Genomic DNA, 143,435 nt, shown 5'->3' with positions numbered 1-143,435 from the left:
CTTACTCATCCATAACTAATTCCCGAATTACTTCACTATTTGTCCCCAGCTACCTAACCCTCTATACAGAATCTGCATGCATAATTTGCATGGATTTGAGACAGGAGAGGAAGATACAATTTTAGTTTTATTCGAACTCTTGGATTTGACTTTGGTATAGGAAGCTCAAAACCAAAGGCCCGGAAGGGTCGGCTGGGTCCTACTTCATTTGCACATCTTTTATCCTCTTCAGGCCTTTTAACAGATATCTCTCTCAGAGAACAAGCTTGAGTCCTTTTTCTTTCCCTTGTGTTGCGTTTTTTTGTCCAGGAAGGCCACTCACTGGTGTAACACTGGATCAGGGATCAGTTTTCAACAGCTTCACCAGTGTGACAAGGACCATTGCAGTGCTGAGATCACTATAAAGCAGGCATGGAAGAGAGTCTGTGGCTCTTCCCAAATTCATTGGTGTGCTTTTTTTTGTAGTTCCCATCTGCATTGCATTTAGTGCCTCATTTTCCAGTCGCTTTTGTTTTCAGGAAAACAGAAACAATTTGCGCCATCACATTGCATTTCTTGTCTGTAGTTAGACAAAGGGTAAATGGTGAGAATCCATTGTGAGTATTCACTGAGTCTTGTCTGAGCTCCTCACTTCTCTGCCTTTGAATTCCAGGGGAAAAAACTCTGCTATTCTCTTTTGACTGTGAAGAAACATTTCAGTTTCAATCTTGCCTTTTAGGTTGTTCTGCTCTCCAGCCCATTGCTGGTTTCACAGAACACAAATAGTTGGAATATGCCATCTATGGGCCTGAGGAAGGCTTGCAAGCTTTAATAATTGGTTACAGAGGCCTGTTGTGCTATTTAAAGAGGGAGGCAAGCTGTATATTCCATTAAAGAAGTAATGGCAATGTTTGGAGGCAGCGCCCATCCCTCATCTTAAACCACTCCAATTCTAAATATAAACCTGCCTGGCCACACAAGTGCTTCCTGTTAGGAAGCAAATGTTTTTTGTGTCTGATTCAATAGCACTTTACAGTGGTGATAAGAAGGAGAAACAGAGGGAACAAAACTCTCCTGATGTTGTTTTGGTGTTTGGTTGGGTTTTTTTAAAGTAAAATATAAGTGTGTTATTTATGTGGATTAATATCCTACTTCACACAGCTCCTACCCAAGTCCCAGCTGCTGAGCTGGCCTAAGGTTGTCTAAGACTAGAGCTGGACTTTCTGTTACTCCTATCAAAGTCGTATTTGGGGATAAATAAGGCTTATTTGGCTGGCAGCACCTTTGTAAGTGAAACATCATTTCAGCCAATAAAAGGCCACAAGGTGAAAACTTCAGATAGATCTGACTGAGCAAAGAAAGCTTGTCCTGAAAGTGCACAGCATGACAAATCGTGAGAAATCTCCATGTAACCAAACCTCAGCAGCAGCAGCGAGAGGTACTTAGGAAGGCAATAGACTAATATTCTTATTCACAAGACTGGATTCACTGCTTTTCACACTGGAGCTGCTCAAGTGTCAGTAGAGCCAGAATTCAGCCCTGGTCTGTGGTGTGCTCTTCAGTGGCCCACTGGAGGAGGAGAGAGGATTCAAAGTAGTCATTGCTCCATGTAATTTGTGGTAATTGCTCATGTGCATGCTCTAGCCCAAAGTTGATTGAATTACCCCTCAATGAGAGACAGTTAGCTGATCAACTCAAATCACCTGAAATTTATCTTGACCTTAGAGCATGGACAGGGACACTCATCATGAGCAAGCACAACCTGTGGTCAGGGTTAACTTCCCCTCACCACCCAGTGGTGCAAATTCTGCTCTGTGTTACACGTGCCTGTAGAACCAGACATATCAGGGACTGAGATGAGTGAAAAGAGGTTCATGTCCCAGTTTAAGTCATGGCCACCAGGAACTAACCCAGTGAGACAACAACAGTATCAGCCAGCACCTTCAAATTTGGAGTCTTTGGTGCAGACCCTGAGACCTGTATTTAGCATCTTTTGACAAATTAAGGGACATTGTCTGTCTAGCACCTCTCAAAAGAAAGCAACTTCGGTTTTTAAATATTCTAGGCATTTAAGTCAGAGGACAGCTGTTACTCAGAGGTTGCCTATTAACTGCATGTCAAGCCAAGTCTTTCCTGGAATGAACCTGTTGCTTTGTGCTAAGAGTTTGCATTAAACCTGTGTAAACCTGCTTGTTCATTGAGGGCCAGAAAGGTTGTGCCCAGAGCAAAATCAAACATAAAAGTCCCCAAATTCTCATGGGGATAGTGCTCAGAATCTATTTCCTGAAAAATATTACAAGGGCATACAGTAGAAAAGGCAACCTAGCCAAGTGACAGCCACTAGCAGGCACTTTACAATGGACACTAAGAACAAGCAAAGAAAGAGGCCTCTGGCCAGAGACACTGAAGCTGCTCGTGCCGCAGGCAGAAGCAACCTCTGAACTAAATCTGCTGCCACCTTCTTGAGTAAGGCTGACTTTCACTGATGTGTTGGTGTGGTTCACTAGATGCTCCCTCAGAGTAGAAGTGATGCAAAGCCCAGATATTCTCCTCAGCCAGCCTCCAAGTGATTCTTGGTTTTGCCTCCCAGTGATGTTATCTTGAGGTTAGTGGCCTTGAGAAATAGTGACCAAGTCAATTACACTCATTAAAGAGAATGGCAAGGCTGAAAGCAGAAGGTTTTAAGGGTGTGTGAGTGGTTTCTATAAAGAGTGAGCTAATATAGAAGGGGCAGCTGCTCTGCACTCTCATTTAATTGTTTCTGAGTAAACATGTTCTTCAGCAAAGTGTGATATCGATTCTCTCGCTTGCTGCAGACACCACTGCAATTAGGTTCCTCTCATACATCTCTTGCTTATCCATGAACTGCTACTTTGACCTGCTACTCCTTCTTCATATCCTCAGACACTGACAGCATCTAAATCATGCCAGTTTTCTGCACAGCTTCTTGCTCAGTTCATACACATATCTAAATATTCATCTTTCTCTAATCTCCTAAAGCTCTCCTCCAGGCTTCTTTACATCCCTACCATGGCTCCCACTTCTCGACAGCATCAAATATATCCATTTTCAAAGCTCTTCGTAAGTGAATTAAGGATCTGGTCTCCCTTTCTGGATATAGACAGGACTCTTGAAGACCTTCAGTGATGGCCAGAGAGGACTGTGGGTGTCCCCTTCTTGTAAGTCAAAAACCTAAAGCAATAAAATTATAGTTGCTAGCTGTACTCAAATGAGTGCCAGTAGTCTTCCTTATCACATAGCTCCACAAGGAGCTCCAGGAATTACTGTGGGGGAGACTCCTCTGAGGAGCACAACTGCATGTCTTCCCTCCTTCTTGTCTTTCTCCGAGTGTAACTCATAAAAGAAAGTGAGTGCCAGGAGGATGTGAGGATCTGTCACAGCAGTTTCTAGTGCTCTGTTGGTGGGTCTCAGACCTGTGTCTTGAGAGTCGTGCATTTGGCTTGAAACACGTCACTGCTGGTGTCATGGCATTTTGAGATTTGTGCTCTGGTGAAGCACCAACATGTGCTCATGCAGAAGTCCACAGTAAAGTGGGAAAACAGATTCCAGATGCATCAGCTGCAGTTTCCCGTTCGTTATTCACAGTTTGTTAGATGGGACAGGCAGTTCACTGCGGAGTTCTGCTTTTCAAATCCGTACACTTGCTGAAAGTGATGGTTACATTATTATACCAGGTGCAGAGGGATGAGTAGGAGTACTTAGCTTTTCATCCACAAGTAAACATTTTTCCAAAACTTTTTTGAAGTAGCCATCCCAGCATTTAGCTTTCCTTGTGCTTAATTCCATTGTTTTTCCTGTGGGTTTGTTTAAAAACAGGAGAGAAAAAGGAGAGGAAGTTCATAATTTAGTAACTACTGTAACTTTTCCAAGGACAAAAAGGAGATCTGATCATGTGTCTGTGCTTTTTGGTGGGACACAGGAAGGCAAAAGAGTAGATTAGTCTATACCAGACTAGAAGCTCAGTTTGGAGACATAGTGGCTCACCTTTATCCACTATAAATGCTTTCTTCCAGATACATGCCCTAAGTCTGATATGTGTAAACCACATGCTGTGAACTGCTGGGCCTAACAGTCCAAAATATCTAAGAAACCACAGAATACATCTCATTATGGCCTGGTGGCTGTTGTGCAAAGTTTTAAATTCATGTTTTGTTCTTACCTTAGTGTTTGCTGGCTTCGGATGGGGAGCAGAATGTTAGTATTTCCTTCACTTGGCAGGAGATGGCTGCACACCCCACACCATCCAGCGCTTGCAGGTTTTGTTGCTCGATTTGTTGGCTGGCTCTCTTCTTCCACTGCATTGGCACAAACACCAGTGAAATCCAGCATTTCCAGCTGGCTGAGTGAATGAAGCCACTAAAAGAGCTTACTAAAAGAGCAGCCCTTGGAAGGGTGAAGCAATTAACACCTTCAAGAGGGTGATAAAAAAATAATGGTGATGGGGACAAAGAGGCTTCCCAAGGTCACAGCAGGGTTGGGGCAATGCCAGTGGCAAAGCCTATGGCTCTCCCTTCCAGGACTTGGCTTCAGTCACCTCTGCCCTGGCTCAGCAGTGCTCCCACTGGCCAGAGCACAGGGTACATGATGCTCTGTGTAACACGGCCACCTTGGTTCAGAAACAAGAACTCCGGGGTTTAATTCTGCTTTCTTTTACTGGCCCAGATTCATGCAGCAGTTCCAGCACATCAATACTGTAAATAAAAGGGAGACATGAAACTGAGGGGGTTTTAGGCTGCTACCACAAATGGCTATTTATTTTCCTTTGCTTTGTGGTCTCACTGGCACGCTGCCTGTCTCATTTTACAGTTAAGAAATGTGGACCTCCATCACACGGTACTTGTCACTTAACTCCAGACAAGCTCTGACATCTCCTTTTGTTATTTCTTGATGAATAAAACAGAAGAAACAGCTGACATATATGGAGAAATTACACGTTGTGATTTCAAAAGAAATTTTCACCTGGTCTTTATGGAGAAGGTTTTGCTGCTTCAGGAGTCCTTGGACATCTTCCTTTTGAGTCTCAGTGAAACCAGGTGCACCCAGTGCCCCCCTGCTTCCTTGTGCTGGGCTCTCTGTCTGCTCAGTAAGTTTTACCAGTGCCAGAAACTCAGAAATGGTAATTTATGCTTACTCATGGGAACAAGCATTGCCTTCAACGAGAGCTCCTGCTCCCATGTAAGGGACTTTCCACTTTGCAAGGTGATCAGTCCTGCCCATCCTTCCTACATTATAGTGCCTGATTTGGTGTTGTCCCAGAAATCCTGGTTTAAAAGCTTGCACTGTGCTGGAGGATGGACCACTCTGAGCCCTTCCACATACCACTGTAAGCCAAAGAAAAAGGATTAAGGCTTGTGCTCCAGGTGTGCAATAACTCTACTCATGAGAGGCTGAAAGTCCAAACAAAGTCAAGGCATGTGCTTCCATACATTACATACATTGCATAGTGAAGCACCAATCTTCACTCTCATGTAACAAAGTGCAGCAAGTGTTTCATGGACATAACCTGGGAGCAGTGAAAATGGGGATAGAAAGTACTGGAGCAGGCAAAACAGGGTAATGTCAGTCTCAGGGAACAAGTTCTAAGAAAGGGGGACTAGAATAACACTAGGTTGTTCTTTAAATTGCTATTTACCAGATAGGATGTATGTCTATTTGAAATTAACAGCAGCATTAGTCAAAAAATCTATTTAAATCTGCTGGAGTCAACAGGAAGGACAGTTGGCCACTGAAATATCTCCAGATCACAATTCATGTCTGAATAGGGAGGTAGATTTGGGATTTTAAAGGATGGTCCATACCAAAACAGGGAAGTCCAAATGCCGTGTTAAATAGAATTTTGTTTCCTTCCTGTTCCCACTTGTGCAAAAAATTGGTAGGTGGAATAAATAATGTGTGGCTCTTTTCTCCCTTGGATACCTCTGCTGCTGGCTGGAGACAGCACAGCACTCTTCAGATGGCAAAAGCTGGAGGAATTCCTTTCGTAACATCTGCCTATGTGAGGGTCCTGGAATTTGCATCTTCCCTGAGCCTGCTTTAGCTCACCTCCCTGCCTTCTTGACATTCCCCTCTTGCCCAGCAGATAAGAGCACATTTTCAGAACCAGTTTTGCAATTACCCATCTTCTCAGTTTTCTTTCCTGACCTTTAAAGGGGATGCACCGAATAAATGCCTTTGTACAAGCGCCAGACTTTCTGCAGGGTGGCTGTTTCAAAGGAGTAAATATGATCTTTTCATAAATACCATGTCAGGCCCACGTAACTCACAACTTATTTATTACAGTCCTAATGCACACCGTGGAAGCCGGGGCTAGTGTTGCACAAGAACATCCATCTAAAGCATTTCAGAACTGCAGAGCAAGGTAGACAGCCGAATTTTTGTGCAAGCTGCTTGGCTGTTGTTGAGTCTAGCTTTTACATGAGTTTCATGAAGCGTTTAAAGCTACTCAGAGTTTAGAAGAAAACGATAAAAATATTGCAGCCTGTGAATTGTTTGTTAGGCATGTGGTCTTGGCATTCAAAATCCAAACTAGTGACCTAGGTACAAGGACAGAAAACTCTTCTGTGACGTTGAGTGTATCAGTTTGTCCCCACTGACGAAGCCTCCTTCAAAGCCTTTTGGTGTTTACACATCCCCACAGGGCTCACCTGAGCTGGACAGAAAGCAGCTTTAATGAAAAGCTTTCCCACACTTTGCTGGCTGTCATGGTATTCTCAGGAGGGAAAAATGGCCCCTGTCTTTGGCATGTATCAGTTCCACACTTGTGTCCCCAAACCTGGGCAGCGGGAAGCCAAGAGAAAGTCCTTGTTTTGCTGAGACCTGGGGTGCCTTTACACAGATGGCAATCAAAAAGCAAAATTTGTTGGGAAGCATGGCAGGGTCACAAGTGTCACTGCTTTGATTAAACCCCTTCATTTCTCAAACACAGCAGCATATGGGAGGATTTCACCCAGTATGGAAGAGCCATGGGTTCAGAGCATCACACCCTGTGGCTGGCTTTCCTGCCACACATGTGTAGCATAAAAAGCTAAATCTTCCTTCACTTCTCTGTCTTCCCCTGGTGCACACATGCTTGGCAGACTGTGAACCTTGAGGAGGTGGTGGGTCCCTGTGCTTCAATGCAGTTGTGGTCAATGTGGTTGTGTGCCTGTGCTCGCAGTTTCTGCCGTGGAAACTTTGTGTGTAGCTCTAACAGATCAGGGACAAATATTTTATACTTAGCAAAAGCAGAGAAACCAGCTGAGGGGTTTTTTTAGTCCCATTGAGTATGCCTTGGCATTTTTACACAGCTGGATGCTTCTTGAAAATGTGGTTTTAAGACCTTTGGTGGAAGCAATTTGTCCTTAAAGATGCAAAAATTTTCAAGGCTCGTTCTGTCTGCTGTCATCCCACACAAAATCAATAGCATTTGATACATCCTGAGACAAAGGCTGCCATACCAATAGTAAATGAACAAGATAAAAACAGTTAATGAGCAAACTGCACTTGCTTTGCTCTGTGCTTTATGGTAAGTCACAGACATAGTCATAGACAGATCTTAACCTAAAAAGCTCTGATGTAGCATACGCTGCTGCTGAGGTGAAAACACTGGCATACTCCTTATCTCACACAGCCTGTTTTTTTTATCAAGACACAAGTAGGTATCAGCACTGGATGCTTAGCTTTCACCTCCAAATCTGGCTTTCAGAACTAGTGGCCAGATTGCTTCCATTTTTGGGGGGTTTGAATTAAACATTAATTGTTTCTGGTGGTGAAAGTCCTGTAAAAGCAGCAACTCCTCCAAGAGGTTTTGAGAGCCAGCTTGCTTGAGAGTAAGTATAATGAAATTGTGAGTAACTGTGCTTTTTTACTGTAATTTTCAGATGGGAAGAATAAATCAGAATCACGAAAGGGATGTTAGCAGAGCCAAAGTCATTTAGAGTTTAGGTTTCATTAAGCCATTGGCAAGATAAAGTCTTTTGTGGCTCTATATCAACCTTCTTACAAATAATCCAGAAAGCTGTACTATCTGCTGAGCCCAGGGGTAATTTCATTAGTACTCACCACATCTTATTTGAATTACACATACAGTTGGGTGTTTAAATTACAGGAAGACTTTGTGTTTAAGAGTTTCCGCATCATGCCGAGGCTTGGGAAAAAAAGTCAGGTTTGACACATAATAGGGATTGATGTGCTACTTCAAATGCTGGTGTTACTGGAAAGGAAGGAACTTCCACAGGAAGAGCAAAGGAAATTATACAGGAATCAATAAAGGATGCTAAAAATAGTGCTTGACTTATCTTCCATGTGAGTCAAAATACCCTACTAAAGGGATACACACGCTATGTCTTGGCTGGTATACCCAAGCTGCTCTTACTGGTGTACAGGCTGTCAGGGTTTCCTCATAAGTCAATGGAGAGAGGCAAGAGTCTCTAGAGCACGGTCCATCCCACTTACCTAAGGAATTGCCAGCAAAAAGAGAGTGCTGTAGAACCTGCCATTTTACTATTTGCCATCAGCTTCACATGCTTAAAGTCAAGCATGTGCTTAATTAATTTCCTGGGGGGAGCTCAGGGAGCTGAGCACCTGGCAGGACTGAACAGCTAGCTTGGAGGAAAATGAAGAAATTTGCAAATATTCTGGATGAACCTGATGAACAAAACTGGGAAATGAGGATAGCTTGCCTGCAAGGATAACTAAGTTGCAAGCTTGGAAGCGTAATAGGTCCCAGGAGAGAGACTATGATTAGTCAGGTAATTTACAGGTAATACACTTTCATCATTTTCTACTTAGCATTAATTTTCTACAACACCAGGCAGGGGCTTGCTCAGAGGGGAGGAGGGAGGTAGCGGTGGAGCAAGGGGCTGGGGTGGCATAGTCCTGGGGGCTACCATGCCACGCAGGGAGCAGAGCTCTGGTCCCTGAATCCCTCCATGCCTTGTCTGGCTATGCTTTTTCTTAGACAGAAGCTCTCTGGCAGCATCCACAAGCATCCTCTTTCCATCCACCAGGCCCGTCCGACAGCATCAGCACAGGGCGGTCATGCTCGGAAAGGGGAACCACCAGCCACAGCCATTTGTCTACACACACTGGAAAAGACTTGGTATTTTGGGATTTGAAGCAGAAGCTTCAGCTCAGGAGTTCACAGGGATTTTAGCTGCGCAAAGCAGAAGCAAAACTGAGCAATGTGAGTTGGGAGATGATACTAACAAACCAAGGTACTAACAAACAGTGGAGAATGCCACAGGGAAAATGACGGGTGCATGGAGAATTCCGGGGGGTGAGAGGATATCACTTGTCTTAATTCACATTTGGGATCAACCTTTTTATGCTGTAGTGACTGTTACATCTGACTAGGCAGCTGGTCAGATCTGTTAATTAGATCTATTTTAAGCCCACTTTAGATGAGTGCTCTTTAAGAACAACAGATTATATGAAGGACAAATACACTAGTAGCCAAGGTCCTTCTGCAAAATGTGAGAAAAGATGGTTTGGGCAAAATTAAGGAGGAGATTTTTGTTTCTTAGATGCTATTAAAGCCTATTACACAAATTCCTCAGGGCTCTTTACACTCCTTAGTGGGGAGTCTGTGACTAGATTGAGAGCAATACAGGGCCCTAAATTTAAAGATTATAACCTGTAATATGTCACAGAAAGTTTTTAACATCGCCCCTGTTAATCAGCACCAGACAAACATGTGCAAGGAATAATACCCTCCCTACATGCCTCCCACCTCCAACCTCCCCATCTTGCAAACAAAAACTACAAGAGCCAGCAGATCTGTTCTGGCTTGTTTTATTTCACTTTGAGCTTATTAAAATGCTGTGTTTGCAGTTTATATTTCTTGGCACACTGTTATTTCAACGACATTTTAACAAGAACTGCATAAGCAACAGGCAGATTTAGAGAGTAGCTTGTCTCATTCTGTGTTTTGAAGGGATCCCATGTAGTCTTATAATCACCAATTACATTATCTGTGCTACTTATTTGCTTTTGATTTACTTACTTCAGAGGATGAACACAAACTCATCTGTTTCCCTCTGTTTTCTCCTCGTTTCCGCTTTCAGTTTCTTGAGTACAACTATGACAAATAGAACAACAACCAAATTAATCTCCCAAAAGCAAGCGTTTACAACCCTAAAGGATTGTCTGTGTGGAGGTTTAAATTAAATAGGAAAAAAAACCTTTTATTAAAAACAGTGTTTGTAATGTGTGACTTCACTCCCTTCTCCTCTACAAATCCAGACCTTGGTATCCAAAGTCCCTGGCACGGAGCGAGTACTGCTTCCATGGCTGGCTGCTCCCCAGCTGATAGCTGCTCTCTTGTGAGGTTTGGACAGGGCAGCAGCAAAGACTGCCTGCAGCCCTTCATGGGTTGGTATCATCCAGAGCATTGTTGCAGGCCTTTGTTTTGGCTTGGTAAACACCCTTTTAAAAATCATTGCTGGTTCCCAAATAGGTTGTTCAGGAGCACTCAAATCAAGCTGTTACCTTCTCTGTACAAGCTGTAGCTGTATCTGTACAAGTAAATTCACTGTGCCCTGCTCCACTCCCTGGCACCAAGGGCCCCATGACCACATGTTCAAGCTCTGCTACCCACCAAAGTGTGCCTATACTCAAGCTGCCTTTTGGGAACAGTTTCTGGGTCAGCAGATCTTTGGAAGATGCTCTTTGGCAGGAGCTATGCTAACAATTTAACAATACTTTGCAATTGTTCAACAATTGGAACAAAATTGTTTAACAACAGAGCAAGCAAGTTCTGCCTCCTGGGAATAGTCCCATGCATTGTTAGTGGTTGTGTGCTTGGACTACTAAATTAATGTTTGCGTGTGACTCCTCTTCCTGCTGCTCAGCAAAGCTTGATTTGGTCCCACCCCAAGTTCCAGCCTTGTACTCCTTCATCCCAGAATGGAGTGTCCATAGCCAGGCAGCACAAACCTGATGCCTTCCACAAACTGCCTGAACTTCACCCCATTGCTGTGTCTCTCAAATGATCAGCCCATCACTTGGGAGTCTAATCTGATGTCCTTAAAAAATGTGAGCCTTTTTTATTATGTCCTGAGCTCATGTAATTCTCAGGCAATCCATACAACTTTTCCCTAAATTCTGGAACCAAAATTCAACTGACTTCAGTAGTACAGAGCTAGTATCACAGCTCTGTGGATGCTCTGCTCCCCTGGATATGCCGGTGCCTTCAGATGGTGAGGGGTTGGGCTTCAGCTGAAAACTTTCAAGATAAATTCATCTTCTGTGAGCTGCACAAGGCAGCTTTAGCTCTATCTCCTGAAACCAAGCCAAGATGACAAGGCAAAATGTTTCCTTTCCCCTAGTCCAACGATGATAACATTTTTCATATCAGGTTCTTTTAAGAGAAAAGTATACTATCCCTGAGTATATGGGAAATAAGTTCATCTGACTATTTCATCTCCGTAATTTCTTCCCTTTCTTGTCAGCTTCACTTTTTCCATAGGCTCTGAGAAATGAGCAATGCGTCCCTCTTTGTCCCTGGAAATAAACACCTATTCCATGTGAGCGTTACCATCAGGAAGCAAAGCTGAATCTGCTATTCCCCTACACACTGATTATTGATTGTTTGGTCTCTTGGCTGTAATGGTGCTTTCTCTGTCCTGTCAAGGGTGATATCAATGGTGACATTTCTGACAAAGGTCAGTGAAAATCTGAATCCTGTTATATATATACAACCCAGAATAATTCTGTGTCAGGCTTCACTGTCTACCAAAACCTCTCTCATCCTCACTGGGAGCCCTGAATGTCTTTCCTGTTCTCCCCTGGGAAACACAAGCTAGTCATCTTCTAAAGGTTAAGGAAGCTGGAGTGAAAGTCAATCACTCTGCAGTGGAGCTACTGTAGCTTAGCATAAAAGTGCCAAAATGAGTCAACATTTTAACCACAGGAGAGCTTTGCCTTCCTCTTAAAAAGAGAATTGAGAATGGTTTTTTGTACCAGATTACCCAAATAGGCAGGGAAATGGGGAAAATAGTCAGAAATTATTAGGGTTTGGTGAAATGAACACAAGGCATTTGGACAGAAAGTGGTCTATGGCCTGAAGAAAACAAAGTCCTGTATCAGGAAATGACAAGATGATGTGTAAATGCAGATGAAGAAGGGATGGTAAATTTGTGGCAGTATGTTCTTAAAAGCTGGGGGAAAATCTTATCATGATGTGGGGTCTGGTATCAAAGGCTCGTTCTGAAACCTGAGGAGGTAAATACAAGTCCAATCTGATGTCCTGACACTGAAAAGGCAGAAGAAAACATTTCCCACAGCTTTCTTTTCTAGGAGAAGGAAGTCTTACTGGTATCACAAAGCCACTGGGTTATCCCCAGCTGGGGAAACAGGAGGTGAATCAAAATTTCCCAGGCTTCCGTATGGAGAAGAACAATGGTGGGGAATGCCAAGGTAAAAGCAAGGAGCTGCTCCATTCTGTGTCAGGCTGTGCCCAGCCATGGCAGTCACTTCAGTGCCATCAGCAACCTCACAACAAAGTGATGCTGGACAGGCAAAATGTGGGATATCTGGAAGGCAAAGTTGTCTAAAGCCACCTATTTCCACTGGCAACAGGTTTGAGGTCCTTTATTCAGAGATGGGATGATCTGGTTGAATCCAGAAGGCAGTGTTCTAAGGAGCTTCAGACAAATTCCTACAGGAAGAAATAAGCAAACAAGAAGGACTCCTGGCCTGTTTTTGATGTTCTTTCACTCATACAGGTTCATTAGCAGACAAAATTGTCTTACAGGCAGCACAGGCTCTTCTTCCTCACACTGCTTTTCCAGCTTCTCTGACAGGAGATAATGACTTGTCAGCTGTCTCAGGCTCATTAGCAGCATAATTTCACATTTTAACTTTCTTGCTGCTATGTTTGAGGCCCAAATCCTGGCTTCCCTGTCCCTATGAACTAACTCTTCCTGTTGTGGAGAAAACCCTTGGCAGTGTATTAAAGGGAAAAGATACCTTTGGAAATTTTCTTTTTCCCCGGATCACTCTTCAGTCATTCACTTTGAAGATTATTTAAACTGGGAGACCTGCTTCTGCAATCTGGTGGCTGGGTTAAAAACTCACAGGTTCCAAGGTACTCCTTATCTTCTCAGGAGTGCTCAAATTGCACATGACAAGCTCAGTGACACAGGGTTTACCATTAATTTTTTATGTTTATGTCTGTCACCTACTCCTTTACTTAGTCTATTTCCAGAACGCCTAACTGGTAGCACATTTTTCAAAAAATAATTTTAAATAGCAAACCTAGACATTTCCCATGAGAATCCCCAGGAAGAAATATTTAGGTTTTATCAGTATTAATTCTTAGCTGGGTCTTCCTCCCAGGAATTATTGTTCCACTAGGAAATGGTTTTGAGGCAACTACACAACGTAACTTAAAATATGCTGCCATTATTCCAATCTCATCCTTTTCATGAAGAGAGAAGACCAGCAGACAGCCAAGCACTCTTTGTACTTGTCTTGCTTATGGCTTTTCTATAGACTGTAACCTTCCTAAAGAAACACAATCCACCAAACCTAGCTGGAAGGGACTAATGCACCGAGCAGCTGCTTGTAGTAGAAAATGAACAGTACAAATTGACGCCTGACATAGCTCTGCTGATGGGGTGTTAATGAACTTCCAGCCCGGAGAACCCTGTCTCGGACATATTTTCCAGTTACCTCAAATGATAGATGGTGCATTTCCCCAGTTGTTGCACTGTAAGTAAAACAACCGCCTTATGTGTAATGCCACGCAGCCTGTAGCCTCAGAAAAATGTTAGGATTGGATACAAAAGGAAGAAATAAATAAAAAATAAATGAAGGATTGGGACCAGCATACAGTACTGCTCCTCCTGATGTGTTGTTCTGGCTTCTAGCAGCTGGCAGACAGAGGTTTCTAGAGCCAAAGAACATATCTGCAGCTCTGTGTTTATTAGCCCTGATAGCATGCCTTCCATAAGTCTAAGTGCTTTAGAACTAATTTAATCTTTCAACCTTCACAGCATCCTACAGCATCCCACTGTTTAATGAAGTGCCGTGGGGGAAAAATACTTTCTCTACGTGCTTTAAACTTCCATCTGAAGCTTCCTGATTTTTGTCTTATGAGCAAGTGCCAATAATTACTCCTTATTCACCTTCCTGTCCCCAGCACAGGAAGGACATCAACCTCTTGAAGTGAGTCCAGGGCCACCAAGATGACTGGAGAGATAGAGCACCTCTCCTATGAGGAAAGGCTGAGAGAATTTGTTTTGTTCAGCCTGGAAAAGAGAAGGCCTAGGGGTGACCTAATTGTGTCCTTCCAGTAACCTGAAGGGAGCCCACAAGAAAGATGGAGAGGGACTATTTACAAGAGCATGCAGTGACAGCACAAACTGAGAGTAGGTTTAGATTAGATATTAGGAAAAAATTCTTTACTGTGAGGGTGGTGAGGCACTGGAACAGGTTGCCCAGAGAAGCTGTGGATGTCCCATTCCTGGAAGTGTTCCAATACCAGGTTGGATGGCACTCTGAGCAACCTGTTCTAGTGAAGGATGTCCCTGCCCATGGCAAGAGGCTGGAATTTGATGATCTTTAAGGTCTCTTCCAACCCAAAGCATTCTGTGATTCATTCACTTAATGGTGTTACAACCTCTCCAGTTTTTCCTCTCAGTCCTCTTTTTTCCCAGACTGTGGAACTTCAGGTTCATCTTCCGTATTAGAGAGGCTGTATCACACCTCAGGCCAGCTTTTTTGGCCCTTTATGCACTTTTCAAATTCTGCTATGCCACTTTTGAGAGATGGGGCTGGGACCAGGCCCCAGATAATTCAGACCGATATTCACTGTGGGTTTATATAATGACATTGCTGAAGCTTTGCCCTTCCCCTCCTAATCTGTGTTTTCCACTAGTACTGAATCAATGTCCCACGAAACTGCTGATTTTAGAAACCAGGTACCAAATCTCTGCACAGCTACTACCCAAACAGCCTCACGTAGTCCTTACTACTTCACATGCTTCAAACTATTTTTCATTAAAAAAAAAGCTGCTGTACTGCTTTTCAGGTGCAGGCTTGCCAGCAGGAACTCCTAATAGAGGCTACCTGCCACACACAGCCAACGCACCTGGAGTGGGGTGCCGAGTGTCCAGGCCAGCTCAGCGGGCAAGATGAGCAGCCTGCCTCAGGTTCAGGTTGCCTGGCATTTCCTGGCATGAGATCCTGCCTTTGCTTCCTTACGGCCTTGCCAAAAGTGAGCAAGCTGAAATCTTCCCCGGGTGCCTACCTCAGGCTAGTTTAGTCTTGTTGGGAGTTGATTTCAGTTTGGGATTTTTGTGGTTTGGAGGGGGTTGTTTGGGATTATTTTGTATTGTTTCTCCCAGGCAAAACAGCTCCACCATTGCCAAGGAAGAAGCTAGGGAAGGTACCTCTCACCCATATTAAAAAGAATCAAATTGTGGGATCTTTCATTTGGAAATTACTAGCACTAGCAGGACTTGAGAGAAAGATTGTATTCATGCAGATGACATCTATGCAGCGTTTTGCTGAGTACGCTGAGTAGGAGATTGATGGCATCGCCACTGACATGTACCTATTTTTTCCCAAACATGTGAGGAGTCCTAGTTTGAACAACTTTCAGAGATCTGAGTGGTTAAATTTTCAGAAAACCTTTCCTGGTTAGCCACTCACAGATCCTGCAGGTCATGCTAGGCCAGGGCACCCTAGTGGGGTAAAAGCCCCAACAGTCCGGTGATCAGCAAGGACCCCAGGCTTGGTGGGAAACAGCTCCAGGCTGCAACAGAAGAAACAAGCATCCAGATAAGGAGGAGGATCAGTGAAGAAAAGCAGGCAGGGAACTTTAAAAAAGCAGTAGGGGAAGAGCAGGAGAACCAAGATTTACCTTGATGGAAAGGAGTGACTTGCTCTGGAGAGGAAGGAGAGTAATGAGGGAAGTTGTTATTTACAGGATCCTGCTTTATCTCTGTCCTCCAGCCTGGATCCAGACTGTCGAGCTTCCAGCCTTACCTAGCGTAGGTACCTTCACCTCCCTCCTGTCCGTGTGTGTCACTACCTCAAGCACCACAGGTACCAACAGACTGGATCCCTGCTCTGCAGACAGGCTTTTTTTCTAACAAGTTTCAAGTTTGAAACATGGAGCAGGCTAAAACCAAGTATCATCACTTCCCCCTGAAAATCAACTGGGGCCCATCAACATTTCGCTGACTCCTCCCAAACACCCACTCTCCAGGGACTGCTTTCTCCTGGCACTCAGGGGAATAATGTCAGATCCCAGCCAGCTGCACGGCGCCAGTGCGAAAGGAACAAAAGCCAAGGCAGCTGGGGGAAAAAGGCCATTGTTCCAAAAAATTTAAATGATGTCACTCTGCTCCTTAACAGTGTCAGTAAAGCATGCTTTCCAATAGCAAGTACTTCTCTCTGCAGTTGCCTGCAGTGAGGGTACAAGGCATGGAACAGACGAATCTGCTTTGCAGAGGCTTCATGATTATCATAAAACACCATTTTTCAGCATAGTCTCCCTTTCCCCCTGGACACAGAGCTGAGCAGCACCGTAGTGTGGCCCTGGATCCCTTGAAGGGAGCTCACCCAACATGAGGATGTGTGGGCAGCAGCGATGGCGTGAGCGCACCTGTCCTCAGAGGCAGGAGAGCTGCTCGTGCTCCTCGTTACTGTACTCCCACTTACAAGTCATCGCCATTTGCATTGTGACATCTGCTAGAAATCTTAATCATGGGTTGTGGCCCCAGTGGAGTAGTCCTGAACAGATGTAAGAATTATGTTTCTAATGATCTTAACACCTTTCCTGCAGGGTGGCATCAACATGACTTAATTAAGTCTCGTGCTAAGCCTGTGATGCAGAGTTACAGCTATTTCTCTTCATTCTGATTTATAAAAGAAGAAGATGAGGGACCAGCTTATACCTGCTACTCAGTCCTAAACCCCAAGCTCTCTGCTGGCCTCTCTACTTTAGCCACTAGGTGCTCTCCCACCTGCCAGGTCATCAACAAGTTTTGACTTGTTGCTGATAAAATTAACAGACTACGTCCAGTGTCCCTAGAAAATCATAACAAAGTTTTATTACAAAGATGAAAATCATGAAGAATTTCAATGTTTGTTATTCTCCCTACATCATTGCCCTGGAAGTGCCTTTCAAAAACCTGGGAGCTCACACTCATACCCATATGAATCATTAGGCAGGTGAGGGATGACTTAATTGTCCATGGGTTGTTTCTCTCTGCCACTGCCCAGCATGTGGCCCTCATGACACCTGCACCTACAGATGAATCCAAAGAGTGAAAGCCAGACATATCTCCATTGCATGCTACAGTCCACTCACGCTGAGCTGCCTGCATCGTGGTAAAACCCAGCCAGCATGAAAATCTGTGCCATGGGTGACAGCTGTAATACCTACATCTTGTGGGACATATCCTGGGAGATCAGGATGCTGGCACCCTCAGGTGATGCATCCCAGAGCTGTGTGTATAGGAGGACTACAGGAAAGAGGCGGCTCTGCTGCACCAGACGTGCTCAGGTGGACTTTGGGCAGGAAAGGTTGGAATAAGGCTTGATAGATATCCTGCCTGTCCTCTGAATCTTTACAGAAAAGGAGAAAACTCTTCAGCCACTGTATTGACAACTCCCTTCAGCCCTCTTGCTACTTTCCATGAGCTGGGTACAAGTATTTCTAGGCTCCTCTAGCCTGGAAACAAGGGAAGCTGGGACAAACTGGGCTTGGTGGGCATCACTCTTTGCCCACAGGCAAAGCATGTGTACCAGCAAGGCTGAGTCCCCAGACCAACAATAATCCCTTTCCACAGACAAGCATTGAAGTTGCATTTATTTCTCAGATCAGATTCTCTAAGGAAAAACACAAGCAGAGCTGTCAAGAGAACTTCAGTCAGATGGAGCAACTGTTAAGTGGACTTTAAAGTAACTCAAAGCAGACACTTAGAAATGGAGACATGCAGAATCAAGCAACTAAAAATCTCTAACCTGGAGTTTCCATAAGTTCTTTGTTGCACTTGCTGAGCAAAACTTGCTGATGTTCATGGTGACGGTAAAAATCCCAGACAACAGTCCTCAGTTAGAGGAACCTCATGAATTAAATCCTCTCTCTTTTATTTCATAATCTTTTTATTGCAGAATCACTCTAGTAGACTAGCCTAAACCTAGAGTGCTGCAATCAGGCACCCTTCATTCAAAACTCTTCGAGCTCAAGGGAAAAAATAAAGAAGTCTATTTTAACCCAATTTTAATCCATCAGTTCTGAGATTAATGTTTTGGGGGGGGGGGGGGGGTTATTAATTTATTGTGGATTTGGAAGAATTGGCAAAACTGATTACAGAGGAGGCTTGATTTATGAGTGAGTGCTCTAGTGCTCTACTACTCTGCAGTGCCCTTAGCAGTCAAAACAGTATTTAAGAAAATACGTCTTGGCAAATGTGCAAATTATTATGAAGCCCTTTCTACTGGTTTCTTGTATTTTGAAGAAAACATTATCATTGAAAACTGAGGCCCCTTTGTTGAGCTGCTTATGCTGGTGAGCTACAGGCAGAACTGTACTTAGTGGGAATGCTGTTGAACAGATGGGATCCCTGTTTTGCACATGATTCTGGAATGCAATAAAATTGTTTGGTTCTGGGAAACAGTTTTTTCCTCCCATGACACTGTCAAAATGACCAAAAGGTCTGATTCTGAAATCCATACTCCCATGAGTAATTCTCATTCATGCTCAGGAAGATGCAAGTTATGAAGGGAAAAAAAACTACAGGAACATCATCTCTACTTAGAAATATTCTCATTTCCTGATCTTAAGAGGGCGGAAAAGTGAACTTGCTTTGGGAGTAAACAGATATGAAGAACCCACATACATTGCTAGCAGCAGAAGCATGGGAAGGAAAATATGTAAATGCATCACAACCAAAAACCTGTGCTTACTTCAGCAATCTGGCCTGGAGAAGTGGTGTCAGGAATCTTCTGAGAGATTTCTCTTTTCAGCACCTTTGGCCAGCAATCCCAAACACTTCCCATCCCTTCTCACCTCACAAAATCATGCTCTTCAGTAGCAGAGGTTGGGGAAGTCAATTGGCTAAAACACAAAGGGCCAGATTCTTGGCTGGTATAAATCATCGTGGCCCCCCAAAAAAGCCACACTGAGGCTCTGTTGCTTTACACCCACTGAACATCTGGCCCTCAGCCTGTGGGAAGAGAATATAATGTGCCTCATGCTTCATGCATTTCTAAACAGCTGCTCTGAAGGACTTCTTCAAACCTCACATGAGGCTGTTTGCCTTCACTGAAAGCTCTGGAAAGGATTGATTGTGCACAAATGACTTAAATTTCAGTGTTTGCAGGGCACAAAGGCATGCTGAAGGACACCTCCAATGTAGTAAGCTGCTTCTTGGCAAATCTCTTTGCAAATCAGGTAGGTGAAAAAGAGATTATGTCCAGTCCCAGCCAATTAGAGCTTCACAGTGCCCTTCCATACAGGAGTTTGCCTCAGTTGTTCTGACAGGATCAGGTGATTTCAGCCTGCTAGAGCTATGTGCAGTAAGCATCAGATGGAGTTTGCTATGTGAATATGTGACCTTTACCGCTAACATTTTTTTATTATTATTTTTAATCAGGAATGACATCTTTGAATCTATCTTTATCTTAACACTGCCACTGGTCCAGCAAATCTGCCAAAGAAATTTTGCAAAGAGCAGACTTAAAAAGTCATCTGACACTTTATCTTTTTTTTTCTAAGAAGCTTTCAGCTGCAGTATGTTACATTTTTCAGGAATTCAAGTCAGTAAGCAAACAGACAAGATTTGTTTGTTGTATGACTCACATGGCTAGGACAATTTCTTATTATTTTCCTTTATTAGCAGGTGAGACCACAAACCACCACTTCTGAGAGGGCTTGACCTTCTAGTTAGACATAGTGCCTTTCAAATTGCCTAAAGCTGCAATTCAGGAATATCGGGGTTGCTTATTTAAGGTGACATTCAGTCACTTCCCAAATGGAAGTTCTCAATAAATTATATTCTCATGAAGATTCTGGTCGCTCCTTGCAGTAAATTGCATTCCATGCAACGCTAAAAACCTCTCTGTGCTCTTGGTGAGGGACTGAGTCAGTCTGGGCAAAATTCATACTCTCTTACCAGACCCTACACTTCAGCTGCCAGGAAACAAAGATGGTAGATAGCATTCAGATAAGTTAAATTGTTACCCAAAAGAGATTAAAAGCAGCGTGTGATTGAGAAGAATGGCAGAAATGTTCCACAGCCAGGATTCTCTGTTCACTGAGCAAGTTAGATAAGCACTTCAAAGGAAGATGTGATTATATCTTCATGATAGCAGTTTTCTCTTACAGACTTTAACTTTGAAAATTAACAATACTAATTTTCTTTCCAGATCTGGTCAGCTTAACTCCCTTAGAAAATTTGGTAACTACTGCAGAAAAATTACTCCAGTGTCATAGTGTGTTTCAATATTCATAGTTTCACACAGAAAAAGTGCTTGGGAAGATAAAGATGATGCCATCTGCATAAATTATTTGATAGCATTGGACTAATTAGAAGATGTGTGCTGCACTTGCCAACTCCCAATTATGCTTCAGTTTCCTGTAGAAGTAGGACCAACAACAAAGGCAGAAGAGAACCAGGCAGACCCTTGCACACCCTAGGCCTGTGATCAGCAGTACTGCCTTTAAATCAATTGTATTTTAAAAGTGTTTGCAGTAATCATTCTAACATCATGAGTAGCTGCTATCTGCAGAGCAGCACACCGTAAACAATGTTTTTAACCCACAGGAAGTAGAAGAACCTACTTCTGGACAGTGGCAGAGGATGATATCTATTTTTCTGCTGCAATAAATGACATCTGGAAAACATTACTGATTTTTGCTGTTTTTCTCCTTGGTAAAGAGCAGAAAATCAAGAACCAAAGCAATTGAAAGGGAGGTAAAGATCATTAAATTCAGCAGACTCATGTACAGAACAAACACAGTTTGAATATTTCTGTATTTAGTGGGAAATGTTGAATCCTGGCAAGTCATGTAGGTAAAGCATACTTCGGATGCAGAACAGGGAGCATGATCCGCTCTCTTCCTTCCTCCCAACCCTAAACTCATCTCTGGCAATAAAACTCACCTTTCCCATCCTTGTAAAGTACTGTTGCTTTTAATCCCAGTAGAGGTGTAATTTGGAAAGAGGACAAATGATCTCATAACCCACCTTACTCCCTCTCTTGTGATGCTCAGAGTTTGGCTGCTGGGATTGTGGTATCCCAGCAGCTTTGGTTCCTGAATTATTTTCACGCTGATACTAAAGCATAACTGGTTTTATAATATTCACCAATAAAGCCAAATGGGAAAATTTTCAGCTGACACAAGAGCATGTTGGTCTGATCTGCTGAAGCCAGAGTACTGGTGTGCAGACACCCTGGGGACCTCAATCCACTCTCCCCAGCACATCTCTCTGGATAAATAGTGGGAGCTGCAACGGCAAATGCTCATCCTCCTGTTTGCTTGTGAGCTCTGTATGCAGCTCAACAGGTGCCATTCCCTCAACTACTGCTCTGGTCTCCCCTCTTCAAGTGTTTTGTAGTAAAGTTACATAAGATGTTTCCTCAATGCTTCATCATCCTTGGTAGAAAAGAAGCATCAAGTTCCCCACCCCTTGAGAACAACCCCCCTCTCTGCTCTTTCTCCTCTTGAATGCACACACATCTCTCGTAGGCCTGAAGGCAAAAGCTCTTAAAAGAAAAGAAAAAGAAGACATTTCACTACCACAAGGGATGGAACAATGGAAAACCATTGGAGCAGCCGGTCTCTTGTCCTGGCACATCCATTACTGCTGTGGCTGGTGGCATTATTCTTCTCACTCCCCTCTAGGTAACTCCTGCACTAGGGCAATGGATGTTCCCTGGCATTGTAGTTTGAGTTTGATGAAGTAGAAACCATCTTCACTGTGGCAGGAACATTGCTCGCTATGAGCAAAACAATACTTGTCATTCCCCCTCTTCCCTTCTTCGTGCTATGCTTCATTTTGGTTCACATTTAAAGAAACCAAAACCAGTCTGTCGTTGCAGCAGTTTCCCCAAGCCCTTAGGATGTGCTCTTTGTAACTCTTGCAAATTCAGTGCAGGGAGTAGAGTTAGAAAAATAACTCCTTGGATGTGAGTCTGGGTATCTTTTCCTCTCAGAGCATGTAGATGACTTGTTAATACTGATGAGGCATGCAGCAAGTCAGAGGGAAGCCCCCTGCATGCTGAAAAACATGGTTGCAGGAATGTGAGTCTGGCACATGTTACAGCATTTTTTGTCGGTCTGATAAATAAAAAACAGTGAAAACAGGAAAATCTGAGTATTTTTTTAATGGCCTGTTAGGATCCCTGGGCTGTGGCATCCCTGTCCAGTTTAGGGCAAGAAAGAAGAGTATTTGGTGAGGTGCTGCATGCAGAAAAGGGTTGGGTGACAGCAAATGTGCCCCCATGTTCCACATGCATCTGGGAACAAGGCTGCAAGGAAGGGCTGAGAGACGGGCACCCGGGAAGAAATGGTGATTTAAAAGCTCTGCAGGTCAGAAACGGGGTAAAGTAACCACAGATTACTAAAACAGATGAAGATTTATAGAAATTGTCAAAGGAATGCTGTGCCCTTGGCAAGCGATGAGAAAAAAAACCCCTGAAAGGTGGCTGAGCAAAAGCAGTTAAATTAAAACCATCTTTGTGACCGAGTCTGAGGAGGAAAACAGCTGGCAGGGGCTGCAGAGCCTCGTGCAGCCCGGGCTGGGGCGGCCTGGGAGGACACCCAGCGCTTTGGCTCCTGCTGGTGCGCAGAGCCGAAGTCCCTGCTCATTACAGCGCAGCACGGGCATGGAAAGGGGAGGCAAGAGAAAAAGGAATTTTCTCAAGCTGTCCCAGTCGTCCCTCAGCTCTGCTCTGGAGGAAAGGGACTAAAGCTGCAACTAATTCGGGAATAGGGAAAAGAAAAGTGTATCGCAGAGAATTTACAAGAATGGACTGAACTGGATTTCAGTGAAACTTTGTTGAGAAGCATTCACTTCTAGTAAACTATTACATGTCATTAAATAGTATTGATAAACCACACGTAATTTATAAGTACTTATGTAATATTCTATTTTTCTACTAACAAAAGAATACAGCCAGTTTTTCATACTGTGACCCCCTATTTTAGCCTAAATGATAATCTCTTGAGAAATGGATCACTTCTCAGATCAGAGTGGGTTAAAGATGTCTGCACTGATCTACAAAAGGATGGATATTTAACTCAGATTGAGAAAAAACAGCAGAAACCAGATTTTACTGAAGGAATTTGAAAGGAACCTTTCCTAGCAGTAGTCTCTTTGGAGGTATAAAAAGCGTATTTCCTCATATCAGTGTATTCACCTTGTTTCCTGTAATAATTATTTAATGCAAGGTTGAAAAATTGGGAAGGAATGGAACAGCCAAAAAGCAGCTTTTCTTATTGGTGAATTTAAAAAAAGGAAAAAAAAAAAGGAGAGGCAGCAATCCACCATTTCTAAACTCTTGTAGAAGAAATAGAAAAAAAAATACTAGCTCCACTCCTCAAATAAAGTAATTTTTGTCCTCAATATACCTGTTATCTTCAAAGACAGGGTAGATGAGAAGAAGAGGATTGTCTTTTCATGTGGCGGTGGAAAGATGAACAGGATCTGCAATTGCTGGGGAAGGGAGAGTGGAAGTCCCTTTAGCTCTGCTGGTAAATAAACCCCTGTTTTATGCTTTGAAACATATATCTTCATTCTTTATGAATTCAGTATGGCTTACCAGCTTTTATCTCACCCAAAAATATTTATTTTTTATTCATTTTCATTGTATTCTCATTCTGGTTAGATACAGCTTGGTAGGTATTATTAGTTTGAAGAGTCTTTATTAATATAAAAGAGATGGTAATGAAACATTTGTGCTCCCTGAAGTAAGCATAAAATAAAAGACGAGTGAGTTTAATCTGTACTTCTCAAATGGGCATCACAAATACAACAAGTACCAAATTTAAAATTAAGACTAAAATCACTTGCTGGTTTCTGCCTATTGAGAACTTTGTTTCTTAAAAAACACCAAAAAAAAACCCCAAACAAAAAACAACAAAAAAACCCCAAACCAAAACAACAACCAAAAAACCCCAAAGAAACTGAAACGAAAAATTAATACAGCTCTTCCTCCTCTGTGCTTGTGACTCTAAATTCAGCCACATCATCACATGAGTAAAGTGTAAGTCCCAGGACTGTTTCCTGACCGGGGAGGTAATGCAAGCAGCAGGGTTCCTTTCCAAGGGTCAGCTGGAGGACAGGCAGGCTGGAATACCATCCCACCGAAGTCCCTCTGCTGCTCCCGATCATGTGAGCAACACCAGCACTAGATCAGTCCTTCAGCTCTTGATTAACTTCATGCCAGTGCTGGCCTTGTTGCTCCAGATGTTGAACCCCTGAGTCATATAGATCCAGCTGGATTTCAAGATCCATCTTTACATAGAAACATCCCAAAAGGGGTGTTCAGCCTCTGAGCAAACCGGGGATGCTGTATCTCCACAGCTTGGCCTTGGCTATCACAGCAGGAAAGCAAAGCTGCTGCATTGCTCATGCTAAGATGAAAAGAGGAAAAGATCAGGTTCATACAAACATTTCTTTTCTCAGCTCTCTAGACTTTATTTTTCCAGTATAACTTACAGCAAGCCTTCCAAACACATTGCAAGCCAGAAAATGTGGCAAATGTTCATTTCAGGTTCATTTTCCAATAAGACGAAGCTGGTTTGTATCTGGGGCATGTGCTTTGATCCTCCTACTTGGAGTCACATGAAACGTCAACTCAGTACCAGTTTTTGCCCCTAAATTCGTGAGTATTCCCATCAGTGCCATTGACACCTGCGAGTCTGGAGAAGAGATGGGTGGCTTGTAATGTCTGTTAGGACTTTATGCTCCTTGCTTAGATGGGCAGACGATCCGAGGAGATGTCAAGCAGCAGAAAACTGGTTGCACAGGTCTGTGCCGTGTCCTGAGCTTCTGTACATCACGACTGATGTTTTGGGCAGGATTGTGTAGGAAAAAAATACCACTTTCAAAGGCTCTCAGTGACTAAAAGAAGTTGACTGAAGGAAAAAGATCTGTTAAAATTAAAAATATCCTTGGCAGGAGATGGAAAGAAGTTAAGTTCCTTCGAGATTCTCAAATTAATAACCTACCTAATTAGTAAGAGCTGCTAGCAGAGGGAGGCAGTCCACCGATTTATTTCAAGGAGGGCGTGGTGGAAACTCTCCTCCCAAACCTGGTGATCTGTGGTCTCAAATTAATGACTCGCAGCACCTTCTCAGATCCCAACCCTCTTTAAAGATTAATCAGCGCTGTCTGGAAAAGTTTGTGCGGGTCTCCTTTGTGGCACACAACGGGCACCTCCGAGCGCGGGAGGCCACCCGGGGGGCCGCCGTCCGGCAGTACCGCGGTGCGCTTTGTGCTCCGTGCGCGGCTGCGGCAGCGGGACCCTCCGGCCGCCCGAGACGCCGATTCCCGCACCAATTCCCGCAGCGCGGCAGCTCCGCCGGGAGCGCCCGAGCCCCGCGGCCGCCGAGGGGCGTGTCCGGGCGGCGCGGGGGCGTGTCCGGGGCGTGTCCGGGGCGTGTCCGGGGCGTGTCCGGGGCGTGTCCGGGGCGTGTCCCGCGGCCCAAGGCGCCCGCCCGCCGCCGGCCCAGCCGGAGCGCGAGCCCCGCGCGGATCCTGCGGCCGCCGCCGCTGCCGTTGGCGCGCGCGCGCCGGGAACAAAGTGGCCGGAGGAGCGGAGCGCGGCGCGAGCGGGGCCGGCGGCGCGTGCGGGCGGCCCGGGGGCGCGCGGCCCGCGGCGGGCGGGCGGGAGACGGCGGCGGCGCGGGAAGGGGAGGCAGCGGGGCCGGGAAGATGAACCGGAGTTTCAACAAATCTCAGACTCTGCGGTATCTGGAGTGCAGCGCGGTGGAAGTGAAGAGTAAGGTGAGCAGACCGCGGCCTCGGCCGGGAGCGCCCCTGCCCGGTGGTGCTCCCGAAAATGAATGGAGCCCCCCCCCTCCTTTCCCCGTATCTCCGCTCCCCGCCCGGTGCGGCCGGAGCCGTGTCCCAGGCGCAGCCCGCAGAGCGGTGACGGGCTGGCGGCGGCTGGCGGAGAGGCGGGATCACCGCTCCGGGCGCAGCTCCCGGCGAGCCGCCCCTGCCCGGCCGGAGGCGGCGGCGCGACCCTTCCCCGCCCTCCCCCGGCGCGGCGCCCGCCGCTCCTGCTCCATCTTTTGTTTCGCCGCGGGGACTCCGGCGGTAACTTCGTGGGGCGGCTCGGGAAACGCCGCTGGCCTCGCCTGGCGGGCGGGCTGGGGCTCGGCCCGGGGGCAGCGGGAGGCGCGGCGGCGGTGCCGCTCCCGCCCCAGCCCGGGATGTTTCACCCCTCGGTGCTCCGACCGGCTCCCGCTGGGCGGGATGGGTGCCCCGACGCGTTCTGAGGAGAGGGGCGGAGGACCGGGAGGGAGAAGGGCCGGGTCCCCCCTCCAGTCCCGCTGTAGGTCCGAGCCGGAGGAGCCAGAGAGAGACCTGCGGAAAGCTTCCCCCTCCTGCGGCGGCTGTGCCGGGATGCCGGCACCGGCATCAGCTTGTGCACGCCGGTGGTGTTGGGGAAGGAGCCGAAATCGGCAGGGCTGCCGAAGCTGGCCGCCTCGAAGGATGGTGTCGGGTGGCTGTGCCTCACGTTGGTCTTGCTGAGCTCTCGTCTATAAGCTTTGGTCGCTCTCCGTTGAACCAGCACGTCAAAATCTTGCCTGCACCTCTGAGGTTAAAAATAAGTAGCATTTAAGCAAAAGTGAGAAATCTCCCTGGAAGTCCGTGTTTTATACACATATAATAGGCAAGGTGTAGGTAGTGCATAAGTTGAAAAGAGTATGGATAACGTTAGCCTTTCCTGGAGTCCCTGATCACCTGCTGAGATGGTGTTGAGGGTGATGTCTTTGGGACTCTGTGCTTGGTGCTGCTCATTTTTGTCCATTGCTGCTGTTAAAATGTGCATTCAGATCAAATGGCCTTGAGCAATGCACAGAGCAGAGATGGCTTCAGCGGGAGAAGTACTTTGTGTGCAAGGGAGCCTCCAATCATTTCTAAACATGACACCTGAAATGTGGGTTCAGGCCCTTATTTCCTAACCTTCTGTTGCTGCTTCAAAGGGTGCAACTGGCCTAGAAAGTTCCATTTTGCTTCTGTAGCTGGAAAGTTTTGGTTCGGCTTGTACTGGTTCTAAGATGTAACCCACCCACGACATTCCTTGTGGCTCCCAAAAGCTCCAGATCCTGTCTCTGTCTACTGAATTATACCCCTTGCATTCTGTTGGCTTTAAACTAAAGCCTTGACTGCATACGAGAACTTTTAAGTTCATCCTCTCTCTTCTACTTCAATATTGCCATAGCTTGAGTTTGTTCTATTAACAGAAAGCAACCTTATAGTAAAGAGCTCATAGCTTCCCTTACAGCTGCAGGAATTCTGTAAGTGAATCCTACCTGGTTCTATAGGCACAGAGTGATATATAGGGAGGTTGTAAGCCTGTGAATGATTGTGGATTTTTAGAGGGAAGGAAAATAAACTTGTATGAGCGGGAGGGGTTTACTTGAAGGCCTTCTATAGCTCACGGTTGTCACTGCTGGTAGCCCAGAAGTTACTACAGAGAGCTCTACTGCATTGGAAGAAAACTTCAAATAGAGGCTAACTTCAAAATACCCTCTTGAGGGCCTACACCCAGTGATGATCCGTGAACCTGCAGTGTGTGTCAGTGGAAGCTGTGCTGTTGAATTTCCTGGTGCTGGTGGGTTTTACTGTTAGCATGCCTTGGGCACAATAACAGCTAGGCTGTTGATGCAGCAGGCTGTTGGTGCTGACATTGCAAGATGGTTTTATTTTGCCTGTAAAGCTCGTAGGTTCCCTGTCACAGAGTTACTCTTCAATGGTCTGAAGGATGTGCAGTGCAAAGCTCTGGCCAATGGTACCTGGCGAGGTACTGTATAAAGACCTTATACCTGTTACAAAAACACGGTGATCTTGTAGGGTCAGTTGTGATGCTGGCACCCTTTCCCTGTGGGTTACTGTGCTGTTGTGCTGTGATCATTTAGAAATAGGGATTGTTGAGTTTTTTTGTTTGCGGGGACTATCTAAAGCTGGGGATACAGAAAGATTCAGTAATGCTACTTTTGGTAGCCGTACGTAGTCAACCTTTTAAACACTTAGTTGCTTGTGTTTTGTAAGTGTGAGACCTGTCTGGGCTTGCCTGAGAACTTGAAAGTTGAGTCTGAGAACTCATGATTTTGCAGCTATCGCCTGCGAGCGCAGGCTGCCAGGTGAGCGGAGGTGGGTGCAGCTCAGCCGCTGCGCCGGGGCATGCTGCTGGCCACAGATCAAGGGATTCTTGGTGGCTTTTCAAAGGCTGGGGAAGTGGCAGTCCGTGGGCAGGTGGAATCCCTTTTAGCAGAGGAGCTGAGTGTGAGAGAGTGCTGCTTTTACACAATGGTGTGAAATAGCTTTTCTCCTCTGAAGATCGAGTTTGATCAGAGGGAGCTCTGGCAAAAATGGTTGTGGGGAGTTGGATGGGAGATAGTTTGCAGATGCTGGGGTTTTGATATCCCTGACTCTGTTACGATAACCAGGTGGTTCCTTCCTTAAGGATAAACCGGCATCCAGCTGGTATCTTGCATTAGTCATAATTCAGAAATAGTTCCTGTGAAATCTGATTTTCCTGGATTTTCTGACTTTCTTTCCTTTTCTCCAAAAAAAAGTTCTTGAAAGCCAGTTTATGCCTTGATTATTGGAAGGGGAGAGTTTGTCAGCACTAAGTATCATACTGGGTAAGACACTTCTGGAAATCCCCAAGTATCCTCAAGTTATAAGGTTCCTGATGTGTGCCAGAGGGTTGTTAAAAACAAAGCAGGATGGGGGGTGGGAAGGAGAAGGAGGGAGCATCTTGGTGTTTGAACTCACTCCAGTTTTCAACATCCTTCTTGTGCCAAACGGCCAAAAACTGCAGGCGGTATTCCTCTTTTCTTGTCCAGTAGACCTGTGAGGTTTGTGGATGATGGAATTCAGTGGGTCCGAACCAGCCTGCACCTCTGCTGAACCTAGCTTGACCCATCCCCCCTGCTGGGAACGTGGCCCAAAGTATGCTTCAGCTCACGATTCTTGTGTCCGTGGATTTTTAATGTCTGTGACTACATGGCGGGGACACTGGCAGCGATATGTTCTTTGGCTATGTGTTATTGCAGAAGGGTGAGCTTTGTGGCACTGTGTTTTACTTTTGGTGTGTGTCAGGTCACTTTTTCTCTGTGTGACTGTAAGGTGCTGCAAAAGCTTCATGGATCTCTGTGCTGCAGGAAATACTGAAGGTGAAAACCCTCCGCTATCTGTGCACACCTCTGTTTTCAGACATGGCAGTGGTGGAAATTGCTGCAGTCTTCTGCTTTAAGAAGTACCCTTCTGTCCGGCTCCCTGCTTTCTCGCTTCCTCTGCCTCATCCTCAGAGAGCTGGCCTTAAAATCAAAACACTTCAAAGCTTATTGCTAGATAGAAAAGAGGAAGGGTAAAGAGAAACCACCTTAGAAGTTGGCACATGTCATAGGAAAATATTAAGTGAATTGTGATTCCACCTTAGCCCTTCTGTCCTGTCTTTCACGACAAAATAAATTAGAAGCTCCGTTCTTATCTAGGTGTTGTCTCTGTAGTTCAGGATTAATGTTTCAGCCCTTTTAGACAGGATCTGAAAACACATTATCTTGCTGGCTTAGAACAACTGTGTATTCTCATGTGTCTAGTACTCACTGGCTCCTTTCCTCTGTTGGGTGACAAGTGAAGTATCTGTCCCCTCTCAAGAAACTGCCTCTAATCTCTGAAAAAGGTTTCCAGATGACCCTTTTTTCCCTTTTACCAAGAGCTCCAGCGCAATGTGTGGGGCTTTTTCTGTTTGTTTTGTTTGGGATCTCATGGCCACAGGCAGAGTTCTTAACCTATTTTTCATTTTCTGTCTTTAGCTCTACAGAGAGGTTACAGGCTTCTTTGCTTGTGAGTATAAGCCTACAGAAGAACAAATGCTTTTAAAATAGGAATTCCTACATTAGGGGTGGAACTTCTCTTTGATTATAACTCCATGTAGCCAATCTTCTTTCGTCTTGCTGAGTGAAAAGAGATTTTATTTTTTGTTCCCTTGAATTGTATACACAGCATTTCAAACAGGAGGGTAGCTATCAGCCCAAATGTGTATTTCTTTTCCAGTCTCTTAGATATGTTGGAGTAGTAGAAGATTGCCTCAGGCCTTTAAATGATAGCACTTTGAATTGTTTGTGAAAGTGTGTGTTGGGTTTTTTTTCCCTTTGAAACTGACTGCTCCATGTTTCTGGCTGAAAAGCAGCAGAGTACTGTTTTTCTGTTACTGCTATATGAATTCTTGTAAACTGTATGTACTAGTAAGAATTAATTTTCATGATTTCAAAAATGACTAAATGTACTCATTGTTCCCTGATAAAAGTCCTTTGCAAAAGAACCCTTTGTTGTTCATGAACCCTCTGGGACAATGGAACTTTTGATAGTGGCTGAGGAGTGTAAAAGCACGGCTACCTGACTCACGTGCTGACTGTGGCATTTCTGCCTTATTAATAGTGTCATGTTTTCTTGCATTGCAAACTGATTTACAAATCAACAATAATGTGACTAACATCCTACTACTGTAAACAAACTCATTAAGATAAATAGAACCAGTTAATTATAACCATATTTTTTCATACTCTTCTCCTGTCCTGTTTCGGCTCTCATTAAATGTTGGTGTTTAGATGGGTGCTGCAAATGGATTTTTAATACATTTTCAATAATTTTCTGATGTGTCGTGGGTAGACGTGGTACTGTTACGGTGTTCAAAGACAAAAAGCATGTTTGGGATCAGCTGTGCTCTTACAAAGTCACTAGCAGCTGAAAGACTGTGTTTTGGTCTGAGGCATGTGTAGCAGTCAGTGCTTTAGCAAGCCTGCCCAGCTGCCAGATAGGTGTAGCATTCAAACAGCTTGTGTGTGCTTTGTCCTGCTCAAGTGCTGTCTCCCCATCTTAGAAGAAGTGTGCCTGTGCTGTTACATAAAGATCGCTGGTTTAAACCTTTTGCATCTTCCCCTCGCCCCTGCCAAAGTTGCTGGTACTGCCTGTCCACATGACTGTTCAGCTGTGGCAGTGCATGTATGCACGCTGTGTATTTGAAAGGTATGAAGTGTAACACCAAGCAGTGCTAAAACTGCAGCAATAGCAGTAGAGCAAGTTTACTTTTAATGGGCCCCTCTAAAGAGATTTTAAAGGTCTGGTTCTGCACTGTCTGGTGTTAACTGAGAGAGGTCTACAAATTGTGTTTTCCAGACTTTTGTACTTTGATTTCACTCTAACCCTGAAGCTGTACAGGCCTTCTGAAGTTTCAAGAAAAGTTTTCCATGTGTAGCAGACTTCAGAATAGATCAAAAAGCAGCACACTTTGAAAACGCTACAGAATGTTAAAACAGACTTTAAGTCTGCTTAAAGTCTTTAAGCAGTACTTTAGATTCTTCCAAGTTAAGGTCATACTTGTCATACCTGGAGTAAAACCAAAACAAGTGCAGTAAAAAGCCCTGTAACCAGCTGATTTAACTTCTGTTTTTGAGCTTGAAAACATATTCGATTATATGCAAACCAAATGTGGCACGGACTCAGAAAACCGCAGTACTTCCCCCTCTCAAATGAAGACAGTGTGCCACAGTAATAGCAACTTGAGATGGTCTGGATTGTTGCAAAACATGTCAAGAGAGAGACTGTAAACATTAATCTCTTAAGAAGGGTTGCCTCTGTTCCTTTCCCTCCCATTTTGCTGGGCTTCTCACAGCAGCTATTGTGCTTATTCTGATGTGCTAAATAGCACCTACTAAACTCCCGGTTCCTCTCTCATTACAAATATTTGTTTTTCATGGTAGGATAGCTTTCTGAAGTGGTCATACCTAGTAACCTTAAGTCTGTCTACTAGGTGCCATGAGAGAAAGTGACCACAGCTTTCAGATGAGCCACAACAGTGCATTCTGTGCATGCTTGCTGCCCTTCACGGATGAGAGGCCAAACCTTTCAGCTGATAAGTGTTGCACAGACAAGTCATCTTGTGATAGTTCTGTTCAGGAGTCAGCCGCAATAAGCACCAGCGCAGTGTTACTCTCTTCTCTAACCCGTACTCTGGCGCTGTGGGAGCAGTAGTGCCTGTAGGAGATACAGGGAAGGCTGGAACATGTGCTTTGAGCTACCTGGTGTGTCAGAGCATTTCTGTGTGTAGTGGAGGATGTGCTCTGGTGCTCAGGCTTTGTGTAGTCTCAGGTCTCTGTCTAGTCACAGAAAGATGGTAGTTCCTCCAACAGTATTCCTGAAGCAAGTATATTGGTATGGGCTTGGGTGCTAGCTATGCTAACTGGATGGTTGGCACTGACCAGAAGGGCAAGGACTGCTACCTCGTGTTCCAGTATTCCCATACTCTCCCATTCTTGATCCTGCCTCCAGCTTCTCTCCTGTTTGTAATACTTTTTAGTCTAGTAACCTGGGAATTTCTGATCTGCTTAAAACTTCGTCCAGCCAGTCTGTCTTACGTGAGTAGTCTTCTCAAATTTAGTCTCGCCACACTGAAACTGTCCTAAAGGACACGGAACAATGGACCTTTCAACTTTAAAGAGCACCTCAGAAAATTAAATATTGTTTACAGCCAAGTCAGAAAGGAATGTCTCCCGTGTGAGGTTAGAATACCTGTGGAGGCTCTGTCTAACAGGCTCCAGGACTAGCCACCTCCAAGGAGTTCTTCAGAGGTGCAATTAATAGTGCCTTTCTCTGTAGTCCCTTATCATTCCCTTTGTGAGAGACTTTGTGTGCACTTAATCTGAGCTTTTAGGAACTAGGAAAGGTTTTCCAAGGATTGACTACTTGCCCCTAATTATCTTTACAATGGCAGGCCAGCAGTTAAAAGATGAAATGTACCTCGGGAGACATTGCCTCCCTCTAAGTGAAGGCAAGATCTCCCGGTACAGAGGTAGTCCCGTTCCCATTGGAAATGTCTGAAGTTAATTCAGGCAGAAATGTCTGGGGAAGGGTGTGGTGCACCAGCCCCAGGGCCACCCAGCCCTGTGCCATCCCTCCTGCTTCTGCCCTGCACAGCTGTTCCCAGTCCCCCTGCAGGTCTGGCCAGGGGTGTGCGTGCATGTGCATCAAATTACTTCTCTGCAGCTGTTGCTGGCACCGAGCTCATGGGGAAACCTCTGGCAGCAGCTAAAAGAGTCTTAAATGAGTTTGTAACCAGCCAGAGCCCTTACTGGTTACAAGTTTCCTGTATCCACGTAGATAGCTCAGAGTAAATGTTCCGAAAGTGGTTTGCTCTTGCTAGAGACCTGTAGTAGGGCAGGGCTGCCTTTCTGCAGGAAGCTAGGCTCACGGGCTTATCACAGTGTTGACCAGACCTGATTCCTTTGTCCCTCTGGGTGGCAAGGTGCCAAATCTTCCTTTTCCCCCTCATGCTGGTGGTGGCATGCCATGGATGTATGCATCCTGTGCTGTATTTGTGCTTAAGCTCTGTGGTGTGATAGTGTGTGTTGCTTGACAATACAGGACCACCTTGGTCTCTATCATTTGCAGGCAGACTTTGGTTTGTTCCCAGAGATGCAGGGGACTGGAATAAAAAAGGAAAGAGATTTACTTTTGGAAAGGTAGACTTGGCACTTAAATCACAGATTTATTTTAGGGGCTTTGCTTTCCTGTGAATGATTGTTTCTTGAAGGAGAATGGCACTGGGGATTTAAATATCAAGAGGTGAGGCAGTGAGGAAGGCTGGCAGTGTGCTGCTTGGAGGCAGTGCCGGCAGAGATGGCAGGGATAAAACAGCTGTGTGGGTGACCTGATAGGAGAGGAACTACTGGAGCAAGGGTGGCAAAGAAAGGGATGATCGGTTCGAACAAACAGGCTGATAAAATTGTTTTTGTGGATAACTTATTTTCACAGGCTGCCATGTGGCAGTGAGTCAAAATAGGCAGTGTAGTGGTCTAGTTCCCAAAAATTGTGAAATAAGGTAACTGAGGCAGGGGAAAGGGTAACCTTGGCTTTAAGTTGCCCTTGAGCTGACAGCTGAGCACCTGTGAAGACATCTATGTGAGATTGAATGAGAGGTGCATCTCATGAGCAGAAGGTGATCTGAGGGTGGTGGGACCAGAGAAAGAAGAATTTCTCTTCTAAGGACAGGCCACTGGAGAGGGTTGAAGGAGTTACAAAGATTGTTCTTCCAACGAAAAGCAGAAATGTGAAGCATTGTGTCAAAGAAGCATGAAAAAGAAGGGGAACCACTGGTTTTCCTCTGGTAAGAGAAACTATTCTAAGCATTTAAGATACTAAAGCATGGCTGTGTTTTTCTGGGAGAGTAAAAGGAGGGAATAGAAGGGAGAAGGGTAGAAGTACGGCATGATGTCAATCAGGAAAAATGTTTGGGGGAGAAGGTAATGAAATTGTGTCTCTGATGGGATTTCTGTGAAGGGCAAATAGAAGACAGGCTGTCTTGTTCCTGTGACTCTCTATTGAAAGAAATAGTGAGATGTGAGCAGGGGACTGAGCAGAACGTGAAATTCCACCAGCTCGATAATTTTAGTGAAGCAGAGCTGCTGTGGAGCAAGCCATTGAGGAGAGAACTTGTTGCAGAGACCATCTTCTTGTTTGGTGGCATCTTGGCACTAGTGACAGCCACTCTGACCCTGGGAGCAGAGCAAGAGAATGCTGTGTGAGCTGGGGAAGATGTAACTGTGGGAGAAAAAGGGGACAGAGAAACAGAGACATGAATGTGACAGCAGAGCTCTGAAGTCCCAGGTGAAGTCAGCAAGTGCAAAACCATTTACACTGTCTTCCCTCCTCCTCTTTCTTGCCCTCTGCTCATTCTCACTGATAATGCATCCCTGACTAGGCCTTCCCAGTTTTGAAAATCTCACATGCAAGCAGAAATTACAGTCTGGGCAAGGATGAAAGTGTTTAGTTTTCTTTCTGTTCTTGAGTTTTTTACTCCATAAGAGAAGTAGGTGGCTAATGTAATTCATGTTTATTGCTAAATGTTGTTCTTTGATGTCGTCTTATTACAATAGCCTGATTTCAAAGCCAGCAATAAACTAGAGGGATGGCACCTCATAAACACAGGGCTTCATTTTTGGCCCTGTAAACATCTTGAAACTTAAAATTTAAAGAAAAAAAAATACTTGCTTTCTTTTGCTTGCAAATAACTCTTTCATTTCACAAAATAACAGCTCTCTAAGTAAACAAACCTCAAAATGCTGCTCTCTCCTCTCCTCTGACCTCTTGTACCCTTTAGCCAGAAAAAAAGCCAAAGAAAGCAGTTGATTGCTCTTGATCAGCCTGTGTAAGTTTTGATCAGCTAGCTGTGTCTTCCTTCCTCTTTAACACAACTTTTATCAGAACACTTTTCTGGGCATCTGTTTTTGCTCGGGGTTCCTGCCTGATGTATTTTGTTGTGTGCTTTTTGTCATGACACTGCAGACAACAAATATAGTGGTTGGCTGATACTTTGAGGATCTTGGGATGGAAGTTATTTTTGTGAAACAAAATGTACAATTTTTTTCTAAGTTGGATTTTTCAGTCATAATAAGCTCAGTCAGACTAAATTCTTTTAAATGAAATAGGCCTGAGTAATTTACTTCGTTATGGAAAACTAATCTGCTTGTTAAAACTGTTAGTTTATCACACAGTGCGGTACAGTGTTGTTCTGGCAGAGACTTTGCTGGCAGACACCAGTCCTTGTGTATCTTTCTGTGAAGGGATATGATAAGATGAACTTTGTGACTTAGAGAAGCAGGCAGTCTTTTTGGCTACCAGACTGTGTAGTTTCTGTAAGATACACGGTGGATGTTATCTTGAAATCCTGGCTGAATACAATGCAGGGCACCCGGTCTCCAAGCTGAGTGGTACTGCAAATCCCATTATTACTGTGATACTCTCTATCAGCCTCATTAGGGATGATGAATGAGCTGAAGCATTTTTTTCCCCTCTTCTGAAAAGACCTGCTGACAGTGGTTGCTGCCTGTGTATATGCACAGGGTGAATAAATCGGCTAAACTATTACTACAGTAATACTAACCTTTAAACAAAAAGAAAGTCATTCTCATTATCTGCTTAAATCTGTTGTCTCTTCCCTTCTCCTTAGAGAATCACCTTCTAGCTCCCTTGCCTCAAAAAGCTGGGTCTTGCAGAAAGCACAAGTGAAATCTATTGCATTTGTTTACCACTGTGCTATTCCCAGGCAAATGAAATTGACTCTTGGGCTTTCCTAAGGCTGAACATGTGAACAAGTCAATTTGACTGTACAGCATTCCTGTCAGACCTCAGTGCCCCAAGCCTGCAATGGCATTCCCACATGTCAGGCTCCACTGATCCAGTAGTTTCCAGTGTGCCTGCAGGGGCTAGGCTGGGAGGCTTGGCCCTTTTGCCAGTTGTCTTCTCATGTGGCAACTTAAGCTGAGCTTTGGGTCATACCAGGCAAGTGCTAGTAACCATCCTTAGTTCTTTCCTCTGTCCTTTTCCATGTCACTTTCCTGCTGGATGCAATGTCCCTGCACAGGACCTGACCCCTGCCTTGGCTGTGTGTTTGGCAGAGCAGGATGGATGGGTTCCCCCAGCAGACCACGGGTCTGAGGGGGCTGTGTAGGATGGGTGTTGTACTGCCTGGGGTCAGATTGCACAGCAGCTGCTTCCTCGAAGGTACCATGCGTGCTAATGGTCCTAAACAAGCTGTCCAGTAAACAAATGGTTACTGCCATTGGCATCTGAGCGCCCTGGCATTTTGGCTAGAGGAATCCCAAGGAATCCTGGATTCCTGTTCAGGTGTGTAGAGCAGTAGATGCAGCTCCAAGCAAAACCTTCAAAGACCTTGTTCCTGCCCCTTTCGTTTATCATGTAGATAGATATTAAACTTGACAATTGAAGGTGCCTTTTTCTAGCTTGAATCTAGGAAAAAGAAAACTTTAAGATACTTACTAAATAAAAAGGCTTAAGCTTTTTCTTACTTGGTTTGAAGTGTGTCCACAGAAGTAAGATTCCACTTGGATTTTTCTGGGGAGGAGCAGGGGGTGGAGGACAAAGGAGGAACGTTTTTTCCTCCATTGGAACCAGCTGTGGTTTGTTCGCCTTTTGTGCATTTGGATGGGCACTCTGAAATCCAAACTGGAACTAGCAGTTAATATTACAAACAAGCAGCATAATTTGACTAAACAAGCTTTCAGATGATCACAACTAGGCTTTGATGCTCAAGAGTGGGATTTTCATAACTGCGGAAGTAATTTGAGAACATGCTTGTGCCCAAAGCCAATAGGGTTATGTTGGCTTCTTTTTTTCTTTTTGCTTGAAGATGATTATGGTGATGATTCATACTTTTGTTAGTCTCAGCAGAAGAGTGGCTTGCATGTATGGTTGATTTAACAGCTGAGAACCTCTAAGCAAGTCATTCTCCATTTTGAGGAAGAATTTGTCTGGAGAGGATTCTCCCCTTTTTCATTTCTTTTTGTGCTTGTTAATTTTGTGTCTTTGGTTTCTAGCCCTGGTATTGGCTGACTTTGCAAATAAGAACTTCCATGAGGTCCTAGTTACAGCCTTACTTGTTCTTGGATATGTGGCTGTGGTTCCATGTGTGCAAGAGTGAGTTAGGATGGTTTTAGAGGTTTGGTTGATGAACAGTAGTTTACTCATATTCTACAATCTGAAATATTGAAAGTACCAGAAAGGTGGTTTAAGCTGCTTAGTCTGACTAGATTCCTGTTTTCATTATTTTAATTTCCTGAACTAGAGGATCAGATTTTTCCCTCCTTAATAGCATATTTTGTTTCTAATATCAGTCCTTTGAAATTGTCTCCCCAATCACTTTGACTTACTTAAAACAGCTGGATGGATTTATAACATTTTCTATTCTCTTGTGCCAAATCGCACCCTCCTCCTCCCTTTTTTTTTTTTTTTTTTTGACAACCACTTAATGGTCCATAAAGCTTTAAAAATAAAAACCAGTGGAGTGACAAAAAAACTAAAGCCATGAAAACTAACTTTCCTTCTGCTGCATGGCTTGCCAGGAAATTCAGGGGTCATGTAGAGTGAGTGTATTTTCTAATAACAAGCTGTGCGCTCACATACCATGCTTCTTTAAAGGTCTTGTGGTTGGAATCCCAGTGGTATTGATGGGAAATGTGCAAAGAATTTTTATAAGGTTGTTTGAATAGCTGAGTAACTTCTTTTGAAAGCAGTAGAGTGAATACTTCTGCTTTGGAGAAGAATGGCTCTGTGGATGCCTGAGATGATGATAATGCATGATGGACCTTCAAAGTTAAATCCTACAAATTCAGTTAACCTCTAGAGGATTTAATGAAAACTTAAAAGAAATCACATTTTTAAAATATTAAGATGGAACACTTGAATATACCTGTGGTGTCTTGGTAGCCATGGTTATGTTCTAATGGGAGGGCCTAAAAGGCCATTAGTAGACTTGTAAGCACCATGGAATAGGTTTGAATGGTAGAAGTTGGACTCGGTGATCTCAGGAGTCTTTTCCAACCTGATTGATTCTGTGGCTCTCTAATTCTGTGAAAAGAGAGGTGAGGTATACCACGTTCAAATGCCAAACTGGAGCATTGGCCTGTGGTGACACATCTGCTGATGCTGTGTTTGCTTTCTCTTGCAGTTTGGGGCAGAGTTCAGAAGGTTCTCTCTGGATCGCTACAAGCCAGGAAAGTTTGAAGACTTCTACAAACTAATTCTTCACATTCATCACATAGCCAACCTGGAAGTGATGATTGGATATGCTGATGTGCATGGAGACCTTCTCCCTATTAATAATGATGACAACTTCTTCAAGGCTGTTTCAAGTGCTCATCCACTGCTCAGGGTTTTTATCCAAAGACAAGGTAAGATGCAGTTTCATTTCAGTGCCTCAGAGTGTGCTATGGCAAGGGGAAGAGTGGGTTTGTGGCACCCATTTAAAGGCTGAAATTACGTAAGAGGCTTCTAGGAGCCATCTTGCTCTTCCTCACAGGCACTTCATTGCACCTGCCAGGAATGTCATGGCTTCATAGCAGGTAGAGGGACTGCATTGCTGCCTGTAAGGTGTTTGAAAGATACCATGCTGAGAATCACCATGAGCCCCTTTATTTTCTGAGGGGAATGTGCCTTCTGCTGCTGGTACTGTGTCATCACTTGAGCATGCCAAGTGCACCATTCCACTTGGTGGAGGGAGGGGATCTTGGTACTACTACTTCACATCTAGAAATCTTATCTGTCCATCTTGATAGTCAGTGTCATACCCAAGTTATTCATGCCAGGGTAGTGTATGAATGCAAACAGATGTGTAAGTTCTGAAAGGAAAAAAAAAATTGTCACAAATGACATCTTGTTTGACTTAGTTAACCTGGCAAACAGGCAAATGATGACTTTTTTTCCCTCTGTCCTTACACTAAGGAGTGCTGATTCTTCCCATTTTGAATCATCAAGCAAACCTTGGGCAGAATTGCCTGAATGTCAAGATGACATCAGGTTTAAGTGGCCTGTGTGTTGTTCTCCCTAAGGACCACGTTTGGCAGTTGCTTCAGAAGAGGATTTGCTTTTATAGCAAGGTGTCTTCTCACAGAGCTCCTTAAATCCCAGGGGAAGCTAACACTGTATTAACACTTCACTTCCTCCAGTTTTGTTTTTTTTTTTCAGTCATGTAGTGATTTATAGCACAGGGCTTTTGGAATTAAAGTCTCATCAGCAACAGATTCAGAAACAAGACTTGATTTGAGACTTAGAGCAGTCATGTAGCTTTTCTTGGCCTGAACTCTTGCTGTGTACTGATAAGGATTTAGCAGGAGGCTCCAGCCGGCTCATTAGTGTGAACTGGTGTAGTGTGTGGTTTGATTTGGTGTTATCAAATACATCCAGGGCTGTGTGGCTCCTGTCTGTTCAGAGCATACTGTCTGCCACTTTTTAGATGTGATTTTTTAAAAAAATGTGCTCTTTAGATGCTCAAGGAGGCAGTTAAGAGGATTTAGAGCAGTTTAGTTGGTGTGTCTATTAGGTGAGTGGAAAAGTCTATGGGAGAAAGCTTGCTCCTCCTTCTTGTGCAGAAAGTGCAAATGTGGATCACAAATCCAATTAGGTCTTCCTGCAGTGCCTGTTAGGGCTTGTGAATGTTCATGGTGGGTCAAGTCATGAGAAATCCTTTGTGTGACTTTGTCATGCCTACTTCAGTTCAAGTTTATTCATGTCTCTGGATCAGTCCTGTTCAGAACACAGTTGTCCCTGCTCTGCTTTGGACAGACTGCAGAAACTGAGTATTCCTAACCCTGCACTGGGAGGGGGTTGCCACTGAAATGCTGATCACGAAAGTAGGCAAATCAGAGAGCTGTTGTCTACATATAGAAAAAATTCTCCCTCTTCTTCTAGGATCAGTGTGCTGGTTATGAGGGTTTCTAACTTGTAATCTTAATGGAAAAGGGCATTATTTCCTTTTTTAAAAGCTTTTCTTTTACCTGTTGCTCAGTGAGAAGGATCATGCTGACAAGTGAAGGAAGACCTGTTCTTCCTCACGTGTGGCAAAGCCTGAAAGCTTTCCCAACACACCTTCTCCCTCTGTAAAGCTGAAGGGAACAGTAAATTCTTGCCCATCCCTTTGCTTAGTGCTAGCTTTCATAAGGGACTCCTGAGGTTAGCAGTTGAGATTCATGCTTGTGGATGGTCCCTAACAGTCATGCTCATTTCCTTTGCTTAGACAAAGCCTTTAGAAATTCTTTCCTTCCAGAATGAAAGCGAAATTTTCATCTCTTTTTCCTTTGCTTTGCTGCTTTCTTTGTTTTCAGACTGGGATGACAGCAGTGCTAGTCCTTCTGTTGGAGGCCTGCATAAGAGAACGAGGTGACTAGCACCAAGAAATTGTTGTACCATTCTGGGGAATGTGGTGTGCCTGCAGAGCTTCAGCTCACACCCTAAATTCTGACTTCAGAGGCAGGAAATTAGGGTGACAGGGATGCTAGTAAAATATGTGACCAGTGGTCTCTTGGGACTTTGAAGGAGACTGCAGAGCGCAGGCTCTCTAGACTCTCGAAGATACAGGATCGCTGCTTTGCAGTGGGAGTAGTCCTGGGAGCTGGCTGCCAGAGGTTGTTCTCGCAGTGTTGTAGAGTAGGGAGGGTTTCAGGGAACACAGCAGAAGTATGCAGGCATAGAAGGACTGAATAGTTGAAGGTCAGGTCTCTTTTTCTAGCAAAGCAAACTGTTTATCAACTGCATGATTAGTCATCCTGTCTGTTTTCCCAGTTTATAGCTGAGTTATCCTTTCTCTTGTCAGGTTAATTTTACAACCATGTTAAAACACTTAAAACATTCTCAGAGGGGCAAAATAGGTAACTTAGTCTTTGCACAGTAATAGAGCAATAACTTCCTAGTTTGATGTTTCTGTTTGCCTAGGTGTTTTTCATCTGAGCTTAGTATTGCACTTTTTCAGTTCAAAAGCCTTTCTCTCACTTGTCCCCAAATGCAAACATTGTGCTCATTGCTTGGACTCTTCATGCCTGGTTGGTGTCCAGGTGTAGGATGGTTGTAGGATGGTTGTTGTGTTCCCCTTTTTTTTTTTTTTTTTTCCAAAAGTCTCCTGAGTGCCAGATTTTTCAGGATCACAATAGTCCCACACAGGGGATGTTAGTGCTTATCAGCCAGCCATTTTAATAAGGACTAGAATTGGTGTTCCCAGTGTGCTTGCAACAATTGCTGTTCCTAGTTTTTGGGTCTTGAAGAATCTGGGACATTTGCAGGTTATGTTTGAGTAAATTCAGCTATAGCAAGTTTTTATAGCTCATGGTGATTTGTCCGCTGAAAGTGTATGGTGCTCTTTTTTTTTTCTTTTTCCTTCAATACCAAATTACAGTGCAGACAAAAATCCTGATTAGAGAACCAGGCTATAAAAGGAAAAAGCAGTTTTCCTTTGACTTGCTTTCCCAGGCTGCAAGTGTGGGTCATGTCCTGTGTTGCAAACTGATGTGGCTCTTTTGGCTTCATTAGTACAGTAGTGATTTACATCAATTGATGCTTTGAGCATGAGGATTTGTTCACTCAGCTGTAACTGCTACCAGACATACACAGAACTCCCTATGGAAGGTGTCTGCTGCTGTGGAAGGGATGGATGTCCCAAGGACCTCAGAATAATGCAGGAACTCTTATGGATGTGTTTGACTTGCTCCATAGTAACTGAACTCTTGCATTTTAGCCAAGAACTGCATCAAGGAAGAACTTATCTGATGATGCTGATCATGTTTTTCAAGACTGTTTGGTCTGTGTCTAAACTACAGCACTTGAGACAATCTCTTGTATACTGCAAAAATATTTAAGTGTAAGCTATGAATTCAAGCAGAAATATAAAACAGAAAAACTGAAAGGAGGTTTACATACTGTGAATGAATTACATTATTTCTTGTATGATTAAACGGAATGAAATTATCATCAAATCTTGCCTTAATGCCTCTCAGGCACAGTATGTGTTCAAGCTGATCTGTGTTGGAGCATCTTAAATAAAGTGGAATAAATAGCAGAATTATAATGAGTTCTTCATGGTAAACCTGCCTCAAACAACTCCTTGAACTTTGCAGGGGAGGTATAAGGATGTAAATGGAGGTCTACCAAGTAAAAGAGATTTCAGAATTTCTCCTCTTTTGCTTTGGTTACCTACTGAGGTGTGTTCAACCTAGAAAGTTCAGAAACTCAGGAAGTGTGGCAAAATGAACAAGCTGATCACCCTGTACTCTGTGCAGTGCTTTTTTCCCAAGGTTTCTTTTTTTCCAAGTGGTATGTCCAGGACCGAGTACAGCAAGCAGAATGAACAGAGTGGTTAACTGAGCACACCGCTGTAAATCCAGGCTAATGATTCTGATTCTGGGAGAGCCGATGCAGGCTGCTTCTGACCAGACCTTCACTTCCTACCAGTCGTCAGGGTTTGCATGGGCAGTAACAGAAAATCTGCTGCAACTCAAGTTGCAAAGGAGGTGGGAGAGGTGGTGCACAGCCTGTCTGGTCTCATCTTGATCCCAGACTGAGGTCAAGTGAACTCGCCTGAGAAGTCTTTTTGTTTTGTCCCCATCACAGCAGGAGGTATGTTCTGATTCTATAAAAGTAACAATAAATTAATGAACGGGGGGGCACTTTGTCAGTCATAAAGCAAATTCTTGATCAGATTCACAATCTTCCAGCAGTAAAGTTAATTTTAAAGCTTTCTAAAGGTTTAAATGGTTTCATTAGAAGTGTCCTGCAAGTAGGAGACAGATGAAGCACTGAAGCGTCAGGTGACAAATTTGTATGTCAGGTTAACTTTGTCAAGTATTACACTTCTTGCAGGAACATGAAAGGCAAAAAAAAATCCGAACAAACCTGAAGAGCATTCTAATAGCCAAAACCCTAAACCACACTCCACAGCTAAATGGAGCAGGGCCTTACATCATAAATTAGTAAATACCACAAATTAACTGCAGCTGTTAATTGACGTGGATGGAAGTTAGAGAAGGCTGATGATTTCTAATACCTGTGTTGTCTTGCATTCTGCAGTCTGGAAAACTGAGTGTGTAAAAAGCCATCAAGTATCATCTTCAGAAACTTGGTATATTTTCTTTTGTAGTTACGTTTTTTAATAGTCCATTACTGTTACAGTAACCCAGTACTGAACACCAGCCATTGCTTTCCTCCTTGAGTGGTTAGAACTGCTGTCTACCATCAGTTCTCACTTAAAGCTTGATCCAAAATCAACAGGGGAAAAATGTGCATTTACCTGGTTGGGTTTTGGATTTGGCTTGTTTTAATGTAAAGATTGGAAGATACTGTTTTTCTTCAACTACATATAGTGACTGATGTATTTGAACTGCTGTGCCATGCAATATATTTGTGCATGTTCAGAAGCAGTTCATAATTCTGCAATTCGTTATTTACCTGGCAAAGTTTTGTTCAGCTCTAAGTACCAACATCTGTGCTTAGCTTTCTTGTATTATAAAATCAGAGCAATCACATTCAGTTTTAAAGTAAAAATGTGCTAATGGGAATCATGCCCAGGTCTGCCTGAAAAACTGATGGTGGGTTGTTTTATTGTCTTTCGTACTCTGAGCAGATAATCGCCAGGAATGGTTGTTGGCTGTCTAACCACATGTGTTAAACACAAAAACTGGCTTTGAGGCAGCAGCTACCTAGAACTTTTAACTCTCTGCTCAGCCTTCTGGAGTGGGTACAGTTACAAAAGTTTGAGTTCAATTCTTTCACATCATCTTTTTGGTTCTTCAGTAACCCTCCTATTTGTTTTGCAGTACAGGCATTGACTTTGCTTTCTCAAAATGTTTTATTTCCAAACAAGAACAATGTGATTTTACTGCTCTTGTCAAAGGTATTTGATATACTGAAAAATAAAGCAGGTTGCAGCATGTATGGGGGGGAGAATACTGAGCTCCTTCTGGTCTTCCTTTTGGTTGAGCTGAGCAGATTTTCACAATGGTCTGCTAGGAGTCTGAGGGAATAAAATAAATTTTAAGTGCAGAGATGGTGATGAGGTCTTCAGTTTGTCTGCTCCTGTATAAGGAGGGTGGGAAGGTGAAGAAGAAACTGCTGGCACTCGGTAGCTCATGGGTGCACTGGAGGATGTGGCTCTGCTGTTGGTCAGACTGTCCCAGGGCTGCTACCCTATGGCCTCTGCCCTGGCACTAATGTGACCCAGTGGCTGAGCTCCCTGAGCCAGCTCTTCAGCAGAAAACAAGTTGCTTGAGTGAGGAGCTAGCATGGGATGGGCAGGTTTAAAGCAGCTTAACACTGCCATGAAGCGAGTTCTGTCCTGGGAGGAAGAACTTGCCTGCTTCTAACCTTTGGAAGTGTGCAATTCCACTGGATTTGGAAAGGAGGCAAAGCATCTTGTCTTAGCTTTGACAAGATTAGACGATGGTGGTAAATTTTGTGTTTGTATAATAGGAATTGCTGCTAGGCTTATATTAAATCCTTTTATGATTTTCTTCAGAAACATCTCTGGTTCTGAGCTGGAGGGGTCTTTGAAAGCTTGTCAAGCCAAGTAATCTTTGTCCCACTCAAGTCCTTTGATATTTGAAGATAAGTAAAATGCAGCTGTTTGTTCCAGTGAAGTCTGGCAACAAATTACTGTAACTTCTCTGTTCTACCTTTCATGTGCAAATGATGAGACTGAGTAATCATTATGTTTCTACTGGTTTATTAAGCAACTTTAAAAACATAAAGTTTTTAATCTGGCTTGTCAGACATAAACAAAAACAGGCTTGGATGTTGTTGCTGGCATGGTTAGTGATACCTGGTGGCTGAGCAGAGCCATTGCGGGGCTGCTTCTTCCCTTCTCCTCAAAAACTCAATTTCTAGAGTATGAGGATATTTGATTTTCATCACCAGTTACTTTTAATTGCAACCAGAACAGCTGCTAAGGAACAATTTTCAGTGAAAGAGGGGTGGAAGTAGCACAGCCTACAGCTAGGCTTTGTGGGGTCGGTCGATAGCTGATAGTGGGAGCTGTCACAGAAATATGCACTGCATAAATATTTGCAGTTGCAGTGTACAGTAAGCACAGAACAGAAGCCTGGCATAAACAGCAAACATTTGTTGCACTTCCATGTTAAAGCTACATGGGATTTGTTTTCAGTTTCAAGGTTTTATAACTTAATAATAAATACACATAACCAACTATATTAAGAATAAAAATAGACTTTCACAGTCTTAAAAATTGCATCAAGCTCATACCAGCACCACAGACTGTGCTGAATTAAGGCTAAAGAAACTTGTTTACAGTGGGAACTTGTGCAGCCTTTAATAGGAGCCTCTCCTCAACTCCATGCCTATCTTCAGATTGTAACCCACATAAGAACAAGCAACTAAATGCTCTTCCATCCCTCCAAACTTCTGTTTGTTGTCTTATAGTTGTGGATTGCTGCCCTGAAGGTACTTAAAAAAAAACAAAATACAAGAACTCCCCAATTATGTATACTCACAGATAGTCTCAAGTAATGCTATTTCTTGTTTCCTTCCTTGGTCTGATGCTTTTTATTTAAGATAGTGAAGCTACTCTGGTAGGTGGCTTGGCTGTATAAAAACAGTGGTGAGGAAGACTTGTTGAATGATCCACCTCTGTTATGGTCCCTGTATGAGGGGAATTTTCCACTATTTACCTTTTCTTACCTTAGTAGTCAAAACAAGAGATTCTGTTTCCTGCTCATGGCTCAGGTTTTTTCCTGTTGTGCCTAGCTGTCATTTCCCTTCTGTGAGTGATGGAAACAAGTATAATATGCAGATAATAATGAGAATGGACAGTCCCTTCTTTGACACCAGATTTTACCTGACAAGACCTCACAAGTTTGAAGTAGCTTTCATGTAGTGAATTAAGGTAGATAGCACACTAAAAATATTAACTCAAGATTCAGGCCTTCAGGAGCAGGTTTTCTGCTAAATTTTTGAAGTATTCTAGACTCCTAAGTACATTAAAGGTCTTGGGATGACTTAATTGGTAGACTCTTGCACTGAAAACAAGCATGCAGTGAAGGATATTTCTGCTAGGTGTTTGTAGTAGGCATTGAAAAATTAACTCCAACTATAGTTCAACAAATAGCTCCACTCAAACTATTTTTTTTAAGTAAATGAAACCTTCTCTTTTGTCTTCAGTCTACCTGTGTTGTTGGGATTGCATGTTTCAAATTTAAATGTGTCAGTATTAATACTGCATAAGAACTCTGGATATTTTTCAGCTCCAAGAGAGAAAGCAGTTTGCAGGAGGTTGAAAGAACCCTTTCTTGAACCTGCCCCTGATGATGATCTCCTTGGATCTTATTTTTTCCTCTGTGCTATGTTTAGAGTAGTAAAGAATCCTGTGGGAATATTAAGGAAACTATTAACCTAGAAAACTTCACTGTTCTTGCTCTTCAGGCCCCTGCCATATGCTGATATTAAGTAACCTCTAAAAGCTCCATGTGAATAACTTCTTCACCACTTATTTCCTCCACCACCCCCAATTTTTTTGCAGTTTTTCTCTTCTTTTTCTCCCATGCTTTCATTTTTCTTCCTCTCAGCTGTCAGCTTTCTACTCCTTGCCTCAGCTTTTTAATTGCTCTGCAATGCTGTTGCTCCCTGGGCAGGAGAGTGTGTTAGGTGAAAGCACACAAGTGCTGGTGTTGTTTTACTCCCAGCACTAGAAAAAGACTCCGAGATCAGTGACAGAACAGGTATGGAACTAACACTTAGTGGGGAGAATTGGCCTTTTTCTGTGAGTCTTGGACCAGTTAGTTTTCTTCTCTGATTATCCCTTTGCATTAGAAACAATACATTACTTGAGTATTAAAAAAAAAAAATGTAAAGTTTTGAAGGAAAATGATTATTTAATTTGAATTTATATGTAAATAAGAAATTCCGTACTGTTTAGTGTCTTTGGAAATCAGCTGGGGTTCAGTGGAGTTGGGGAAAAGCTCCATCTCTGCACGGGCACTGCAAGGCTGCCTGGCTGCTGGCAGCGGCGAGCTCTGAGCAAGCCTTTCTGCCTCTTCAGCTGCTGTAGGTGAACACAACTGTTTCCTTTAAAGCTGAGTTACCAGCTGAGGATTTGAAAAGGACTAAAGCTGTTTCCCTCATCCCTGGATGCCATGGAGGTGTCCTAAGAGGAGGTCTGTTAGTTATGACCTCAGGATGGACACTGGTGGCAACCCATTTGTTCACTTTATTACCCTGGTTTATCGTGGCTTTGTTTTCATTCTGACAAGCAATTTGGTAGTTTTAGTAGTATTATGCAGTGATTTTGTTTACAAAATAATGTAATCTCTGCATTTTTGCTTTTGTGTGCTTACTAAGGTGTAGTTTTAAATGCAGCTGACATGAGTAAAGGGGAGGAAAACCTGTTGCATTAACAAAATGTGTTGTGTTAATCAGAAAACCATAAAGTTTCTTGCAGTTTGGGAGAAATTCTTTCTGACACTGAGTGAATAAATGAATGCTTTATAACAGAGCCCATAAATAAGTCCAAGGGTAGTGCCTTTGTGGCTAATAAAAATTAAGAATGGGAGGTTCCTAAGCTCGTATTTCTGGAAATAGCATAACTCCAACATGCCTTATCCTTTGGGGGGGGGGGGGGGGGGGGGGGAGAAGTATAGCGCATTTGGAGTACAACATGCAACAAGAAATGTTAAAAATTTTGTTTCAAAACAATTCTTAGCTGAGACAAAGAATATCAGTAGCTGGAAGAGTGTCTGTATCTGCATTATTCTTCAGTCACTTAAAAGCTCACTGAATACTGGTTCAGTGTGCTCATTGCATTTTAAAATTCCCTGCATGTTAGAGAGGAGAAGATAGGACATAGGCAGTCAGCCTTTATACATCAAATTCGGGTACAGGATTTATGTGTACTGCTTACAGAACGTGTGATCCTTGTTTCCAGTGTTAGACTGAACTTGGATCATGCAGTGCTATGGTTCAAAAGTTGCTTCTTCATCCATGAGGTTCTTTAATGAGGGAGTTACTTTTCTGTAGGGGTAACCACATGATGTCTCCATTTATCAGCTTGTACCCAAAAGTATCCCAAATGTTTGCCCTGGACAGACAATAATTGAGGCCAAACAGTGCTGACAATGATCTGCTAGTGAGCTTAACATGTGCATGGGTGACTGAAAATGCTAATACTGGTCGTGATTTTCACTAGATCTGGCTAACACTTCTTGTGTAAATAGACCAAGCCCAGAGGCACATCAGATTGTTTTTTTTTTTAGTTGATTTCAGTAGTTGTGTGGCTGGTGCTTTTCTGAGGTATCTGTGCTTGTAATGGGCTGTGAGTCTGGAAAAAAAGGGAACTTTTGAATTTAACTTAGTTTTCTGTTCAGGTCTCTTGCCTTTTGCTTGTGGATGCAAAGGTGCTGGTGATAGTGTTGTGGAATTTTCCCTTCTCTGTTCTTTTGGCTGACTTCAAAGGCAATGTGACAGCATTACCTGGCAACTTTTGTCACCCATGTGTAGAGTTAACATTTCTTGCCCTGAAAGAGAGGAATCGAATAGCTGTCTGCAGGCTGTCCTGAGGGTCCCAGCTTCCCCCTAGAAGAACACTAGTTCCCTGTGCTGTATTTTGCTTAAAGTGGGATTTAATTTCTCCTTCCTTGGCTACCATACCATAGCACACCTTCCCCTGCCACATGCAGTTTCCTGTCACCTGGCAGGGGACATGCTGAATAACGCAGGAGCGTGGTACCTGTGGGTGTAATAGAGGGTCTGTGTTAGAGGTTGTTCTTTGCTGTACGCTGCTCTCTGTTGTACAGAGCGCTGCTGGGCACTCTGGGGTACAGGGAGGTTTATAAGCTCATCTCACAGGCACGCCATGTCATCTAGAAGGGATGGAGAGAAGAGGAGAGGGGGAGCTCTGGGAGAAGTGGCAGACTGGGTATCTGTTGTGATTTAACATGTGCTGCTGTGGGCAGAGTGGCTTGGCAGTACATCAGAACCCATCTCCTGTCTCTGAAACATTCCCAGATGCAGCTGGCCACAGGAGCCAGCTCATGGGGTGCAGATCACAGGAAACAGCTTGCCACAACAAACTCGTGTTCCTTTGCTCAGATGACCCCTCAGCAAGGGTACGTGTCATCTGCATCAACTCTGGCAAGTGCGCAGTGATGGTGAGCAAGAGGAAGGATGTTGTTGGAGGTGTGCATGAAGCCCTGTCTTACAGTGGACTTCACCAGTGTTGATCACCAGACCATGTGGAGAGCATCCCTGCAATTAGCTTGTCCTGCCTCTGGATGCCTGGAATAATAATTTCCCTGGTGGCTTTTTTTAGCACTGTACCTCATTTGGTCCCAGTTCAGCTAGTAAGTGGCGGTGATGTTCCACACCCTTCCTCTCACCAGTTGCATCCTGAGATCCCAGAGCTGTATTGCATCATGATGAAGTACTGGAGCTACAGTGTGCTGCAGGTGCCTTTCTACCGTGATGGGTGTCATATGGTGTGTGGGTAGCCCGCTCCTGGGTCTTGTTGATCTGGTTTATGGGTGTGTGCTTATCTTGGAAAATCGGAGTTACTAGCTCCATCTGTCTGCCAAAATGTTATTGCCTCTGTTTCAGACCACTTCAGTTCCATGCGGATATCCCAAGAGAGCTGAAAGAGATCAGTGTGATGAAGATGCTTAATGTATGTGCATCAGCAGCAGCTGTGAGAGGGAACCTGCTAGTGTAACCTAGGTTAGCTAGGCTGCTTGCCAGCATCTTGCTGAATGGTACCTTTCCTTGGTGGGGTCTCACAACTGGTGTGAACTGGGCAATTCCAGCAAATCAGGTCTCCCTGCCTTAGAGGCCTCCTGGCCTTACGAGGCACATCAGTGTCAGTAGCATAAATTGCTGGCTAGCTGCTTGCACATGGAAGTAACAAGCAGAGGTTGCGTCCCTGCTGAGGAGGAATCACTGTGGAGAGTATGCTGCTGGAGGTATTTCAGGGGTTGTGCTGAGATCCAAAGGTCTGAAAAGGTGGCTTGCTACAGTCCCATGTCTGTAAGGTGCACAAAGGCTCTGGCATGGCTTTGCATCCCTCCTGCATGATAAGGCTGTGTCAGCTCTGTGCCATGCGGTAATGGCATCTCCGTCCCTGCTTGTTGCAGGGGGGTTGGACTAGATGACCTTTAAAGCTATCTTCCAACCCAAACTCTTCTGTGATTACTCACATTTGATTCCTGCTGTCTTGCTGAGACATTGTTCCCTGACTCTTAGTGTTTGTACTGTTTGAAGGCAAACATAAGATTTGCTTATGTTATTAGCTTTCATGCAGCCTAAAATAAATCAGGAATGCTTGTTATTGCATGCAGTGAACCCTGTCCTGTTGAACACGGTGTTTGGCTACAGTGCACGTGGATGGGCTTTGTGAGGTGACCCAGAGGTTGGTGCACTTTGGTGCAGAGCACTAGGGCAGAGTTCAGGGTCAAAGGGAAAGTGCTGTCCCTGTTCAGATGCAGTCTGGGCCTCTTCGGGCTCACATGGCACCTAACTTCTGACTGTGCACTTGGCTGCTTCATCAGCTTGCAGGAGGTCTCATGGTTCTGAGATTGTATCTTCATATCTCTGAGGTTTCCTCCAGAATCTACCTCCCACAAACACAAAGTTTTAGTAAAATTCGAAGTGCAGGGGAAGAGAGAATGCATAGGAAATATCTATGAGAAAGAAGGGGGGGTGGGAAAACTGGAGTGAAAGAAAAAAGGGCAAAACCTCACAGGTTTTAGAAAGACTTCAGTTCCAAATTCACACAGATTTTTATCTGCAAAACCTTGCTTCCTAGATCTTTTGCCTAAAGACTTTTCCTTAAATGTAGTTAAAACATGAATAATTTAAAAACAAATAATCAGTTTAACTCTATAACACTTAGTATTCTCAACCAGCTGGCTTGAAAATGCAAGTGCAGGAACAGTAGCTGTTCTGAACAGCAATTTGAGAGGCTTAGGTAGCTGATATCCCACAGTCTGGCTAGAATGGCTCTGGAGAAACCCTACCAGGGAGGACATCACAAGGAGAGTGGATGCTGAATTTGGATGGTAAAGTACAGTATACAGTACAAGCATTTTATCAGTGTCAACAGCACTGAGAATATTGGCATTTGGAAGAAACAGAGTGGTTGTAATATTTGTCTACACTTCTTGTGTTTATCTGAATCTCAGTCTTTGGCAGCTTGAATGTCAGTAAAATAAAGTTCTGTTGTAAGGCATGGAAGAGTAGAGTGACTGAAGCACAGCCCGCCAAGTTGCTTGCAGTGTAGAGCTTCTGTGGGGAGCTTTGCTTTTCACTCTTCAGAGTGGTGCCTTTTTGGAAACAGAGGGTGGGAGACCAATGATTGCTAAGCTGCCAGTTCACACAGGTGGTGTGTCTGCCAGGGTGGTGTCACAGTCACTGCCACCAGCCACTCCTGAATAATGTAATCATTTCCATGATAAATCAGATGAGCTTTTGCAACTTGCAGAATCCTGCTTTCCCAACAGCCGGAGGTGGGTAAGCTTTTTTTTTTCCCTCTTGTGATGTGCAAGTTGTATACCTAACTCTTTATCATCCCACTAGGAGCTAGGTGAACAGCTTTTGCACTGCTCTGATAAGCTTTTATTGAGGACAACAATCATCAGGTGTTTAAAAGACTCTTAGATCCTATGCTACTTAGTTGTTTTTAATGATGAGGAAAAAAACTGAGTTTGGGTGTGTTGTCTAGTGCATCTTCAATTGGGAATCCAATCAGCTAGAAAATAATTGCCAGCTAATAGTTTAAAAATTGTTATGATGAGTAATCTGCTCAGAACACGTGCATACTTTGATTTAAAAAACTGTCAAAATCACAGTTGCACAATTTTTAAAACGTTGTTTCCTGTCTGTCATTTTCTCTCTGTCTCTCCAAACACCAGCACGATACCACTGCTACACTCTGCTGCTCTTTATTTGTACCCTGATTCCCAGCCCTCCCAAGGGGGCAATGACCAGTAACAATCTGAATAAGCAGCAGCCCAGGACTTTGGAGGAAGGTGAGGTTCAAAGCTGATGATGGGCCAGGTTCAATTAAAGCCCTATAAAGACTCCAGGGAGAAGAATTGTTCCTCCAAATTGGTTTTGGTTCCTCCAAATTGATTCTGACTCCTCATAGATGAAGATGGTTGTCTGACAGCTCAGAGGATCTGATGTGATCAATGCAAGACAAAAACTCTCATGTCTGTGGGAACTCTCTTGCCCAACAGATATGTAAATTGGGCACTGTTAAAGAGCTTCTTCTCTTCAGACATGGTCTGTTTGTTTTCAAAGCTAAAGATGGGGTTTAAAGGGAAATCTACAACCACGGCCATCTTCCTCATGGTCATCTCTGTGTGCATTCCTCTGGAAATGCTAAATTTGGTACCTTATGCCTGAAATTTAAGTACCGATTTATAGGGAGGAAGGGAGTCTTATTTCTGTTTTGAAACTGTGTGGTACAACCTTTTTGTACTGAAATGTATTTACAGGAAGTCTTGGGCATATGTTACTCCCTGTGCTCTGTGTGGCAAAAATTGGAGAAAAACATCACTTCATACATCCATTCCGTAACTTTGAGCCAGGCCCGCTTTTTATTTTTTTAAAAAACCAACCAGACAAACCTAACAGCAGTTGTTTTTTTATTTTGTATGTTGACTACCTTCTTCAGCTGCTGGGAGGTGTTACATGTCCAGTTTTATTATCTCAGCAGAAGCTGGGTAAACAACTCCCGTGCTGGCGTAACACATTTAAAGCAGGCAAAAGCCGCTTCAGAACGCATCACTTCTGTAGGTAAAGAGAGGAGCTGTGGGTGTGTTGTCTCGTGTACCTGCATTATCTTTGAGAGGCAGGTGAGATACTGGCTCCTTAAATAACAACTCTGGTCTTAAGCAAGTGTTTCATAATGAAGTTATTTGACTCATCAGCTACTGGGAATAGCCCAGGTCCACTTTGCTTGTGGGGAAGCAGGGCTCCATGGGAAAGGCTTTGTGAAGGCTTAGCACGATTCTCTGCCTGCAACTGCATTAGTCTGTGTTTTCTCTTGTGGCTGGAATGCAGTGTGGTGGTAAATTGGTTAAGCTTGGGGCATGAGGTCCTCTCCTAGGCTGCTTGTGCAGTTCCCCGGTTCTTTTGCACAAAAAGGAGAAAGAGACCTTATTTTGGAGTGCTGCCACTGTGTCTGCTGAATCATGACCATGAAAACTGCTGAAGGGGGTCTGTGCTAAATAACAAGTGTTGTATGCCAATGGTTATTTTTGGTGGTTTCAATTACAATCCTCCTTTCTCCAAGAACCACACTGGTGTTTGTATAAATGGATGCTGAACAGCAACAGCAAAGCCATTGAGTTCCAGAGCCAAATCTGAAGAAGAGTCGACACGTTTGCAGCAATGTGCCTGCTCTTCTCAGCTGTTCCACCCTGTGACCCTCGTCCTCTTTCTTGTGTAAACATAAATGGAAGCAGTCAGGGACATCTGTATTTAGGAGCAATATCAGGAGCTTAGCTGGGAAGAGGGAGCACAGAGGATGGAGCAGTTGGTAGGCTATTCAGACTTTGTCTCAGTGGGAAAGTATGAATGCATTTAATACTGTATTTGCACTCTTGGCTGGCTGGGACCCAGCACTGACCACAGTGCCTGCTGATGCTGCAGGGATTGCTTTGGCTTTTAGTACATGGATGAAGGAAAAACACTTAGGGAGCTTATTAGTAGGTTGAGAAGAGCAACCTTCTTTCTTTCCTTTCACTTTTCTAATTTTGTTTTTATTTTTTTTTCCATTCTTTCAGCAAGACTCACTGTTTAGACATCTTGTGAATAAATGGAGGAAACTTTTTGACTTCTGTTTTGAGGGGAAGCCAGGAGTGACTAACATTCCTTAATCTGATTTTATTGCACATTCTTGTCTTGGATATGTTTTCTCTTTTTTCCCTAACCAGATGAAGAAAACAATCCCTGATGCAAGTGGCTTCTAAGCTCTGTCTTCCTGTAGCTCCACATGTAGCTCTCTGTATCCGTTTGGGAACTGACTTCACATATTGTTTTTCTTTTCATGCTAAAAATCTTTCTGCAAAATGTGGCTTGAATAAAAGCAGGAGGGAGTTCAGATACTGGGAGTCCCTAGTGTCAGCTGAGGCAGGCAGCAGATAATCCCTGCTCTGTTCTGTACATTCATTAGCATTCTAGAAATACCTGATGTGTCTGTTTCCTGATTAGGAGATCTCTAGTCAAATGCTTATTTTCTCACATGAAACAAAGTATTCAGAATTTGTCTGGAAAAAATTAGGAATGCCTTTCCATGTACATAACTGGCTTTTTTCATTTGCACGTGTTGCTGGCCCCTGTTTGTCAGGGACCTCTCTGCATCCTGGTAAAGTTTTTGGCACACAAATAAAGCACACTAGCTTGCTCCCTGCACCCCCTTTAATTTCAATTTCTGCTTCTTCCTTTAATTGGCAGATGTGGGACATGGGCTTGACAGGAGTTGAGAGAATTGAAAATTATTTGAAGGGGAGGGTTATCCTAAAGAAATGTGATCTAAGCAGGCAATTATCACTGAAATATGGTTGTTGCTATTGACGCTTGTTTACAGCTTGTTAAGTCTTACGTGTGTGTACAGTTTTCATTTTGTAGGCAGATGGCTTTTAAGTCAAATAACGAGTTCTGAGTGTGCTCTCCTAAAGTGAAACACTGCTTCCTTCCTTTCCCTCTACCCCCCCCCAAAGTGAAATTTAAAGTCTGCAGCTAACCAGGAGTGCTCCATTCTACCAAAGACAAAATGTGTCCTGTTTGTTTAATAAATAATCAGGTGGCTTTGATTTTTTGGCTTAATTTAGTCCAAGTGCTTGGGGGTGGCTAGATGGGAATGTGGTGCTGGGGGTGGAGACTTCCAAGGAGAAATTCAAGGAGTAGAAAATTAAAGTAGCCGAGTAGTATCCTCTGTGCAGGCTGGGGAGACACACTGTTGCTCATAGTTTCAAAGAATGAAACAGTGATTTCCAAGAAAGTATGTTATAGTTAACATGCTCTTAGCTAGGTAAACTTCAGCTGCTTTATTTAGCTCTGGCAGTGCAGGGTGTTTTTATTTGCAAAGCTCTTGCATTCTAGAGCCTGTGGTCAACTTCTGAGACACTTCTGCAAGTTGTCTAATTTTCATAGTTACCAAGGAAAAAAAATTGCCCTGAAAACACAAGCAGTGCAAGTATCTAAGGGCATAGTGGTACAGGCAGCTGCATTTTGGCTGCTCTGCCTTCTTGGCTGAACATGAACTGGTTTTGCTCCAGAAGCCACATAGCTGGGTTAGTGTGGTGCCAGGTTCGTACTCCTGTGCCTTGTGTCCGGAGTGGGCTGGGAGAGCAGCCATTCACTGTGGACGGGAGAGTAATGCCTTTGGCCTTGGTCCTTTGTGGGGAATTTAACAGAACTATGTATATTTGTTTTATTTTTGCTGTGCTGTGCCCACTTTCTGGATGAGGAAGTGGAGGAGGGGAATTTACAATGTGTGGCTCACACCAGTTATTCACTATACTATAAACAGATATTTTCTCTACTGCAACTCAATTTTTGTAGTGTATGTGGTGTGAACAGTTCTTTACCAGCATTAAAATAAGCACCTGTGCAGCCAAAAGGGTCACTGGGTGACAGTGATCAAATGCATGCCCTCAGGGCAGATTTTCCTGAAAAGTTTGTATGGTCTCTATCACCACACATTACAGGAAGGAAGAAAATTGGTGGTTTCCAGAGGCTAACCTCAGTCCTTTGATTGTGACTCACAGCAATGGGGACTAGAAGGAAAGGTGGCCTGAGTGAGGAGTGGGACTGATGGAGGCTGCTGTTTGAGGGCAGAGAGTCAAACTCTCCTGAAAGCACAGGGGTCTGGCTTTGCTACTCACACTGTTTCCTAGCTTGATTTGAATCCCCCTTTGCATGCACCAAGTTACCCTGGTCATCGCTTCCTGAACCAGCTGGGGAGAGCGATGTAGACAAGCGCTGTCGGCCTTGAGAGCATCGGTGACTGCGGCGATGGAGGGAGGAAATGAAATGCCAGTGTGTTGTTGTAAAACTCCTTTGGAAAAGGAGGAGACCTTACCTGATGTAGTTTTTCCACTTATACTCAGGTTTTTGCCATGCAGCCATTCTTTGCCTGGCAGTGTTTTTCAGGTTGCTGTTACACAGAAGCTCATAAGACTTTGAATTACAGTGTGCACACTAATAAGAATTTATTGTTTTTTCCCCTTGAAATGAATAAAAACACTCCCACTTGGTCTCTCCTAGCTGGAGAAAAGCACACTGTTCCCCTTGTGTTTTCCTCTTCTCTATCTCAAGTGCTCTTTTGTGCTGTGAGAAGTTGCTGCAGATCTGCTGTGTGGATTGTGCAGCTTTGTTCGCCCAGCTGCCAGAAGTGTAACCCCTGTCTGTCTTCATGTGGGCAAAGGCGGATCTCTGGAAACCTGGGGAAGATGTGCATGTGGGAAGAGGGAAAAGTATATCGTCCTGTATTAAGCTATTAAGCTGAGACAGCAACTGGAAGTCTTGGGAGTGTTTTGAGTATTGCTTGAAGCTCTTCAAGGCATGTAAGGGTGTGTGTATGTGTGTGTTTATGTGTAAATTACGTTCTCTGCAAAGTCTCCCAGAAGTGACAGTCTCTTTTTAAAAAAAGTGAGGTTATTATATCGGACCAAGTTGTGCTTTCAGACTCTGCAGCCTAGCAAAGTGTCAACCTTTTTTTGGCCCATGGCCCTGCACAGCACTGCCCATAAGCCTGGTGCAACTGGTGGTAATGCCCATTTTCTGGGGGAGGTTCCTAAGCCAAGGAGCTCTTGAGTGACTGCTGATACCCCTCCCACTCCACCAGTAAGTGCTCTCAGCTGGATTCTTTGTGCCAGAGTCCTTGTCCTGGCTGCTTCTTCCCCGATGCTGGCTCCCTCCCTGCTCCAGCAGCAGCCCAACGCCTGGCCCAGGCAATGGACTTGTCAGTGCGGTGTCATCTTCCTCCTTCACCACTCCCAGCCTTGAGCCATTTTGTAAGCAATGCTGCAAGTGGTGGGGGAGCACTTCAAAAATAGTTGTAAAAGCTGTTCTTCAAGTAAGTGGTTTCATCCAGCATTGTCAATGACAGACTAGAGAGCAAGAGCGAAAAACATGCTGCAAAGATTGCATTCATCAATTACACACTGGCATCTGAGAAGCAATTTGGCATTGGGGGGAGCCTTTATTTAATGTGCTGTGTCCTTTTTTCGCTGTTAAGGGCCCAGAAGTATGCAGCAAGAAGGCAAAGAGGCTTAGGCAACTTTTTTCTTTCTCGTTTCCCTGAGTGAGCAGATGAATTGAGGGGGGAGAACAAGTGTCTGATACTGGTGTGGGGTAAAGGCATGGAAAGTTTGGTATGCCTGCCTTTTATATTTTCATTTGGATGAGGAAGGCACTTCTGCAGTGAACTTCTTGACTTACCCCACTTCCTGCCCTGTGTGCTGGCTGGCATTGCTGAGCAGTGTCAGGAGATGAAAGCTAGATTCCTTCTACCTAAAACAAAACCAGAGGCTGCATTCTCAAAGCCCACCTGACTTGCCTGATATGCTGGGTGTTTGATCAGGGGCAGGAGACCTGGTCTGAAATAGAAGCCTCACAGGCCTTTAATAATCTGGCTGTTGAGACCTTCTATATCATTGTTCTGTAGGTTGCTTCAAGTGGGCCAAGCTATTTGGAGCTGCAGAGCCAGCTCTAGAGTGCTGGTAAGGACAGGCTGCCCAGAGGGGCAGAAATGGTGAATGTCGACTCACCGTGGTTGCAGACTCCCATGTTCCAGTGGAAATGTGTGGCACGCTTTAGTGCTGCCTTTCAGTGGGTTTGGATTTTTGGGTGGGTGGGGTTTTTTGTTCTTGTTATTGCATTGTTTTGGGGGTTTGTTTGTTTGTTTGTTTGTTTTCTATAGCTGCCTTTCATGCTGTCATTGAAAGTTGTCAGGAGTCCTTTTTTCATCATCTTGCTATTTTCTCTTCCTGAGAAAGAATTGATTTTTTTTCTTGTTGTGGAGAACTGAACTAAATGGTCTCTTGAGGAGCTTTCTCAGTCCCTGCATATCAGACAGGTCGTATGTGGTAGGAGTTTTCCTTGGCTGCCATGTGCTCCTGTAGAGATACTTAGAGATGCCTTTGTGCCTTTCACAATAAGTGTATGATTTCATTGCAGTCTTAGCATATTTTGGCCAGATTGAAATAATTGTTAGGAGAGTGAATAAGACAAAAATCGAACATAAAGTAGGGGAAGCAAAGCCATGCTTTTCCCCAGAAGAGGGTTACAAAAGGTAGCTAGCATGAGACAGATGGGTCCCACTAGAAGTGAAGTACTATCTTTCCTCATGGGAAACACTGGAACAGATTGCCCAGGGAAGCTGGGCATGCCCCATCCCTGGAAGTATTTAAGGCCGGGTTGGATGGAGCTCTGAGCAGCCTGGTCTAGTGGAAAGCATCCCTGCCCATGGCATGGGGGTTGGAACTGGTTGATCTTTAAGGTCCCTTCCAACCCAGGCCATTCTATGATTTTATGATGTTGCTTGCTCTTCTTTCTTCTCCTCTCCTTCTCCCCCACAACATTTGAAATTGCCTGAGATGGAAGAGGAGGGAACGTTATTGACTGACATAAATAGTAAATAAATAAAACCTAATCTGAATGAAGGATGCTGTGTCCTACATGGCACACACCTTGCATAAGCTCATTATGCTGTATGTTTAAATTTGGCCAGCTCAGGAAGCAATTCTAACCATTAGCCACCATTAATTGCCTTGCGACTGGATGGTTGGGATGCGCTCCTGGCACAGGAGAGAGAAATGCATTAAAGGCTCTCCAGTTGTCTTGTTTTGAAGCTCCAAGGCAGATATATGTCAGTGTTCTTAAACCCTCCTCAGTAATGCAGCGTAGTGACCCTCATCAGTAACGGAGAGCAGTTCCACACCTTAGCAACTTGGTCTTTCACGGAGCTCTCCATTACTGAATTGTAGCTTGTGCTCTGTGTCTTGCCTCTTCTTGGGGAGCTTGTTGCTTGCTGTGACTGTTGGCTGTGCTCTGCCCCATTCAGGTGCACCAGATGTTTGCTGTAAGTAGCTGACTGTGAGAAAAAGCCTCTGTCTTTGGTGGCTAGACTGGTTTTTGCCCTGACGATGACTTCATCTTTTGACTATGCAATGTGTCTCAGACTAGGTCTGCTGGAGACACACCTGAGTAACTTCAGTTGTGGAGATTATTAAAGAAAAATGTTCCCCCTCTAGTTATAATAAAACTTCTGCCATCCATTTCCTGAGTCTTAGTGCAAAGGCAGTCTCTGAGTGAGCTATTATGTTAATTCTTTTTTAAAATAATTTCTCCCTTGTTGTTTGATCAGGATTCAGTGCCAGCATTGCTGGATCAAGTTAAGTTCAGAAGACCTGGTTTTGCTGCTTTTATATGAGGGAAGGAAATGGTATGCTACTCTGTCCTAGAAAAGGAAATCCTCCCTGGATCGTGGCATAAAAACTTGATTCCATTTAAACATGGCATGTTATAGCAGGAAAGGGCTGGAGTGCCTTGAACCTGCTTAGGTTTAGGCTTTTTGCTGTCCAGCCCTGTTTCTGTTAACTTCTTAAAACAGTCTCTGCTGGAATTCACATATGTTGGAAGCTGCTGTTCACCTCCTTGATCTTCCTATGTAAATCGGCAATCGTAAGATGAGAGGAATTCACAGCAGACTCTTGACTGCGTGGTCTCTTCTATTTAGTAAGTAGAAGAGACTTCAATGATGTACTGTGAACCTCTGGACTCAGAATTAATTCAATCTAAAATTAAGTTTGCATTACATTACAACCTTCTGCCATCTGCACTGGGCTGTACCTAATTTATAGCATATGCTTCTGCCCCCACTTCTAAAGAAGCATTTCCTGGCTGCTGCCTCCATCTCAGGGCCTTTGGGATCTGGCATCAAACATTGTTTGTGTTCATTGATGGGGATAGAAAAAGGAAAGGTGTAGAACTCCTCCTGCTTAACAGTATCTTTTTTCTGCTCCTGAGCCAGATGCTTTTGGATGTGGCCTTGGGTGCAAAATCGTGTTCCAGCAGGTTGAATGGGAGGATTAATAAGAGCCAGCTGTTGGCAGGAAGGTATCTTACTGTCAGTGTCATGGCATGAAATCGACTGGATCACTATAGCTCTTGTATCTTACGGCGGAACTTTTAAAAAATGCGTTAATCACTTTGGGAAATCTGGAATCAAATACCAAACACTTCCCCCCACCTCCTAAACTGAGGTGAAAATCCTGGGAATTCTTGGTTTTGTTTTTGATAACTGCTGTATGGCATGAACAAGGACCTGCCTTTATGCAGTGGGCTTCTGTCCTGCTGTGTCTTGACTAAAGCTTCCCAAAATTTCCTCCTTCAGAGTCTGAAGCAAAGTTGCAGTCTTGCTGGGTGAAAATCAATCACCTCATAAACAGCAAGATTTTGAAGAATCTGAGATGTCCCCAGGGAACTGCCTACAGTGAGAAAATTCACTCACTGCAAGTGTTGTGGGGTGGCTGCTGGCACATGTGAGGAGTTCTGTGTTTTTTCTGCCTGATAAAATCATAGAGCACAATGTTGCAGAACTCTTGACCTTAGCTAGCAGGCAACATGACTGCGATTCATTTGGTACTGGCCAGTCTTTTGGAGATAAGAGATTAAAAGATTTTTAAGATGGCTCTTCAGATGCCGTTTCAGTAGATGGTTTTTTGTCCTGATGATTTTAGACTACAAATTTGGCAGTGTGCCTTCCAGGGTAACTTGTTCTTAAGTCTGTGTGTGCTCTGTAAACCAAATATTTTTATATCTGAGTTTGAATAGGCTGATCACTAAGATATGACTACAGTAGAGGTAGTGGCTGAGATGGAAAAGCAGTGGGTCATTAATGTGTGGGCTCTCTTTGAAAAAGAGTATATTGTTTTTCAGAGTTCTTCCATTGCGCACATCAGGGGTGTTTATCTTGGTTTGCAGTCATCAGTGATTTTCTCCTTAGATAAGTGACCAGTAGCTGAGCTGTCAGGCAAATGATTTCATGCCTGCACCACCCTGGCTGGGCACCTAAATGAGAACCAAAAACACAAACCTAGGGCTGCATATTGTGTGGCTGCTGCATTTCATAACTGCTGTGAAACAATCACAGTGGGGCTTTTCCTTTCCAAAATGTCAAGACAATAGAGATATTTCTTCTAAAGAAAGAACAAATGGAGGAGGAAGGCTCTAATTGCCCTTTAAAAACAAAATCCCTATCTTGCTGTGCTGCTTGTGGTCTAAAATTAAAATGTTAGATTAATCTTTGAAGCAATGCAAGAATCTCCAAGTGGTTTTCCTCTGTCCACCCAGTACATGCCTGGGTTTCCCACTTGATTTAGGAGCAAACCTTTTGTAGGGATGAGCTGAATTTTGTCTGTTGTTGCCATGAGCAGTGAGATGTATTCAAAATTGAGGAGGCAAGAGGAGCAGTACATTGATCTCCCTTCTCCTCCTCCAAAACAAATAAGGGTTGGATTTTTATTAAAACCACAGTTAAGTTTTGTTTCTTAAATGAAAACACACGCTTTATTGACTTTTTAAATCAGGTCTAGCCCTTCCAGTCATGTTTTGTTATTAAATGTGCCCTTCTCTTAGTCTCTCTGAAATCACTTGCAAGTGGAGTTTAATAAAGAATATGTTTTGATGTTTTTATAGTAAAGAGGGAGGAGATCAGGCTCTAGTTGATCTGCTAATGAGACTCTTCTAGGAAATCTATCCCCAGTGTTCATCTCTGTTTGAATTACTTCTGTAATGGCTGACCTTCCCCTGTGCCTTGGCAGAAGGGCATTTGCTTTGCCAGCAGGCAGGGGATGAGATGCTGAAGCTGTTCTGATGTTTGTCTTGCTGATTTTGCCAATACTGCTCCTTCTGCCCTCTGCCTTCCTTCAGCAGCTGCCGCTGCTGAATGAGGAATGCAGCTTTCCCCTGTCCTGTATGAAGAAGGCAGAATTCAGTTTTTGGTTTTCTCCTATTTCTGGCTTCACTGAAAATGCCTGTGCTGTCTTATTGGGGAGAAGAAATGAACAGGTTTTCATGCTTGAAACATCCCAGATGAATGGTTTTCTATCCTTGCTGCAGAGATTGGTTAAACCTGGTATATGGCTTTGAAAAACTGTTCTCTGGAACCTCACTTGCTTGCAGGTATGACTTAGAGCAGCAGGTGTTAACCACTGGTTTCCCTCCGACGCTGATGCCACTTTGGTTTGCTGGTTTTGGCGACTGGTTCTGCTTGCCAGCATTCCATAGGTCTCCTCAGCACACGGAGCCAAGCTGTGACTTTGCAAGATGCGTAGGTGGCCATGCAGTGTGTTGCTAAAGCTGCTTTAATTTCTTCACAAATATGTCTGTGCTGGCAAGATTCAAGCTGACTGTCACAGCAGTCTCACAACACCATGGCTGTATGGCACAGCTGACTTCTTATCCCCTTGCTCCCGTGAAGTAAAGGAGCTTCTGCTGACTAGAAAGGCTTGAACTCTTGAAATCTGGAGGAGGTGAGTGGCAGATACCAGGAAATGTCTTGTCCACACTACTTGGTGCAGAAGAAGCATTACATTTCGCTGATGTGAAACTGTGACTTGGTTATTTTGTTTTTGTTTGGTTTTTCTTTCATTCCTAGAGTCTCAGCAGACCGTCCTTGCTGGGAATCCGTAGGAAATGGGTGGCTGGAGGTGTCTCACTACTTTATGAAAACATGTCAGTTGTGTGATGTCTGCTCTTTCAGCAGGTGGTGCTTATACAGTGAATAGCCTTACATGGGGTGTGGGAGGGCAGGTTGAGTGAGGAGTGGTAATGCTGATTTGACATACTTGAAAATGCTCAGGCAATTTGTTGGAGTCTTTCATGACCAGGTCTAGTGTGATATGGAATGTCAGGGGAGCCAAGGGGAGAGAAACAGATGCCGAAGTCTGGATTACACTCCCTTCCTGCCCAAAAAAAAAAGGGACAACATAAGCAAATGCAATAAACAAAGGACTTAATTATCTTCTGTTAGCTCTGGTGAAAGTGAAGGGTGAAGTTTTAAATATAGGTAAAAACCATGAATGTTTTCTCAATAAGTTTCTCATAAAACTGAGAATTATGCTATTTTTTTTTACTTGACATGCCCTCATGCTCTTATTTTCAAGCCCCAACTTGTCAAAACTAACATGCCTGTTCCTATTCTGTTCTTGTAAATTCCTGACTTCGTCATAGGTGAAATAATGGAGCAGCAGCTCTGAAATGCTTCTGCTTGCAGTCCAGGCCCTTGCAGGCAGATGCCTTCATCATTCAGAGCTAGAAAGATAGAAGCTGGGAACTCGTGAGATGACAAAGACCTGGCTATACCAATCCAAAGGTGACTGCTCCTGGCCAAAAAATCGTGTAAGGAGTTCTACAGATGTCAATATATGAAGCACTGATGGGTGAGACTGGGAAAGGGAAATGAGGTGAAAAAGCTGAAGGCTTGTTTTGGCATGAGAATAAATGCTTATGAACTGATAGAAATATACCTGTGCTGCAGCTCAAATGATCTCTAATCGATGGAGCACATGATTTCAGAGAGCCTTCCCATGACACAAAGTGGAAAAAAAAGCATTTAACTGGCTTCAGGAGACCACTCTATGAAATTGAGTGTGGTAGTGAGGGATTGGACACATGTACTCTGTACAATTCCTCCAAACCAGAAAGCTTACAAATACCTTACTCTGCCCTTCTAGGCCTCTTCTTTCTGGGCTGAGGAGGAGTTGTGTGAGAGAGACTTGTGCTGTGCTGTTTTGGAGAGTTGTTAGAGAACTATATATTCAAACAGGAATGAATTATGACAAACATCAAATCAGTTTGGTGATCTGGCAGCACTGAATACTGACAGCTATACTGCATTGTGTTGGACTTAAAATCCATGTTAAAACCTGCTCTGGTTGAGGACAGAGTAATTTTGCCAGAAATATGAGTTGGAGTGTGTACTCCTGGAGTAATGTGGCTGCACTGTGCAGACACTCACTGCAGGAGATGGGTCAGTCTGGTGGTGCTGACTCAGGAAAGGCTTGGCGATAATCTTAAATCATGACCATATTTATCATGTGACAGAGCTTTATAAATTGAGTGGCTTTCATAGTGAATCCTTTCAGCCTTTGGCTACAGGGACAGTGAGACAGGAATGAAATGGCTGATTAACTCCAATCATCCAGCTGTTAATGAAGTATATGCTCAGTTTTTCAAGTTACGCAGAAGAATTTTCAGGTGGGTTGGATCCAGTATCCAAACTTGAATGGGCATGTTTTCAGGCTAAGTGCTGGGTACAGCTGTGCTGGAATACCTTATAGCAAAGGCAGGGTGGAAGATCTTTTGTCTTAATTACCTGAACAAGCTTAGGCTGGAATATGTTTTCGCAAGGCAGTGTCATGTTTTGTGGGATTAAGTCTCTAACCTGGTGTTATCCAGCTTGCTATTTTTTTCACTAGGAAGAAAGTTGACCACCTCTTCTGGATTGCTAAAGTTGTGGACAAACATGCTTAGTAAACTAATGGTGATAGTTCAGTATCTAATTCTCATCATCCTGTTCCACAGAACGGCTCTGTGAATTATTCTCATTTGGCAGAGTTGCATGACTAGTAAGTCGACTGAAAACTCACTGCATCCTTCCTTCAGCAGCTGTTTGTTTCATAGGTTGCAGCATAGCAGTCACCACTCCTGAAAAAGAAATTATGTTTTGGGAGAATCTGATGTAAGTGGGAATATGAAGGAGGTCAGCAATATGCCACTGGTTATTCAAAGGAGGTGAGATAGGAATTGTTCTAGGCACATATGGCACAGGGGCATTTTGTATGTCTTGGCTTTTCCCACACATAATGTTTGCACTGCTTCTTATGCTCTGCCCTCTGCCCATGTCTGCTCTTTTCTTCCTTTCGAGAGCCTGTTAGAGTCATCCTTCAATTCCCATCTTTTATTCCTCAGGAGTTCAGTAGAGCATACACACACAAGTGATTGATAAGCCTTCAGTTGCAGAACTGCTTTTACTTCCACAACTCCCAAGAGACTGGTGTGGTTTTGGGCTAGCCCTGTTCTTGTTCAGACATCTCTTAACATGTCTGTCAGGTGTGCTTTCTTTCCTCTCCCTCTCCTGTTTTTCTTGATAGCTGTGTGAGATCATCTTTTACCAACACCCCTACCACCCTTATCCCTCCTCCCAACACCTAGCATTACTTGAGAGAACAGAGTTGCAGGAGTTAGAGATTTTTTTTCTGTGGTCTCATTTGTTCAGGGAACAGGAATTCTCTGCTGAGTGCAGTATAGCAGCTGGCCCAACCTCCTGTCTCCTCTGCCCTTAGTTCTGTTTTTGTGCTTTGCTGTAGAAGTGGAGCTGTACAAGTCCATGGCTTCAGCAGCTGAGAGGGGAAGCGTGGGGAGTAGGCAGGAAATAACATTAGGGTAGGGTCAAAATTTATCTTGCATAATGTGGTGCTGGGTTAGAAATGCCATGTCTTTTCCTAGTTTTAAGCAATGCTCCTGTCGTTCAGCAGCACTGAAGTGGAATGGTGTGACTCCTGCCCACTTGCAAGTTAAGCTTAGTCTCCATAGAGAAGTCACCCAGACATGATGTGATAGATCTATCCCTGTAGGCTAAAGAGCTTACGAAGTACTGTTCATTGACCACCTGTGCAGACTTTGGGCGATGCAATCCGCCTGTCTGCATGTTGCCAGGAGTAAGTCTTCAGAGGACACCTCAACACTTGTTTCTGCAAAAGGCCAAATGCTGTTAGGTTGCAAATGCTGGTGCCAAGTTCTGAACGGCTGAGGCAGGCGCTGGCTTTGATGGCCTCCAGAAGACTAGGCCCAGACCTTGAACACTTGACCAAAAACAGAAGTCAGGATTCACTGTCTTGGTAGAAAATAGATAAATCTCTGAAAGATAGATAATATTTTTTTCTGCAACTTGACAGCACATCAGGCTGATGCTTGAACAGTGAAGTTCATGAAGCAGATCCAGCTGCAGCTCCACTGACTTCAGTGGAGTGATAGTGATACATGACAGCTGATGATGCAGCCCTGTAAATCTAATCACAGCACGTGGATGCCTTACCAAGTAGAGTTCTTAATGTATATTTTGACAATAAAAGCTACAGCTTTCTTTTTCTAGAGGTGAAAATGAATGATTTTGATGTGAGTTTGGAATAGGGTTTTCTGCCTGTATACTGTCTTCAGTGGAAAGAGGATACAAATAAATTAGCATTTTGTATCTAGGTGGGATGAATTGTAAACTTTTTCTTCATCTTCCTCCTGGAATCTGTATTAAGAAAAGCATATATCTCAGACTTAAGTGAGGTGTTTGAGGAAATCTGTGTAGATCTATTGATTTATTGTAGATCTATTGTAGACCTAAAGAGGTTTTTTCAGTCTTTAGCCCTGGTTTTAGTTCCAGCCTCTCCCAAGTATTGAGTCTCATCATTACTCAGTGCTGGCCAGAGTGTTCTTTCTACCTCATGACCTGTTGCCTTATGCTCTAGTTTTCTTATCTTCTTTTGCTGTGGCCAGCCTTCTAGGACTATACAGACTTTGACTTTTGTAAATGCTCTCAGTGCTTTTTTGTAGTAAGTGCTCCTTGTAATGTAGTCATTAGCTCGGCACTAGCCCCTTTCACACCCCACTTTTCTTCCTCTCACCTCTCTTCCTGTTCATTTTTATTATTTCTCTTTCTCCACTGTGCTCCTCTAAATATCTCTGTAACTGAGTGTCTATGACAGCCTTTGGTTCTCTGTGTGTACACTGGGTTGCTGCCTTGTATGCCTGTGCTGTAAAATCCAGATTCTTAGAGTGGATGTCTATAAGCTTGCCTATCTGAAGAACAAGCTATGCTTGCTTTTGTTTTTCTGGAAGTTAATTTTTTCACTTAAGTAGCCACAGTTTCAGCGTGCGCAGCAGATGGTCACATGCTTTCTGCTCCCGCCACAGTAGCACTTAACACTGCTTTCCATCTGCTGGCATATCACCTTAGCTCTGCTGGCCTTCATTAGTGATGCTGACCAGACCCTAAGTATTGCTTTAAGATCCTGTCAGAACCTCCTAGGACAAACAACCCTGGTTTTTATCTGCTCTTACTCCAAATCTCACTCAACATCAGATGCAGCCCTTTCCTTTCTTTAGGTGTTCAACCCACTACAATGTCCCTTCAGAATTTAACCAGATTGTCAACATGAGCTGTGGCACTGTCCCTTCTCCAGGTTCCTCTGCTCATACTGAAGTAACTTTCTGTCAGTTCTCTGCAGCTTGGGCTGGGAGGATGTCTGACATTTAGAACAGAATCTGGGTTATAGCCCTGTGTTTAGGAACTTGGGGTTACATTCATGAGTGGTAAATCGACAGGTCAGCTTCTCTTTTGCACTGCAAGGCAATGAGCAGCCATACAGACAGCAGTCATTCTTTTGGAGCCAGTAGTTGGCTGGTAACGGTGGGAGCAGCACATCCTGCAGTCAGCAATCTGACTTTGAAGGCCTTTTCTATGCAGATATATTCACACAGAGTTTATCCACCCCTCTGATGTTGGCCACATGGCCTGCCTTCAGGGAGTGCTCTGCAGGGCTTATCATCATCTGTGCTCCAGCGAATGTGTGCACGTATGTGTCTTTGTTCCAGAAGGAGTTTGATGAGGGCAGAGGTTCTTCCCTGTCCTTTTGATCCTGGGGCTGCTCGAGGACTGGTAGACAAATTTCAAGGATTTATTCTGAAGCCAGGACAGATGAACAACCAGTTACTAGCTTGCTATCATTGTGATTTTTGTTAATGGTCCTTTAAGTGCTTCCCTTATCTCCAAAGCAGAAGTCATGACTTTATTTCCTGCCTGCTTTCCTCAGTAGCTGCTTCAGAGGTGGTGTCTTTATAGTCAGGTGATAGCATGCATAAGATTGCTGATTACTGCTATAAAAGCATCCAGAAATAGCTGATACAGAGCTATCATGTGTATTTCACTTTATTTAACAGCCCTCTCTCGACTTGAAAAGAATCCCTTCCAAAGCAAAGTCTGCAAATCAAACTCGGAGCAGGCAGGGCTCAGGCTTTTGAGCTAAGACAACATAGGAAACATTTACCTCCAAGGAGCATTGTTTTCAGTGTGTGATATAGCTTACTGATCCTAAGTTAGTAGCTTTCTACTACAAAATTGCACATAAACTGCATTAAATAATTTGGTACTCCCAGAAAATGTATGTGATGGGTTTTTTTTTTGTCATCCTGGGAATTTCTTAGGAAGGGAGCAAGAAGACAATGAAGTGAAAACTTTTTAATTATGGTAGAAATTCTAGGAGAGAGCTGGGTAAATTGACTTGGCCTGGAAACTTCTCATTGTTTATCTAGGAGGACTCAGAACAAACAGTTAATGCACTTGATATCCCACAGTAAAGAAAAGGTCACTGTAAAAATCATCTTGTTAATACTGGTTTGGGAAACTGCTGGCAGCATTACTGCTACTTCATTAACCTGATGAATTCCAAACCTCTAGTCTCCCATGGAGGGAGACTAAAAGCCATAGCTGGTGACCTGCAGGAACTAGCAGTGACTTCCTCCTGATGGCTCGGAGACTGTCAGGGAGGAAATGCTCTTACCTGGCCACAAAACCCAGTGACCTGGGAAAGGGGAGAAAGATAGTGGGTTTGGCTTGCTGTAGCAATCCTGAGATCAGGCTCCAGTCATACCATGCCACAGCTTATGGCAGCCTGAGAAGATAGAGTCAAGGACCAATTGAATTAGCCACAAAAGCTAGGTGGAAGTATGGCAAGAAGTCGACCCAAATCCAAGCTTGAGTACAGTGGGTTTAAAATTCTTAGTCTGAGACCTAAACTTATAGCCTTGAACTTTGGAGGTATGCTGGAATTGAATTCAGGGATTGAATTTGTCCTTTCAAAAAACTACCAACAAAACTACCAACAGGCTGGATGTGGTCCTCATTATTCACGTCTGTTCATAGCCCTTCTTCAGAACGTAACAGTATCAATACTTCTTTCCTACTGCCTTTCAAACGTGTCTTCCATACTGCTTTTTACCTTTCATGGTGTAAACAGAGAAAAGCTTTCACACTGAAAGTCTCTCTGTGACTGAAGTGGAGTGTAACACTGACATAAGCCTTCCCTTCTCTTAGGTTGCCTCTTCACAAGCAGTATTGCCAATAAAGTTCAATTGAGGCAAAGTTGCTTTTTGGGTAGAATCCAGTTTGTCTTCAGGCCTGTTCTGTCTAAACTTGGAAACTGTGGAATGTTCAATACAGTGTGGCTGTCTTCCAGACAGCAGTGGGCCAAAGCAAATGAAAATGTGTGATTGAAAATTGTGAAATGCTTGTTCATATGTATGTACAAATGTAATTTTCATATATATATATATATATGGAAGACATTGCATTCTTTTTACAGGAAAATTTTGAGGATTGTTTACAAACCAGTGCTTTCTCTGCTTGCATTTTCTCTTCCACAAGCTTCAATGATCTCCATATTCTGTTTAGAATTTGAAGACTTAGCGTACCAAAAATGTGGATCCAGTCCCTGCCCTGAAAAAAGTCTGTCAGGAGAGACTAGACAGAGTTGCTGCATGAGCAGAGTGAAGCAGGCCAATGGCTGACAAATTATTTGCTTCTCCAAGTGGTTCATCTGTCAATGGCCCTGTTTTTTATTGGTGTGGTGATTGGGTTTTTGTCTCCTCAAGCTTTCTGTTATGTGGAGCCAGCTGCTGGAGTGTTGCCTGTATTAGTATGATCAGCAGTAATCAAAAAGAAGTTTGCTTATCAGCCAGGAGCATCCTGGACAACCATGTCTCTTGTCAGGATGAAAGAGCTGAGGGTGGCGTTTAGTTAGCAAAGATCAGGTATGTCCATGGGAAGCTGGCAGCGTTGGCAGGTTCAGACTGGACCTGTTGGGTGAGTTTGGCAGAGCTGCACTACTGGTACGAATCAGCCATCCGTGAATATGCAGAAACGAGAGCTGCTGTCTGTGTGTTACAGCTCAGTAATGAGCCAGTTGGTGTTCTGAGGGCCTCACTGCCCTTACTCAGGAGAGATGTGGTGATGCCCAGAGCAGGTGTGTTCTTTCCTAACACTGGGCAGGAATCTGGCTTTTATTTGGGGGGAGTGTTCATGAGAAGACCCACAGTGTGTCTACTTCCCCTCTTCCCATTTTGCAGTGATTAATTGGGTAAGAGTAGGACAGAGCTGTGCTCAGCCCTGGCTGGTGCAGGTGGCATCCACCTGTGCATGCTGCAGGTATGTTCTCCTTGCAGTGGCACTCCCAGCTTTCCGAGCTTTATTTGACTCTCATGCTTGGAAACTAGTGGCTGTTTGCCTGCATTTTGTGGTCAGGTTTGAGTTTCAAGTCTAAGGTACCTTTTAGCGAGCCAAAAGGTTCCTCCAGCTAACAGCTTGTGGCTTAACTTTTAAGGGACCTGTAAAAGTAATACAGCATCTAAAACATAAAACATCACAAAGTCAAGCCTGTCCTAAAACAAAATTACAGATCCTAGCTTTTGGAAGCTGAAGTCTGTGTGTGCCTGGCAGCTCAGTGTCAGAATCCATCTGAGCCCTGACAGTGACATTCGGGAGGGCAATAGCATGACACAACATACACCTTTTTTGCACGGACGTCCTCTGAGAGGACAGGGCCACATCTCTCCTCTGGTGTCACTTCCTACCCTAACAGGCATTGAGCAATGTTTTTCTGCATGTCCTATTCCTCTCATGTTAGTTGCTGGTCACCTTCTGCAATGATTCTTCATCCACAAACTTCATGTTGGTCTTCTAGATAAACATCTGTGCTAATGACACACAAATTGGTGTGGGTTTTCAGGTATTAGCTTTTAACTGGAAGTCCTTTCCCAAGTAAGTTTTCAAGTCTTAACACTAAACAGGAATTCCTCCACTTTCTGCACCCCACTGACAGCATGACTTCTGATGAAAAATGTTTGAAGGATGTGACCTGGCATATCTTTTTATTTTAGAGATGCTGACAGGTGATAATATGGTCTGTAAACTTTAGAGCTAGAATCTCTTGGCTGTGTTGCTGGCAGAGGGAGACAGCAGAGGGACAGCTTTCATGCTCCATGAGACATGTGAAGGGGGAAAATAAAAATGTCAGAAGAGGAAAGAAGTCTGATACAGTAGTCTGTCTTCTTTTTCTCAAAATGCCTTTCCCTGCTAGAGCAATTGAGAGAAATTTATCAGTATTGGTCTTGTGTAAATTACTAGAAACAAAAGAACTAACTTCTCCCTCGTTCTGAATCAAGCTGTGCTTGGCTGCCTTACCTTGCCCCTAGACTGCAAGGCTTGATACAGAAGTTGAATTTGGAAGCAGTTTTGTCAGGTGGTGGTGTTGGCTGCTGCTGAGCTGATGAAAACTGGCAGTAGGCAGCAGAGCTGGCAAAGCCCCCTGTGAGAGGAACTGTGGTTCAGAGTTTTAGCCAGTTTCAGTGACAGCTTAGTCATCTAAAGAGAACTTGCTGTGTAAACATTCTGCCTAAACCAAGTTCTCAAACTTTACAAGTTACTCTGATTGTAAATGCTTTATCAAGATGGTCACTTAGATCTGTTTATCTCCATTGTAATGTGAGTGATTTCTTGAAACAAGCATAGTGAGAACACTATTATGGAAAGGCAGGCTTTTTTTTGAAGAGTCTGCAAATAATTGTGGTTGGTGATAAGTGTGTGCTGACCACTAATACCTGCATGAGCAACTAATACAACGTGCAATAACTGCAAATGCCGGTTGGGGACATTTTGAGTGTGCTGCTGCCCCATGTGCTGATAACCTCAAAAAATGGAAATCTGAAAGTGAATTTCAGAAAACTATTTCCTCATAAGAAGAAATGAACATGGGTCTTGTAAGGCTACCTTCCTTGAGTTTGCAAAGACACGGTTTCTGTTGGCTTAGTAAATAAGAATGTTTGAAGTGCCCTCACAAGTGGGCAGCAGAAGCTTAGTATTTTAATAAAGAAAATGAGGCTCTTGCAAGGCTTTTATTTTGTGGGTTTGGGGCTACAGTGTTAAAAGCTTATGATACCTACATTTCTTCCTGTTAACCATTGACAGCTGATAGGGCATAGTGTATACACAGTGAAGGAGACAAAACCTGGGGGTTTAAGCATCTTGGTGAAACTGTTGTGCCTTACTTTAAGTCTTACTTAAGGCGTCTATAAATTCCAGAGAGGAATAGGGAAGAGATTGTACTCATGGTTGCTTTCTTCCACTTGGTGGCCTTAAGGAAAGCATCCTAGAGACTTGCAATAATACACACAAATAAAAAGGCTTGAAAGGATGTTTATGTAGTCTATTGTCAGATAGTTTTAAAACTTCTTAGGGTGGGGCAAAGGTGACAAGATATGTCTCCTGATTTCTGAATCAATGTAGTGGAAGGGATTTGCATCCTCTTTTTTTTGCAGCCCATTTTGAAAACATGCAATTGTTGCATGTGATACTTGCTCATACAAATGTCCAGCTTTTTATAAAGCGTTTCTGGTAATGAAGGCTGTTGGCATGCTTTGGAAAGAATAAATCCTCTGAGGATAATAGATCTGTTCGAAGTAGACAAAAACCAGCTTAAGGGTCTTGCTTCATTAATACACTTTCTCTCAAGTGGCTGCTTAGTGGTATTCTCACAGCTTCCTAGCCAGCCTTCGGTCTGACATTTCATCCTAACTTTACCATGCTATAAACTTGGCTCTGTGCTGTTCCCTCACTGTCTGCTTCAAAGGTACAGTCGATGCATCTCCATTAGCCCTTTTTAGAAGTAAACTTTTAGCTCAAAATGTGCGTAAGTCATGTGCAGAGTGTATTTGTCATGAAGTAAGAAAGGCTTCCTTAAGTGCAGTGCCTTTAGCACTGCTCATCAGGTAGCACAGGTGTAAATTGCTAGAGGTTATGGAGTCAACTGATGTGTTGAGAGCCCCTAATTCCTCAGTTTATTCTTAGCCTTGGCTAGTAAATTGGTGCCACCTTGTACAGTATTAATCATCTCATTTGACACATAAGCAGTCCTCTTAATTATTCAGTGCCTTGGTATTGATATCTCCCTCAAAACTCAGTTTGACCAGTACCAAATGGGTTGGGGTGGAGAGTTGGTTTGTTTGTTTTTTCCTAACAAGCTGGGTCACACCTTGCAAATTCTTGATGATGGTCAACTGTAGCTGCTGAAAGCTAAACCTTCCTCAGGCTGTCAAAATCAATCAGGTTGACAGCTCCCCACCCTGTTCCTGGCTGTGCTGAGCTGCTCTGGTTACTGTCCTGTGGGTATCCTGTGCCACCATGTCTGGCTCCTGTTTGTGAAGGCTTCCTCCTGCTTCCCAGAGATAGGACAAGGTGGCAGCCGCTCTGGCCTTCTGCATTTCCAGTGTCCGAACCTCCTGCTCTGCTAAAGGCCTTGCAGAGATCAGGCAAGGACAATATGGTATTCAAAAGAATTCACCACTTGGTGTAATTCTAATATCTAGTATTCTTCTTCAGTGATGGGGATAACTTTTGAAGATCTCTAATTTTCAGGCATATTAAGTTTTAAATCACTTCTGAAGTGAAAGTTTTATGACCTGTGAATTGGAGATTTGCTGTTGGCCACACTTAACTAAAAAGTACTGAGACACGAGCTTGTGTAGGCTGGTAAACATAGCTGCTGCCTCACCAATTGGTGACATTATTTCCTTCTGGATATTCCCTGTTGGCCTACAAGTCACTGCCAAGGTATATAAAATGACTCACTCCTTGTAGTGCTTCCAGGGTGGAAATTCTAAAGTCTAAGCTTGGAGGTGACAATAGTAATATTTTTTTACATGTTAGGCTAGGCATTGGGGTGAGCCCAAAGGGGACACATCCATATCCAGTAACTCCCTAACTAGCAACTACCTTTTGCTTACTGAGTAGATTTTTGTGAGGCTGGTTTTCTGTTTGGGAGATTCACTCTGATGGGCCTGTAGTTTTAGGGAGGATTTTATGTTGCTCTTTGGCAGAAAACTCCCATTGTGAAGGAGCTTGGGCTGACGCTGCATAACGTGACTAGTCTCCTACGCAGCATCCTCCCACAGCCTGTCAGCCTGAGAGCACAGCGCTGGTGCTCTGCAGAGCAGCAGGGAGAGAGTGCTGGGAGCTATTGGCTAATGTGATTATGAAGTTAGGAATCTCCTCCTCACTTCCTGTGGGCTGTGTAACACAAGAGTAAGACTTTTTAATTAACACAACAATCTGAAGCGAGCAAAAGAGCAGAGCTCAGCTAAAACAATTTTCCCGGCTGTTTGGGCGAGCAGATGATGTGAAATCTGGCATGTTAACTTTACATTGGCCTTTGACTGATCTGACATGAGAGGCATAAAACCAAACAGGGCAGTGGTGCTTTCCCAGGAAAAACATGTTACAGATGAGATTCTCTCTTCTATTGACTGGCTTTTTGATCTCTGTGATGCCTAACTGGTCTTGAATGCCTCACCACTCTTTCAGTATACTTTAGGTACTCTTAGTATCAGGATTTTCCAGATTTTTTTTTTCCTAGACAAGCAAGTAATTCATAGCCACAGCCCTTTTCCTTTTCCCAATTTTTTTTTTCTTAAACTTTCAGTATTGTATCTGTGTATTAAAAAGTGGAGACCAAGAGTTCAAGTGGATTCCTTTCAACTAACATATCATTTGATTTGCCATGGTCAAAGGCCTGACTTGTGTGAAATGAGCTGATACAGACAACACCAATATGAGCTGTCTTGTGTAGAGTTTTAGTGTGGTGATGTGGATGTTAAATTGCATCCATGCAGAAGGAAAATCTGGAGCTGAGCACATAAATACAATCTGTCTGGGTAAGGAAAACAAGCCCAGAAAAAAAAATTCTACTTTTCTGTTTTATTTTATATTTTTCTCACTGCAGCTCCCTGAATTAATGTGGTGTTAGCTGCTAAGCTATGGACAGGTGTTGTTAGCTTTGGAACTTGTTTAACCTGTCTTTTTGATGCTCTCTATCTGTCCTTCAGCATGGGAGGAAGCTCTGGGATCTTCTTGGTTTCTGCAGGAGGTGCCCTGCACTGATGCTTGTGTAGAAGAAAGGGATGCTGCACTTTGGTTCTTGGCCACCTTTAGATGTGTCCATAATGCTTAATATAAGCACTAAGAAAACTTCCTTAACCTGAGACTGAGTTGTTGGCTCTTAATGTTGATCTCTACACTGCAGCTGCAAAACTTTGTCAAGATGGTAGACTGTAAATAAGATGTTCTATTAGCTAGAATGCTAATGAGGACATGTTAAAATACAGCACAAGTTTGTGCTGAGTGTTTGTATCCCCCCAAAGAGCATCTTCAAGAAGACATTTTAATCACATCAACCTCTGAGCCATTGTTTTTGTTTTAGATAGCTATTTGTCTTCACTTTTCATGTCCTTGGAATGTTTTTCTTAAGATGGAAAGCATCATCAAATAAAAATTCTTGTCTTGGTCACCATTTGGCTCCTGTTGTGTGAATTTAGTATGGAGTTAGTAATACTGCCTGATCTTTAATAACAAGATCTTGCCAATTCCTGATGCTGTCTAGCAATTTAAGCGAGGTGAGGAAAGGCATGGAAAAGGGAGACTGGGCTTTTGTCTAAAGAAAGCAGAAGGTGGTTTTAATTCATTCTTGTTTCATACGGGAGGTGAGGATGTGAACTGGCTGCTCACAGTAGAGCCCCCGAGGGACCGAAGGTGGAGAAAGGTCACGGAAGCAGACACAAGAAGTGGTGAGCCAAAATTACTGGTAGCAGTTCAGTGTCTCTGGGCTGGGACACAGCTTGTATCGAAGCTTGTCAGCTTAACAAGCACTTGCCTTTTGTATTGAGAGGATGCTTCTGTTGAAAGCATTCTTGGAAACAAACTATGCAGTGTAATGAAAATAAGTCCTAACATACCTCATCTGTTCTTTCCTGCCTTTGAACCCTGCAAATCCCTCCTCTTTCCTTTAAAGCTGCTGGGCTTTGCGTAACCTCTGATGTATTCTTCAGGTTTTTAGTTTAACCGTTTTAATGGGAGCTTAGTCTCCCATGAACAGTAAATTTTTATTTTTAGCACTTCGGGATTCACAGATGAAAAGGACTATATGTAATTAGCTGTCTTGTGTGGGATGCTTTTCTTTATGGTGTCTTTTCTGGAACTTAAAATGGTAGTAAATCAGGAGGAGCAATTCCACACTAAGGAGTTGCACAGCAGTAGTCTGACCACAACTTAATTTTCCAGCTCCAGTAATATTCAAGTCCTAACATAGTTTGTGCACTTACAGCAGGGATGAGGCTGTGAAGGCTGTATGTTCTGTCAGGTAGATGTCTGCCCCTGCCCCCCAACAATTAATAGGCAAATGTGCTGATGACTCAGTGTTGTTATCTCTTGTGTAACAGGAAAACTGAGATCATTAAGGGAATTCCCAGTGGCAGGAATACTGGGTGTACCCGTGGCATTGGGAACCTCCGTTCATTGTGGCAGGAGATTGTTGGCAACAGAGATGAGGGCTGAACTTGAGCAGTGTCTGTGTTTAGCATCTCTGGAGCAGCCATGCCAGTCAAACCATGAGCAGCCGTGCCATCACTTGCTGCTGCTACTGGCAGAGTTATGCCTCTGTTCGAAAAATCTTGTTTGGGTAGAAGCTGTAGGTCTGTATTTCGGTATTTGGTACAACTTTGCTGGTGAAATACATGGAGTAACTTGTGCTCCCGGGAGACATGTCGATGCTTGCAGCTGCCAACACTGATACTCCTTAAGGAGGCAAAATGCTTGCATGAGGCCTGAACTATATTTAGTAAATAAAGAAAACGTTTTCTTACTTTTGAGCCAGTAAATGTCAGCTTCACTTGCCGTGTGTCATGTTTTGTTCTGATATCGTGGAACCTGATCTAATTCTGTAATTTCTGAATAATCACTTCCTGTCTGCCACTCCCTTGTTTGTATCATGTGCTCATAGGAAGAAGCACTTTTTAAAAGGAAAAAGTGCACCAGCCACGAGCTTACCACACTCACATAATGATGGAGCATCTCAAAAGTTGTTGGAAGAAGGAAGCCAGGTTTTTAAGTGGTGTAAACATAGGTGGAGTATTTGGGATTTTTTCCCTGTTTGTTTTTTCTGTATTGCAGATCAGTTCTGAATATTCTATGAAAAGAGAAACTTCACAGTCCAGATAGTGGTCATCTGTGGGCTAAGTGTCTCAAGTATGCAGGTGCTGTGAGTGTCCACAGATCTTGGGGAGTCTCCTCAGGTGCAAAGCTTGCCCAAACTGCAGCCTTTAATTACTTTGTGTACATAATTGGGTATGTGAGCTGTAGCCAGTGATGGAGAAAGGAATACAGCATTATAAAAATGTTAGGGAAATCACTTAGCCAGTAACTCTACACAGCTGATCCTTCTGCCTGAATCACCATGATCCTTTAAGCTGCTTCGAAGTAAAATATGCAGTTTGTCCTGACAGAATTGGGGATGAGAGTTAAGGGCCTCTTGCTTTCTGATGATGGACAGGAAAGGTTATTGCTAATCTAACATAAAAAGTAAAAAGTTGATTTTGTTTTAAGCAGTGGAAGCCATGGTTATTGTATGTTAGGCTTCATTTCTGTTTTGAGGAGGAGAGGTGAGGACATTGCTGTAACCTTGCTTCATGGTGTTAGGGCAGCAAAGGAAACAAGGTAATGTGCTGCTGTAGCCCAGGTAAGGGGCACTATTGCAGCAGGGGTTATGGGAGCCACATAGTAATGGGCCATATATGTGTATGAGTGTGAAGACCGCAAGGATTATGATAAATATCACACTGAGATATTTAGTGAGATAAAGTTTTACTCTTTAAATATCTACTGTTGTACTGGAGGAAAAAAAAAGATGTATTGTGGAGCTTCACCTTCCACCGAGATGGCCAGCGTGTCCTTGGCTCTGTAGGGAGGCTGTGCACGGGGCAAATCCCAGACCGGCAGTCCTCCTCGGACTGGCTTTTTTTCATCCCTTCCTTAGCTTGTGGGTAGGGGCTCAGGGTACACCAGTAGCAGTGTTCAGCTGGGGGCAGCTGTGCACCGGGGATGGCGTTGGCATTTTATTTCTTCCCAAGTGGGAAGTTCTTCCCAGCCTCTCTCTGTAGAGCAGATCAGCTCTGCACTGCCTGGCACAGGGCTGGGCCTCTGCAGGGGTGGCTGAGCTCTCAAGAGAAGTATCCTTTGCTTCTGCCCTCATGATCATCCAGGAAAATTCTGACTTTGCACTCTGCAGGCAGCTTTTACTGCTTTGCAACCTGTCCTCAGGAAAGAGGGCTTCCTGACTCTTTGTTTATAACTGGGAAGATGATTTCCATTTGTGAGGTGAGCAGCCTTGTTCTCTGAAGGGGGAAGAGTGCCTGCAATGTGGGGAAATGTTACAGTTTGAATTGTAATGGACTGGGCTCTTGACCTTGCTTCTCCTCTGCATTAGAAAACAGAACATTAAATGTATTTATATCGTTGGCGTTTGCAACTTTTCTGCTTTGCACCAGCAGCACTTTGAGGTTGCTGCTCCCTCATCCCCCACCACCTGAGGGGCCCGTGATTTTGCTTCACTTGCTGATGCTCCTTTCCAGTGCCATCATCTCTGTGTGGGACACGCGGGGTTGCTCTGGCCAGACTCCTTGTTGCGGATGATGACTGGCTCAGACCTGCTCGTGCCACGGCTTGGTGCCTCTCCTTCTCCTCCTGCCTGCGGGCTTGCTCCTGCCCGCCCCGGCCTGCTCCAGCCTGGGGAGCAGGGGGCTGGAAAACGTGTCTCTGCAGGGGCAATGCCGCCTGTTCCTGCCCCACCAGAACACAGGAGATAAGCTGTCTGGGATTCCCACAGCTCCCCAGTCCCACCAGCCAGGAGGGCATCCCGGTGCATCCGGGAGGCCACAGGTGGAGGCAGGAGCCTGCCAGCGCCCCAGGGCCCGGGGCATCCGGGGCAGCGGCTGTGTGGGGCTGATGAGAGGGTGCAGCTGTCAGGGCTGGCCACGACCGGTGTTTATCTTGTGACTAACCTGACTCCAGCCAGCAAAGTTTGGGAGACTCCCAGAGGTCGTGACTTGAAAGACAAGTGTTGTAATTAATTTCTTATGCCACACTTGTTTTGAAGCCTTTTTAATTCCATGATAAGAGGCAGAATCTGGACTTCATTTACAATCCTCTGGGTTGGAGGCAGGAACCAGAAAAGTGCTTTGTGAAGCACTGCAAATGTTTTTTACTCCCTCCTCCCTCTTTGCAGGATGTATGTGGTATTATCACACCACAACAGTGAAGCTATAAAAACATTACTGTGTCCATTTTTTTTGAAGAGAGGAAACACAACCTCAGAAGAATTTTAACTGCGTAAATGCACATCTTTCTCTGAGAAGGTCTGGTAGCAACTTCAGAACACTCCAGGGTAAAGAGTGCGGAAGAGATCGCCATTTATTTCTTTGAGACTTATATTTTCATTAAATATGAACTGCTCCACAGTTCAGTGATTTTTTAAAAAATTATTTTTACTGGTAATTTAGAAGAGTAAGTGAAAAGGTACTTCCTAGCCTGCCTGTCTGAACTAGCTTAGGATGAATAAGGTGTTACTCAGCAAAAGAATGTGTGAGAAAGAATTACTTCAGAACAGAAACCAGTCTTTTTTAGTAGTATCCTTGTATCTCACAGATTTAATGTTTGCAGCAACTGAATGTCTCTATTGCCACCTTTGAATACATGCTGCCAGTTCTGGGATATCTTTTCCTTCCAAGAAGAAAAACTGCTTGCACGCTACAGAAACATGATTAGCAGTTACCTGAGCACAGGGTAATAAAAGATTCTTGATCACTATCAGTTTTACTTTTAGCTGTGTAGGGAGGATCACCCTAGACTGGAGAGAAGGAGAGCACCTGGCAGAGAAGGTGAGCGTAAGTGGCAGACAGTAGCAGAAGGGAGTGTGAAGTACCACACTGGATTCAGGTTCCCTCGGGTGAACCACAAGCTGTGTTAGCTGGGTTCTAGAGGTCCTGCCTTCCTGGCATGGCTCACCTCTGTTGGCTGTTGAAATGATCTTTGATGCTGATCGAGTTACCTCTGAACAGAGGAAAAGGCTGTGCTTCAATATTGTCATCTATAGGATGATGGTTCTGATCAGATTCAGTATTGCAGCCCTTAAAAATAATTTCCTTTTACCTGTGGCTGTGTAAATACTCTTGTTGTGCAAATACACCAGCTTTATTTTGTACTGCCTAATGTTGTGCTGCCTTTCCAAGCTTCATTTGAAACTTCTCCTGAGGCTAGTATGAGACAAAAATTTTGTTTCTTGTCAGAGGTATGAAATTCATATTCTGAATTCATATGATCCTGAGGTGAAATTTTTTTATTACTTGTGGGTTTTCCAAATATTGCAGCTATGAAAAATAGAATTATATTCTCCTGAATTTGCTCTTTGGCTCAATGCATAAGCATTTCATGCCTTCCACACTTTAGACTTGTGCAAGAAGTAACAATTTTCCACTATCAGTTGGGAAACAGTTAAATTCAGTATTTTCTTGGTAAAATTTGCCACTTTTTGAGTCATTAATAAGATTTTTATTGTATCTGCACTGTCCAATAAGAGTTATTGCAGTTTCATCTCTTGTTTTGCTTTGTGTAACACATACACATTTTCTGTTGAAAAAACAGATTCCTTTTGTGCCTGTTTGGGGGAGCAAATGGTGCTCCCCTCAACTGCCTGATCTGAATGAATAGGAGAGTGTGTTTGCAGGTCAAAAACGGAGTGGTTGAAGTAGGATAATTAAAGGGTTGCTTTTTAATAACTTTACATCTTAAAGTTTATAATGTTGACTTGCTGAATAGATTGAATGAAATTATTGGTTGGAGAGGGTGGTTTTGAGGGCAATTTTTTATTTTCCCCAAACATCTTTGAATAGGATCGACAGCCCTTCCCTTTTGATACCGTCGGCTGAGTGAATAGAGTTGCTGATGTTTGCTGGGAGTTGTTGGATACATGGTGATAGGCTTTTGTCAGGCCAGCAGGAGAGCTGTTTACAGGTGATGCTTTTGCTCTCTGCATGCACCACCGATCCATTACTGCTGCTGGGTGTCCTCAGTGCTGATTGTCCTGGGAAACCATCTCACCATCAAAATCTCCAGGACAGCACCGGTGATCTGGGATGAACATAATAATGATTGATATCTGAGAAGTGCAGCATAAACATGAATTCTTCCAACTGACCTCCTGCAGGAAGTGGGAAAGATTAACTAATACTTTAAAAAAACCTGGCAATGAAGCCAAAGCTCAAACCCTGTAATTTTCTAGTGCTGCAATAACATAATCTCGGCATAATGTGGTTTGTGGAAAGCAACAAGGGGAGAAGGCTGTTTCTGTCATGTTTTATGATGGAAGAGAAGTCACATGTGAAACTTAGAGGAAGAAAACCCTGACAATCTTAGTAAACACTATCTGCACTTCCACTGTAAAATTTGGAATCCTGTAGTTGGCTTATGGGACAGTTTGGAGATCTGGGTTTTGATATTTCTGAGGGCAAGGATAACTTTGGGAGGTACATGCCTGGGTGCTTACTTATATTTGGTAGCACCCATCTGTTCCAAAGGTGTCACTTCTTTCATGGGGCAGACTTGCAGGCCATGCTGCTGCATTGGAGCGGGTCTGGGAGTCAAAACCAAAGGCTCCTGCTGGGAAAGGAAGAGGTTCAGCAAGGGAACAGTGGCCTCTGATGACAAGCAATGAGAAGTGCAGGAGGCCACACCAACAGTGCAGGCTAAAGTCCCAAGGAATTGATTGTCTCCATCCTCAAGGCAACCAGCTTAAAAATGTTTTTATACATGTCTGACACTGTAAAGACACTAAGATTAATGCAATTCTAGTTTTGACTGCTGTAACATGCTAAACCAAAGAACAAAATAACATTTACCTTCTTGAAAGAAGGTAGGATATTACAAGTTTATAAACGTCTTGGAAGTAAAGATAGATTTGTGTTAGACATTTGTGTTAGATTTTAATCCTAACCTACTAATGAACATTCCCTAAGTAGGAAGGCAAATTTATCTCTCTAGTCCTGACTGAATCAATGGAAAAAGTAGGTTGCCTTTTGCAAAACTGCGGTTTACTAGGCCTAGTTTGTGCTTCAAAAGTCCTGTTGAGTGTTAAACTATAACATTCAGGTGGTTTTCTAAATGTTGATAGATCGTGTCCAGTCTTCTGATACAGTGCTATGAGGAGAGAGAGAGGAATGAGTATCTCTGTGTGGGACTGTGCATGTGTGGGATCCATTACTTGATTTCTGACAGAACAGCAGCTACAACTACTTTACGTATAGTGTGGTTTTTTGGGTTCGTTCACCCAGAGGTTGCTGGCAGCAGTATGGCTGGATTTTTTTTTTTTTTTAGTATTCTTGCAACACATACAATGCAATGTTAGCATTCAGATAACTTTATTTTTCCCGCCATTAAATACTCCTTGATGAGCAGTATTGGCACTGGTCCTCCCCCCAAGTCATAGTTCATTTCATATCTGTTTCCTCTTAAATCCCTTTGCATGCAGTCAGCCTTACAGGTTCATAAATGAGAGACTGCCAGCTTATTTGCTGTCTGATTGCTTTCACAAATGCTTCTGGTGTTGATCTTTCTGAGAAAACAGAAAGTGATTGCAATTTCTGTCAAACATGGACAGTGTTTTGTAGCCGGGACACAGAAAGGTAGAAGGGTTAAACATGACACATTCCCTTGAAATGGCTTTATGACTGCTGCTAATTTGAATGCTCAGTAATAGAGATCTGTTGGATGGAGGGGTTACCCTTCACTATTAATGACTCATTGGCCTCCTTCCCAAGCTGCCTGAAGTGCCGCTCTCCCTAGTGGAAGTAATTTTGTCTTTGAAGTACTTTCCAGAGCTGTCAACTAATGTTCCACAATTCCCAGAGGAAATAATAAGCCATGAGTGCATGTACACTGAAAATGTAGAGTCTGAAATGCACTGTTCCTATAGGAGCCTGGCAGTCTGCTGCTCTGTGGAATTTGGCTTGTTTATACAATCTTATCTGGCTAAGCTTTGGTATTTTATCTGGCAGGCAGTTCCTATGAAAAGCAGCTGTCCAAGCAGTGGGAGTGGTGCTCCTGGTGGTTTTTTCAGAAGGTCTATAATTTCTTGTTTCATGTAAATTACAGAAATACAATACTCTCTTGGCTACAACCAAATGCTCTAAGCAGTTTTCTTAGCCTTATAAATAGCCCTTTAAATATGCTCTGCTGTTATGTCTTGTGTGACTTAACATAGGATAGGATTCATGATGCCCACCAGGAAGATATAAGGTGTTCTGTAAAGTCATGGGCTGACTACAGAATTGTTAAAAGAGCACCTCAAAGGTTACAGATTTTACAGGTATGTTTTTTAGCTACCACCATCACCGTTGTCAAGAAAGTGAGGCCCTCTCTGCGTGAAGAGATCTGTACATGTATCTTCTCTAACAGAAAGGTCCTTTGGGGTAAGTAGGTAGTGATAATGTTATTAAAAAACCCCAAAAACACCCCACCAACCAAACACATAGTAACAGAAATGATGCACCCAAAATACTTCAGATTTTGTGTAACTCATTAATAGAGAAAATGTTTCTTAAAATGTACTGAAAGCTGAAGCTTTTGGGGGAAACAGGGCTATTCAGTGCCTACAGAAGAACTCAAGGTATTTTTTGTGTAGCTTTGGCTTGCAGATTCAAGTAAGAGAGAATTTAAATGCTCAGGAGTTCTCCAGCTGGTATGTTCCTCATCTCTTTTTACAGGAAGAGTATTTTCAGTCGGAAGCAAATTATGGGCACAAGTAGAATTCAGGTCCAAGTCTTTTAAAGTTTAGTGGTTTTCCAGGATTATCCATCCAGTTCATAGTACATCTTATCTGAAAGCATTGCATCCTGAAGATTAGAATGATCCATATAATCTGGCCTGTTCTGAGAAATGATGGACATATTCTAGGCCTAAAAGACTAATTCTCTCTGTGTCACAATACAATATATGTAAGCAACATTTAACTCTGGCCTCATTTGAGACGTAAGAAAACATGATACCCTGTAAGATTTAGGGCTTTAAGCATTGTTCAGATGTGCCATTTGATGACACTTCTCATGCTAGTATACATGCAGAGTTCTATAGATCCCTTTTGCTCTACAAAAGGGGAATTTGATATTGCAGCAAATGAAAAATGAGCTCTGTCTGGTTCCATATGGTATATTCTGGTCTTGCCTGAGACCTGGCATCAAGCGCAGTCCATTTCTTTAGCTGAAGTGACATTCCTGCTTGAAATCCTATATGGTGAGAAACTCAAAACCTAACAAGTTGCTGACCTTCATTAAAAGTGTGTCATCATAAATTATGCACTGATAGAGTTTCCATTTCAGTCTGACACATGCCACCTGAGCAGTTTAGTAGTGGAAGGGGGCAGTGCACCATTGTGTGTCCACCCTGTAGTTGATAAAAGTGAATGATGTTGGATAACTTCTCCCAGTTCCCTTGTGAAGAAGGAAATTTTATTTTCGTTGTGGTAGGGATTGATGACTCTGCTCCCACAGCAACAGCTGATGTTAAACTTCAGCTGAGATACTTTGCTTTATTCCTTCAGCAAGATTAGTGGTTCTAAATAACATTGAGGGTGTAGCTGTTTTGTTCTACAGGATTTTTTTGGGGCTTTATTTTGGTTTGTTTAGGTGTTTTGGGGGTTTGTTTGTTTTTTGGGGTTTTGTTGGTTGGTTGGTTGGTTGGTTGGTTGGTTTTTTTTAAAGTGATGTCTCAAGTGAATGTAATTACTGGAGAGCAGGTTATCTTGAATTCAAGTAATGTAATAATCCCTGTATTGTCAAAGAGCATGTATTCCAAACTTCAATTTTTTTCAAGAAAATAAAGCTAATTAGTCTTTTTTTTCTTAAAAGCTCTTCAAATGACCTCTAATTTCTCCAACCTGTAATAGCTTTTAACAGTTTTTACCTATTAAAATTAGGATTTCCTCTTCCTCATATAGAATCCCATTTAGAATCAGAGTTTGAAACTAGTGCTTGGCACTGTTTTAAAAACAAAAACTCCAGTCATCAACAAGGCATGGACTTCATTTTTTTTAACATGGTCCAGTCCTGTAATAGTAAATCCTAGAACAGTCAGTGGTCCCATGCTGAAGGTAACCTGCATTACTTGTACTGTAATCCCTGCTCATGCCTGTTTCATGTTTGGAGGGAAAAGTTTGCATTTTTGTGGTGAGATGGGCTTTTTATTATTAAAGGAGGTGGTTGTTTTGAAGCTGTTCACAGGTTAGGAATGCTGGCAATCATCTGGGGAGACTCATTAGTGGGCTGATCACAGATGAGGAGGTCACAGGCACAAAACAACCACTTCTTTTGTGCCATTGTCCTACTGGTGGGTCAGCTCAAGGGACGTGCTTCAGAAATGATTTATGTGTGTTAGGAGGGCCATCATACTGTGAATTTGCTACTTCATCACCACTAACTTGCATCTTGTGAGAATTAAGTCTTCTAGGTTGTTGCTAATTAAGGGAAAGAAAACAGTTTTGTCAACAAATATTTTGCAAGTTTGCCCTAAAGTAATTAAGTATTAATGTACTAACATGGAGAGAGGGAGGGAGATTACCTGGGTGCTTCCAGGGGATAGATGGCTAACTGGGGCATGTGTTTTGTTTTACAGTGCAATGAACTGTACTCATTTGCCTAATTTTCTGAGTCTTTAAGGGATGCAGGTTTTGTTTTCAGGTTTTTTGTCAGTACTGCAAGAGACAGTCTTAAACGCATAAACTCACGTGTAATTTTAATTGGTATCTTAAGCTCAAAATTTGTGATAAAGGTTTTCTTGGACCTTGAAGCACAGCACTACTATTCTACAGCACTGTATTTCAATCAAGGAAGAATTTGGATTCTAAATCTGAAGCCCCAAGTTGTTTTCATAGGACTGTCACAGAAATTTATCAGTGAATTGTGGGGGTGAGCTGGGTACACTGTTGGAGACTGTGGTGATGAAAGATATCTCTTGTACACCCATACTTTACAAGGAAAGTATCAGAATTAGCTGAATGTAGATGGTGATCCTGTTGATGGAAGAAGAGGAATAATACCTGGCTTTGGCTGCAGTAATTGGCTACTGTACCCAAAAAAGTAGACACTGCACTGACTGTCCACCAGGAGAACTTGAGAAGGTGCCATTTCTTCCACAGTCACTGTTTTGGCTGTAAATACACTTCCAGAAACCAGTTAGGAGCTTCTTGTGTTTGGGTGATTTTAAGGACCTCCAATCCTGTGCCTCACCAGTCTAAATAACACAGAGCTGGTACAGCTCTGAACATCCTGGGAGAAGAGAGAAGAGGTGAATGTGAAGTTAAACACAACAGACTTGTCCAAGGAATATCTTCGTTTCACAGAAACTTCTCCCTCAGGATGACCTTTCAGATGCCTTGTGATTGTAACCTTGCCTCAGGGTTACTATAGCCAGTGTAAATAAGTTATAGGAGAATGCAGAAATAGTCTTTCTGAAGTCTTCAAACAATTTTTTTCCAGCCCAAAGGACTTTGTAGGATCACTGTATAACTTTGGCTGGAAGGGACCACCTCTGGAGCCCAGCTAATCTAACACCCTGCTCCGAGGAGGCTCATTTAGATCAGGTTGCTACTACCCCATTTTTTTTTAGGGTCCTTTAATTAGTGTAACTTAGTTTCCCTTAATTGAAGTCTGTCAATAATACATCTTGAAAGTGGGCTTGAAAATGAGACCTTGCAAGATATAAAAATGCAAGTATAAGCTTCTTTTTGCTAACAGCCTTTTTTCCCCTCCAACCTTCATCAGGTAGAGGTCTTACTTTCTCAAACATTGCTATGAAAGGTTGATTTGTCAGAGAAGCAGTTTTCTTAGTGGCAGTTCTGTAACTGTACTTTTGTATTTTACTGCTCGTCTTCAACAGGAGAATAAACTGAAAGTCTGTTAGTTTATCTGAAAAGTGTTACTATGCTTAAACTCCTGGTGAAATAACTTTCCGGCTAGTGCATGGTTCACGTTTAAAATACGCATAGTATTTTTATTGTGAGATGCAGTGACGCAATTTGTACACTAACAACTTCATGACTTAAGTATTTTTTATGCAAAGCACGGCATGAACTTCTTATGTGGAATAACTTAGTTTACTTGGATGCATTAAAGGTGATCACTTTACACTGCTACAGAGACTGAAATATTTAAACAATTCCTTAAGCTGCAGGCCCAAGAAAGGCATTTTCCTCTGAATCTTGCTCTCAAAGGCAGGAGTGTGTGTGTGAATCCATGTCCATTCTGTGATCCTTAGCATACAGACTAAGCAGAGGAGTTTTCTTCTCCCTGCTTCTCTTTCTGCCAGGCTGCTTGCTTATGCAGTACCTTTTGTTACCTGGCACTTTTAGAACGTTTTATTGCTGTCAATTTCAGCTGAAATTAAGTAAAATATTGCAAAGAGAAGAGTGATGTATGAAGAGATGCATATTAACAAAAATCCCTTACTAGAAAAGCCAAGGCTGAAAACATATCCAACTACTCTCTTGCATTCTTGCTTTCATGTTTTGTACCTAAGGTTAAGGCTGTGTATTGGGTATTAAATACTCCCCAATTCAGACTTTTAGGCTAGGAATGTGTATATATATGCGCCTTGCCCACTTGAGATGTATGTGTAAAATTACAATCCAACCCTGAAAATACAGTCTTGCGTCCAAGACAGTATATCAGGCAAGTAATTGCCTTCTGTACAGCTGACAACAGGAGTTAAGAATCAGAAGTCTCTGTTCTCCAAAACATGGAAGAAGTATGGGGAGTCATTGTAAACAACAATTCATTCTGAGTGTTGTGCTGATGGGCGTAAAGTGAAACAAAGATTAGAGTAAATTGAATAATTAATTCGATTTTTTCCCATATTAGTATTATTTTTTTCATATTATTATTTCCATATTACATATGCCTTCACTGAACCAGTTTGAGGAGGAAAATGCCCTGCAGATTGAATTATTCTGTTTGATTGATACATTAGTACTTTTTCTCTTTCAGATGAAGTGGACTACAGCAATTTCGGGACCAATACGCTGTCGAGGAAGAAGAAAGCTCTGGTGACGCTCCGCAATGACAACCTCCGCCGGCGTCCCCACATCAACATTAGCATGCCTCATGATTTTAGACCAGTGTCTTCCATAATCGATGTGGACATTCTTCCTGAAACACACAGGAGAGTGAGGCTGTACCGACACGGGTGTGAGAAACCCTTGGGGTTTTACATTCGCGATGGCACCAGCGTAAGGGTTACTCCTCATGGACTGGAGAAAGTACCCGGTATCTTCATCTCCCGTATGGTTCCTGGTGGCTTGGCAGAGAGCACAGGCTTGCTGGCTGTGAATGACGAAGTTCTGGAAGTTAATGGCATTGAAGTAGCAGGAAAGACTCTTGACCAAGTCACAGACATGATGATTGCCAACAGCCATAATCTCATTATCACGGTCAAGCCAGCAAACCAGAGGAACAATATTATTCGGAGCAGCAGGATGTCTGGTAGCTCTGGCCAGTCTACAGACAGCACTGCGAGTCACCATAGCTTGCCTACATCCCACGTGCTGCAGAACTTCCACCCTGATGAAATGGAGAGTGATGAAGAGGCTGACATTGTCATCGAGGGTGGTCTGGAGCCACAACACATTCCTAAACTGCACAGCCTTACTTCCAGTAGCCTCTCTCGAATCAATGGCAGCAGCCTTAGCCACAGACTTCAAAGGGACCTGGTGCTCAACAACAACTCTGGCCGAGAAAGCAACGGCAACATCCACAAATTACTCAGTTCCTTAAAAACTGATCCCCGCCACAGTCTGGTTATCCCCAGAGGAGGTATTGAGGAGGACGGAACAGTCATTACACTTTAGTAGCAATTTCTGCAATTCTCCTTACAGTCTTAAGTGCCAATTAGGACAATTGACTCGTGCAACACGTGCACGAAACGGAGCTGATATTCTCATAGACCTCACGGGTGCAGAAAATTGTTGCTTTCTAGGAAACGTGGCATCTGGAGTTAGGCATAAAACTGTCATGCACTGCCAAATCTGTCAGGAGAAAGCCAGAGTGCAAAACCCGGTTTATGTCCCAGCCCTGAAGTTTGTTTTAGTTGGTGTAAACCTAAGCAGTCTTACAGGCTACCCATGGCAGTGTTACATACTCGGGGTTGAAACCATGGGTAGATGTATTTATACATGCATGTATATTAATTAGATTTTAATAGTAACAGACATGTCTATTTGAAGTGGAACCTGGTTTTCTTCTAATACCAGCTAAGGAGAGAGTGCTTCTTAATAGCCATTCCGTCTTCTGCTGTTACACACAGCCCTTCCACCGACTTGTTTACACCGTATTCTCAGCGTTATGTCTAATCCAGACAAGCTCTGTGAAAGCAGCCGTTTCCTATTCTGGTGGTTACAGCGTTCGGGAGATGCTGCAGATGTATTTTCCAAAGGAAACTGTAGATACCTAAATCCATATCCATGTAAACCCGCGCACTTCCCGCGGCCCGAGGGGCGGTGCGGGACGAGGCCGTGGCTGCCGGGCCATGGGCGCCACCTGCCGGCCGGCGGGGGCAGCGCGCTGCGTTCTTGTACTCTCTCACCATATTTATTAGATAATACCTCCTTTTTTTGTTTGTGGTTTTTTCCCCTCCCCCCATCATCTCTGTTTTTTCAAAATCATGGTTCGCGTGAGTTTTTAGGCGTGCAAGTCTCAGAGCTGACACAGGTCCTTGCTGTACCTTTGGGGCACCCTGAATCCACAAGGTCTTTCCTTGACAAAAGATTGCCCTGCAGAGTGGAAGGGTGCTGACTGACTCTCAAGCCTAACTTAGAATGGTTCTGTTATTTTTGGACTCCTCTAGTAATAAAGCTTAATCTCTACACAGGACTTCTAGAAAGTTAAAATATACTGGATATTTGTGAAGCTCAGATACCTTTGCTGGGTGGCCAGCTGGCTAGTGAGTGACCAGTGACTGTTGAGTCAGTACCTGTCTGCTTCTGGAAATGCCATGAGTTTTATGAAAGTGGTCTAATCTAAAATATTTTGTTATATCTTGATCAGTGTAAGGAACAAAATATAAATGTTTTAAAATGTATTTTTCTACTTTTAGCTTGTGTCATTTGCTCTTTGTTTTTAACTTTGTAGTACATTAAAGCTTTTTTTATATGGTGGAATAGACATTTCTTAAATATTTTATGAATATGAAAATTCAGGAGTCTTGGTTTGGAAAAATTGCATTCTGTTTTGGAATCTGTAATGGCTGGAAAAAGGATGTGTGGACTAATTCATTGTCGCTAATTTAGAATACCTGTGGAACAACCAGTCTTCTGCTCATAGTTAAATATCTTTGGGACATTGAACTTAGTTTATTTCTTTTAGATTTGCTTTAAGAGTTTATTTTAAAATCCTTTCACTTACTCTAACTAAAACTTTACTAGGTATCGAAGCAGCTATAGAGCTGTACTTAGTTTTCCCAGCACAGTAAGAATAGAACATTGATCCTGTTCGTCTTAAAACTGTGTTTGTACTTTACCAAAGGTTTTCATTTTTAAAAAAGAACCTGATTATTGGTGCAGTAAAAAAAATGAATAGCTGGATATGCTTCAGGCAATCAGACCATCTTATCAGGAAAAATTTGTTACACCTTAAATAAGACTACTTTTATGAATAAGTGGATTTGTCTGGCTGAAGTTACTCGTTTTACCTTAGTTAACTGATGAAAATGTGACCTGTCTGCAATAAAATGTGCACTGTCTTACTTCTACTCTATATTTTTTCCCTGTGCCGCAAGCATTTTTTGTGGAAGTATCTCCCTTTCCTGTGACAACAAGGTATCCGGTTTGGGTGGCTCTTCAACTATGTAACCATGTTCCTGCCGTGCTTTTCTCTGTACCAGTACAGACTTCGATCACTTTCTTTAAGCTCAGCGATACCGAGTTTCTTTCCATAGTGTTTTTTCTGAGTGTTGCTTTTACTAAAGGCTCCTGTTATTCTGATTTCCATTGGAACCAGCTATCTTCCTACCCTCCTCATAGCATGGCCTGCTGCAGACTTCAGGGCTTTGAGGGGTAATTCTGGCTCCTTGGAAAAAAGCCAGGGGCGTACCTCTGCCTGCCACTGCACACCTTTCCCCGGAGCCTCTGGCTGTCAGTGCCCATAGAAAGCATGCTACTACACTCTGTCCAAGCTTTTCCACCCCGTTCATCGCAGCAGGGAGGAAGTGTAAGTTGTTTCACACACACGTACAAATTACAAACTGAGAACAGCCAACTGTTGATGTGTTGGCTTTGGATCCAACACCTAGTGAAATAACTTTTAAGGCTTGCAAACATATTGTGCAAACGCCGTTTTAGGGAAAACACACACACACACACACAACCCAGCTTCTGTTTTGAGTGCCCCGTAACGATAAGTGAAGCTGTGTTACAGTGTCGTCTCACAGTGACCTCCCTTCCCAACTCAGGCCGTAACCGGAGCAATCTGCCTGGAAACGCGGTTCAGCCGCTCGGGTTTCACACACCGGGGCCCCTTCGGCTATGGGATTAAATTACCGAACAGGGCTTTAAGGGTGTGTGGCTGAGGGAGCAGCGGCACGCCAGCCCTCGGTAGAGGGCACATCCTCCACAAACGCTCCCGCAGACGGAGCAGCGTTCCTGTCCCAGCGAGCAGCGGGGGCGGCGGAGCCTGAGCTTCCTCCAGCCGGCAGCGCTTCCCTGAAGCCCGGGGACCGGCGATGCGTGCGCCCGGGCCGCAGGGGCCGGGCCGATCCCGCCCCGCCCGCCGGGAGCGCGGCTGCGCCGGCCCGCCCGGTCATGTGAGGGGCGGTGCGGCCCGGCGGGAGCGGGAGGTGGGATGGCGGCGGCCGCGGGCGCGGGCGAGCCCGCTGGAGCCGAGCTGCCGGACGCCTGCCCCGGCGCGGACAGCGGGAACGTGTCCCAGAGCCAAAGCAGAGCCTCCGGTCTCGGGGAGGCGGAGGACGAGGACGTCTCGGAGGCGTCGCTCAGCGCCACCGCCGCCGCCTACTCCGCGTACCTGCTCGCCGACCGCAGCCTCTTCAGCGAGCAGGTGGGCGAGGGGCCGGGCCGGGCCGCCCCGGGGGCTCCCGGGCACAGCTCCCGGGCACAGCTCCCGGGCACAGGGGCATGCGGCGGGCCCGGCGCCGGGAAGGGCTGTCGTGGGAGCGCAGCCCTCTGGAGCTGGACGCTCCTGGTCTGGCGCTGTGCAGGACAGGACGTACCGGGGGTCGCGTCCCTTGCGCTGAACGAAGCCGAAGAGAGGGAAAAGCCGTGGGATTCCTGGGAGGCTGGCTGTAGTCTGACCGGTGTCCATACTCGGTGGTCTTGTTTGTGAGACTGGCTGGGGTTTTGTGTGTGCGTGTGTTTTCAAGTACTTCAAGTGATCTCTGTTTTGCAGATAGAAAGCTTAGACAAGAGTCTAGAAGACTTACTGACCAGGGTGGATGAATTCGTGGGAATGCTGGACATGGTACGTATAACTTGCATGTGGTTGTGTTTTTGAAGTCAGAACACAGTTTAATCGGTGTTTGTAAGTAAGACATAGACAGGAAGAAGCCTTTAGTCTAGGCAGATTCCAGTATGTAAACACATTTGATAATTAGATGACTTATTTTGGTAATTAGGTAACTCATGGATGAAAGCTACCAAACTTTCGCATCAGAGCAAAATGTGTCCATATAGCTATAGAATCATAGGATGTCTTAGGTTGGAAAAGACCTCTAAGATCATCAAATCCAACCGTTATCCCAGCACTAACTACCATGTTCATCCCTAAACCATGTCCCAAAGTGCCACATCTTCTAAATACCTTCAGGGATGGGGATTCCACCACTTCCCTGGGCAGCCTGCTTCCATGCTTGACAACCCGTTCAGTGAAGAAATTTTTCCTAACTGCATATTTATGTATTTGTATTCTTGTCCATGTACATGCACGGAATCCCATTTTGAATGGTGCAATGACAGAGGTTTAAAAGAACAGTATGATATTCTGCTTCTCCTTTAAAATACATAAAGACATCCTTTGTGGGTTTTTTTAATGAAAGTATCTAATCAGAGTTGCCAAACCACTAAAGCTAGATTTGTCTTCAGGGGAGGGGACCCTCTTTTCCGAGAGGCAGCTTTGTTTTCACTTTTCTCATAGGGTTAGATGGGGAAACTGAATGGAAAGTTCCTGTAAGCTGACACTGTTAGACAGGCTGTCTTTTAAAGCATAGCACATATGGTTCTCCTGCACAACTCTTAAGGGAAACTTTATTGTAGGTCTGGAGGTTTTTTTAATATCAGTAAACTAAGATTTTTGTGGCCTGACTTTTTTAACAAACCTGAGGAAAAGTACAGGTAGTAAAACTTAAGTGAAATTTTTAGTTTAATATATTTAATTCTTTAGTGTGTCTTGGAAAATCTCAGTTCAGAAAAGATTGTAGTAGCCTATTTTTAATATAATTAGGAAGGTAAATATTAGTCTCTGCAAAATACATTTTCTTCAAAGTTTCTTAGAAACTATACAAAAAAGCTGTAGTGTATTGATTTTAATCTAGTGTTTTTATACTACTTTTAGTCTGGTATTTTTAAACTCTAAATTTTAGTCTGTTCATTGGAGCATAGGTCTAGCTTCCAGAATAAAATCTAGTACACATTTTGTTTCATTCATTGACTTTTGTATCATTTCTTTGAATTGTCTTTAGATTCGAAGTGATTCCTCTCAAGTTGTCAATGAAAGTATACCTCAAATTTACACAAAAGCTACAGAAATGAGGCAGATATATAGGAAGATTGACAAACTAGAGGTACGTATTTGATATTTTCTAGATGCATTCTGTTTCCTAACGGGAGGAAGAGTCAATGTCTGCATATTTGTGTGTGCATGCACACACATGGAGTGAGCTCAGGTCAGTTGTGTTCTCCATGTCCACTCTGGGTTCCGCACTTCAGGGTTAATAAAGAGGACTAAATTTATTAAGAATTTCTGGGCACTGTGCGAACCCCAAACATGTTTTAGATCTTTTGTTAACATATTAAAAAAGAAAAAAAGTCTATTGACTGGTTGAAGCAAGGGAGTTTTTTGCACTAGCTTTCAAAATTTCAGAATCAACTAGAATGAGAGGTCTCTTGATCCCCAATAAAGCCTCAAAGTCTTGATTCAGATCCTTGGTTTTTGGACAGTAGAAAGGCAGGTAGAAGTCAAGATTCTGAAAAATCCAGGTTAGTTTTTTGAAAGGTAAATGGGAAAAGGAAGATTGTTTTATTAGATTTAACCTGGTTTTAAGCCTTTTAAGTATCTCAAGTAATTTCTAGCATTAAAATGGACTTGTAAGCAGAAGGGAAATAGAGCATGAAGCTTTTGACTCCTCATTTAAGCAACGGATCTTTCACCACTGTTTTGCAATACATAATCCTGTTTTATTTTGTTAGTGAAAATGTCGTATTTATTTTGGGGGTTTTTTTCCCCACTAGGCTTTTGTGAAAATGATTGGGAATAGCGTAGCTGGACTGGAAGAACGGGTCATAAAGGCAGAAACAGACCTTGGAGCTTTTCCAAGCACGTTCAGGAAAATCTTGCACACAATCAGCATGCCATCCTTCCTTAATGTAAGTAAAGTTTTGCTGCCATGTGACCAGCTTAGTTGCTCTGCTTACTAGAGCAGATGATTAAAAGAAGAGTAAGTTTTTTACACATGTATCTGAATGTAGCTGTACCTTTTTTATATACTTTATTAGGATTTTTACAGAGTTCTCAGGCTTCTTTAAAAAAAAAAAAAGATAACAACCCGACTTAAAAATATAATTTCTTACAAGGATTTGTGTAACGTTGCAAAACAAGGCCAAGCACACAAAGAAATGAATGTGAAGCACACAAACAAGCACATAATGCACAAGCCTTTATACTAAAGCACCCCTGATCTCTCCTGGTATGCAAAACGAGTAGGAAGAGCCTGTACAGACAACACTGCTAAAGAATCCTACTGCATTGATAACATCACTGCACAAATGTTACCAAAACAGAAAATGAAAGCTAATCTGCACAGTATTTTTAAAGTAAAGGTCATATTTATATTCAATCCACACTGTTTGATAATCATGCTACCACCTTGGTGAACTTTCTAAGGATGCAGTTTTCTCTGTCTTTACAAAAAACTTGAAATGCTCTCTTTGGTATATTTCAGAGATGCTTTACCTAACACTGAACTGGCATTATGCCTTGGGTTTAAAATAACCTTCTGGTTAAAAAAAAATTCACCTGAATACCTGATGCTTCTTGACATCGCCTGCCAGTAGTCCATTTATAAGTTTTTCTCTTTTGCGTCTTGTCAGCTCACAGATTATTTTATCTTTGTATATTCATCCTGTACTAACTCAGGTTTCTGTATTCTGGTAAGAAAGCTGGAAAAAATAGCTTCATCGAGGGGGAGAGGAAGAAGGTTGTGGCTTTTTGAGGTATTTTTGTTCCTACAAATTCCAAGCATGTGTGGCAGTAGAGAAAAATACATATAAAAAGAACATGTGTTGTCTTGTTAAGGCTCAGTTCAAGGAACCTGTTCTTCAGTACAGTTTAGTGTGCAGTCTTTAAGTTAGTTAATTTCTCATCTCATTCCTTCATTTTCCTTGCTGTTTAAGTTTAGGGTTCTGTCATTTTTTCTTTAAAAAAAACCCTAAACTAAAACAACAACACAAAGCTGCTCTTTATGGGCCAGTTACAAAACTAAAAAACTGCTTAAGTTGCCTTGAAGAATGTTCAACAGTATTCCATTGTTTTGCTAAAAGCAGTTATCAACCATGGAATTATAATCTTCAGTTGAAAAGTTTGATAGTTCTAAGAAAGTGCTTTTTTTTTAGTGTTGTGTGGGAATACTTAATCAAATAAGCAGTTTTTCCACAATTAAAAAGGTAGAAAATCTTTGAAAGTGTCAGGAAGGTGAACCTGGCATCTCCAGTGGTTTCTTAGAGTATGGATAGCAATAAAGTAACATTCAGAACTTACTGGCATTATTTGATTCACTAAAAGGCAGGTTACTGTTCCTCAGTGGTTCTGGGTACTGCATAGTAAAATACCTCTTTTCAGTAGTAAACACAAGCGTATCAGAGTGAAAATGCCTATAGAGATTTCTCCACGTGCCTGACATTTAACTGGCTCAATACATCCATGCTAAAATACATGGTTTGGAAAAGAAGGTTATTCTGATGTCATGATTTTCACTGTAGCTGTAGTTCACATTTCATTGCTAGTTTTAATTTAGTCAAGTTCCCTCATTCTCTTCTCATTTAAATGTATGTTTCTTTACACAGAGGCTGTATTTTCTATTTCTCAAGATGTGTGTTTATAATCTCCCTTTCAGACTTTGCCCAAAGTTCTTCCTTTGTGAATACCAGGCAGTGTAAAGAACAGTACTATAAGACTTCTAATATCACTAAGAATGTAGACTCTCAAAAGGTAAAAATGTCTGTTAAGCAGCTGCAAAAACAACTAATCATAAATGTGTGCTTAGGCAATTGTGGGTACTCTGTGCCTGCCTATAAATTTCCTCACTGGATTGAAATAATCCCCTTACACAGAGGCAAATACAGCACCTCTTAAATCAGTGTCAGGAGTTGCAGAAAACCTTAGTTTCCCTTGCTTGTAGGGTGTTATCTCATAGTACAGAGTAGGAAATTATTTTGAAAATTACAGCTTTGATTTTGAAGGTTGCTTTTACATTTGGCAAAATTTGTGATACAGAGAACACTGATAATATACACTGTTCATAGACTAGATCTTTGTTTATATTTTTTAATTTCATCACAACTTGAATGGCAAAACAAACTTAGAAAAATTAATGGTATTGTAAAGTTAAAGACAATTTAGTATATCAGCAATTTTGTATATAGCAGGAGAATGTGTGCTTATTTCATATGGAGTACAAGTATACAGCTCAACTGAATAATGGGAAATTTCTACTTTGTTGTTTTGTAGGTATGGTTACTTATATCTTCATTTTGGTGCTGTAAAAGCATTCTAAACTCCAAGGGTACTGATGATATTTGGTATGCTTTTAACTTTATTATTGGTGAAGACTAATTTCCTCATTCCAGACTGAGGGCTCTACAAAATAGTTCATCAAAATCTTTTTATTAGTTTAAAACAATTTTTAATGAATGAAATCTTGATTTCAAGCACTCTATTTAATGCCATGTATTGAAAACAGACCCTGGGACTGTGTTGCATTGCAGCATTATTTGCATGCAGCAAGGCTGAGAGAGTAGTCACTAGTGGTCCTTGATGTCGTCTCTTCCAATGAGCCATTTGATACAGCAAAACCACGTACAGTTAATATTTAAAAGAAACATGTACACCTTTCCTGAAAAACAGTGTAACAGCTCTTTTCCAGTCCACTGCCAGATTACTTTTAACAGTGAAGAAGCTCAGAAGGAGCAGCAACCTTCTAGAAAGAAACATTTGCTAGGTGTGTTTCCATAGGAAGACTTTGTGAGTAACTAAATGACAACACAGGCCTAGAGTTGAGTCAAAAGAAGCAGCTGAGGAGAATTCAAAGGCTGGAGCAGAGAAGGTAAAGGTGTATGGCTTGGAAAGGATGAAGGTTACAATGATTCTGCCATCAGCTGGATGGTACAATTTGGTTCGTGCAGTGCTGGCATCTCATACATACACATTCCAGGACTGAGCCTGGTTAGGTGCTGGAATGGCAAAGATCAAAGGCTGCATTTCTTCAATAACATTAGGAACATGCCAGACTCATCTGAGCTATGATTAAGAATTCATTCAGCTAAGGAGATACGCCTTAAAAACTTTTCTTGTTTTGCATTTTAGCTCTGCAGGCTTTGTTTTAAAATGCTTTTTGAAAAAGGCGAAAAATAAACTTATCTAATTTGCAGAAATCGTCTTCCTCACGACAACAGCAGAGCCTCTATGAACCTCCAGTCCTCTTCAAGACTGAAGACTATTTTCCATGTCTTAATGAAGCACCTTATTGATGATTTTTGCTTTGGGATTGATATGAATCAGCCAGAATAGAGAGAGCCAAGTGAACAAAAGAAATGCCAACCTCAGAACAGCTGCATTTTCTCAGCACTATTGATGGCATATTGCTGTTCTGATTCTCACTGTCTTCCTTCAGGCAAAAATTTTCAGGTGATCTTTGTTTGTGCACATTATTTGAAAAGCCTTCCTAAAACACCATCCATGTAAGTTTTCAAATTATTTGGGGGAAGGAACTTAAGAATATTTTTGCATTACATTTTTTAAATACAGAAATAATAGGAAGTGTACTATTGTATATAAGTTTTTTAACACGTAAGTATCTGTGCTGCTGCAGGTGTAAATAGCTATACCACAAGGATAAGGGGGTTTTGTCTTTTTTCGTAATGTACTGATTGAGGTGAAAGAAAAAGCATGCATAAAATCATGTATTCCAAGGTTTTAAGCCTGGTCCCCGCAGTTTGTACAGAGAAATGCACCACATTGGGATGTACTTGTTGCAGGACTTGGAAGGACTTTGAAGATTATCAAGGAATCAAGGACATGGCTCAATGCATGTGATGTAGTCCCAGTTCATAAAGCAAACATCCTGCCCCCACTGGTGATCCTCACAGTGACCCAAGCTTCTAATTATTGCATGATTGTATTGTTTGATGTGTAACCAGGTGGGCATGAAGCAGATTTATATAGAGAGAGATATATAGATCTATAAAACCTGCTGCCAAAAGGAACAAGTCTCTAAGTTGAGGGAGGGATGACCCTGGACTGAACCTCAATCCGGTACCTGACCAGACTGTTTTTTCTTCACAACTCTCTGTGGTACTGAGGCTTCCCATGCTGATTGCAATTTATATTATCAATAAACTAATAGCTGGCTAACCCCTGTTGTGGTCTTGCATTTCACTGGACAGTATTGACCCACGTAGCAGGTGTTAATCATAAATTGTATTAATCTGAACAAGTTTTACCCGTGCTGCTCTATTGCCAGTGTAACTCACTAGAAATACTCAAAATTCGAGTCTAGGAGGAATACTTTAGAGAAACAATATTTCTCTAGATTTCATGTTGCACGCACAAAACAGGTATGGAGTTGCAGAGCAGAGATTGTATATTAATAGATCCTGTCTCCAAAGAGCAGCAGGGATTGCGTTCTAAACATCTTCAGTATCTGAAGCAACATTTTTTAAAAATTAGAACAAAGATTTTGAAGTCCAAAAGCAGTTCTGATGTAAAACTTACCTGAATTTTAACATCAAGACTCTAGAAAAATAATTACATGTTAACATGCAGAAAGAAACAGACATGACTTTGAAGAAGGGCTCCCCTCCCATCCTCCTTGCTATCATAAATAATTCATTATTCAGATGTTCCTCTGGAGCAACACTTGCATTTCTAAAAGGTGCAGTACCTTTCAGTGTATGCATAAATAATGCTTAAAGGTCTACTCCTCTGTGAGATCTAATAGAAGTACATACTTAGTGTAGCAGCATAAGGCTACAGTCAAATACTCTTAAGCATACTAACACTGGTATGAAAAAAAACAAGTTATCTTTAGAACAGCTTTCTAATTAAATGAATCACCTGCCCAAATAACTTTGCTCTCTGCTGAGTGGAACCAAAATGCAGTTTCTTTTAAACAGATGATGTTTGAAATATTAATAAAGATTTCAGCAAGTTTATACAGCTGACTATTTTTTACACAATATTGTTCATATTAATAACAGTGAAATTTCCTATATTCTGTAGTGGCATTTATGTTGAACTGTTGTATGGGAAAAAAAGGGTTGTATCTATCTTCAAGGCACACCACAAACAAAAATTAGGCAGTTCCTATAATTGGTATATTTCTATGTTGGAAATGCTCCAAAATATTTTTATTACTGAAAATAATGGACAATACATGGAAAAATTTTTAAGGAAATGCTATAAAAATACAGACAATAAATAAATTGTGGCTTTTAAAAATACATGGTACAAAATACCAAGGTCACAGTTCATCTGTTATGAAATTAAGCTCACAGTTATGAAATTAAGGTATTCTCATAATAATGACAAAATGCACTCTGCTGTTGAGTTTGTACCACCTGGGCTGTCTCCTTATTCATGGTCAGTCTCACGAAGCAGGAATAGCATAAAAAACATCCCAAGAGTTCACACTCAGTAAAGAAAGACTCAGAATATTCCTTTATTCTGTCTGTTACTACCTTGCATTAGTGTAAACCCAGTAATAACTACATCATGAGCTATGTTCAGTATTTACCAGGTTTGTCAGCTGTAAATAAAATCTGAATCTCAAAATCCACCGATATCATTTTTCACAGACCCAGAAAGCTGTACTTGCATCTTCTCTTACACAATGTTTGTCCTCTTGCTTGAGTTCCAAGATACAAGCCAGTAATGATGGGGCTATGTCACCTGTTTTTAGCATGAAGAGCTCTTCATCCAGAGCTGGTGTAAAGCAAGATGTGATTACTCTGCTGAGCTGCTAAAGGTTGGGTATCAGGCACGTGAAATGAGCTAATGTTTAATATAAATAAAGAAGTCTACATGCAAATCTTACTTTTCTTCTATGACATTAGGCAAACATTTTAAAGCAGTCATAGCAAAAGTTATGCTAAAAGTTTTTATATTCTTATAGTTACGTACATTTTAGGCCAATGTTAACTAGTTAGCCTAATGCTAATTGAAACTAATGCTGCAGCTTTCTAAAGATTACCTGTTTGCTGTACAATGTATGTCAATATGTAACAGAATCTCCATTCACAAGATATGCTGGTTGGAATGAATGTCAGAGGTCTACATTTTTCATAGCTCCTGGACAAAAATCAGCATGATCTGTCTTATATAGATATTTAGTTATAGATAAACTGTGCCTGAAGTAGGCACATAAAGATTGATATTTGTATTTATTTTTTTTTTGGACCAGCATATTTTGTTCCACTTGAGCAGTGCTGCTGCAACTGCAATAAAGCCCAAAGAAATTACAACAGGATGCAGATGACTGCAATGAAAAGAAACAGGTTTGATGACTTATCTGACCAAATAAAATAATAAATTACTTAAAGATGCACTGGATTACACTGACATCAAAACCTGTGGCATTTCATTGCTTCTGCTGACAATAACCTTCAAGGTTAAGTAGTTTTATGTGCAATACTAAGAGTTAAGTAGCAAGCTTAAGCTGTAAAGAGTGATCCTGAGTGACAGACCTCCCCGAATGAGAAAGAAGAGCAAGATAGCTTGTACCTTCACCTGTGAAAAGAACTTTATATTTGAAATTGGTAAAAAATGTTCCCTTAAAAAAAAGAAGGAAGAGGAAAATGTTTTTTAAGTGATTACTTTTTAGAACTCCCTCACCTTTCATAGAAAAGAAATCTAGTCTTGGACCAGCTACCAACAAAATCCTTGAAAAGCCAAAATCCCTATCAGATATAGCTGTGATCAAAGAGGACCATAATGGGGGTCTGTATCTTTCTAGCCACTGCAGCTAAATCCATCAGGGATGAGGAGTTTCCCACTGCTGGGATTCACATCCCTGTAGGAGCTGAGCAGTTGTGGCAGGCTGTGCTGCAGTGGCAGAGTAGAGGCTTTGTCCACTCAGCTGCTTTTGTTGGTTCTACTTCAGGCCGATGGGTGGTAGTACAGCCTAAAGATGGTAGTACAGACCCCAGCTCCAGCTGATCTCGGAGATCTTGGGAGTTTTCTTGACTTTCTTGCTTGATGTTATCTACTCACAAACTCTTTCAATGCTGGTCATTTTTATGATTTTGAAAAACTTTTAAGTGGTATGCGAATGGTGCATGATGTCTTAAAAGTGGTAAGGAACAAGCAAAGCAGAAAAAAGGGGAGCGGAGGGTACTTCTCATGGGCAGTACAGTACAATGCTGGGGAGACAGAATGCAATCACCTATAGATACAGTGTGAAAAGGAAAATTTGAAATAGCGCGTTTGGAATTGTGTCAGAGTAAAGGATATGGTAGGAAAACCAAAATATCCTGTCTAAAATCCACATAGAAGACTCAAAACGATATTTCATTTTTGTCAACTTAAATATTGGCTGTACGTTCTTTGGTGGACTCTTGAAAGTAATAAAAAAGTTATTAAAATTGCATAAAGAATCATTCCAATGTGCTATCTATATGGGATCTTAAAAATTCTTTTGAAAAAGTATATTGAAAATACAGATATATAAATGTGCTGACAGAGCTAAGAAAATTAACTGAATGTTAGCAAGAATTTCATCAGAGGGTTCTGAGTGAAAAGACAAAGGGACAGAATTCATGGGGAGAAAGAGCACTGACTGAGAAAAGAAGAATAAGTATCCAATTCGATTTCTTATCTCCCACTGTTTCAGAAGCTGTAGGTTTCATGAGAACAGCTCAATGCCTACATTATTTAAAAATAAATTAATTGCCATCTGTTCCTTACAGGTGACAGTGTCAGGAGTTTCTTTACAAGCAAGAGATCTAGAAAGCAACCTTTAGCAAAAAACAAAAGCAGAAATTTCCACAATCCTAGGACTTTAAAACTGAGGGCTGGCACTAAATACGACAGAAGCACCTGAATTATTTCTCTGTGAGTGAATTTAAAAGGTTTGTGGAGAACTGCAGACTGGCAAAAAAGCTGGTTCTGATTGATTCATTAAAAAAAGAAAAAAGGAATGGTAAGAGCCTTATGCAGGAATGGAAGAGGAAGAAAATAGCATAGCCAGGAGATAAACCAGGGTACGTGCGAAGGTGTGAGCTTGTGGTGACAGAGCAATGAGCAGCATCAACAGATGAGTGCAAGATCCCTGAACTGGGAGGTATGAATGGAGATCCACAACAGACATGACATACAAATGTGATATTGATGCTTTTTTTTTTCCCTCCGGTGTGCACTACTCCCAAGTACATATACATAGTTTTAGGAGGGGCTTTAACTGTACCAGAACTGTGGACCAGTTCTAGTGTGTGTGTCTGGACTAGGCTGCTGTTACTGCCTCTGGTTACTGCCTCTTTCTTGAAAGCAGTAGGACTGGCAGGGAGTTAGCCAGACCATTGGGCTGTTCCGGCTAAAAATCAGTCCTGCCAAGCCAAACAGTCCAGCCCCAGCATTGCTATCCTGGCAGAAGTGTGAGGGGTCACACTTCTCTGCTCCCAGCCATCCCCCTGAGAAGGCAAGCAGAGCACTTTCCCTGGCAGTGTCTCTCCATGTACTGCTGGGGAGATGCCTGCTACGAAATTAACATCTGTTTCCTTCATGTTTCTTTGATTAGCCCTTTTCTCTACAGGGATGGCTTTGATTGGAAACACAGAGGGAAAGAAGAAGAGAAAAGAAATAGGGTATTAGGAATAACCTTCTTGTCATTACAGAGATGTCTGTGTCCTGTTCAGATGCCTGTTTCCAGCAATATTTTATCAACTCAAACGTGGTGGTTCAACTGCTAGTGATAAGCAGTGCTCTTATTCTTGGTGTCAGAGGTTGCTGGGAACTTTTTTGGAAGTGTGGCTGGTGCATCTAAAATCCAGTGTATTATTAAGCAAAAAAATATTTGGGAGGAAAAATACAGAACAATATAATTGAACAGAAATTATGTTTTCTTTCTGGATTTATTAGCTTGACTTCTCCTGAATTTGCGTTTCTGTAGTTGAAGGACAACACGAAGCAGTAATGCCAGAGGAATCTTGCCTAAGGAAAATCAACTATGATGTTGTTAGCTGACAAGGTAGATGAGCAGTGCCATTGCAAACTCATTACATGTGCCAGTGAGATAAGTCAAGATTCTGCCAAGTGAGTTGGATGAAATTATGAGGACACAGAGTCAATAATAGAGGTCAGCAAAATCAGGGTTGTACAAGATACCAGTGCCCATCTTGAATAGATAGCATTCTGTCTCTCATTAGTTAGCACCATGGGACTGCCTCTGGGTGTAAAATGGATTCTTTTGGGATTGGATACAGCCAGAGACTTGCTTAGGAGTTTAGCTGACATGCTGCAACTGCTGTTGGGTATTCATTCCATGCTGCTGGCCATGCACTAGTTTTAGGCCGAGATGAAACTCACTGAAACATTAAGCTACAAATCTGCCTGAACTGCTGTGCTGAAGTACTTGCTAGGACAGGCATAGCCCCAGGGTGGCAAACAGCGCTCTGGGGGGGGGTAAAAAGACTGAACCAAAGCTCGTGATTTATACAGATGTGATGGTGCTTGAATATGGACATTGTGGGAGTTGTGAAAAGCATGATGTAAATGTCAGGTAGGAAAGCTGCTGGGGAGGAGATGATGGAGGGATTGACATAGATCTTCTAACTGGAATGAGTTCAGTTCCATTCAGGTCCACAAAGACAGTTAAGGGACTGGAACATCTCCTATGAGGAATGTCAGAGAGAACTGGGATGGTTCATCCTGAAGAAGACTTGGGCAATCTCATCAATGTGTATAAATACCTGAAGGAAGGGAGTGAAGGAGGGGGAGACAAGCACTTCTCAGCAGTTAGGACAAGAGGCAATGTGTACAAAAATAGAATCTCCTTGCCAAAGCACCTTCTCTGTTGCATCCCACATCCATATTTTTGAACTGTGTTCCCACAAGCTTCTTTTAATATCCTCTAATTCTTTTATTGGAGGACACAATCAACAGTCATGAGCCATCTGTGTTGCTCATCCTCTTGTAGTAATGTCTGTAATTTCCTTTTCCATGATCTCTTCCATTGGCTGAAGAATTATAGAATGGCGTGGGTTTGAAGGGACCTTAAAGATCATCTGGTTCCCCACCATGGGGAGGGATACTTTCCTGTAGAACAGGTTGCTTAAAGCCCTTTTACTTTGTGTATGAAACTTCCATGACCTTGCTGCCTTTCTGAGATCCTTCTCCGCTTCTGCTGGTTCTATCTGATCCTATTTGAGATCAGAAAACTAGGACTCCCCATGTAATTTAAGGCAGAAGGAAATCAGAGGTTTAAACAGTACCACAACCTGCCTTTTTCTTGTTTCTTGTCTAGTTATTTCCCAATATCAAATGTGCTTTCTTGTCTTCTTCTGAATGTTTAAACTGATGGTTTCCAGGACCTCAGAGCTGTGTGATCTCATTCATGAGTAACTGCTCAGATTAACTTTCTGACTCATAAAGTGGTTCATGTACAAGGATATTTTAATGTAATAGCTAAATTTGTGGCTGTTAAGCAGGAGCTACTTTCAATCAGTAGGATGAGGTTTTGCTAAAACAAAGCAAAATCGGGTATAAAAAGTAGTAGATTGTGGGGCAATGCACAAGAAGGCAAAATGCACGTGCTGGGTTGGTCAGTGTGTTTGTGTGGATACCCCACTACTGGAGGTCAACAACTGGCCTAGTTGTCCCCTTTGTGCTCACCTGGGCTGTCATTTGCCTTTTCTTATCAAAGCTACAGAGCAGTGGTCTTGGTAAAATGGTGTTTAAACTCAAATTGAGGTACTGTGCTGAAGCAGAGAGCCCATGAAGCGTGCTCCACATACTGTTCAGTCCACTGCAGCCTTGGAGGAGAGAGGTAACAGTTTAAGGAAATGACAGACACTGTCTTTTCAGTGCTCCCAAATCCTTCTTTGTGTCACAAGTCTGTCCAGGGTACCTTCTTCTCCCCTCTTTCCCTTAGCTCCTCTGTATCCTGAGACTGAGCTGCCTCTTACACAGCCTCTTCTCTCCCTGGTGGGGTAGAGGGGAAGCGTTCTGAGCATCTGGACAGATGGGAAGTGGCATTTCCTATGGAGGCTCCTGCTTTGAGCTAGTTGAGAACAACCACGCTGACAGTTTTACTCTGATTCTTTGTGAAGCAAGAACCCCCGTAGTTTGAGCCATGTTGAGGAACATCCCAAGTCTGAAGCAGGCATTTCACTGCCCTGCTCTGGCGAGATTTGTGTACTTTCAGACATTTAGAAGAACCTGAAGAACATCAGCTGGGTGGGTGCTGGGCCTCTCGAGAGAATGGCAGTGCTCATGCCACCCTCCTTTGAACAATACTCACACATTTTGTTCTCCAAACCTTTGCTTGGAACCCAGCTCTTGAGACTGTTGTTGGTTCCAACCCCCACCATGGCAGAGGGGTTGGAACTAGATGATCTTTAAGGTCCCTTCCAACCCAAACCATTCGGTAATTCTGTGATGATGCTTAATCACACGCTGCTTCTATCTTGCAGTGTGTAGGAAGATGTTGAAGTCAATTACTATTCTGCAATCATAGTCTGCTGTTTTCTGTGTGAGGGTTTTGTGGATGTGGCCATCTGATAACAGCACAGTGCTGATAAAAGAGGTATAGCCTTGCTTTTGCACTCTTCCTCTTTTCAGCTCAGTTATTTTCATTTTCTTCAGCAACTGAGCATTATGGTCAAACTAAAAAGCAGTATCTTTTCTTACAAGAAAAATTAACATCTCCAACTGTGTTCAAGTTGACTTTTTGTGATCTGCTACACAACCTGGCTTAATTCACAGGTGAAATGGAAATACCAATAGAGAGCCCAGAAGCAAAGCCTAGCAAAACTGTAAGAGGAGGAATATTCTCAAATATTCTACCACCACCATTTTTTGCCCATTTTCCTTTTCCATTTTTAAAAATAAGCAATTTTCTTGTTGCCTGATACAACTTTGTGCATAGTTTTACAGTTCACTTATGGTTCTTGTCACTATACATGATGTTATTCCTATGTGATGTTTTTATAGTCATATAAATACTGTTGGTCCTTAGGGTTGCTTGTTAAGGGTGTCTGGGGAAAACAGATTTGTTACGTTTAGAATTTCTCACAAACTTTTTGTCTTCATGGTTTGACTTGTGGAGAGACTGCTCAGTGTTGCATTTAAAAGAAGGATGGGATGCATCCACACCTCCCTGGCAGGGCCTACATGTGACAGTGTTGTCATATGTCTGTCCCAGTCTGTGTGGACAGCTAATTGTACCTGATAGATGCCAACTGAAGGAATGAATTAATGACTCAAAACATTGATGATGACAGGTATTTGCATCAACTGGGCCCATCAGAGCATGCACATGTGAAAAGGTTCATCTCAGGCTTTCTTAAATGTGTCTGAACTTGCCTATGAGCAATTGGGGATCTGCACCGGCAGCAGCTGGCGGGCTGTTACTTCCTCACTTGCACTGCTGCTGGAACAGAAATCTGCAGGCTGAAATCCATGATGCTACCGGGGCCCTCACAAAAGGCACACAGCTGCCGTGGAGCCCTGCTGAGGGGGGTGCCCTTGCCAGATGGAAGGGGGTATTTAGCTGTGTGCAGGCAGACCTCTGGGAAGACAACAGGTAACCTGGGATCTGCCTGGGGCTCCTTGCTCTATCAAAAAGACATCTGTTTAGTCCTGAGTTTCTACAGATTTAGCCATATATGGCTGGCTGGTGGAAGGTCCTGGAGGAATATTGAAGGCTGTCGGCACGGGGCTCTGAAGACCAAGCTGTATGAGACAGCAGGCAGCAGCAGCAGCACAATCCAAGCTGGGCCCAGAAATCCACACTGCCACTTCCACCACTGGCCTTGCCAGGTCCACAGCCCTGGGGCAACCTGTGGGGCACTGCAGGAGTGCCTGTGGCTACCAAGGGCTGGTCACAATGCAAACAGCAGGTCACACAGGGCAGGCTGGGCACAGGAGAAAGAAAGAGAGGTACAGGAAGCTTCCAGAAGAGACAGAAAAGCAAAGAAGGGAAGTATCTGGTGGCACCAGAGGAGGTTATGAGCATTAGCATCAGTCACATGGAGGTAAAGAGAAGTGGCTGATGTGAGTGGGTGAAATGGATTTGCTTTGTTAGGAGAAAAGGGAAGATAGGATAGAAGGAGGAATATTTTGTCATCTGAATGGCCCAGAGTCAGTCTGACACCAAAATTTTAGCCACAGATTTTCAGGATGTTGATGAAATAGCTCTATTGCAGATGAGTTATCACTAACCCCCTAGTTGTAATGATTCATGCACTTCCTTTCAAATTCCATTTTTCCTTCTCGTGTGCTCTATAACCTATTTCCAGAAAGAGTATTGGTTACACCAGTCTTTAGTAGTTAAATGTTACTTTTTCTAGCCAACTGTTTTTGTTCTGCTTTCCTTTTAACAGGAAGATGAAACAACTGAAAATTAGTCAGTCCACATTGTACCCTTTTTTCTGCACCTTTTGCAGAAACATTTAGTAGGTGTTGCCATAAGAGGCAGAATGCTGAACTCATCTGACTGCACAGGGCATTTCTGTATCTGTAAGATAGTTTCCAATGCCTACTATTGGATAATACCAATGCCATCCTAATATTTTCTCTGTGTAAAGGAATCATGCAGTTATTAAACAAACATGCATTTGGAGGTGCTTTGATACATCATAAAGCAAATGGAAAATCCTGTTTGTTATCATTCACATTCGTTTGATACTGCCTGAAGCTGGTAAAAGGATACTAATGGCTTACAGCTTGAAAATTTCATTAGCAATGGCTTTTATTTAATCATTCTCATTATTTTCAAAGGCTTGTTTGCATTCTTAATTATTAGTGTACATACCTCCTCCAAATTCCCATCTGGTAATGTTCTTCAGTACTATTCTTTAGTGTGGAACTTCCAGCAGGTGATGTTAAAATACTAAAAAATCCCAGCTCTCTCCGTCCTATTTGCTTTTGTGTGTCTCAGCTTACGCTGCTTTCCTATCTTTGATGAGTCATTGCATTTACTTTGCACTGATACTTTCACATTTGAGATCTGAGCAGTAATTCTGATTTCCTTTTCTGATCAGAAAAAGCTCCATTTTTTTTTCTCCTGTAGGTATCACTGGATTTTTGTCAGATCAGAGAAACCCTCTTTTCCAAGTTGTGACTTCACAGGATGTTGTGTCAATGGCATGCAGGTGTACTTGATCACTTTTGGAGGTACTTGGTGCTTGGTTAGCAGTCCAGGTCCCAAAGGGATGTTGCTTTATAATTCAGCTGAATATCGTGAAGATCTAAAAGATCTAAAATATAACAATCAAGTATGAGAATATAAATGAACATTTCAAATACCAGAGACTCCCAACTATACAAATATAAAATTGCTTTTACGCCTTGTCACGGCCATAGGGTAGCACTGGCTATTGCTGAGTATTGATGCATGTCCTTAGAGTAGTACAGGCCAGTATTTCAAGTTTAGCAGAGCATTTTAAGAGACCAGGAATCACAGACTGGCCCATGGTTTGATCACTCCTGCAAGCAAATAAAACAGCACCTTTTTCCTGATAGGGCTCTGATAGTACCAGCTCCAGCTCTCCACCCTGCTCCTCAGCCAGCTACTGCCACTTGAAGCAGAGAGACTGGGAAGAGATTTCCTTCAAAGAGATTTCCTTCTGCACCTCCTCTAACCTCTTTCTCCTGCTCTGCTGCCTGCCTTGCTACCAGCAAAGGAAAATGTCAGGCAGCTGTGAAGATGAACATGGTCTCACACCCTGCGGTTTCTGCTGCTGCATGGTGGTCACTTGCCCTCATGCCTCTTCTCAGTGAACCCATCAGCTGTCAGTGACACTCCCTCAACCTGTGTTTCAGCCCTGCCAGTGAAGAAGGGAAGAGGAGCAGTGCGTTGGTGAAGGGATGTTGCCTTTCCCCACCTGCTGCTGCTACTTGGTTAAGAAGAAAAAAACCCTATCCCTGAATTTTTTTTTTTCTTTTCTTATCATGGAGCTGAGCCTACAGAGGTGGACAAAGGATGATTAAAACCTGCTGAGCCAGCAGACTTGGCACAAAACCAAGAAGAACCTTGAAATATTGAAAGGCATTGTAAAAAACTGGTAACCTCAGATGATTTTTCGTGATGATGAGAAGATGAAAGCTGGAAACACGTAACTGAATTATTGTTTGTAGATATGCAGCACTTCTGAAGTTAAATCAAAGTATCATGTTCGCTGTAGTTAAAGTAGTTAATATTTGCCAGATTAGCTTGAGGCGTTTGATGTAATGTGAAGATAACAGTGGCACAGCGTGCTTACACAGATAAAATGAGACATACTCACATCCAACCCTTTTCACAGAAACACACCATCAGCACAGTTCCTCTTCAACCTGCAAAACCTTATTTTACTAATACCTTCTACGGATTATGTTGTAACAGTGCAGGAAGTGATTCATTTTAGACATGAAAATGTAGTTATACTTCAAAGTACTTTAGCACTTTTTTGTTTCAATTTTATGTACAGCAAGTGGGTAAAACTTCTAAAGCATTTAGCTGTATGAATTCGCCCCATGTACTCTACCCACCGTGGCAGGAGAACTATTTGTCAGCAGAATTTCTTCTCACAGCCTACTCTTATCAATAAGACACATGTGATTACTAAGCTAAAATGGTATGTGAAAACATATGGTGTTTTGGAGCTGCTTGGTTACTGTGGAGGATAAATAGCTCCTGACCCTAACCAGGATCTTTTCGTGAAAAAAGAGCGGGGTTCCCATGCCTTATAAAGGCATGGGCAGGCTTATTCCAGCGCTCAAGAAGGGGCGGTAGCGGGTTCGTGCTGCTGAGTTTTTTCCAGCAGCGGTCGCAGGCGAATGAAGAAGTTGAGCTGAAACTGCGAACACTTCATCCCGGCACTTAGCGGCAAAACTCAGTCAAGGGAGGAGGAAGCAGGTGAAATTAAAAAAAAAAAAAAATCCAAAACCGAAATCCACTTGGTCATGGGAAAATCAGGTGAGCAAATGCCTTCGTGCAGTTGGCTGTGTGTTCGCACGAAGTCCGTGCCTGGTTTTGTGCTTGGAAAGCATTGCTAAAGCGTTCAGTGGCTTTCCTCGGAGAAAGCTGCTTTCATTTGTGCATGGTACAGCCTGGGAGGAGCTTTCTCTCTGACAAAGGGTTAGACTGGAAAAAAAGAAAAGTAAAGCGACCCCCCTCCTCAGCCTGCACAGTTTAGAGGTAGTTGTATTTCATATACAGTTTATATTTTGTAGCGTAAAGTACTTTTGATTTGCTGTAAAAAATGACTATGAGCCCTGTAGCTTTAAAGTTATTTCGTGTCTTGCTGTCTGACGAAATTTACCAGCCTTGCAGATAAGCAGCAGGATGCTTCGAGGGGGGTAAGCTTTATCACCCTTCCTGTCGGAAGGATTTAGGTTTAAGATTTGGTAACCATTTAACTGAGGACAGCCTTGCTCAGCTCCTAAGTCTCTCCCCAGCTGTGCAAATATTCTTCAAGACTTTTCCTGCTGCTGCTGCCGCTGCCTGTGCTGTTGGTTCTTTCCCCACTGCTGCTGGCTGTCTGTGTGCCCTGCTCAGTTTGGGCTGGGAAAGACTTCTCTGAAGCTGCCAAGGAGCCAGAGACCTTAAGAAGGGAATGCTCATGCCCCGGGTATTCTCCACTTTTGTCCTGTTAAAGCCATGAGTGAAAATCTGCCCCCAGTTTCTGAAACAGCTGTGAAACTGAATGGAATTTTTTGTTCTTGTGCTTAGGGCATAGTTTCTGTGACAAATCAGAGCCTGGTGGCATGTTGTCTGTCTGTCTTGTGTGTAAACAGCACATATGGGGATGTGCTCAGCCACACCTAGTACTTGATTGACTCAAAACTATAGGCCTCTTCAGAGAAACTTAGGGAAAATATTTGTGTGAGTAACACTTTAAAGGGCCTCAGCATGGGTGTATTGGGATTTTTTTCCTTTTTCTTTATTTTTAAAGGTCAGCTCCCTAGATGAGATCAGAGCTGTTTGCAAATGTGACTGTAAGGGACTTACTGGTGACTGTAAAGGGCTTACTGGTATGATGCCCAGTCCAGGCAAACCACCTGCTTTTTTTTTTGCAAAGTCCAGCTGCCAGTGGGTGGGTTTGGCCTCATATCCTGGCAGCTGGATTGGGATAAATAACCTTATAACAATTTAAGTAAGTGTAGTTGCTGTGAAGTATCAAGTTCAGCACTTCCCATGCTAACAGCATAAAAAGTACAAATACCAAGTAAGTGTAGTGCCTGTACATTACATTAACAAAGCACATTGGGCAAAAGCAGTAGAGATACTCTATTGTGCACCTCCCAATCCCCAAAGGAATAAAAATCTCCTTTTGTTTTAATACATGCAAATTGCTAAAACAGTCATGAGGCAAGAACCATTTTGGGTTTTTGCCCTGCACATTTATTGCTGTGCATTAGTTGATTTTTACAAACTTAGGAACAATGACAGATCAGAAACTCCCTATGCCAAGGTTTGGGTAATCTTTGCACCCCTGAGTGGTTATGCAAATAGAGCTTGAGATCTAGGTACCTGTTAAAAATGTTTTGTCACTTGTGCTGCACTTTTAAAATCAATGTTAAACTGGGTCCAGATTACTGTCTTTGAGCTGTGTGCAATATTTTTAGATGAATCATAAAACTGAGATCCTGTCCTGACAATTGGTTTATTGACTAAATCCCATCTGCCCTTTCTAGTGCACTGAAGTCTTCAAATTCCTGTCTGAGATCATTCAGTGTGGTTTGCCTTTGAATGGGGAGAGCAGCTGTTTTACAGAGTACTGCTTCCTCTGTGTTTTGTGTGAAATACCTCATGTTCCCTCTGTAGTACTCTTAAGGTGTGATGCAGGGAATTTTCTCTGTACTAGGGTACATGAACATGTAACAGGTTGTGATCTGTCTGACCTCAGAACAAACTCATTTCTCCTCTCCTCAGTCAGAAAGATTAAGGCAGAGATTACCTGAAGGCTTAATTTAAGGATGTTCTAATTCATGACAAGTGGGGACACTATAATATAAATGAGCAGTTTCTTTAACTTTTTGTTTTTGCTAAATCTGTCTTGAGGTCTAAATATCCCCACGCAAAGAAAACCTGCTATTGAAAATCTCCGTTCTTCAATAAAAACTCTCCAACAATGTTGTATTACTAGTCGTTAGATTATATTTGAAGCAATGTTCATTCCCAGTGTCAGAGCTGGAGACTTAGCATTGCTTTGCTTCGTTGAATAGAGCTGAGTGTCGAAAGCATCGGCACCTCTGACTCAGCTTTTTTCCTTGGAAGCTGCAGGCTGCTGAAACCAAATTCATACTGCAACTTCCTTGTCAGGATTAGAAAAATGCCTCCCGTGGTCGTAACTCCTGCAAATACTTAAGCCAAACACAGAGACCCCATCTGCCCTCCCCCAGGCCTTCTCTTTTCAGACTCCATTTGGATAGTGGGGGCTGCAGGCAGCCATTCTCACAGGTCCCAGAGCGCGCTAACCAAAAAGCCAGGGATAAGTATTTCTGCAGGAAAGGAGGGCTGGTGAGCTGGCAGCTCTTCGTTGCCCTGTTGCTTAGAGAGCCGTGCTGGGAGGGCTCTGACCGTGCTGCAGCTGTGCGCGGCCGGAGGCCGGGGTCCTGCGGGCCGCCCGCGCCCCACAGGGGATATCCATCCCTGCGAGCAGCTGCCGGCGATGCTCAGGAAAGCAGCTGGCTGCAAGCTCCACTCCTCCGCTTTGGAGCACGGGGATTTCTGCTGAGCAGTGGGAGTCTCTGAAAAGGCTGGGATGGTGGTAGGAAAAGGCTGCTAAAGGCCTCATTTCTTCCACTTCCCCCCGGGTTCAGCCTCGTGGGGGAAGGGAGCTCGCCCTGCGGGGGAATAGCCCTCTTTATTCTGGCAAGTGGATGCAGACGGTGTCAAAGACAAGGTCACGCTCAGTAAATACTGCTATCCTTTTACAGAGTTTGGCTTTCTTTTTATAGTTTAGTCTTATTTTTCTGCTGTTTTTTTCTCTTTTTTCCCCCTTTTACAAATGTGGGTGGGACTCCAGAGAAAGGGCAGGGAGTTACCCACTGCTCTGCATGTTGACTCAGTACAAAAAATAGAGAGGCTGAGAAAGGGTTTTGACAAAAGGAAAAGAGACAGGAACCAGACTCAATGCAGTTTTCCATGCTGGTTTTAATCTCATCTAGAAGCATGTGCTGTTTATTAACTCTTAAGATGCATCTTCAGAGTATAGTAAAAAGGATTGTTGTGTTTTCTGCAGAGCGAGCTACATCTTCAGCTGAAGTTCTGACTTGTACTTCAGCATCCCAGTAAGAGACAGCTGTGGCAGGTCATGACAAAAGTACAGGCATACTAGAGAATGCTTTCTGAGAAATTAGATACTCCTAAACTGCCAAAATGACAAAAAGTTGTGCTGGCTGGTTTTACAGGACCAGCGGGGATTGGGAAGATGGATTGTGCTGAAGTGCTAGCAACTGAGCTTTTGCATTTGATAACACTGGGACATTTGCAGAACTTGTCAACACAAGTTACTGTCTTTTTCTTTACACCAGAACTGAACTGGAGGTGTGGTGGGAAAATGACCTTTCAAAACCAAAGTTAATTCAATTCATAACCCCACACCTCCAGTTTTTGTACGCAGAAGCCACTGATTGCTGGGTTCAAATTCAATAAGTGGAAAATAAATAAAAGTTCTTTATGATTCCAAGAATGCATCAGGCTTTGGCAAACAGTATTCTGGGCCAAATTTTTGCCTATCTGTTGAACCATCGGAGTTTTGTGGGAGAGGAGAATGCGGCAGCCATCCCATGCAACAGTGGTGGCTCCTGTTGGCTGTTAGATTATACCCTTAGCTCCTCATGTTCAAGGCAGATAAATACCAAAACAAGTGGGAAGGGCTCAGGAAGAATAAGATAGAATGTGATGGTCTGTAGTAGTCAAGACGCCTACCAAGGTTTCCCATGCTATTGCTTTTACATTAGAAAAAAAAAAAGTTGGGCATGAAGAAAGCTTTTATTACTGGAAACATTCAAATCCTGCATTTTTTATCAGTACAGTTGGTAGTGTCTATCTTACTTGGATTTGAATTTACTTCTGTTGCTGTTGTATGTGCAGGAACAAAAAGTATGAGAAAACAAATATTTTAGCTGTTTTGTTGTTTATTACTCATCCCAACAGGCCAGAAGGCTATATCTGATCTCTCTTTCTGTAGAGGCTGTGCTGTTCTCTGGAAGATAAGTTGGGGCATATCTCTGTTCTGTTTTTATAGGCAGATGTAGGCAAGTTCTGCCCAGTCTGTGAAGGTCTGAATAGCAGCCAGAGCTGGGCTGGGTGGCCCTGCAGAGGGGGATGAGGTGAGGCTGTACAGGTGCCCAGTCTCCCTGGTGCAGAGCTGGCCCCTGTGCAAGTAGGTGTGAGGAGGTGGTAGGAGTCTGGGGTGTTGTGTAGGAAGACAATATGGGCCTGTTTAGGCCACTGCAAACATCATTCAATGTATCCCTGGAAATGTTCAAGGTCAGGTCGGACGGGGCTCTGAGCAACCCGGTATAGTTGAAGGTGTCCCTGCTCATTGCAGGAGGGTTGGACTAGATGACCTTCAAAGGTCCCTTTCAAGACAAACCATTCTCTTATTCTATGATTTTATGAAATAAATGTATTTTTTTCCTAGATTTTGAGTTGTGAGAACTGGAGTTAAACCTGTTGAGCAGTGAGATGAGAAAGAGATGATGTAATTGATAGTAAATGTGAGTAAAGAAAGATTTCTGTGTCTCCCTGCTTGACTTTGGCTACCGTATACGTGAGTTCACACACATCAGTGATCAGAAGAAATGTGCATGGCCATATTTCCATGCCTCAGGGAGGTGCATAAGTAAACATACCTCGAGCATTGCCACAGCTATCTTGGATGTCCTTGGCAGAAAAGCAAGGTGGGAGGATATTGAAGCTGATGAGATTAAAGCTAGTTCAGGTATGCCTACCCCAAGCTATGACAGAACATGAATGGTAGGGGTGTAAAATGAAGGTGCATATCCCAGGAGACATGAGATAATTCTCCTGTCTCTCTTTGGTTCTTGTTTGCAAAATTCTTCACTTTGCAAAGACATTGGTTGGCACCAGACAACTAGAAGTGCTATGTCAAATGAATTTGGCACTGGGTAAAAACAAGGTTCTGTCTATTGCTGCCCATCCCCAGAGCATAAGAACATGCAGCATCCAAAATATGAATAGGTGACCACAAAAAATTTACTCGATTTCAATTCAATTACTTGTTTTCAATTACTCAAAACAACTGATTTCTGTTGTTACTCATTAGTGAATACAATTGTGCCTTATTTTCCTCTTAAATGACTGTAATTATAAAATCTAAGCAGATACGATGCTGGGGAGAGAAGATTGCTTGAATTACTTCTCCTGCAAAGTGTGGTTCTAACACATGCAGGTCATTTGTGGCTTTGTATTTGGAAGTGCATGTGCCCTAGGAATTCTGTGGCAGTTAGATTTAAGAATAGAAGGCCTTTCTGATGGGAGAGTCTCCTTAGTCTTTTTGAAAGGGATAGCAGCATACACATTAGCTGCCTACAAAGGTTGTCTCTGTGGGGGTGGTGCATGAGTACAATATTCAGGTGTCTTTCCTGGCAGAATAGTAATAAAAACAATACTTTTGATTGCCTTTCATGCAAAGCCAGGACTGGCTGCTCTGGAGATGATGAGCAATCTGTCCCAACCTTATGTAAGATGAACACTCTGTGGAAGTGACTGCTTGCTGTTCTGATTGTTGGTCAGTTTGGAGGAGACAGGGGCTACAAGCCAAGGACTTCTCCTCATACCCTTGCCTCCATTGAAAGTGAAAACTTGGTTCTGTCAATTCTCGAGACCTCAAGATTGTTGATTAGTGCTGCTTTGTGTTTAAATGTGTGTATCACAGAAGGCTCTGCTGCTTCTCAGAGCCTTCTGTGCAGCCTCCAGTTTGCCAGGTGTTCCTTTTTAATCAGGGCAGTCAGTTGCCTTACTGTTTATAAAAGGCCTTAAGTGAGGAAGTAATCAGCACTGTCTATTATAGCAAGAATGGGATTTGCAATCACTAGTGACATGACTAATATCATTGAAATATTATTGCATTGGCAGCTTCATATTCTCAGGCTACATGCCTCAAATTGTGTATTGTGGAAAAGACTGTGTTAAGTCATGTGGCACAGGTAATGCAAGGTTATTAATTTGGCAGTTTGCCATAGAACAAGACCAGATACTAAAATAAGTGGGCTCTTTGTCCATCAGGTCCAGTTAACTCTGACATCTCACTGTTGTCCTGAAGCTCACCCCAGTGATAAGCAGATGTGTGAGCAAAGTTCCAGCAAAACTGGATGCTGAGAATCATCACAGAAACTCCTCCCTGAAGAAGGATCTCCTGAGCTGAAGGGAAAGCTATTTTGAGCAGCACACATAAGAACGTTCCAGGAAATTACTCTAATTCAAACTAGTATCTAATTATAACTCCCAATTCCTTTCACTTCCATAAGCAATACTTTCTCTTCTAACTTTTTGTAAGGTTATAACATAATCCAGGTTGGAAGGGAAATAATGACCAACAGTTATAGTATCTCTCATAAATGCCTATTGTATGAGATGGAGACCTTGCCCCTTTATTGAATCCTTGATTGTGTAAAAGGAGACAAGGAAACCCCACCCAGGATACAATACTTTCTAAACATAGTATGATTTTATCTTTCCTTTCCTCCAGGATGTATACATGGTTTCATTTCTTCTGTATATTTCCAAGCAATCAGCCAGTTTTGTTACAGAAAAGGGAAGTTTAATACTGAGGGAGACCAGCTTTTACAACTGGAAGTGATTAATGAATTGGAGTATCAGATCCATGCTCCCAAATTACATATGTAGGAATAGCATTAAGGGCCAGTCTTGGAAGATGTTACAGTCCTAAATGGGGGGCAAGAATTTCTCCATGCAGTTAAATGCATGGAGAAAGAAACATGGAACATTCACTCCCTGTGTTGTTGCCGACACCAGCCAGCATGAGACCACCCTGAAGCATTTATGACTTCAAACCAAAGTGCTGAGTCAAAGTGCAGTAGAACATAAATGTCTTCTTAAAATGTCTCATATCAATTAGACCTTCATCATTTCTCCATAGAAGGAATGCTAGTCTCACAGTGTGAAAGGCTCAGCTAGGGCTGGTTTCCAGAGAGTTACATTTCAAGTGAGGAAAAAGATTAATAAGAAATATCAGTTCTCTTAGAAGAGTCTAGGTGCAAATGTGGTCTTTGGAAGCTGGGATGTCTTTTACTCAAGAATTTTGTTTGTTTCCAGTCTGTAAATATACTTTGAGAAGTTTGTCACAATACAAATATCAGTTAGCTGGGACAGTAACAAAGGACTTTTTGTTGTAATTACAGTTTACAGTTCCCTAAAGCTTCTAATAATTTTTTTCCACAAACCTGTTGGGCATACTAAAAGCTGTATTTGCTGCATTCTTATTCCCCAACCCACTTCTGCTTTCAGAGTAGAGCAATTCTGCAGAATCAAGGCAGACTGAAGCTGTTTCAGTTCTAAAGCAAAGCTTTAAACTCAGTGTTTAAACAGTTACTTGATTACCTTTTATGTGATTTCTATCTACTTTGCATGTGTCTTCTCCATGTATTCTGGCACTTGGCTTCTGTTGTGGTTTAACCATGGTATTCTCCAATTTCGTGTTCCCACTGAAACCACCCCAAATGACGCACTGCTCTCTGACTCCCCTCTCTCCCTCCCTGTGGGTGGCTGGAGTGGAGAATTGGAGAAACAAAAAGTAAAGATATGTTGAGATAAGAACAATTTACTGGAAACAGCGATGAGAAACAATTTACTGGAAACAGGAGGAAAACAAAGAGTAACAGCAACAATACTAATAGAAAAATGTACAAGACAGGCGAGCGATTCATATGCAAATGTTCACCACCACTTGGAGCCTACGATACCTGATGGTGCCACACTACCTTGACATGGAAGACACCCCTTTTCCCACTCCTGGAAAGTGATGTGAGGTGGTACAGAATAATCTCCAGGTCCTAGCCATGCTTCGTCCTGGCTACTGCAAAAATTAACCTTGTCCTGGCTGAAAGGAGGACAGTTTCTTTCTGCCCGGGTTCTGGGCCCAAAGAGTAACATGGAAGTAACGTGCAGTGTCCTGTTATTATTTGACCACACTTCTAGTGATTTATTTTTAGGGGAAGATTGAAAGGTGGGGTTATTATCTCAATTTACCTCTAACACACACCTTGGGTAGAGAGCTTGAGGCCTCTGTCATGGTTCAAAGAGAGATTGAGACAGACATAATGGTACCCTTCTGTGTAGGATCCTGAATGAGGTTTGGCTCATAGAAACATAGAGCAATTTGAGTTGGAAGGGACTGTTGAAGGTCCTCTGATACAACCTCCAGAGCAGGTGTATCTTCAACTACATCAGGTTGCTCAGAGCCCATCCAACCTGACCTTGGATATTTCCAGGGATGGGTTATTCACCACCTCTCTGGGCAGCCTGTGCCAGAGTTTCACTGCCCTCATCATAAAAAAAATTCTTCCTTACACCTAGCCTGATTTGGCTTTCTTTTATTTTAAACCTGTTACCCCTTGTCCTGTCACTACAGCCCGTAATAAATTGTCTGCCTCTGTCTTTCTTATAAGCCCCCTTTAAGCAGAGGTCACAATAAAGTCTCCCCAAAGCTTTGTCTTCTCCAGACTGAACACTCCCAACTCTCTCTTGTTGATTGCATTATATATTAACTATCTGAAGGCTAAATAGGAAAACATAGACTTTGTGGAAAGTAAAACATTGCCGGTGAAGATTAATCCATGAACAACAGGGCAAAAAGCACTGAGAAGAAATGATACCTCTAGAGATTGATACAGGGCTCTTTCTTGAGTCAGCGGCATGGATAGTTAACCATAGAAAAGTATGCCTGTTTTGCTAGTCATGTGTGTGCCTGGTGTAATGTTGTGTGTCCTGAGTGCTGAGGTGAAGGCTTCCCACAGCATTTCTGTTGTGTCGGGATTTGGTGCTTTGTGGAACAATTCACTGTTGCTGTGTTGCCACTTTGTCTTGTGGCTCTGCACGAGCAGTGGAGTAGGTGCAGTTGACAGCTGCAAAGGTGCTGCAGGGCAGCTCGTGTTGTGGAACATGTGTTTGGGTAACTCACCTCTCTTTTGATGTCCAAACTAAGGGAGAAGTGGCAGGAGTAGGCAGGGCTCTAAGTGATGCCATGAAGATTTTTTGCCTTTTCTTTTATACCCCTGTTATACCTTTTTTGCAACTTCTTTATCCTTAGTGCTTTTGCCTACATTCTTGGACTTGTTTGTCAAGCTGGGAGACTAAACATTTTAGAAGCTCTGTAGCTAGGGATCAGCTAGTGTGCCCCAGACCCCAAGGTCCTCTCCAGAACACATTCTGTAAACCAAGATAGAACCATCCAGGGGAAGGTTCCTTGTGGAGGGGGGCTCACTCGAGCCTCTCATTGGGGAATCTTTGATAGATATGCTAATTAGTAAAACCTATAATGTTATACCCGATATCTTGGGGGGGCATTTTTGCAGGGTGCATTTCGATGCATATGACCTGGACATGTGCACCTAAGGATCCTTAAAATAAATACCAAGGTAAAATCCCTTTTTCCCTTCTAACTGTTATGACTCTTGATTTTAAGACCAGGAAAAGGCATCATAAGAAGAGGCAGTATGGATTCAGGCATGAAGAGCTCTTCACTCAAGAAAGACTGAGTAGATCAGCACTGTTTAGAGACAATAAAAGTAGAGAAATAGAATACTCTGAAAAACAAATGTGATGGGAAAAGGCAACCTAGATTCCTCTGCTTATTTTTCCCTAGTCACACAAAGTTGATCAATGAAAGTGGAAGTCCAAGAGCGTAACAGCTCTAAGGTGTGCTCTGTACGACATCATAGCCTAGAAATTAATTGTCACATGCTGCCATTATCTTAGCCAATGTTCCAGAAGAATACAAAATAGAGGTAAATAATGGATACTGAGGAGCAAGCAACTGTATCTAATACCTTTAGTTGTTTTACTTATTAAGCTGTGTAATGATTCATGACCAAACTTAACTTCCTGGCAGTAGAAAATAATTTTTTGTCTAGCAGCTTACATGAAGGGAAAGAAGTACGTCTCCACAGCTGTTTGGGAAGCTGTTCCCATTTGGGTGGGAGCCTGAAAACTCCCATTAACTCTCACTTTTAATGTCTGGCTTCTCGGTGTATGGAACACTGGTAAAATGGAAAAACTTAACATGCCTTCTGAAACAAATCTGAAATATATCTGGCAGTTGGGCGTCCCTCTCCACACATCATCAGGCACGGGAGAAGCTGTACAGAGGGAGGTGGTTAGCACATGAGCTTGAGTCACAGGAGATAAGCATTTCTATAGCAGCCACCTTTGAGGGAAGGGGAGGATGGAGCTTCTCCAGAGACAGCATAGCAATGCCTGCTGTAGCTAGAAGCAGTTCAGTTTTGTCCATGACTTGTTACTCTTTGTAAGTCAGAAGGTTGGTACAGAGCTGCATTATGCAGTATTTCTGTCAGTGGATGGACTGAGCACTGAAAAAATCTGTATTTCAGTTGGCTTTTTTTTTTTTTTTTTCAATTAGAATTTCAATTTGCTGTTGTCATTGAGAGCAAATAATTTGAATACAAACTTCCATTCTTGCAGGTCAGACTGATTATCTCCTATTCAGTGCTGAGCAGATGGGATATTAAGTCCAGGTGATAACAGCCACAAGTTTAGCATGGTCTCGAGCAAAAAACCCGTAGCCTGGAGTATGTGATGCAACTTTCAAAACTGTGTTTTTCAATGTCTTTAGTTTGTAGGTTGTTTTAACATTTCCTTGCTGTAAGCTTGGACCCCTGCATCAGGGAAAGTGGTGAATTGGCTACAGGCTTGCTTTCCTCAGTGGCTTGTGATAGATGCTGTAGAAATCAGGTACCCCTATGACACAGTAGGTCAGAGGTTTAGGACTCTGGCCTGGCAGAATCAGTGAGCTGTGAGCAATGGTAACCAGAGTGAGGGGACAGGTTTGTTAGCAAAAAAATGTTTGTGTGCTCGAATACCAGAATGAAGGTGCCTGTTTTGTTTGATGATGTGCAACTTGTGATACACAAAATTGAGGGTGAACTGAAGAGGAGGAAGATGGTGGGCAGATGTCACCTTGCTCAACAGGGCTGCTGTGTTATGCCAGCAAATTGATACCAAAAAAGAGAGCCTGAAAGCATGTTTTGGAGAATATATTAGATATATGTCCATAATGACACTGTAGTCAGGAAAGAGTCAACCCAACTTCAAACTGTGTTCAAAAGGTTTGAGGTACTGCATGAAACTCTACGGGCTTTCTTATGTGCATTGGATACTGAGATTATTTTAGGCTGCTGTATTATCCTAGCACTGTTGAGGAAACTGGAGAGAAGTCCAAGAACACCTTAAAGCATGGGAGTGAGCTGGGTAATGACCTTAGGAAAAATTTCTGAGAGCAGCACATGCAAACTGTCAGCTCTGTTGAAGGGAAAGTGCATCATTACAAACAGCAGAAGAGATTAATGCTAATACAGCAGAGAATGATTGATTTTAGTTGTTAGGATTGAGTAGTGAGAGGAAGATGAGAAATCTAAGGTTAATAACAGGAAATACTTTCTAGTCATGAGACCTGTTTGGGTTTCCGAAGTGTCTTACAAGGAAAATGATAGTAGTCGTGCTAGTTGGGATATTCAGAAATGAAGCTGATGCATCATTAATAAATATAAAAACCTGTGTCACAGTAAAGGCAGAGTTAAATTCTTAAAGATTTCTCTTGCCCTGTTCAGATGCTTCAGGAAGAAAGTGAAAATTGTCTTTCTGTTTTGAAGATGCTATCTATACCACTCTAACTGTCCCAATACCCCGTTTCAGGTTCCAAATTTCTCATTAAGCAGCAAATTCCACAAGGTGACCAATGGAAAGACTTTTTCCCCTCCGTGAATCTTGGGGAAAATGAACAAAGTCATAAGAGGAGGTAACATGAAATTGCTGTCAAAGTGAACTGCACTGTGACTGATTGCTTGTCCTCTGTCTTGTGGTGCTTAAAGCCCCAAGTTCACCGGAGTACAAACATGAGCTCTTTTAAAGCTTTGCAGTAATTTTGCAACTCAGATGTTTACTGAATACACTCTAGCACAGGGGAAGAAGTCATCCCCAGTAGTCATTTCTTTCCTTACTACTTGCTGTTTGTGAACATTTATTTGTCTTGAGCCAAATAAAGGTGCATTTTGAGATATCTATGAATTTGTACTATGAAATGAATAAGAAGAATGGTGCATGTTTCAAAGTACTTGCAGAGATCTAAACATTTTATTATATTCATTCTCTTTAGGTGGTGCCCTGACTAATACAGATAATTCTTGCATACAGGGACAATCATTTACATTTTTAATGCATCTCCTTGAAGGACTTACTTGTTGCTTACACTGAGATTGGAATGGTGATGCAGTGCAGTGATAGATTAAAACGAAAGTCAGTCAAACTGACTTCTGTTTTAAACTGACAAACTGATTCACTAACCTTAAATCACCTTGCTATTGAGGAAAGCAATCACAGTTTTCTTCAGAAAGGATCACAGTTTTCTTCAACCTTTGGTGAGTCTGTAGCTTCCCGATGGGAGTGTCTGTTAGATTTTGTTTCTGGATGGAAGTCATTAGTGGTTCATTTGATCCTGCTCCCAGGTAATGTGGGTGGTACTCTTGTGTTCTTCTGTCCAGCCTGCATCAGTGTCTTTAGGCACAGGGAATGCTTTTTCTCTCTTCACTAATGTTTGTATTTGACAGACCTTTCAATTTTTTTAAATGTGATTTCAGCTTCCAAACAATTTGCTGAAGAAGTCTTGAAAGCACACAATGACTACAGGAAGAAACATGGAGTCCCTCCTTTAAAACTCTGCAAGAAGTTAAACAGAGGAGCCCAACTGTGAGTTCAGTCCTTTCTTTTCTCTAATGAGATTTGTGACACTTTCGTCTGTTAGGTTTGACTGTGTTTACTGTAAAAATATTTGCCTTTTGACATGCTGTTAACCCAATGAAGACTTACTGAGTAGAAAGTGAGGGACTCCACTCTTTTGTCCCCTCTTTCTCCATCACATAACATTAGCTGGTCACATGGAGACTTCTGTGGTCACAACAGTATAAATCTTTCTTGGAGCCTTTTTCACATGTGGGCTACATCTGTCTGCACTGGTAGGTGTCCACTCCAGAGGGTAGTTGTCTAAAACATGCTTCACCATGAAGTGCTAAAACAGCACTTCTGTCAGATGAGGGATTGTCATCTGCAGAATAGCCAGTGCTGCTGAAATAGTGAGAAAATAACTTTTTCATGTAAGAAGTGGTGACTGGTCTAAGATCAGTGGAATCAGGAGGAAGTAATTTCAGATCAAATTATCTATCTCCTGGCCCGAAAAGCAAAAGCATTAAATGTTCTCTATTCTGTCAGGAAGGAAACATCTTGTCTCTTCTCCAGTGTTGAAGACTGCACAACTTCTTCTCAGTCTAACATACAGTGAATCTATCTTCCTGCTCTCTGACTTGAGTCTTCTTTACAGAAATTTGAGTCCAATACTGCTTGTCCTCTTTACTGTGCTTACAATGACCAGATTAACTTCCTTCCCTTTACAGCAACCTTTTTCAAAAAGTAGATTTAAAATTCTTCTCTTTTTTTTATGCTGATCCTCACAGTACAAAAGAGATAACTGAAGGAGTAAATGCTGATTAAACTCTTAAGAAGATAAATAATACTAAATGGTGGCCAGTTTGATCCCTACTCTAGTCATAAGATCTCCTCCCATTAGGCTTTCTACCATAACCATGCAGATTTCTCTGTACCAGGTGACTGGGAGACAGAGATGCTGTAGTCTTTCCAGAATGTGATTTACTGTCCCAGCATAATGGGACACAGATGTCACACAGATGTGCTGGCTCCTGGCTCCTAGATCTCTCCCAGCTGTTGTGCTGTACAGCACACCATGTACATGGCATGTGGACATGACCTCTGGCAGCAAATAAAATCTTGGTGTTGCTACTTTTTTTTTTTTTTTCTTTTGAGACATCACTATAACTGGACACAGTATCTCTAGGAGATGGAATGCCAGTGACTCATTCACCAGCCTTTGTAATCTGCTGGGGCTTTCCTTCAGTTCTTCTAAGGGGATTTTTTGTTTCTGTTTTTCATGCTCACAGTGAGGAAGAGATTTCATTGACTTGTCAGTAGCACTTGTTGTGTCTCCAAAGTGCAACTCTTGGTTTGAACAAGTTGGCTTTTATGAATAGTTTAGATTATTCTAGCAAATATGCATTGCTCCACATTTATCTCTAAGTGTGCTGTTTCCCTTGCTGGGTATTTTTAGATCCTTCAGAAATTTCTCACAGCCATCTCTGGACTCAGCTGACACCCTGCTATGATGAATAACAATAGGAAACCTTTATTTGATTATGGTCTATAACTTAACTTGTAAGAATTAAGAGACACATGTACAGAGACTTGTCAAACTGGTTGATAGCAAGAACCAGAAATGTTCTGATCTGAATAAAAGATATGAAATTAAAGAAATCTCATATTTGTCACAACAGGTTCTGTATATTCTTACATTCAAAGAAGAACTTCACCTTTTCTTTGGGTATATCCTACATACATACCTTTGTTGGTATGTATTTGGTGTATCTCTGGGTACTTTTCTGTGCTTTTCTACCTGTACTGAAAAAGGTATATTTCCTACTATTTTCAGGTCCAATTATTGTGACAGGTGAACTGACTATTGGATCCCTGCTTTAACATGAGATGAGTCAGCCTCAGCAGGTGTCTGTTTATCTCTGACTGTAATGAAGCATAGGGTGATGATCTCAGATGAAAATCTCATGCTTTCAACTTCCTGAGCTGGAGTGGATAAATCACCCTTTGTCTGAAATCCCTGGCAGCTTCATCCATCTGCAATGTGTACTTTCTCCCAGTCTTGCCTCTAACTTGGGATATGAGGATCCTGAGAAAAATTACAGGACTGTAGTGATAGCATTTAAAGATCCTCTAGTCCAGGATCTAGCAAACTGACAACACACAAGTTTTCATTATTTCTAAATTAATGGATGTAGCTAAATACTCCCTTTTTTTGTTTTGGTGGGAAGATTAGGGCAGAAGGAAATTAGAACCTAATGACTGAAGTACTAGCTTGGGTCAAAATGTTCAGCTGGACAAAATTTGTCTCTGGAGATGCCAGTAGCTCATGATTAGGGAAGGAGTAAGAGAACAAAACAAATGTGATCCTTCCCCCTTTATCTTCTCCTGGAAATTACAGATTTATCCTGGAAATTATGGTTTTCCTAAGAAGTAAGTTGTATCCTCATTTATTTGTTGCCGTGAAGATTCCTCCCCACATCCATCCAGTGTGAATTTGCCTCTCTCTTTTTCAACCCAACATGTGCTTTGGTGTCTGCATTGTCCTGTGGCGCTGACTTCTGCTGCACAGTGTGGAATAAGTGCTTTGTCTCACTTGAGTTTTAAATCTACAACCTGATGACTCTCTGTGTTGTCACTGTAAGAAATAACAAATGGTCTTTCCAATTTCCCTGTCTCTGCACTGAAGCCTTTCCAGCGTTGAATAAAGAGAGTAATTGTTTTACCCATTATGTTCTTCTTAACCCTATTGTTCTAACAAAATAAAATACATCCCACACTCACACACATCAACTTCTATAGAAACAGTTCTGCTTATGCCTGTGTTGGTTTACACAGTTGTTGCCTCAGAGTGTCCATGTGGTCCCCTTCTCTTCCATCCCGTTGCCTGGTACATTGCTCTTTTTTTGCATTTGACTTTTTTTTTCATTTGTAAACGTAGGGGGTTTATGCTTGCTTTAACTGAATCCCCACTTCTGGTTTTTTTCCAGTCTCACTGAGAACATTTAATTTACTCCTGTGAGGGACCTAGAAATGCCAGGAGGTGACACCTGTAACAATTGCTGTAGGTGCTTCCCTTTCCACCACCAGCTGTGGCTAAGGATGGCCAGTGGATTTCCAGGTGCTAGTCACAATGTGGTGGAAGGGGATCTACCCTTTGATTTCTTCTAGGCTCTTCTCAGAAGTGATACAGATGGTCATGGAAGACAGACAAAATATATTTTCCCTTTGCCTAACTTGTAGATCTATATAAGCTTAAAGCATCTTTGGCTTCAGGGCTTTGCAACTTGACTTAAACCCATCATCTTCCAGCACAATTCCTTGTTTGCATATCCTTCTCTTCCTCCTGTTCCTCTTCCTCTCTGCTCATTGCAACTGTGGTCCCTAACCCAATGTGTGGATTCCTTTGCTAGGTATGCAGAAGAACTGGCTACCACGAGGGTCCTCAAGCACAGCTCCGAGTCTGCTAATGGGAAATGTGGAGAAAACCTAGCATGGGCATCCTATGACCAATCAGGTGAGCTCTCTTCTCTTGTTGTCTCACGGACACCTGATAAATGCCTTATCTCAAGTACTTTGGGCTCCAAGCATTTGGTTGCAAGAGTGCTGGAGTTTCCTCTACTTCAGAAATGTATCCACCATAGCCCAGCCCACGCTCCCTGGAGACAGGATGGTGGTTTGCAGTCACCTGTGTGTCCTGAGAGCAAGAAGCATATGTAGGTACAGAGGGAGTAGGGTTTGTGGTGGTGTGTTCTGTCCCTTTGGAGGCAGGGCTTGGCAGCTAGGCTGCTCCATATGTCCCTGCTGTGGAGCTGTCTTTAGCGTGCGTCCATGGCAGGAGAGAAGGAAGCCATCAATGCCCCGTACTTCACCTTTATCCTTAGTTTGTCCCAGCCAAGGAGAGGTCTGCCCACAGCCCAGCTGTGGTGAGGGAAGTGGAAAAATGTGTCTTGCACACTGCACAGCAGTTCCTGTTTGTGGGGGCTAAAGCGGAGGACGGGACACCAAAGTGACAGTGGCTGATGTCCTTCCACAGGTATCTTCCACTCTGTCAGCAAAGAGGCTTTAAGCCCTTTTCTGTGCTTTCATTTCTGAAGACAAATTACTCCGTGTATTTTCTGACTGTAAATGTAACATGTAACTGGAAGCCTCTGGTTTGGGTGCCCCAGGAGCTGCATTTTGGTCGGGCTGATGGCCTGTACTGAGCCCTCAGCTGGAGAGAGATTCAGCAGGCTCTTCCCTCCTGCCTCCTCCAGTGAGCAGGGCTCATGCCTCAGCCTGCTGGGACAGCAGGTGGGATGTATTAAAAGCGGCCACTTGCTTTCTTTATTCCAATCTATCCCTGGAATTTGCAGCACAGCCCCAAGGAAACAGAAGCTCATTTCTACAGGCTGGAGGCTCTATTTGAAGGACCCGCAAATTTTAGTGAGTTTTAGTCTCAGGGACGCTATTTGATTCAAGTGCCAGCTCTAGTCCCAAGTTGGGTACATTATCATGTTGAAAAAGAAACCTGTGGTGGAAAAATGCAATTTGATTTGATCATATTTGGCATTCTGTCCTTTGCAAGGGTGTGAGGAAGGGATTTGGAGCAGTATGGGAAAACACAGATGTGCAGCAGAGTTTGCATAGTTGCTATGACTCACTGACTGAGCTTAGTTCTTTCTTCTTTGTGTTAATGGCCTGTGCTCCTTCCCCCGAGGTTAAAGCCACAGAATTCCCATTTAGAGAGCTGGAAACATAACACACAAATCCTTCTACATAATGTCTGCCTTTTCTCTGGATCCAGTCTGTTTTCTTCAGTGAACTGTTTCCATACATAACTTTCCAGTTTTGAGAAGTTTTGCTGGTTTTTATCCCCAGGATTAAATGCCATGTTGAGAAAATTAAGCTACATCCTCTTTTGTTCTGTGAAACATTTCTATATTTCCAATGCAGCAGGATTACTCGAAGTACCAGAATGAGAACGCTAGTTCTTCAAAGGAACTTATTTTCTCATCTAGGCTTAGTCTTCATCTCCGTGGAGTTGGTTCATTCTTTTTCTTTTTCTCATATAGGTCCCTCTGGACGGTTAATTTGTACCCTGCTCAATGAGGCTGCAATTTGGATTAAGACATCCATTCAGGGGCTTAACAAAGGCAGGCAGTGTCTTCTGGTTTCTTTCCCAGATAAAGCAAGACTCAATAAACCTCTAGAATACTCTGTATTCTCTCTCAAAAAGTGATGCTGTTGTTTATTTTGGCTCTTACTGAGTTCTGTAATGATGCCAGAAGATGCATTTCTTGTTTCAGAGAAGATTTAAGCTTTCAACTGTAAAGCCTTCTAATATTACTCATCTCCTGGTAAAGAATACCTTGAATTCTATTCAGGATTTCAGAGTTACATAGCCTAAAGCTGTTGCTAGAAATATGTTTATCCCTGTAATCCAAGAAATAGTTGACAGGTGTTTCCTCCCTAGTCCTGCAGGAACTGGTCCGTGGCAGACTTTTCTTTGTCTGTGTTCAAATAAGTGAGCTGTCATCTGCCACTGATGCAAGAGACTGCAGCCTGCCTTGGCAGCTGTGCTGTGTCAGGCTTCTCAGGATGTCTTGTCTCATTTCTCATGTGTCGGGAGGCTGAAGGCAAGCACTGGATGTCTGAATTCTGTTTGGGATGGCCGGTGTGCCTGTGAAGAGCATGCTGTGTTGCTGGTGGAAACACTGCATCTTATGAACTCTCTAGAGAGTCTGTAAGAGAAGTCCATGTTGTGCTATCACCCACATCTGTTATGGGAGAAATCTGGGTCTCCTAAGGTTGGGGCTAGTGGGCAGAACAGCACAAGTACTGTCTGCCCAAGCCCTGGAGGGGTGTGCTCTGACTGAGGGCCTGCCTTGATGTATCTCTTGCTGTCTAAAACCAGGCTCATACAGTACTGTTAATTAAAGTCAAATAAAATAAGAACCTGCATGAGGGATGTTGAAAGTGGAGAATTACTTCCAAAAGCCATTGGTATGACTTTAGTCCAGGTAGATATTTTATTTTGGTGGCAATGTTAAATCTACCCCCTTTTCCCTCAGACTGGTGGGAGGAATGTTGTGAAAACGTAGTTTTTAAGTAGATCACCAAGGTGCTGCCCATTTGCAGAGGAATATACTCTGTGAGAGTCTATTAGAATGTTTTTTAGCAACTTAGTGGGATTACTTGAAGATTTAAGCACTCTTTGTTTTGAGGAGAAACTGTAAGGCTGCGCCCAGAGAAATTAAATGTTGAGGCGAGCTGAATAGAGGAATAGGGCTGCCACAGCATTGTGTTGCCAATGGTGAGGCTGGGAATGTGTGTCCAGTCTTGCACAGGCTGGAAATGTGTTTCCAATCTTACACACACAAGCACACATATACAGTGTGGACACGTACATGTGCAGAGCAGCACAAACAGGTGCAGTCAGCATTAAAATGAAGAGCACCAGTGGCTCTTCCTCTTTCCTTTTTCAGCTGATTCCAATGATATATGTTACTGGAGTGTATATATAAGTAAATTAATATAGTATATAAAAATACAAACATATATTTCTCAGTAAATGATTTAGAAGTAGAGATAATGTATATTTTATACTGTTAAAATATATAGAATTATATATATATATGAAAATAATAGAATAGAAATAGAATTCCAGAGTGAATCCCAGCAGTAACTAAGCTCAGACATGCAGTCTGCCCAGTAGCTGTCCCTGGATCCCGATCTCACCAGTAGCTTGCACCTGGACATACCCATTCCTGAGGCTGCAGTTCCACTCCAGTTGCCAGTACAGTGCATCTCACACACATGGGTCCCTGGCTGCTGACCAGAACTCACCCTGCAATGGTCATACTGTTGTGTAGCAACTCCTGCCAGAGCACTTCACCTGCTCACCACCAAGTCCCCCTTGTGCTTTGCTGGTGCTCTGGTTGCTGGCACTGCAGACACAGAGGTCCCTGCAACCCTTGGTCTGGTACCAGCTGTTGGCACTCTCCTCCCCCACATCCACACAGAACAGAGCTCCTCGCCCAGGAGAATAACTAGAAATGAGATTTAATGAGACAACAGCACAACTGATGAGGTGCAGAGCACAGCCAGGCAGGAGTGATGGCACCTGTTTACATGCAGTGGCCCCTTGATAGTAAGGGGGACATAATTTACACTGTTAGTCCTACATATGGACGGACCTCACATGGTCACACCTCTGCCCCTGTGCGGAAGCTTGAGGCACAGTCAGTGTGGCCACATTGCAGGCTTGTATCTCATGTAAATAAAATCAAATCACTGTGCTGGTTCTGGTCCTAGTCTTGGGCAAAACTGTAACTGGATGCTAGTTCAAGGATTGTTGCACTAAGTTTTCATGTGAGGAAGATTGTCCATCATAACTGAAACTCATTAGAGTGAGATTCAGCCTGTTCTGCAATGAACATCTAGTAAGCCTAGCTGAGCAGGTCATCAGTGAACTCTCACTGGGAGAAGGGTGGAGTCAAACTGTGTTTCTATAGTGAAAGTGTTTGTTGAAACTCTGAGTATGGTTTACAGCAGTGCAAACAGGAAGGGTGTTAAAAACGCCCAGCAGAATATTTATTAATCAGTTCTGCAAGCAGAGCAATGGAAGAGAAGCTGCAGCTCTGACTGCAGGGCAGATCCACGTGCTTTTTGAGAGGAGTAAACGTTATCATTTCTGCTCTGATCAGGAATGAGGGATGTGAGCAATTTCTTTTCTGTGTTTTTTTCCTTCTGACCGAAAAGCATTTTGAATATCAACCAACTTCCCCTGTTTTGTGGGAACTTTGGGAGCAGGGGGAGCTGTTTCCCATGAAACATTGAAAAGCAATCACAACAGACCCTAAATATGACTGCATAATTTATTCCATAATAAATTTAAATGGAAATATTGTGGTCAGTTTTCTGAACCAGTAACTCTGAGGATACAAGATGCTGCTGCTAAAGCAGGTAGGCTCAGTGCACTCCTGATTGTTGTGCTGTTTTCTCTCTGGATGTCTGGGGGTCACTGGGCTCAAAACAGGGGTTTTCCTTAGTCCCCTGTGTGCCAGCTGTCACTTTCAACACTGGTTTGGCTTGTGTCCCACCAGGGCATTGTTTATTGCTCCACAAAGGGCAAAGAATTAGAAGAAAAGTATTTCAGAGGAAAGAGAGACTGTTTAATCACTAGGTACCTACCTGTCTTCTCACATGGCAATAACTTCCACATTGGACTCCCCTTCATTTCCTGTGCCATGTGACAGATACAATCCATTTCCTTCACTTACAGGACACTGCTTTAACATGATTTCAAGGTGGAGTTTGTCAAAAATTGCCTAGTCCTTTGGTCAACTTCTCTTTTGCTGGAAAAAAGTCAGTCTTTATTTTCCCACAGCTTATGAGGCCATGACACTCTTAATTCAAGGATGATGACAGCAATGCCATATAAGGAAAACTTGATCCTGCATGTGAAAAATGGAGAACAGTGATCAGCTTCTAAGCTTTAACTTCCTGGCCTCAGTCTGTTGAAAGCTTTCATCCTTGAAATCTGGGAATTAATACATGATAGACTGTGCTGCCCAACTATGCTCATTGTCTTTCAGGTACAGGATTGAGGGAGTTTTACCTGATGCCATTGCTATCTCCCTTGAATTAAAAAGTAAACATTTTTTCGCATTATTGTATTCTTCAAATTAAAAGCAAATTAATTATGAAGAGATGTTGTGTTTGTCAGAGCTTCCATGTGCCCTGCAATACTGCCATTATGGAGATTTTAAGTTCTGTCACGTGCAGCCTAGGCACACTTCTTAGAGCTCCAGTAAGCAGAGTGGAGGTGACTTTCCCTTCAAATACTCTTTATACTGTTTCACACCAATACATTAACAGAAGGAATAAAATGCTGGCAGCAGTGAGAATGCAGTCCTATATCTGCTAAAATCCAACTTATGTACTATAGTCACTTCAGCACTTGTACACATAAAATACATGGGCTTCATAAGGCCTGATATGTCAGCAGTCATATTCTGTACTTCTGTTACACCCAGCTTACCACAAACACATCTAAATCCTTCATAGATATGAAAGTGAGTGAGACAGGATGATCTGATTGGTTTGTTGTGTGGTTTTTTACTATGTGCTTTTTCTTTCCCCCTTGTATTGCATAAAGGTCACTATTTGCACTTTTTTTCAGTTTTCATTTCCGCTTTAGTGTGAGTAAGAAATGAACAAATAAATATGTGTTACGTACTTCAACCACACTACAGGTCTACTGCATTTGGTTTTTTTTGTGCAAGGAGAGCAGGAAAAGAAGAAACCAATAGTTATTCCTGAAACTTTGGGAGACAAGAGAGGTTTTCTACCTTTTTATGTAGAAAAAATTATTTGACTCTACTAAGCACTCTTCCTAACAAGCAGTGTGGCATAAAAGTTCATAGTACTTTCAGTTCACAAACCTCTCTAGAGATGGCATTTCATTGAATATTTGCTTATCAATTATGGCTCATAACCAGTTTGCCAGGCTAACAGCATCATCCTTTTAGCCAACTTCAGTCATAATAAACTGAAGTTTAAGTTAAGTTTAAAGCAGTGAATGCAGTGTCTGACTTCTAGAAGTGTGCAAGTTTAAGACTTTTTGCTGCAAAATAGCAAAGCATGAGTCATTGCTCTTCTGCAGCCAACAGTCCACCAGGGACCTGCATTCTTCATGATGGCAGGCTTAACAGCTTTGGCAACTTGCTTTGAAATCTCCTGGCCTTGCGTCGATGATACATCCTGGAATGCGAAGCAGAAATTTCATTATCGATGTTGCTCAGGGAAAAACCTGACCCCTCTCATCCCCCTGATGTTTGACACAAGATTTTCCTAACAACCAGTAATGGAAAACAAGTAACATTTGACATTTTTCTGCATAGCATCTGCAGATTCTGGTCTGTGCTACATCCCTGGCTATAGTCATAGTCCTTATACAGCTGTTGTCAGTGAAAGCCTTGGATGGGATGAAACAGTGCTAGACACGCAGACTTCCACACGGAAGCAGCTCCTAAGTATGAGTATTTGAGGTTTCTGTAGTACCCCGGATTAGAGTGCCTCAAAATGGACCTTCACAATGGCTTTAGTGGTGGGTAGAAACCACTAAAAATAAATGCACTGAGAAATCTGAAATACTGAATGCTGATGAGAACATGGGAAACTAAAAGATGTCAGAAATGTAATTTTTCTTTGGTTTAGCTGGAGCTGGAAGGTGTGGCTTTTTGCCTAGAAAACCTGGCACAGTTAGGCATTTCCAAACACATTCCAAGAGGAAGGAGCTGGTGAAAGCTGTGTGTATAAGCCTGATGACAGGAGCACTTATCCAAGATGAGGGAGATGTGTCTTCGTTATCTTCCAAGCTGAAAGTTACAGAAGATCTTGCTGGGCAGGCTGTGAGCTACACTTTTGTGTTTATGTCACAATTTTGCAGCACATTTCTTTTGTCTTTCAGGAAAAGATGTGGCTGACAGATGGTACAGTGAAATAAAAAATTACAGCTTTCAAAACCCAGGGTTTTCTTCTGGGACAGGTAAGTTCAGACTGGGAACTGTCTCTTCAAAAACACATCTTCTATTATTATGCTAAAAACTGACAACAGTGTAAAACAACCTCAGAAATGAGAAACTAAGCAAAATCTGTAGGGGTTTTTTAGTACTGCATTTTCCCTCCAACTCCAAAATTTTGAACAGGCAACTTTTTCTTTAAGGCAAATTAATTTGTAAGAAATACTAAATTGGAATCATATAGAAGTCTTACTAAATTACTCTGTTGTTGTTTACGTTGACATGTGACTTCTGCTGAACTGTACCACTCCACTCACAGAGATCACTTCAGCTAAAATTTGGAGATTGGGAACAGGTCATTGGCTGCATATTGACAAGCTAGTGCAGAATGAACTTAAGAACATTGTTCCTCAAATAATTCTCAGCAAGAGAGGTACCTGACCTTGTTTCAGATTAAGAAAATCACGCTTTTCTCCCTGATTTGGGGATTTGTCTATGCACAGAGGGAACAACTGATGGAGCAGCACAATGCAGGGGTGGCTATTAAACTAGGCAGAAGAAGCCACAAAAACAGTGGTTTTTTTGAACAGTGGCACATGCAAACACATGGGGGAGTATGAAATGGTTAAAGCAAATGAATAATAGTCACTCTCAGAACTGCTGTTCTCACTGCAGGGAGTAAAGGCTGTAATGTCTTTGTCAAATTTTACGTCAGATACTTATCAAACTACTTCTTTCATGACTCTCCTGCTACGTATTCTTGTTTGGATATAGGACATGGAAATGGGAATAGTAGTATGAAAACAGATCAGATTATGGTTTTTCAAGCAAAATGCTGGACTTGGGTTCCTTTTCATGTCCTTAGTTTGTTCTCATGTTAGACAAAGAAGCAGCTTTGTATTGTTCTTTCTTTCCCCAGCACCTCACGTGTTAAAGGGAATGTTACAGATTTAGTATCTAAAGTGCTTTTGTATGTTTCTCTCTCTTTCTTTAGGTCACTTCACAGCCATGGTTTGGAAGAACACAAAAAAGATGGGAGTTGGAAAAGCATCTGCTAGTGACGGCTCAACATTTGTGGTGGCTAGATATGATCCAGCAGGAAATGTAGTAAACCCAGGCTATTATGAAGAAAATGTTCTTCCTCCAAGAAAATAACTTTTTTTTTTCTTAAGGTAGTCTTAATGCTTAATGACAAATGAACCTGGATTTGGACCTAACAGTGTTTGAAATGAAGCACGATTCAATGAAATTTCCTGTTTGATACTGCTGTTCACTTCTCATTGTGGAGGAAGCAATTACATCTTGCTGAAGTCAATCTGCACATTAGGCCCCTGTTGCTTCTGAGGGGTCCTCAGTTTATTTGAGGATGAACTATATGCAGCATTTCTGAAGGGTAAAATGGGTAAGATTTATTTTAATCATTTGCATGAGCTCTGTGTCAGCATGTGAGTAAGCACATGTTGAACATCTTTTTTTTTTTTAAAGCACAAAACTTTATAGCTTTCTGTAAACTGAAGATACCAGCTTGTAATTATATTATGTACTCCCAGTTGTCCAGTACTTTTTAATAACTGTACCTTTGTTGCTCTGTCGCTACCTCCTGCTGTTGTGGGACCTCCTCGCTGCAAATGGAACATATGCAAAACTTCCTGTATGAAAGGTACATGTGTAAAATGTAGTGGCATTCAGACCTGTGTGTTTTTATTAAGAGGATCTCACGGAACACTAAAAGGCTGCTGGCAAAACTGTGTCCATCAAGCAAGCCATAACTAATGCATGATCTGAAAAAAACACCTAAAATTGTTTAAATCCTATTTTAGGTGCTAATATATAAAATATGTTTGAGATGAATGTATTTCAAGTTCAAAGTGCATCCTACAGTTTACAGTATGTACCTTGTATTATAATCAAATTATTTACTTCTGTTACAGAAAAATAAGATTCTACTTTTTGATATTTATGCACAAGAATGTTTCTTTGGTGGTGCACTTTGGATTTTATTTCTCAGTAACTTATTTTTTTTTTCTAAGGAATACCTTTTAAAGGTGGTGTGCTATACAGACAATAACATTCCCAAATCATCTCGTCTCCTTTAATAATGTAACAGTAGGGATATTCACATTGTCATAATTAAGAGATGTTTGCTCTTTATTCATATTATTCGATAATAGTAGTATTTCACATGCTGGATTGATGTCTTGAAAACAAAGAAGATTTAAATTCCTTAAGAACAAGCCAAGAAAAATTTTGAGGGCACTCTTTTCTCTGAAACGTGGATTGGGCCATTTTGTACAGGTTCATATACTGTGCTTCAATTTGGGGTTTTGTTTTCTTTGTAAACGTGTCTTTTGACTTTTGCTGAGATTCTGTATGCCATAATTTGGTTTATGAACAGTGCCATTACAGAAATACTTCTTTTTGTTTACAAAGTTGTAATAAACTGCACTCTTATGGCTTGATTATATGTCACTGTGATGCTGTTTGTTACAATTTTTTGCTGTAACCAAGAATTTGACACGTACCATGAACAACTGAAAAATAAATATTTTTGAATATGAACTCAAGCCTTTGCTGTTACCTGATTCTTTGCTGAATAATCCTCAAATTTTACTTCCAGGACATTAACATATGACATTATTACTTTTGTAACTCAGGGGGAAATAAAAGCAGCAAGTATTCTAGTCCAGGAAAGAAAGAAGAGACCTTCCAAGAGAGGCTAAATCATACAGCAGATCATAAATCCTCACTGATTTATTTATTTATTTAAAGGCTGAGCTAAGAGTTGAAGCTGAAGAGGCATACCTCTTTCTCTCTCAAGCTCCTGCTTTGTATCTCATTTCATTCTGCTGCTCCCTCTCTCGGCTGACGTGTTGTCAGTAGAGGAAACCCACTCGACTCCCACTCAGGTGTGTGTGTTTCAGGAACTGCAGCCTCAGGGCCTTCCTCCCCTCAATCCTCCGCTGACAAGTGAGATGGGAATGAAAGCAGGACTTTCTAAAAAAAAAGTAACAGGCTTGCTGCAACTGAAAAAAAGTTAAAAGCTGATGTTAAATAAACTGGCAGGATTAAAATACTCTGTTTTTTTCCTAATGACTTTCATGTTATTGGCCCTATAATTCCTTGAATGGTTGATGCGAAACTGTACATATTTTAGTTGAGTGAGTCAAGTCAGAATCTTTCTCTGCTGCCACCTAGGATTTATTTTAAGTTCAGGGAGAACTGGGAAGGTAGGTAAAGAGAGGACAAAACAAAACAAAGCTTGCAGTTATCTTTATTTAAAATGATAATGGCAAGTGAACTTCTGGAGGTTTTTAGACAGAGCATTTTCAGGGGGCATCAGAGGTTGCTGGACATGAAAGAAGCACAAAGCCACTCAATTGGCCTCAATGCTTGCTTCATGCACTCCACAAAGACAATTAACAATTAAAAAATGCCAAACTGTTAATTTAATTCTTCATGACCAAGATTATGCTGCTGATACATTCTGCAAATGAACTCCGGCTGTGCAGCAAACCATGGTGTATGTAGGAGTCCAAATGCAGAGGAAAGGGTAACATTGCTGATGTGACTCACTCAAAAGCCACATGATTTTGGGAAATTGTACACTGAAACTTGACTTACCATCAGTATTAAAAGGCTCTGTGTTGGTGTATTGCCCCACTCTCTACCACATCTTGGAGAGTTGTGGAGATTGGGAGGTGGCAAAGAAAGGTTATCTCCTGTCTTGTTAGAACAGAACAAGATGTTTAAGAGCTTCCTCAGACAGAGTTTTAGAGGTAGAAGTAACATTTGCCCTGGGAACAAAGAACAGACTAAACTGAGAAACATACCGTTTTTTAGAGGCCTGCTGATAATTTTTAAGGTCTTTTTGCAGGAGAAGGAGGAGAAAGAGGAGGAGGAAGAGGAGGAATTCTTGCTAGTCTAAGGCTTCATTTCTAGTCTTCTGGGTTCAATAATAACAGAGCATTTGGGGAAGAACTGGGATTGTTCTTAACAAGGTGCTGAAAAAGGAAGTCTGCATAAAGCATTGCCAACTGCCAGTTTCCCTCCTTTGTCTTCCCAAAAGGACAAAACCTCTTCCCAAGGAGACTTCAGGGTTTTGTTTGACTAGAGGTTCAGCATGACCTGATAATGTGCACTTGCAATCCAGAAAGCCAGCGGTGTCCTGGCCTGCATCAAAACCAGCGTAGGCAGCAGGGCAAGGGAGGGGATTCGGCTCTCTACTCTGCTCTGGTGAGACCCTCTCCCTGCTCCAGACTACTGCGTCCCTGGAGCATCTGGGGGCCCTGGTGCAAAAAGGATGTGGACCTGTTGGAGTGAGTTCAGAGGAGGCCATGAGGATGATCAGGGGGTTGGAGCACCTCTCCTATGAAGACAGGCTGGGAGGGATGGGCCTGATCAGCCTGGAGAAGAGAAGATTCCTGAAGGGAGACTTTGCAGCATTCTTCCAGTGTGTAAAAGGGATCTGCATGAGAGCTGCACAGGGACTTTCTACAACGGCACGTAGTGGTAGGGGAACGGCTTAAAACTGACAGAGAGTAGGTTTAGATTAGATAGTAGGAAGAGATGCTTCACTGTGGGGATGCTGAGGCACTGGAACAGGCTGTCCAGAGAAACTGTGGACCCCATCCCTGGAAGCTGTTCAAAGCCAGGCTGGATGGGGGTGGCAAGGAGGATTGTAGCTAGGTGATCTTTAAGGTCCCTCCCAGCCCAAACAGTCCCGTGATTCTGTGATCAAACATCCCCTTAGTCTAGTACGTAGTTTGCCTTTTTTGACCGCTGACCTTTCCCGCCGCCCCGGTCCCGCGGAACACCAGCCCCGCCCCGCCCGCTCCGGCGGTGTCCCGGCCGTGTCCCGGCGGTGTCCTGCGGTGTCCCGGCGGTGTCCCGGCGGTGTCCCGGCGGTGTCCTGCGGTGTCCCGGCGGTGTCCTGCGGTGTCCCGGCGGTGTCCCGGCCGTGTCCCGGCGGTGTCCTGCGGTGTCCCGGCGGTGTCCCGGCAGGCTCCCGGCGGTGTCCCGGCGGTGTCCCGGCCGTGTCCCGGCGGTGTCCCGGCGGTGTCCCGGCCGTGTCCCGGCGCGGCCCGCAGGGGGCAGCCGAGCCCCGTGGATCCCGCCCGGCCCCGCCCGGCCCGGCGCTCCCGCGGCCCCTCCGGGACGCTCCAGCCCTCGTCGCAGCGTTCCTAATCCCGCGGCACCCCGTGGAATAACGCAGCCTGGGGGTTGGGGCTCTGCTGCACGGATTTGACTGAAAATGCAATTTGGAAAGGGTTTAGCTGAGCCCGCCCAAATATACAGTGAGATAAAGTGATGGGAACAGGGATTGGATTTATATTCTGTCCTTTTTTGGTGAGCCCAGTGTGTGCACCTGTGGCTGTGGCTCAGGGGCTGCAGCTCCACCCACATCTGCGTCCAACATTCACATTAAACTGGCAGAAAACAAAGCAATAATATAGAAACACGCAAAAACCTTGGGTTTATTAAAGTGTCCTGGCTGACACAGTTCTCAGTGTTGTTTTGTAGTCCTGACTCAATAGCTAAACGTCCTCTATGGCCTTGGGCACAGGGAGAAGAAGGTGCTGGTTACCTGTACGTGTAATGATGGGTGTCTGTCAATGTGTTGGGAGTGGCAGAACACCGAGGAGGGAATCACTGCCAGGAACACTGCCTCAGAGCAGCTTGGCTGGACCTGTAGTGCTTCCAGGCTGCAATAGAAGGATGTAGATGGCTTCCCCACTCCTCCTGCCGCCACTTTTCTTCATTACCCCCCATTTAGTTAGGCCTTCTGCAAAGCAGAGAAGAAACCCCTTGCAACAGAGAGTTGACTGTTTTTAGGGTATTGCCAAGAAGGCTTCATTTGCCCTATGACCGTGGCAAACTCCTGCCTATCCCATAGGTTTCTTACCCAAAGCAAATAGCTTAGAGTGCCTGGCATGCTTTGTGTCCATGCTGTGCACAGGCCAAGTCCTCTCTTAGAAGCCTCAATACAAAAACTAGGCCAGTGTGAGGAGCATGAAGGGATTTCCCCCTGTCCTTCCATCACAGATACCTTACGAAATTACTTGCTCCAGACAGAGTTACATTGTGTTGAAAATGTGTTGAGCCACCATCTCTGGAGATATTTCAGAGATTTGGGGCTTAGGGACATAGTTTAGTGCTGGAATTGGCAGTGCTGGATTCATGGCTGGATTTGATAGTCTTAAAGGTTTTTCCCATTGTAAAAGGTACTATGTTTCTCTGTTTCTGTGAATTGTTTCTCCAATAAGCCGGCTATTTCTCTCCTATATTTGATAATTAGTGACATACTGTGTCCCTTTTGGCTGCTTGCCCACTTCCCCTGACAAGTGCAGAGCTTGCATGCAAAGCTCAAAGAGTCTTATGCAATTATTTTGGTTTGTGTTGTCTCTCTTTTCCTTGGTTGGGAATTGCTAGTGAACACAATGCCTTCAGGCTGTAATTTCCTGTTGTATATTTTCTGAAACCATGTGAGGGATTGCTCTTGATGAGCTTTCCAGGAGCCTGCTACAATTGAACTTGCCTAATTATCAGCCAGTTATAGCCTTCAGCTTCTTGCCACCCTTTTTCTCTTGTCGTTCAGGATTGTTTTATTTTCCCCTCCTGGGATTTGAATGCTAGTATGGATCATGGAGTCTCTGACAGTAGGTGTCACAAGTTTGTCTGGGTTAGCACACAAAAATGTCAGGAAGAGAGGGCTCTGAGCAGTAGGGATGCTTCATAAAGGGCTTATATGGTGCCTGTATCCTGGACCAGGGCTTACCAAAGGATGTCCCCTGGACAGCAATGACTGTTCATGGGAGTGTATCATCCTTGTGCTACTCTTCAGTAAAGACATGACCTGCTGGGCAGCGGTCATTGTGAAATTCCTAGGGCTGAAAGTGGCAGGTGGCTCAGAGAATGTGGGCGGATTGAGAGCAATGTCAGCAGGACTTCAAAGGATCGTTCTGTGCACGTCTGGTTCATGGAGCAGAGCAGACTGAGGGAATGCCCCGGCTGTGCCTGAACTGAGTCAAGGACTCTCACAGCTAGAAAGAGCAGCAACACAGAGCTGATTTTGACCTGTGTAGCAATACACCCTGCCTGCCACACAGTCAGCTACAGGTACATCAAGGAACATGATCATGATTTCTGGAGGCTGCTTTATCCCTGAACAAAGCAGCGTTCACTGCCATGGATGCAGATGTGTTTCTGTGAGCTTTATCCTTAGCTCAGCTGCCTGTTCTGCCACTCCCCTGGCTGCAGTGCTTCTGGTCTTTGTGGGGCCATGCTCTAGCCTGCAGAAACCTCACTAGGAAGAGTCAGATTGAAGGTCATGTTTCCTTCGTTTCTGAGGACTTAGGGAGAAAAAGGCAATTTGTGACTGTGTTTGTGGAGCTGGGAGTCTATCCAAAGGAGGATGTCAGGATTCTTGCCCTGGTTTTTATGTGGTGTAAATGGCCAGGAGTGGTCTGTAAGAGCTTTCAGTTCCCCTCTTCTGACTGCTGAGAGATTTTCTCCCCAAAATTTCAATTGGCCCTGTGGCACATTCAGGGTCTGCAGCTGCTCTGGGTAAAGAGAGGTATTGTCCTGAATTCCCACAAGTGCCATGGTCTCCTGGATGCTCTGAGGGAGGCAGTAATATTCACACCTTTCAAAGATCAGAGGCATCATGGAAGATCATCGTTCTTTTCCTCAGCCCCTGCACTGCTAGCTTTGTGCTGTCACAGGGCTCTGCTTAATATTGCTGTGCCTTTATAAGCTAAAACAGGGTCTGCTCGCTGTCACAGTACCTTTCACACAGCATCTCTGTCCCTCTCCTCCTTTAAATAATAGGATTTAATGAGCAGAACTGAGTATTTGTGTTTACATACAAAACCTTCCATGTATTTATCAAGGATGTGTCCAAAAGCTTTAGAAGGAGAAGAAAAAAATTTCTCTTCTTTCTCTGTCTTGTAAGCTTCTATAAAATTGAATGCAAGAAAAACTCAGTGATTGTTTCTCCCTCACTGTAACTGGTTTCAGTGTGCCACAGTACTCAGCAAAATGTATTATATATGTTAGCAATTGTTTCTCTATGCCCATCACAATAGCCAAGGAGTTAAAATTGCTAATGATCCTTCCAGCAGCCGAGCTATTTTTCATCTGCTCACTGAGGCCATTAATCAACAAACAACATTTGCTAGCAATTAACCTATGGGTATGGGATTTTTCTTTTTTCTGCTATTACATTTCTATTCTAGTCTGCACATCAAATAGAAGATGTACCCTAACACCACTTTTGCTAATTGAAGAATCTAGAAAACAAAAGTTCTCAGGCCTACATGGACCAGCTTGATAGGAGAAAAGAGGGCATCCAGTATGCTGGGAAAACATCACATTCAATACTTCCTCAGATTGCTGAACATTAACTGCCCTCTTGCTCTCCACTTGTTCTTCCTAATGTTCTATAGACGATAGAATGGACATCCGAGATGTGTTGCTCTAGTTACTATGTATTTTAAAATACTTACTGAAATACTCCCTTGGGAAGAAAAGGAGCTGTGCATGTGTTCCCCTGACCTTTACACTGCCTTTACACTCAGTGCTGCCACTGAGTAGTGGTATCACCTCACTTTTCACTAGCAAGATTCAGGACCAAAATATTTCTAGTATTACTTCAGTGATGTCGGCAAAGTTACACCTGGGGAAATCCCCACCTCTAATATATTCTACTCTCTGTGAAATTTATTTGACTGGAAAGTGTTACTGCGTGACTTAATAGAGTTTCTTTATGTCACAGAAGAAAGGAAACAGGAA

The 143,435-nt window shown here is 42.9% G+C and overlaps 3 protein-coding genes and 1 long non-coding RNA gene across 4 annotated transcripts; 3 read left to right on the top strand and 1 right to left on the bottom strand.

The window, feature by feature from the left end:
* Nucleotides 1-25,877: 25,877 nt before the first annotated feature.
* On the top strand, nt 25,878-89,410 carry PARD6G (par-6 family cell polarity regulator gamma; the record flags this gene model as incomplete). The annotated part of the gene is made up of 3 exons (XM_082294625.1): nt 25,878-25,952; nt 38,710-38,932; nt 88,551-89,410. The coding sequence occupies exons 1-3, from the start codon at nt 25,881-25,883 to the stop codon at nt 89,408-89,410; spliced, it is 1,155 nt and encodes a 384-aa protein (XP_082150751.1). The 5' UTR covers nt 25,878-25,880.
* A 2,965-nt stretch (nt 89,411-92,375) lies between these two features.
* Nucleotides 92,376-99,410, top strand: BLOC1S4 (biogenesis of lysosomal organelles complex 1 subunit 4). Its single transcript, XM_082285928.1, has 5 exons — nt 92,376-92,609; nt 92,958-93,029; nt 94,246-94,347; nt 95,015-95,149; nt 98,429-99,410. Exons 1-5 carry the CDS (start codon nt 92,397-92,399, stop codon nt 98,525-98,527), a joined length of 621 nt encoding a protein of 206 aa, XP_082142054.1. The 5' UTR covers nt 92,376-92,396; the 3' UTR covers nt 98,528-99,410.
* An 11,589-nt stretch (nt 99,411-110,999) lies between these two features.
* Nucleotides 111,000-137,168, top strand: GLIPR2 (GLI pathogenesis related 2). The gene is made up of 5 exons (XM_082294801.1): nt 111,000-111,168; nt 124,059-124,167; nt 127,551-127,654; nt 134,594-134,671; nt 135,640-137,168. The coding sequence occupies exons 1-5, from the start codon at nt 111,156-111,158 to the stop codon at nt 135,798-135,800; spliced, it is 465 nt and encodes a 154-aa protein (XP_082150927.1). The 5' UTR covers nt 111,000-111,155; the 3' UTR covers nt 135,801-137,168.
* Nucleotides 137,169-137,555: 387 nt separating this feature from the next.
* On the bottom strand, nt 137,556-139,625 carry LOC309572647. The gene is made up of 3 exons (XR_014226384.1): nt 139,430-139,625; nt 138,267-138,439; nt 137,556-137,639 (listed from the first exon to the last, which is right to left on the bottom strand). It is a non-coding gene; the product is annotated as an uncharacterized lncRNA (long non-coding RNA).
* Nucleotides 139,626-143,435: the final 3,810 nt, after the last annotated feature.

This window comes from Coloeus monedula, assembly GCF_965178545.1.
Source record: "Coloeus monedula genome assembly, chromosome: 1".
NCBI classification, from domain to species: Eukaryota; Metazoa; Chordata; class Aves; order Passeriformes; family Corvidae; genus Coloeus; species Coloeus monedula.
This window is presented reverse-complemented; position numbering and strand designations above follow the sequence as displayed.

Coding starts and splice junctions, on each gene's coding strand:
- BLOC1S4 (XM_082285928.1), top strand. CDS start 92,397: ATGGCGGCGGCCGCGGGCGCGGGCGAGCCCGCTGGAGCCGAGCTGCCG. Junction 92,610..92,957: donor GCAGCCTCTTCAGCGAGCAG/GTGGGCGAGGGG, acceptor TCTGTTTTGCAG/ATAGAAAGCTTAGACAAGAG. Junction 94,348..95,014: donor GGAAGATTGACAAACTAGAG/GTACGTATTTGA, acceptor TTTCCCCACTAG/GCTTTTGTGAAAATGATTGG.
- GLIPR2 (XM_082294801.1), top strand. Junction 124,168..127,550: donor TTAAACAGAGGAGCCCAACT/GTGAGTTCAGTC, acceptor TTCCTTTGCTAG/GTATGCAGAAGAACTGGCTA. Junction 134,672..135,639: donor AGGGTTTTCTTCTGGGACAG/GTAAGTTCAGAC, acceptor CTCTTTCTTTAG/GTCACTTCACAGCCATGGTT.